Source organism: Phyllobates terribilis, unplaced genomic scaffold (assembly GCF_046119375.1).
Source record: "Phyllobates terribilis strain yellow unplaced genomic scaffold, ASM4611937v1 Scaffold_7__3_contigs__length_470593459, whole genome shotgun sequence".
NCBI lineage: Eukaryota > Metazoa > Chordata > Amphibia > Anura > Dendrobatidae > Phyllobates > Phyllobates terribilis.
Window position 1 is genome coordinate 424626849 of NW_027362767.1, and position 144179 is coordinate 424771027.

A 144179-nucleotide genomic window follows, 5' to 3' on the forward strand; every position below is an offset into this window, starting at 1 on the left:
CTGGAATGAGCGGAAGGGGGTACTTATTCTTCACCGTGATCAGGTTTAGGCCTCTATAGTCTATACAGGGACGGAGAGAGCCGTCCTTCTTTTTGACGAAAAAGAAGCCTGCTCCCGCCGGGGAGGTAGATTTCCGGATGAATCCTCTGGCCAGATTCTCCTCAATATATTCGGACATTGACCGGGTCTCAGCAGCGGATAAAGGATAGATACGCCCACGGGGAGGAGTAGTACCGGGTAGCAGATCGATGGGACAGTCGTATGGTCTATGTGGTGGTAATGTCTCTGCCTCCTTTTTATTAAAGACATCTGCATAAGACCAATAAGGAATCGGAAGTCCAGGTAGATTAGCTGGGGTAGGAGAGGGACGGACGGGATGGACGGGAACCAGGCAGGTTTTATGACAGTCTTGTCCCCAGCGAAGGACCTCTCCGGTTTGCCAGTCTAGCACGGGTGCATGTCTCTGGAGCCAGGGCAGACCTAGCAAGAGGGCGTGAGAGAGTCCAGGCAGAACATGAAAGGAGATACTTTCAGAATGCAGCATTCCCACCTGCAGGGTAATGGATTCGGTGATGAGTTGAATGGGGCGAGGTAAGAGGCCCCCATCCACGGCAGCGACAGACAAGGGTACAGCCAGAGGTTTGGTGGGGATGCGGTATTTCTCAACCAGGGACTGTGAAATAAGGTTCCCGGCTGCTCCAGAGTCAAGTTGGGCTAGTTCGAAATAACGGTTCTCCCCGTAGATGATCGAAACTGACAACAGCAGGGATGGAGAGGATTTATTCTTGTCTAGGTGGACCTCTCTGAGCGAACCTAGACACAGGCGTTTCCCGACCTCTCCGGGCAGGCACGGATCCGGTGCTCCTTACTGCCACAGTAGAAGCAGCTCCCCTCGGCACGGCGTGAGTCCTGACGGGTTTTGACCATCTTGGTCTGGTCGACCTGCATAGGCTCAGGAGAGTGTACCTGGGGAGAGATGGAGGGAATGACGGGTTTCTGGAAAGTAGGAGCTAAACGTGGAATCCTTCTCTCACGGGTGACCTCTTTGGCACGCTCCTGAAACCGTAGGTCAATTCGGGTGGCAAGAGTTATTAAGTCATCGAGAGTGGTAGGAATGTCCCGACCGGCAAGTTCATCTTTAATACGGCCGGACAGACCCTCCCAGAAGACGGAAACCAGAGCGTCGTTATCCCAGGCCAGCTCCGAGGCAAGGGTACGGAACCGTATGGCATATTGGCCCACGGTGAGACTCCCCTGACGGAGGCGTAGCAACGATGATGCAGATGAGGTCTTCCGTCCGGGTTCGTCGAAGACTTTCCGGAAAGCCGTGAGAAAAGCAGGCAAGTTGGACACCAGGGGGTCTCCTCTCTCCCATAGAGGATTCAGCCAGGCCAGGGCCTCCCCGGTGAGATGGGACATGATGAAGGCAATTTTGGCCCGGTCGGAGTTAAACTGGTAGGACAAAAGTTCAAAATGCAGGGTGCACTGATTCAAGAAGCCCCGAGCCTGGACGGGGTCGCCTCCGAAGCGAGGAGGTGCAGAAAGCCGGGGTCCGGGGTAGGATACCATAGTATTAGTGAGCAGCGGAGCCGCCGGATTGCAAGATATGGCACTGGCGGAGGTTGTTGGTGGATCAGACAGAGTGTTCAGGCGAGTATTAACATTCCGCAGGTGACCCAGGATGGCCTCCTGTTGGGACCTCTGACGGGACAGTTCAAGACCGAGGTCCGAGAGCGAGGGAGCTTGGGTGCCACCGGGTTCCATGGCCCGAGCAAACTGTAACGGGTCCGGGAGGCGGACTGTAACGGGTCCGGGAGGCGGAACCTCTGAGCTACTATACAAGGGGGCGGCCCTTGTAAGGGAGCGGGTGGCAGTCTCTGGGTGAACGGACAGGGAGTTACGGCAAGTGATCAGGGCAGTCTCTGGGTAAGGGGTAGGTACGACCTGTGATGGCAGAGCCTCCGGGTAGGCTCGCAGGCAGGTGGTAGATGTGTGCTCCCAGGTGAGCAAGCGAGAGTCTCTGGAATAGCAGGTGGTCACGGCACGTGACGGCGGAACCTCCGGGCTGGCAGGCAGGTAGGTAACGGAGAAGCGCTCCCAGGTGAGCAGGCAAGAGTCTCTGGAATAGCTGATGGTCACCGCACGTGACAACGGGACCTCCGGGCTGGCAAGCAGGCAGGTAACGGAGATGCGCTCCCAGGTGAGCGGGCAAGAGTCTGGAGTAGCTGGTGGTCACAGCACGTGACAACGGAGCCTCCGGGCTGGCAAGCAGGCAGATAACGGAGAAGCGCTCCCAGGTGAGCGGGCAAGCTGGTCCATAGACAGACTGACCGGAGTAGTAAGGCAGACCGTCGGACCTCAGGCAAGCAGGCAGGTAGCTGATATGCGCTCCCAGGTGAGCGGGCAGGCTGGTCCTTTAGACAGACTGACAGGAGTAGTAAGGCAGACCGTCGGACCTCAGACTGGCAGACAGGTAACAAGTATTCAGGCAGGAATCAGGCAGGTAACTGGCAGGTACTGGCAGGTAACTAGCAGGAAACTGGCAGGAAACTGGCAGGTAACTGGCAACGGGACCTGAGGGCTGAAGCACAGGTGAGACACAGGTGCAAACAACATTGCTCGGGCACCTCCATTTTGGAGGAGGTGCCTTATATATGATGAAGTCCTCCGGCCATTGGCCGGGGACTCTTTAGGGCGGCGCGCGCGGCCCCTTTAAGAGGAGGGGAGCGCGCGCGCGCGCGCCCTAAGCACAGGGGCCGGGAAGGAGCGCGCGCTGAGAGCAGAGCAGGAGGAGGACGCCGGGACGGAGCGCGCGCTGACAGCAGAGCGGGGGGAGGAAGCCGGGCACGGAGCAGAGCGGTGAGAGGAGCAGCGTCCCTGCCTAGCAGAGGGCAGGGACGCCGGCACTACAATATATATATATATATATATATATACCTGTGCTGCCATTCTCCTTCTCTCTCTGTATATATATATATACCTGTGCTGCCTTCCTCCTTCTCTCTCTGTATATATATATATATACCTGTGCTGCCGTTCTCCTTCTCTCTCTGTATATATATATATATATATATACCTATGTTGCCTTCCTCCTTCTCTCTCTGTATATATATATACCTGAGCTCCCGTTCTCCTTCTCTCTCCCTCTCTCTCTCTCTCTCTCTCTCTCTCTCTCTCTCTCTCTCTCTCTCTCTCTCTCTCTCTCTCTCTATATATACCTGTGCTGCCGTTCTCCTTCTCTCTCTGTATATATATATATATACCTGTGCTGCCGTTCTCCTTCTCTCTCTGTATATATATATATACCTGTGCTGCTTTCCTCCTTCTCTCTCTGTATATATATATATATATACCTGTGCTGCTTTCCTCCTTCTCTCTCTGTATATATATATATATATACCTGTGCTACCGTTCTCCTTCTCTCTCTGTATATATATATATATATATATATATATATACCTGTGCTGCTTTCCTCCTTCTCTCTCTGTATATATATATATACCTGTGCTGCTGTTCTCCTTCTCTCTCTGTATATATATATATATCTGTGCTGCCGTTCTCCTTCTCTCTCTGTATATATATATCTGTGCTGCCTTCCTCCTTCTCTCTCTCTGTATATATATATATATATATATATCTGTGCTGCCGTTCTCCTTCTCTCTCTGTATATATATATATATATATATATATATATATACCTGTGCTGCCGTTCTCCTTCTCTCTCTCTGTATATATATATATATATATACCTGTGCTGCCGTTCTCCTTCTCTCTCTGTATATATATATACACCTGTGCTGCCTTCCTCCTTCTCTCTCTGTATATATATATATACCTGTGCTGCCTCCCTCCTTCTCTCTCTGTATATATATATATATATATATATATATATATACCTGTGCTGCCTTCCTCCTTCTCTCTCTGTATATATATATATATATATATACCTTTGCTGCCTTCCTCCTTCTCTCTGTATATATATATACCTGTGCTGTCTTCCTCCTTCTCTCTGTATATATATATATATATATATATATATATATACCTGTGCTGCTGTTCTCCTTCTCTCTCTGTATATATATATATATACCTGTGCTGCCGTTCTCCTTCTCTCTCTGTATATATATATACCTGTGCTGCTGTTCTCCTTCTCTCTCTGTGTGTGTATATATATATATATATACCTGTGCTGCCTTCCTCCTTCTCTCTCTGTATATATATATATATACCTGTGCTGCTGTTCTCCTTCTCTCTCTGTATATATATATATACACCTGTGCTGCCTTCCTCCTTCTCTCTCTGTATATATATATATATATATATATATATATATATATATACCTGTGCTGCCGTTCTCCTTCTCTCTCTGTATATATATATATACCTGTGCTGCCTTCCTCCTTCTCTCTCTGTATCTATATATATATACCTGTGCTGCCGTTCTCCTTCTCTCTCTGTATATATATATATATATATATACCTGTGTTGCCTTCCTCCTTCTCTCTCTGTATATATATATACCTGAGCTCCCGTTCTCCTTCTCTCTCTCTCTCTCTCTCTCTCTCTCTCTCTCTCTCTCTCTCTCTCTCTCTATATATATACCTGTGCTGCCTTCCTCCTTCTCTCTCTGTATATATATATATATATATATATACCTGTGCTGCCGTTCTCCTTCTCTCTCTGTATATATATATATACCTGTGCTGCTTTCCTCCTTCTCTCTCTGTATATATATATATACCTGTGCTGCCGTTCTCCTTCTCTCTCTGTATATATATATATATACCTGTGCTGCCGTTCTCCTTCTCTCTCTGTATATATATATATATACCTGTGCTGCTTTTCTCCTTCTCTCTCTGTATATATATATATATATACCTGTGCTGCTTTCCTCCTTCTCTCTCTGTATATATATATATATATACCTGTGCTACCGTTCTCCTTCTCTCTCTGTATATATATATATATATATATACCTGTGCTGCTTTCCTCCTTCTCTCTCTGTATATATATATATACCTGTGCTGCTGTTCTCCTTCTCTCTCTGTATATATATATATCTGTGCTGCCGTTCTCCTTCTCTCTCTGTATATATATATCTGTGCTGCCTTCCTCCTTCTCTCTCTCTGTATATATATATATATATATATCTGTGCTGCCGTTCTCCTTCTCTCTCTCTGTATATATATATATATATATATATATATACCTGTGCTGCCGTTCTCCTTCTCTCTCTGTATATATATATACACCTGTGCTGCCTTCCTCCTTCTCTCTCTGTATATATATATATACCTGTGCTGCCTCCCTCCTTCTCTCTCTGTATATATATATATATATATATATATATATATATATATATACCTGTGCTGCCTTCCTCCTTCTCTCTCTGTATATATATATATATATATATACCTTTGCTGCCTTCCTCCTTCTCTCTGTATATATATATACCTGTGCTGTCTTCCTTCTTCTCTCTGTATATATATATACCTGTGCTGCTGTTCTCCTTCTCTCTCTGTATATATATATATATACCTGTGCTGCCGTTCTCCTTCTCTCTCTGTATATATATATACCTGTGCTGCTGTTCTCCTTCTCTCTCTGTGTGTGTATATATATATATATATACCTGTGCTGCCTTCCTCCTTCTCTCTCTGTATATATATATACCTGTGCTGCCGGGCTCTGGGCGTGGTCAGCAGCGGTGGTGGGCGGGGCGGAGCGTAGGTGTGAGCAGGGGGCGTTGCCAGGTGACCACACGGATTCAGGAAAGGGGACAACTGCAGAGCGGCGGAGAGCGGAGACCGCGGGGAACGGGGAAGATGGCGGAGGAGTACGGTAAGGGCAGAGAGCACACTGCCGGGGGCGCTGCTCTCACCTGTGTGACCTGCACTGACCGCCAGTCCTCCCCAATATGTGTATAATGTAACCTCCGTACGGCAACTGCGCGTACAGCGACACCTGCCGTAATGTGAACAGGACCGGACGGAGGAAAGCGCAGCTAGGAGACAGCACTGATATATAGGAGAGGAGAGGAGATAGCACTGATATATAGGAGGAGGAGAGGAGATGGCACTGATATATAGGAGGAGGAGGAGAGGAGATGGCACTGATATATAGGAGGAGAGGAGATGGCACTGATATATAGGAGAGGAGAGGAGATGGCACTGATATATAGGAGGAGGAGGAGAGGAGATGGCACTGATATATAGGAGGAGAGGAGATGGCACTGATATATAGGAGGAGAGGAGATGGCACTGATATATAGGAGGAGGAGAGGAGATGGCACTGATATATAGGAGGAGGAGGAGAGGAGATGGCACTGATATATAGGAGGAGGAGAGGAGATGGCACTGATATATAGGAAGAGGAGAAGAGATGGCACTGATATATAGGAGAGGAGATGGCACTGATATATAGGAGAGGAGATGGCACTGATATATAGGAGAGGAGATGGCACTGATATATAGGAGGAGGAGAGGAGATGGCACTGATATATAGGAGGAGGAGGAGATTGCACTGATGTATAGGAGGAGCGGAGATGGCACTGATATATAGGAGGAGAGGAGATGGCACTGATGTATAGGAGAGGAGATGGCACTGATATATAGGAAGAGGAGAAGAGATGGCACTGATATATAGGAGAGGAGATGGCACTGATATATAGGAGAGGAGATGGCACTGATATATAGGAGGAGGAGAGGAGATGGCACTGATATATAGGAGGAGGAGGAGATTGCACTGATGTATAGGAGGAGCGGAGATGGCACTGATATATAGGAGGAGAGGAGATGGCACTGATGTATAGGAGAGGAGATGGCACTGATGTATAGGAGAGGAGATGGCACTGATATATAGGAGGAGGAGGAGAGGAGATGGCACTGATATATAGGAGGAGGAGAGGAGGAGATGGCACTGATATATAGGAGGAGGAGAGGAGGAGATGGCACTGATATATAGGAGGAGGAGAGGAGATGGCACTGATATATAGGAGGAGGAGAGGAGATGGCACTGATATACAGTACAGACCAAAAGTTTGGACACACCTTCTCATTTAAAGATTTTTCTGTATTTTCATGACTTTGAAAATTGTACATTCACACTGAAGGCATCAAAACTATGAATTAACACATGTGGAATTATATACTTAACAAAAAAGTGTGAAACAACTGAAAAGATGTCTTATATTCTAGGTTCTTCAAAGTAGGCACCTTTTGCTTTGATGACTGCTTTGCACGCACTTGGCATTCTCTTGATGAGCTTCAAGAGGTAGTCACCGGAAATGGTTTTCACTTCACAGGTGTGCCCTGTCAGGTTTAATAAGAGGGATTTCTTGCCTTATAAATGGGGTTGGGACCATCAGTTGTGTTGTGCAGAAGTCTGGTGGATACACAGCTGATAGTCCTACTGAATAGACTGTTAGAATTTTTATTATGACAAGAAAAAAGCAGCTAAGTAAAGAAAAACGAGTGGCCATCATTACTTTAAGAAATGAAGGTCAGTCAGTCCGAAAAATTGGGCAAACTTTGAAAGTGTCCCCAAGTGCAGTTGCAAAAACCATCAATCGCTACAAAGAAACTGGATCACATGAGGACCGCCCCAGGAAAGGAAGACCAAGAGTCACCTCTGCTTCTGAGGATAAGTTTATCTGAGTCACCAGCCTCAGAAATCGCAGGTTAACAGCAGCTCAGATTAGAGACCAGGTCAATGCCACACAGAGTTCTAGCAGCAGACACATCTCTACAACAACTGTTAAGAGGAGACTTTGTGCAGCAGGCCTTCATGGTAAAATAGCTGCTAGGAAACCACTGCTAAGGACAGGCAACAAGCAGAAGAGACTTATTTGGATTGAAAAGAACACAAGGAATGGACATTAGACCAGTGGAAATCTGTGCTTTGGTCTGATGAGTCCAAATTTGAGATCTCTGGTTCTAACCACCGTGTCTTTGTGCGACGCAGAAAAGGTGAACGGATGGACTCTACATGCCTGGTTCCCACCGTGAAGCATGGAGGAGGAGGTGTGATGGTGTGGGGGTACTTTGCTGATGACACAGTTGGGGATTTATACAAAATTGAAGGCATACTGAACCAGCATGGCTACCACAGCATCTTGCAGCGGCATGCTATTCCATCCGGTTTGCGTTTAGTTCGACCATCATTTATTTTTCAACAGGACAATGACCCCAAACACACCTCCAGGCTGTGTAATGGCTATTTGACCAAGAAGGAGAGTGATGGGGTGCTACGCCAGATGATCTGGCCTCCACAGTCACCAGACCTGAACCCAATCGAGATGGTTTGGGGTGAGCTGGACCGCAGAGTGAAGGCAAAAGGGCCAACAAGTGCTAAGCATCTCTGGGAACTCCTTCAAGATTGTTGGAAGACCATTTCCGGTGACTACCTCTTGAAGCTCATCAAGAGAATGCCAAGAGTGTGCAAAGCAGTCATCAAAGCAAAAGGTGGCTACTTTGAAGAACCTAGAATATAAGACATATTTTCAGTTCGTTCACACTTTTTTGGTAAGTATATAATTCCACATGTGTTAATTCATAGTTTTGATGCCTTCAGTGTGAATGTACAATTTTCATAGTCATGAAAATCCGGAAAAATCTTTAAATGAGAAGGTGTGTCCAAACTTTTGGTCTGTACTGTATAGGAGGAGGAGAGGAGACGGCACTGATATATAGGAGGAGGAGGAGAGGAGACGGCACTGATGTATAGGAGGAGGAGGAGAGGAGATGGCACTGATGTATAGGAGGAGGAGGAGAGGAGATGGCACTGATGTATAGGAGGAGGAGGAGAGGAGATGGCACTGATGTATAGGAGGAGGAGGAGAGGAGATGGCACTGATGTATAGGAGGAAGAGGAGAGGATATGGCACTGATGTATAGGAGGAGGAGGAGAGGATATGGCACTGATGTATAGGAGGAGGAGGAGAGGAGATGGCACTGATGTATAGGAGAAGGAGGAGGAGAGGAGATGGCACTGATATATAGGAGGAGGAGAGGAGATGGCACTGATATATAGGAGGAGGAGAGGAGATGGCACTGATGTATAGGAGGAGGGAGAGGAGATGGCACTGATATATAGGAGGAGGAGAGGAGATGGCACTGATGTATAGGAGGAGGAGGGAAAGGAGATGGTACGGATATATAGGAGGAGGAGGGAGAGGAGATGGCACTGATATATAGGAGGAGGAGTGAGAGGAGATGGCACTGATATATAGGAGGAGGAGTGAGAGGAGATGGCACTGATATATAGGAGGAGGAGGGAGAGGAGATGGCACTGATATATAGGAGGAGGAGGGAGAGGAGATGGCACTGATATATAGGAGGAGGAGGTAAAGGAGATGGTACTGATATATAGGAGGAGGAGAGGAGATGGCACTCATGTATAGGAGGAGGAGGGAAAGGAGATGGTACGGATATATAGGAGGAGGAGGGAGAGGAGATGGCACTGATATATAGAAGGAGGAGGGAGAGGAGATGGCACTGATATATAGGAGAAGGAGGGAGAGGAGATGGTACTGATATATAGGAGGAGGAGAGAGAGGAGATGGTACTGATATATAGGAGGAGGAGAGAGAGGAGATGGTACTGATATATAGGAGGAGAGGAGATGGCCCTGATATATAGGAGGAGAGGAGATGGCACTGATATATAGGAGGAGGAGGAGAGGAGATGGCACTGATATATAGGAGGAGAGGAGATGGCACTGATATATAGGAGGAGGGAGAGGAGATGGCACTGAGATATAGGCGCAGGTATAATACTGTATACATCCCCTGCTCCCACGTACCAGCAATGGCTTCTTACCCTCTTGCTTGCTGTGATGCCATGTCCCGTGTTACCCGCCCTGTGCCAGGTACGATGCTGAAGTTGGTTTCTTATTTGTTCAGTCTCTTATTCAGCAGGTTCTTATTCTGCAATTTCTTTCTTTTTTTAACAGGTTTAACAGCAAAAATCTAAAATCACAAAAATAAGATACAATGCAGCGAGGTTCCGCATCAAATTCAGGTCACTGCAGCCTGGCCCAAACTGGTCAAAGGATGGAGTGACCTGAATTAGATGCGGGGCATCACTATCTGTGTATTGGTGATGGTAGTTCAGTGGCCCAAAGTAATTTAACCCCTTAAAAACACCAGTTACTTATTCAAATCTGTGAAAGTTGCCAATTTGCCACTTTGATGCCAGTTCTGATGCACAGAACCCACTTGGGCCAGGCTGGATTGACCTGAATTAGATGTGGGGCATCTCTATCTGTGTGTCTGCATTGTGAGATCAGTGGCCCAAAGTCATTTAACCCTTTCAATGACTCCCTTAGGTGCCAACTTTGATGCCCATTTTTGTGCCAGTTTTATAATTGTTGTAGCTTTGAAGTGTGTTCACATCAGGGCACCTCGCTACATTGTATCTTATTATTTGAAATTTCATAACACCGAACCTATGGGTGTATAAAGATATAAGGAGACTGTAATCTCTCAATAGGCAACTCCTAACTAGATAGATCCTACAACGATTTGGAGTATTAACCCCCAAAAGTCAAACAAAAAATGAGCACCGCCCATTGTGGAAATATAAATGTAAAAATATTCATTTTTACAACAAGTTCCAAACAAGATAAAAAATGCATATAACAATGAACAAACAATATCTACAAACGCACTGACCTCTGTATGTATGGATCTAGCCAGAGCTGCCCCCATACTTATATATATTATTGTCCTTGGTGATTTTTCCTGTATGTCCTCACCACAGTCCTCATTGGCTTCTCCTATAAGTGTATATATTATTCATCCATTGCTATAGGTATTTTTTATCTTGTTTGGAACAAACATGTAATATTTTTAGATTCCCACAATGGACGGTGCTCATTTTTTGTTTGCTTTCGGGGGTTAATACTCCATATCTTTGTAGGATCTATTGTATTCTATTATTGCGATTTCTGATTTTTGTTGTTAAACCTGTAAAAAAAAAAAAAAAAGTGGCCGAATAAGAATCCGACTTCCGCATCAGGTGGCCGGATTGTTCCGCTGCGCTATTGCCATCCGTGTGAACGTCTCTAGCTCAGTCGTCCATTTTCCCATGGTTGTGTTTGCAGATGGTGGTGCCGCTGTAATCTGATGATTGGCATTTGTGCCCTGGCATGTATATAGCGTATACCCGGTATACAAAGCCAGCTGCTCATGGGAAGAAATTATTTATTTTTTTACAGTTGTGACCAATTTGAATGGGAAAGTAAAACTCTCCTGTGATGTGGTAGTGACCTGAGAAGACGTCATCAGTGGGGTCTGGGAGCTCGGACCCCCTATATTTCTCTCATTGAATCATCATAGACCATTCATATCGAAGGGACTCGAGGGTCTGTGACCCCCAGCGATCTTCTGACATGATTTCCTCCTGGACACTTCAATGAATTTAATGGAGCTTCCTTTTTTTGTGGTTGCGGCATACAACTAATGCTCACCCAATTCTGGGACCGCCTGTCACTGTGTATGGGGGCACAATGTGGGTAGCACTATGTGGTACTGTTTTTCAGGATGGCATTGCGTGGATAGCATTGTATATGGGTGCACTCTGTGACCAGCAGTGTTTTAGGTGGCACCCTGTAGTTGGCACTCTGCGGCCAGAAGGGTACATGTTGGCACTCTGACTGGCACTGTTTATAGTGGTAATCTGTGGGTAACGAATATGGGGCTAGAAATGGCATTCTGTGGCATTCTGTGACTGGCACTGTTTATAAGTGGCATATTTTGGTTAGCACTGTGTATGTGGGCACCCGGTAGCAAACCCTGTATTGGTGGCGCTCAGTGACCAGCCCTGTTGTACTAGGGAAACCGGTGGCTAGTACAATTTATGGTGTTATTTTGTGGCTAATATATAATATATCGATAGATCGAGCACTGTGCAAAAGTTTTAGGCATAGTAAGGCTATGTTCCCTCAGCGCTTTAGCCTGTGGTCACTGGATTCATTGGGGCTTACGTCTGAAGCGTTGGAAAACTGGATTTGGACGTATGCGCTGACGAAGCCACTGACTGTAATGGTGCAGACGGAGTCACTGCCTGCAGGGTCAGATGTCATATTTGGCCATATACACCTATTTGAGATGAGCTCCATTAGGATCTTGGCACCTCATCACATGGATAGTGCTGTGTGTGAGGGTGCCGTGTGGTCAACGCTGTGTGTGAGGGTGCCGTGTGGTCAACGCTGTGTGTGAGGGCGCCGTGTGGTCAACGCTGTGTGTGAGGGCGTCGTGTGGTCAACGCTGTGTGTGAGGGCGCCGTGTGGTCAACGCTGTGTGTGAGGGCGCCGTGTGGTCAACGCTGTGTGTGAGGGCGCCGTGTGGTCAACGCTGTGTGTGAGGGCGCCGTGTGGTCAGCGCTGTGTGTGAGGGCGCCGTGTGGTCAGCGCTGTGTGTGAGGGCGCCGTGTGGTCAGCGCTGTGTGTGAGGGCGCCGTGTGGTCAGCGCTGTGTGTGAGGGCGCCGTGTGGTCAGCGCTGTGTGTGAGGGCGCCGTGTGGTCAGCGCTGTGTGTGAGGGCGCCGTGTGGTCAACGCTGTGTGTGAGGGCGCCGTGTGGTCAACGCTGTGTGTGAGGGCGCCGTGTGGTCAACGCTGTGTGTGAGGGCGCCGTGTGGTCAACGCTGTGTTTGAGGGCGCCGTGTGGTCAACGCTGAGTGTGAGGGAACATATAAACTCCTTGCAGATGTTGTCCTTGGTGGGATTTGAATCCAGGACCCCAGCGCTGCAAGGCTGCAGTGCTATCCACTGAGCCACCATGCAGTGCTAACCACTGAACCACCATGCTGATGTCATTCACCAAAATTTAAGCTACGCGGCCGACAGACACACCCCAGACGCTTTGTACCTACCGGGGAGGTGACGTCCCTGACCTTCAGATACGGGAGCACCCAGGATCTGGGCTGCACATTCATATATGGTCCCTTAAAGGTTGTGAGACCACAGGCGCTGAAGTGTCACCCAATACTGAAGGTATTTGGGTTGTTGGACCTGCATTATGGTGGTCTGCAACCTGTTGCAGAACTATCTCCTAGCATGCTAGATGTTGTAGTTCCGCAGTAGTTAGACGCGAGCTGCAGACCGCTGTGGTAACAGAAGTGTTGTACCAACAAGCTGATAAGTGTTTAACCAGCCATTGAGTAGGCAGTGCCGGGGTTAAATTCCTGTGAGCTGACCCCCTTCCTAACGTACATTTTTGCTGTGCTTTCTCTGCTTCTTCCTGGTACTGTGGGTATGGAAATCCAAGAAGCCTATTCAAATTTCATCCATAAAAGAAACAAATGCGACACGTTCACTCTTTCTCTGCCAGTAAGTTTTTGCTATCTGGTGCCATCTTTATGCTTCATCCCATCATTCAGTTTCACAGAGGTCGGGGTCTCATTGCAATTTTGGATCCTGGACCCACCACCCATCCATAGTGATTTTAGAAGGTCACGCAGCTGGGGTGGTCCACGTGTCACCTTTCTATTCCACGCAGATGGAGAGTCCCTTAGTCAGGGCACCAGTCAAACCAGAGGTCCGGCCCAATCTTCGACCTTCCAAGAATTGCACATATCCAATTTTTGGTGCTATTACTTAGTTTGGGTGTTTGCGGACCTCCTCTCACTGACCTCCCCCCTCCCCCACCTTAAATAGGGGCCCAAATTCTGAATTTAATCTATCTTATAGTTCAATCTTTACCCCCCCATAAGGAAGTCTTTTCTCTCTGTCAGCTCATGGTTAATGCATCAACCATTTTTACGAGGCCATTTTGCAGTAAAGTAACAGCTCTGGCTTAATATCTAACTCCGCAAAACACCCGTAATGACCCGATCCTCACATTTCCCGTCTCTGGATTTCCTTTAAGACCAGGCAGAAATTTCTATTCTTGTCAGGTGTCTACAGGCGACTGAAAAATGTTTAGAAAAACCTTGTTTTTACTGTTATAAATCTCCCTAAACCCATTAACAGTCTCACATAAAAACCTCTTAACTTGGACGAAAGAGCCAATGTTCTATCATTAATCAGGATGATGACTATGCGGCTCCCCGCATCTCAGGACTCAGTTGTACAGAGCAATGTGCAATAGTTTTTAGGATCATGAAACACCTATAAAATAAAGAGAATTTTGTCACTGTTTTTATGGGTTTTTTTGCAAACATTTTTGGTTTTTTAGCTTTTCATTGTTTTAGGGAACATTTATCCAAAATATTAATAACTATGTTCCAAAAGTTTACTGATGTTCATCTGACGCGCCCCCTGGGCCTGTGCTGTGCAGGGGATACCCGGAGCCGGATCGCTGGGGGTTGTAGTCTCCGTGGCGCTGACCCGGTCCGTGCCCAGGGTGGTCAATTCAGTGGCAGTCTAATGTTGTAACAAATGTCCGACTACGCCACCCGTGGATTGCGGTCAGTGGGGACCGTCGCTGCGCTGCAGACCGCTGAGGCTGATGTAGTTTGCGCAGCCGAGTATGGAATAACTCCCCACGGGAGAAGTATTGCCTCAGGGCAGCTAGAATAGATGATGGTAGTGATGGTGTGAACTTCCCAGTACTGATGGTGCTGGTGCGGCGATGAAACACAGAGACTTGTAATTGCAGTTTCCAATGCTTTACTCACAGTTGTTATTCTGGTCACTTGTGCACATGAGGGACCGCCTGAGCCGTGCTGCGTTCACAAGGCAAGAGACTCGACCAACTCCCAGGCAATTCCAGAGCGTGGCACAGGGCTCCCTTCCTTTCCTTTCTCTGGCCGTCCCCACCAGTGACCCACCTTTGTCCAGCTCCCTCGGGCCTTCTCTTGGCGGAACCTATCTCCGGTTTCCCTGACCCTATGTGGTATGCTTTCCTGGTGGATGTAGTGAGGGGTCGCACCAAGATGTGGTAACAACCTCCGGTCTTTGGCTGAGGAATCTGTTGCCTCCACCAATTTGGGTTCCGGTACCCTGTTCTGCCAACCCTTCACCCTGTATCTCCTGGGCATATGGGGTTCCTTCTTTACTCGCGTCTCTGGGCCTTTCTCTGTGTTCCTTGCTTCCTTTCTCCTCTGTTCCAGTTCCTTTCTTACTTTCCTTTCTGTTCTTTCTTCTCTCTCTCAGGCTCCAGCCTTCTGACAAGGCCTGCCTGCGGAGCAGAGCCCATGCAGAGGCTCTGCTTCCTGTCTTCTCCTCTCACTCTTAACTGGCTCAACTGACTGACTGTCCTAAGATGGTGCCCACCTTATATACCTCCCTCTAGCACCCGAGCCCAGGTGACTAGCAACCAATGGGCTCCTACCTATGCCCAGAAACCCACCCCTATCTGCTCCTACACCACTGGGTATTCCACCCCCCGCCCCACTCCAGCCAGGAACATGGTCTGTCGTGCCTGCATTACTGTATAAATGGGAGCACCGTTGACCTGTCCCTCGGAAATGGGGTGTGTGTGGTGCATGCAGCTAAACGAGTCCTGGTCCACACTCCATCCTTACCCGGGAGTGGAATATCACGCCTCTGGTTTGAGGTGCAATACCCCTGTAGCAGCCGAGCCCTCGGGGTGCTACACATCCATACATCCTTTACTGTCCTAGTAGACTTCTAAAGAATAGCATCCCCTTCTTACATTCTGCGTCCCATCCTTCAACACTTGGGGCTTCCTGTGTTATCCTGGAGACAGGAAGATAACGGGTGCCAAATTTTCAGCTGTAGCCATGACCACGCCCCCTTGGCTATTCTCCACCGTCGCACCAAACTTTCCAGAATCTCTGGATTCCTGATGGTTTGGAATGTTTTCAGTGAGGCACAAGATTTTCTGACTTTTTTGATGGCCCTCAAGGTGTCCCCATTTTCCGTGAAGTTCCTGGACATCCCGGGACAGTTGGCAATTATGAATCTATGTCACTTCAATAGTGACATTCCTGGGGCTCATCACGTCATTGCACTCACCAGCTCTCATTTCCTATCATTTCTCCATATACTTGATGACAATTAGCAACAAGTTTCTTATTAAAGGGGATGTCCTGCTAAATAAAATTGAAAAGGAAAGAGAGGGTGGGGGTCATGGGGGATACGGGGGAAATGTTAGCTACTCGCAATCCAAAGCTTCTCACTTATCTTCCTGTCCAATTTAGACAGACGTGTTTATTGCAGCCAATCACTGGCTGCAGTGGTGATGTGTTGGTCACCACTGTGCCCAGTGATTGGCTACAGTGGTCACATGTTCATTGGAAGCAGGAAATGACTCTGAACTTCCCGGTCAGTCTGCACAGACATGTGACCACTCTAGCCAATCACGGGCAGTAATAGTGATGTGTTGGACTCTGCTGAGGCCGGTGATTGGCTGCAGCTCTCTGATGTCCGTCCAGTCCAAGCTGGATGTAGAAGAGACGGGAAGGGGGCCTGGGAAGGGTCTGTGGCTGGAATTTACTAAAAATGCATCTGCTTACAAAGAATTTGGGGATTTTAGGAATGGCTTGTTCCTGTAGATAGAAGCAATTGTAGGAAAACTTGGAGCAAGAACCCGTCCTAATATCATGATGGTGGGGGTGCGATTTCTTTTTTATTCTTTTTTTTAGAAGATTTCTAGCATATTCTAAAAAGCGGCTTAGATGCATGAGATTTACAGATACAGCGCTCCCAGGAAATCAACATTAACCGATCTAAGGTATTAGACGCCAGGGAAAGTGGCGAACATACATGTTATGAGAATCATAGTATAGGGGGTCAGGCAGCTCATGAGGATAATGAGGTTTTGTTCCTTTGGCACCACATTAAAAAAAATGCCCCCCCCCAAGCAACAATGCATACTATTAGATATGTTCTTCTAGAAACAGCGCCCCAGTTGTTCATTGGTTTGTTCTGGTATTGCGGCTTTGCTTAGCAAGTTATTACCTATCCATATGATGGGTGATACTTTATTGTTTGTATGGGGTCGGACCAATGGCATCCCCACCGATCGCGAAGAAATGCCCCATTAGAATGGACTGGAGATCTCACACAATAATTGCTCATTTTTCCCTTGCGTTAGTTTTGCTAAATCTTCCCCATACTCCCTATTACACATTAAGTGTCGCCAGTTAAGCAGTTTTCTGGTATATACTGCATAGTACAAGAAGTTGATGGCCGTGGATTAATCACGACGCTGCAGGTCAAGTGGAAGGAAGGCAGACAAGAACCGTATTGTGCTCAGTCGTGGGAGATAATCTGTTTTGCAAATCAGGAGCCCGGCTACTCGTTTTGTGTTTTCTAGGAAAATCAGACAGTGACAGTCTCCCATATTAAAGTTGAATCGGACACCGACTCCATTGTGGTCACAAACCGGCTCCGCAGGAAGCTATCAACATTGTGTACAGAGAGGAGCAGATAGCAGAGCGCTGTCTACTGTGATCCGAGCCGCAGCCGTCACTCGCAGGCCATCACCGAGGCCCCAGGGAGCGGCATTGCCATGGTGCGGCTTGTTATTCTTAATTATTGGTTAGCTTCCAGGAATAATGATGATGCTGGTGGTGACATTGTCAATAGTTCCAGCTCTGAACTAATTACTGGGTCAGTGTGGTATACCCAGCGTACATTATCTTGTAATATCACAGCTTTTATTTAGAGGGATTTTCCAGTTTTGCAAAAAACTCCTCTGCCCCGACTGCAGCTTTAAAAAGAACAAACCTGAATCCAGACACAAAAAAGATGAGATTCCACAGTTTACGCGTTTCAGGCTCACTTATAGGGCCAAACGGGCCTGAAACGCGTAGACTTCATGGAATTTTGTCCTATTTTTTGTTTGTGTAATGGCTCGAGTTTTTTAAGTAGCTAAATAAAAGTATCAAGAATTATTATTCCCGGATGCCGGCTTTCTACAGGTCTTTGATCTATGCTGCAATCTGCCGTACAAATCCTCCATACGGGGTAAACCGACTTTTATCGCTCTTCTACGGATGTGCTTCTTTCACCCTTCCCATGTTTAGTGCTGAGTCTCTTCCGATGTCTGTCATTGTCTGCAGCGCTGATGTCATCAATAGCGCTGCAGTCAGTATGAGCTCAAGTTGACCACACAAACCGCTGAGCTCAATGATTGCCTGCAGCGCTGTCAATGTGACATGAGAGCTGCAGATGATAACAGACATTGGATGAAGCACTGAAGACTCGGCGCTGGATCAGAGGAGGGTCAGTAGAGAAAAACTTTTTTTTTTTTTTTTTTAAACAAACTGTAGTCGGGGAACAGTAGTTTTCCAAAGCCTAAAATCCCTTTTAAAAATGATCTGTCATTTGCCATAAATATGTATTTTTTACCTGGTGTAAATGCCGCTGTTCTCCTGAATCCGGGGATGTGTTTTTTTTATTCCTGCGCCTCTCCGTTCCTGAGATATAGCTGTTCCTTTCCTATAGCTAAATATAGTGTTGTTAGTGAAGACTTGAAGACCACACCCACTTGGATAACAAGCCCAGATTTACATAAAGAGAAGAGGGGGCCATATCTCAGGAACGGAGAAGAGCAGGATCAAAAGAAAAACATCGCCGGATTCAGGAGAACAGCGGCATTTACACATATTTATGGCAAGTGATAGGTCCACCTCTCCTCAAAACCTTAAATTTCAGATGTGACTACATTTAACCCCAATGTCAGTCATATTAGCTCAGGAAGCTGAGGTATGAGGAGCCCACCTGCCTCTCTTATACCCTCTGCCCAAAGCAAAAGCCATCAGTGCCCACAGCTCCTCCACCGCCTCCACCAAGGCCAATGTAAATGGCTACCTGAGAGTGGACCTTTCTACTGGGTACAGTCTGTGTTTTACCACATTCCCCTCCCTTTTGTCCTGGCACACAATGCCACCTACACACACGGACTCACTGGCACATTTGGTAAGTTCCATTTACTCCTTCCTGGACTTCTTGCCCCTTGAACAAATCTTTACCTGCCCCTGAGGAACCCCATTACACACCTTATGGTTACTTGTGGGAATCTCACTGAGTATGTTCTTCTCCATTTTTAGTGGTGAACACTGGGATTGTAGGGTTTTTCTTTAGGGTCCTATTACTTGCATGGAAGACCCTGCAGAAGATCTCTACATTTTACTCCATCATCTGTTTAAAGGGACACACGACCCGCTCCCAGTCATTTCCATAACCTGTACTAAGTCTACCATCACTTGTACCCCTGAATATCCACTGTGCCGCTAGGCTGAGACTCTCACTCGTAGACCGTCCTCCTACATTCATCATTGCTTACTGATAACTTGTATTACACTAATCCCCAAATTCCTTACACTATGAAGCCCTCTTCTATATTGAAAGGACGCCCCAAAAACAAACTAAGTCCAGCTGAGACCTCCAGTGATCTGCTGTATACAGTGGAGGAACCTAGTAGTAAGGGTTTAATTTCCCTACAGTGCCCCCGCAGGAGAAATGTAGTATTGCACGTTTTTCATTGAAATCAATAGGCTGTACATTGATTTTCTCACAGTGAGGTTATCTGTTATACCATCAGGTGTCGGTGTATTGTCTCATGGTCGATCTTGGGGCTTGAACTTCATTGATTGATTATGTCCAGTCAAACATTGTTATAAGGGAAACATTGTCTGATCCCGCGCAGGGATCATGCACCCCTCCAATACTGATAGAGCAATACTCTGCAGGCTATCTGCTGGAACTGCAGAGCCTTGTTCAGTTTACCCAGCCAACTCCAGTTATTCTGCAGAGTTTTACTAAATTACTCCTTAGGCCACGGCCCCACTATCAGTATTAGGTCACGGCCCCACTATCAGTATTAGGTCACGGCCCCACTATCAGTATTAGGTCACGGCCCCACTATCAGTATTAGGTCACGGTCCCACTATCAGTATTTGGTCAGTATTCGGTCAGTATTTTTTCTCAGGAGTGGGAGCCAAAACAGGTGAGGAACAATCAGAGAAAAGGTATAAGGGCTCATACTAATCTGTGAGAAAAACGGACAAGTGCAATCCGATAAAAGATCAGATTACACTCTGACCAATGTTATTCAATGGGTTACAGCTCATTTGCGATTTTTTTTATTTTTTTTTCTCAGCTGAAATAGGACTGAGAAAAAAATTGCAGCTCGCACGGCACTCAGACCATGCAAGTGCCGTCCAATTTTTAAGCACCCTTCTCCTTGAAAACCTGACAATTCATCAGCTGCGTACAGTACAATCACAGCGGGACCCAACATTATAGAATAGAGAGAATAGATATATACATAGAATAGATAGATGGAAAGATGTCAGTGACATATATAATTAGTGCAGTGACTGTGTGGTTTACTGTACATGTATTTTAGCATTAAATTAATACATTTAAATTTCTGAAAAAAATGGCATGGGATCCCCCGTAATTTTATTAACCAGCAGAGGGAAAGTGGACAGCTGGGATCAGATGTTTATAGCCTGGGAAGGGGGTAATACCTATGGAGCTTCCCAGGCTATTAAAATCAGCTCTCCGTTGTATACCTAGCCTTTACTGGCTATTAAAATGAGGCAACCCAAAAATTTTTTACATGGGGTCCCCCTATTTTAACAACCAGCAAACACTAGGCAGACAACTGGGGCTGATATTAATAGCCTAGGAAGGGGCCATGAATATTGGCCCCCTCCCAGACTACAAACATCAGCTCTCCATAAGATGCGCCAATTCTGGCGCTTAGCCTCCGCTCTTCCCACTTGCCCTGGTGCGGTGGCCAGTGGGATTATAGGGCTGGGGTTGATTTCAGCTTTGTATTGACAGCTGACTTCAAGCCCAGGGGTTAGTAATGGAGAGGTGTTTATAAGATGCCCCCATTACTAACCCCATAGTCAAATGGTGAAATAAAACACCAGCACGCAGAATAAAATAATTTATTTTGAATAAACACACAGACTTCTTTTAATAAATCTAAATTTAACCAAAAGCCTTATACTTACCATTACGCCTATTCCAGTGACGCTCATGTTACCTGCAATAAAAATAAAATAATAAAGCAATCCCATCCTCGCCTCTCTGACGTGAAGAAAATAATCCGTTTGTCCCCCGATGGGTCTAGCTCTGCTACATCTAGATGGCAGGCTGCATTGTTGCTTGATATGACTATACAGCCTGCCATCCAGCAGGGACACTGAGCTGCGCATGCTTGCGCTTTTAAGTGACTCGCAGTGATGTGATAAAGTTGAGCGGGGTTCATATCCAATGAACTCCGTTAACCTCACTGACGTCATCACGAGCGTGTGAAAGTTCTCACGCTCACGGTGCCGGTAGAAAGGTCATCTCAATGACAGCAGCGCATGCGCAGTGAGAACTTTCCTCTAACCCTGTTACCCCGCTTGCCACCGAACCAAGGCGAGTGGGAAGAGCAGAGGCTAAGCGCCAGAATTGGTACATCTTATTGATGCACCTTTTTCTGGGGGGGGGGGCTGAGAGCTGATGTTTGTAGTCTGGGAGGGACAGGCTATTAATATCAGCTCCCAGCTGTCTGCCTAGCCTTTGCTGGGTGTTAAAATAGAGGGACCCCACATCAATTTGTTTTTTTGGGGGGGTCCCCTATTTTAATAACCAGTAAATGCTAAATATACAGCCGAGAGCTGATATTAATAGCCTAGGAACCTCCGTGGGTATTACCCTGTTCCCAGGCTACAAACATCAGCCCACAGCTGTCTGCTTCCCCTCTGCTCGTTATTAAAATATAGGGGGCCCCACGCCATTTTTTTTTTCAAAAATTCTTTAACTTAATAATAAATGACATGTACAGTAAGCAACACAAGCAAATCACTGAATATATATCTCACTCACGCATTTATATCTATGCATAATATATTTCTGTATGTATGTATTTATGAACTTTTCTATCTTTTGCCACATTTCTGGCTTCAAACATAAAGATATAAAATTCTATTTTTTTGGGGAAGAATCAACAACAAGTGGGACACAATCGTGAAGTGGAACGAAATTTATTGGATATTTTAAACTTCTTTAAAAAATTAAAAACTGAAAAGTGGGGCGTGCAATATTATTCGGCCCCTTTACTTTCAGTGCAGAAGTTCAGTGCGGATCTCTGAATGATCCAATGTCGTCCTAAATGACTGGTAATGATAAATAGAATCCACCTGTGTGTAATCAGGTCTCCGTATAAATGCACCTGCTCTGTGATAGTCTCAGGGTTCTGTTTAAAGTGCAGAGAGCATCATGAAGACCAAGGAACACACCAGGCAGGTCCGAGATACTGTTGTGGCAAAGTTTAAAGCCGGATTTGGATACAAAAAGATTTCCCAAATTTTAAACATCTCAAGGAGCACTGGGCAAGCGATCATATTGAAATGGAAGGAGTATCAGACCACTGCAAATCTACCAAGACCCGGCCGTCCCTCTAAACTTTCATCTCGAACAAGGAGAAGACTGATCAGAGATGCAGCCAAAAGGTCCATGATCACTCTGGATGAACTGCAGAGATCTACAGCTGAGGCAGGAGAGTCAGTCCATAGGACAACAATCAGTCGTACACTGCACAAATCTGGCCTTTATGGAAGCGTGGCAAGAAGAAAGCCATTTCTCAAAGATATCCATAAAAAGTCTTGTTTGAAGTTTGCCACAAGTCACCTGGGAGACACACCAAACATGTGGAATAAGGTGCTCTGGTCAGATGAAACCAAAATCGAACTTTTTGTCCACAATGCAAAACGATATGTTTGGCGTAAAAGCAACACAGCTCATCACCCCCAAAACACCATCCCCACTGTCAAACATGGTGGTGGCAGCATCATGGTTTGGGCCTGTTTTTCTTCAGCAGGAGGAGGGAAGATGGTTAAAATTGATGGGAAGATGGACGAAGCCAAATACAGGACCATTCTGGAAGAAAACCTGTTGGAGTCTGCAAAAGACCTGAGACTGGGACAGAGATTTATCTTCCAACAAGACAATGATCCCAAACATAAAGCAAAATCTACAATGGAATGGTTTGAAAATAAACGTATCCCGGTGTTAGAATGGCCAAGTCAAAGTCCAGACCTGAATCCAATCGAGAATCTGTGGAAAGAGCTGAAAACTGCTGTTCACAAACGCCCTCCATCCAACCGCACTGAGCTCGAGCTGTTTTGCAAGGAAGATGGGCAAGAATTTCAGCCTCTCGATGTGCAAAACTGATAGAGACATACCCCAAGCCAGGGCCGGCGTCAGCACCTGGCGTACCCGGGCAAGTGCCGGGGCCCTGGAAAATCTGAGGGGCCCACCGCCCACTCACTGTCGGGGCCCTGGCCGCTTCCTCGGCACCTGTTCAGGGACACAGGCGCTGCTTGATTGCCGGCACTCCCCCCAGACACGGCCGCGAGCTGTCCGGCTGTGTCTGCTAGTAATGACGCGGCAGGGTCGACGGCACTGCACCTTTAATTGTGCTTGTGTGTCGCCCCTGCCGCGTCATTACTAGCAGACACAGCCGCATAGCGCGCGGCCATGTCTGGGGGGAGTGCCGGCAATCAAACACCGTCGGAGCGGAGATCCTGCACAGATGGGCAGGAGGGGCCCGGACCCGACCGTAAGTGGGCCCCTCTGATGGTCCAGGGCCATGATGTCTGTGACACGCCGGGGGCCCTGCACTGCCCCATACCTGAGGAGCTGCTGGACAGGACACTGGACCGGGGACAGGTGAGTGAGGCTCCCCCAATCCCCATATTAAAAATATTTGTAATGGGTCTGTGTGAGTGCATGTATGTGAATGTCAGTGTGTATGACTGTGTATATATATTTGTCTGTTTTATATATGTCTTTAAGAATTTGTGTAAAAATCTGTGTATGTCTGTATGTGTACATATCTGTGTACCGTGTGTGTGTGTGCGTGCGTGCATGTGTCTGTGTACCGTGTGTCCATATGTCTGCGTACCGTGTGTGCGTGCATATGTCTGCGTACCATGTGTGCGTGCATATGTCTGCATACCGTGTGTGCGTGCATATGTCTGCGTACCGTGTGTGCGTGCATATGTCTGCATACCGTGTGTGCGTGCATATGTCTGCGTACCGTGTGTGCGTGCATATGTCTGCGTACCGTGTACATATGTCTGCGTACCGTGTGTGCGCGTGTCTGCATATGTGAAAGATGAGGGGGCAGGCTGGGCCCTGTGTACTATATATATATATTTCTCTGCTGTATCTGTGCATCATGAATCGTGTATGTGTTAAAAGGGCCCACTGAGACTCTTTCGCCCGGGGCCCAGAAAAACCTGGAGCCGGCCCTGCCCCAAGTGACTTGTAGCTGTAATCGCAGCAAAAGGTGGCGCTACAAAGTATTAACTCAAGGGGGCCGAATAATATTGCACGCCCCACTTTTCAGTTTTTAATTTGTTAAAAAAGTTTAAAATATCCAATAAATTTCATTCCAGTTTAATATGTGTAAATTACATAGAGGAATTCTCTATGTAAAAGCCCATGTTAAAATCGGATCGCATACACATGACAGTCGGATGCTAGGTGTGAAAAATCGTATTTCTTCTTGCATGAGTCACATGACACTCGTCTGTTTTTTTTCAGCCCAGATATTAGAACGTTTTTTTTCCACACATATGGGTATGAGTCCTAATAGAAACAAGTCTCCAATTCTGCATTTATCACCCACTCCTGGTTTTGGCTCCCACTCCTGAGAAAAAATACTGACCAAATACTGATAGTGGGGCTGTGGCCTTAGAGCAATGCTCTGCCTGCTTATCAATCCAACCAGTACTGATAACACTGCAGAGCATTGATCCATTAAACCTGCAGAGCATTGCCCAATTAATCCTGCAGAGCATTGCTGCTGCAAACTCCTTGATAAGCATAACCCTAAACATGCCCCCAGGACCCAAGTCCTTTCATGTGTCTCAGCACGAGGCTGAAGACTTATGTCCTTGGGGTAAGAATAAAGACACAAAGAGTAAAGAAAGTTCAAGGTGAGAAAACGCCTGGGGCAGATGGGGGTAATAAAGGGGATGTCTATTTTTGCCACATTCACGACCTGTAATATTACTCCGTGCTTTTGTTCTTGATGACGGTAATGTCCCACACCCACATTATACACATTGTGCAAACACGGAAATGTAGAATTAGTCTTTATCTTGTTGACAAAGGCTGAAATCAAGAGTGGGGCCGGCGGGGCGGAGGCGAGGGCGGCGGAGAAAGAGAAAACTAAAATGGTGTAAACCTCACTATAATCAGAGTTAAAGAGAAAAAGTCTGAAAGTGAAAATTTCTGTATATTTCTGGTGGAATCTGAGAATTCTGAAACTGGACCCCCTCATGTTGGGTGTAACTTTTACACACACAAGTGCTTCTCACTAAATATCATCAAAAAGTTAATTTATTTCAGTTCTTCAATCCAAAAAGTGAAACTCGTATATTATATAGAGTCATTACACACAGAGGGATCTATTATATAGAGTCATTACACACAGAGGGATCTATTATATAGAGTCATTACACACAGAGGGATCTATTATATAGAGTCATTACACACAGAGGGATCTATTATATAGAGTCATTACACACAGAGGGATCTATTATATAGAGTCATTACACACAGAGGGATCTATTATATAGAGTCATTACACACAGAGGGATCTATTATATAGAGTCATTACACACAGAGGGATCTATTATATAGAGTCATTACACACAGAGGGATCTATTATATAGAGTCATTACACACAGAGGGATCTATTATATAGAGTCATTACACACAGAGGGATCTATTATATAGAGTCATTACACACAGAGGGATCTATTATATAGAGTCATTACACACAGAGGGATCTATTATATAGAGTCATTACACACAGGGATCTATTATATAGAGTCATTACACACAGGGATCTATTAAATAGAGTCATTACACACAGAGGGATCTATTATATAGAGTCATTACACACAGAGGGATCTATTATATAGAGCCATTACACACAGAGGGATCTATTATATAGAGCCATTACACACAGAGGGATCTATTATATAGAGCCATTACACACAGAGGGATCTATTATATAGAGTCATTACACACAGAGGGATCTATTATATAGAGCCATTACACACAGAGTGATCTATTATATAGAGCCATTACACACAGAGGGATCTATTATATAGAGCCATTACACACAGAGGGATCTATTATATAGAGCCATTACACACAGAGGGATCTATTATATAGAGCCATTACACACAGAGGGATCTATTATATAGAGCCATTACACACAGAGGGATCTATTATATAGAGCCATTACACACAGAGGGATCTATTATATAGAGTCATTACACGCAGAGCGATCTATTATATAGAGTCATTACACGCAGAGCGATCTATTATATAGAGTCATTACACGCAGAGCGATCTATTATATAGAGTCATTACACGCAGAGGGATCTATTATATAGAGTCATTACACGCAGAGGGATCTATTATATAGAGTCATTACACGCAGAGGGATCTATTATATAGAGTCATTACACGCAGAGGGATCTATTATATAGAGTCATTACACGCAGAGGGATCTATTATATAGAGTCATTACACGCAGAGGGATCTATTATATAGAGTCATTACACGCAGAGGGATCTATTATATAGAGTCATTACACACAGAGGGATCTATTATATAGAGTCATTACACATAGAGGGATCTATTATATAGAGTCATTACACACAGAGGGATCTATTATATAGAGTCATTACACACAGAGTGATCTATTTCAAGTGTTTATTTCTGTTAATGTTGATAATGATGGCTTACAGCCAATGAAAACACAAAGTCATTATCTCAGTAAATTAAAAAAAATGATAAAAAACACCTGCAAAGGCTTCCTAAGCGTTTAAAAAGGTCCCTTAGTCTGTTTCAGTAGCCTCCACAATCATAGGGAAGACTGCTGACTTGACAGATGTCCAGAAGGCAGTCATTGACACACTCCACAAGGAGGGTAAGCCACAAACGGTCATTGCTAAAGAAGCTGGCTGTTAACAGAGTGCTATATCCAAGCAGATTAATGGAAAGTTGAGAGGAAGGAAAAAGTGTGGTAGGAAGAGGTGCACAAGCAGCCGGGATAACCGCAGCCTTGAAAAGATTGTTAAGAAAAGGCCATTCAAAAATTTGGGGGAGATTCACAAGGAGTGGACTGCTGCTGGAGTCATTGCTTCAAGAGCCACCACACACAGACGTATCCAGGACATGGGCTACAAGTGTCACATTCCTTGTGTCGAGCCACTCATCACCAATAGACAACGCCAGAAGCGTTTTACCTGGGCCAAGGAGAAAAACACCTGGACTGTTGCTCAGTGGTCCAAGGTGTTGTTTTCCGATGAAAGTAAATTTTGCATTTAATTTGGAAATCAAGGTCCCTGAGTCTGGAGGAAGAGTGGAGAGGCCACAATCCAAGCTGCTTGAGGTCTCGTGTGAAGTTTCCACAATCAGTGATGGTTTGGGGAGCCATGTCATCTGCTGGTGGAGGTCCACTGTGTTTTATCAAGACCAAAGTCAGCGCACCCGTCTACCAGGACATTTTACAGCACTTCATGCTTCCCTCTGCCCACAAGCTTTTTGGAGATGGAAATGTCATTCTCCAGCAGGACTTGGCCCCTGTCCACACGGCCAAAAGTACCAATACCTGGTTTACACAACAGTATCACTGTGCTTGATTGGCAGCAAACTCACCTGACCTTAACCCCATAAAGAATCTATGGGGTATTGTCAAGAGAAAGATGAGAGACACCAGACCCAACAATGCAGACGAGCTGAAGGCGGCTATCAAAGCCACCTGGGCTTCCATAACACCTCAGCAGTGCCACAGGCTGATCCCTCCATGCCACATTGCCACATTGATGCAGTAATTGATGCAAAAGGAGCCCGACCAAGTATTGAGGGCATTTATTGAACATACATTTCAGTAGGACATTTCTGATTTTAAAAACATTTTTCAAGCTGTTGTTATAAAGTATTCTAATTTACTGAGATAATGACTTTTGTGTTTTCATTGGCTGTAAGCCATAATCATCAACATTAACAGAAATAAACACTTGAAATAGATCCCTCTGTGTGTAATGACTCTATATAATAGATCACTCTGTGTGTAATGACTCTATATAATAGATCCCTCTGCGTGTAATGACTCTATATAATATAGGAGTTTCACTTTTTTGTATTGAAGAACTGAAATAAATTAACTTTTTGATGATATTCTACTTTAGTGAGATGCACCTGTATATTCGATGTGACTATCCGTTATGTCAATCACGGAAAATCTGCATTGGTTGCCATTAGAGTTGGAGAGCGATTCATAGGGTGGTCACATCTGACTTTGGACGGTCCTGGAGTAGGAGTTAGGGTATTTTCACATGGACAACGAACGTACCCAACGCTCGCCTGTGTGCTAGTTCACAAGATCCATTCTTCACACAGAGCTCAGGTCCATGACTACGGACCTGGTCGATCATCCATGCCCGTAATCTGGGGCTGCTGAACAGAAGGCCGGAGAACTGCCTCCTACGTCACGTGATCTGCAGCTCCTCTTTTGATTAGCCAGTCTGGCGTGATGTCACCATTGCGGAGTGATGTACATGTGATGTCACACCAGGCTGGCTAATCAGAAGAAGAACTGTAGATGCCGTTAAGTAAAAGGCTGCCATCCAGCAGCCACATATTACTGACATGGCCAATGGGCCAGGTCCTGCCAATCGATTCGCCCCAGCTCTATTTACCGTGTCTCTTGATTTAAGGTGAACCTCTTGGTGAAGAATTAGCCGTCTGATCACTCAGGTGGCCGCCTCTTCCTTTAGTATACATCTTTGCCATAGTTTCAGGCTACGTTCATGCAGCCACCGAATTTACCGGATCCGTCACCTCTGCAAATTACAGAGCTTCCTTCTATTTCCGCACCCTGGTCTGGTCCATAAATCGGATCAAATTAGATGATGCAATCTTCTCATGTACCTGATCTCCGTTTGACGAGTGTCCCATGTGAACTAGCACAAGGCGAACGTTAGGTACGTTTGATATCCATTTTCGTGTGAAAATACCCGAACTCCTACCCCAGGACTGTCCAAAGTCAGATGTGACCATCCATTTTTCTGCAGAATTTACCTAATTCCCCCAAGGACATGGACAAATTTGTTGGGATTGTTACCAAAAATTTGAGACAATCCTGGCAAGTTTGGAGCTGTTGGCGACTATGAGTAGTGAAGTGAGCACTGAGGAGGAGTATGAGCCATGCCAGGGCCTAAAAGCATTGATCCTCTAAAATAAAAATTCAAAAACGGGCATAACATAGTCCCCATAGAGCCTCAGGACCACTGTGAGGCTGGTGGAGGCCCGTGGGTGTTTGTTCTTTTTGCCCGGCCTTTGACACAAGTCTGTTCCTCCTTCCATTTTCGAGCGGTTGTGTGTGTAAACAAGCCATGATGTTCAATACCCGAGGAAAGTACATGTCATAAACGCCCTGCCGGGGATGTGACAAATCATGGTCGTAAACAGGCATCAAGGTGAAGTGCACAATTTCCCCCGTAATTAGCTGATAAGAGCAGTAAATATGGCGCAATTAACACATTTCTCTGACGATAACGCTGCCCTGTGACAAAGAAGAGAGCGGAGGAAGCGCGCGGGGAGCGATCCCAGGGGGCAACGTCACACATTCCACAGTCAGCGGCGGGAATTCTCAATATCAGAAGTAAATCAATGTCCGACCTACAAAATGTTTAAAGTTTGGGGTACAAAACCTTATAGCAAGATGAGGACCTTAACATAAAGCAACAATGGAGCCCCAAGATCAGGACAGAAGGGTCCAATAGTTCTTCGGCCCACAACCTCTTGAGGCAAGTAGACCTCTAAATAGGACCAGACAAACGTTAGTGGAGGCCCTTTCAACAATCTGAATACAGATTTATGGTACATCGAGCCGGGTGGTCGAGGCCCCTTTATCCTCCCTATAATAAGTGGAAGGATCCAAAAGGAACGTCAACTACAGCAAATGCTTGGTGGCCATATTCATCTCCTACCAATATCCTCCGTCTCCAGCTACACATCTGCTAACCCCTCTGTTTTCTCCTCACAGGTGAACCAGAAAAATATGACCCGAAATTTAATGGACCTATCAAAAATCGGTGAGTGATCGGTCATTGCAGCCTCATGGCTGTTCACCCCAACAGTCAGTGACCCTGGTTCCTGGATTTATCATCTAGCAGGCACATCCAGGAGGCCACCAGTATGTGCATCGTCTTACTGACTGTCTCCATTCTTCACGCAGGGGCTGCACAGATATCATCTGCTGTGTCCTGTTCATGGTGTTCATTCTCGGATACATCGTGGTCGGAGTTCTGGGTAAGTGCGGAAATAAAAAATAATAATGTAGAAATGTCTAATAGGCTCACACTGAGTGGTGTTGTAATTGGAAGCTCCGGCTCTATTATACGGCACTGAAAACCTGGACATATCCACCACATGTGAACACGGCCGTAAGGTGGCCAACGTTACAGTGCTTCTTCAGGACTTCTATCTATAAAGTTTGATAAAAAAAAAGAGGCGACATACCGTGTATTACCCTCTATCTCGGGGCTCACCGCTACAGGCAGGACTATGTGTGTCTGATTACATGGAGACCATCCAGAGTCGCTGACCACACACATAGATGCCAATAACCCGGGCCCCTGAGGATTAGAGCCCAGGGACTTAATCCAGGCTTGTGGTAGATAACAAAGAACAGCGTCATGGTCAATGATCAGGAGCGTCGCAGGACGGGGCGTGGGGCGGAGGAGAATCAAATAAAATTCTCAGGAACTTTGCAGTTAACTTTTTTTTTTTTTTAAAGGTGCATACACTGAATCAAAAGATGTAAAAGGGATATTATGTCTTTAAAAAAACCATGCATGTACATATTGCCATAAAGGGATCAGTAGTGGCTTATTATCACCCCTGAGCCTTATCACCATTGCGATAATTTGCAGTGAAAATATGGAAACTACTGTGCGTCCGTGAAAAAAATGTCCGGCATAAGCCTGTTACAGTTATCAGAAAGAGATAAGTTTATCTGCGGGCGCTGAGTGATAACAGCCTCGCTCCTACCCCTACGTAGGGCGATTATTCGCACAGTACTCAGCGGGCACCTGTGTAAGGCGAGCGGAGGGGAGAATGTCACCTGGGCCATCAGGTCTGGCAAACCATACCAGAAACAAAAACCTCTCTGGTAATTCATTAAAAACTGATATGTAAAATAATGAAATCTGGTACTCTAGTGCCACCTATTGGGGGTAGATACCCTACAAGCCAATATTTGTCCCTTTAAAGAGGCCTTACAACATGGTGACCATACACACAAGATGGCGGTCGGACAAATACTCACACCCAACTCCTCCCTACACATAGAAGAGGGGAGAAAGGGCTGGTGGATTTCTCTGGCGATGATCGGGGTCTAAATTAAGTGTCCAATTGTTCCCTCTCCTGGCCTTATTTTTTGGTGACACCCATCAGGAAATCATCGTAAAATCAGCCTGTAAATCTGAGTATTAGTTAATGGTGGATAATAGGCCAAACCATTGTCTCCCCCAAAACAAAGGAGGAGAAGTAGCCCCCATTTGCCCACGTTTAATCTGGGGTCATTAGTGATGCACCTCATCGATTTTTATGGTATAAAAAATGGTTAGAAACAAGACGACCGACTCTTAAACATCGATCTTGGTGCCAAGTCGCACCGGGCTCCACTGCCCCAGGGAAAGAAGCATATCTGTGCTGGGTAAATATAACACCTCGCCTGTATGGTACCGATACGTCACAGCGGAGCAGCTCCATCCCTGATGCAGATAAAGTTCTGGGAAAAGTATATAGAGAAATACTTTATCAGGGCCTCATGCCAATAACTATCCTAGAAGGGTCTTATGGAGGACTACAAATCCCTGCCTCCTAAAGTATGCACTTCAAAGGATCCCTCCACGCAGGGCCGGGCATAAAGTCAGATGAGGGGCTCCCCGTGTGGGTCATAAAAGTGCAGATATGGGATATCTGTCACTCCATGTGACATTTCCCAACACGCCTTGTTTGCTTTTACATTTAAAGGGGATCTGTCTCTTGCCACAAATATGTAATATTTCCCCCTGGTGTAAATGCCGCCGTCCTCTTGAATCCGGCGATGTTTTTCATTTGTTTCTATGCCTCTCCGATCCTGAGATATGGCCTCCTCTTCCTTGTATGTAAATTAATTCTTGTTTTACAAGTGGGCGTTGACCTCACAGGTGTCTTTATGGGGACAACGCCCACTTGGTCAACAAGACTAGATTTACATACCGGGAAGATGAGGCCATAGCTCTGGAACAGAGAGGCGCAGGAGCACAAGAATAACAACGCCGGATTCATGAGAACAGCAGCATTTACACCAGGTAAAAAAAAGATACATATTTATTGCAAGTGATAGGTCTTTTTAAAATATTTTTGGTTATTATTGTGGCGTATTTGAATAAAAGAAATATAAAGATCTAAACCTAACAAGCCCTCTAGCTCGAGTAATCGACCTATCTGGGAGTGTTAAGGGGACACAAAACCCAGAAGTGTTCTCATGGGGACACAGGAGCAGAGTAAAAGCAAGAGTCACACCTGGCACTTCAAGCTCGGGTACCTCTATTACAGTTATATGAAAAAGTTTGGGCACCCCTATTAATCTTAAGCTTAATGTTTTCTTAAAATTGGTGTTTTTGCGACTGCTATTTCAGTTTGATATATGTAATAACTGTTGGACACAGTAATGTTTCTGCCTTGAAATGAGGTTTATTGTACTAACAGAAAATGTGCAATCTGCATTCAAACAAAATTTGACAGGTGCATAAGTATGGGCACCCTTATCATTTTCTTGTTTTAAATACTCCTACCTACTTTTTGCTGACTTACTAAAGCACTTTTTTTGGTTTTGTAAATTCATTGAGCTTTGAACTTCATAGCCAGGTGTATGCAATCATGAGAAAAGCTACTTAAAGTGGCCACTTGCAAGTTGTTCTCCTGTTTGAATCTCCTCTGAAGAGTGGCATCATGGGCTCCTCAAAACAACTGTCAAATGATCTGAAAACAAAGATTATTCAACATAGTTGTTCAGGGGAAGGATATAAAAAGCGTCTCAGAGATTTAAGCTGTCAGTTTCCACTGTGAGGAACATAGTAAGGAAATGGAAGAACACAGGGACAGTTCTTGTTAAGGCCAGAAGTGGCAGGCCAAGAAAAACATCAGGAAGGCAGAGAAGAAGAATGGTGAGATCAGTCAAGGACAATCCTCAGACCACCTCCAGAGAGCTGCAGCATCAACCTGCTGCAGATGGTGTCACTGTGCATCGGTCAACTATACAACACACTTTGCACAAGGAGAAGCTGTATGGGAGAGTGATGCGAAAGAAGCCGTTTCTGCAAGCACGCCACAAACAGAGTCGGCTGAGGTATGCAAAAGCACATTTGGAGAAGCCAATTTCCTTTTGGAAGAAGGTCCTGTGGACTGATGAAACCAAGATTGAGTTGTTTGGTCATACAAAAAGGCGTTATGCATGGCGGCAAAAAAACACAGCATTCCAAGAAAAACACATCATGCTTTGGGGCTGTGTGGCCAATGCCGGCACCGGGAATCTTGTTAAAGTTGAGGGACGCATGGATTCCACTCAGTATCAGCAGATTCTTGACAATAATGTTCAAGAATCAGTGACAAAGTTGAAGTTACGCAGGGGATGGATCTTTCGGCAAGACAATGATCCAAAACACCGCTCCAAATCTACTCAGGCATTCATGCAGAGGAACAATTACAATGTTCTGGAATGGCCATCCCAGTCCCCAGACCTGAATATCATTGAACATCTGTGAGATCATTTGAAGAGGGCTGTCCATGCTCGGCGACCATCAAACTTAACTGAACTTGAATTGTTTTGTAAAGAGGAATGGTCAAAAATACCTTCATCCAGGATCCAGGAAATCATTAAAAGCTACAGGAAGCGACTAGAGGCTGTTATTTTTGCAAAAGGAGGATCTACTAAATATTAATGTCACTTTTCTGGTGAGGTGCCCATACTTATGCACCTGTCAAATTTTGTTTGAATGCAGATTGCACATTTTCTGTTAGTACAATAAACCTCATTTCAAGGCAGAAACATTACTGTGTCCAACAGTTATAACATATATCAAACTGAAATAGCTGTTGCAAAAACACCAATTTTAAGAAAACATTAAGCTTAAGATTAATAGGGGTGCCCAAACTTTTTCATATAACTGTATGTATTAATTTTCTTCAGATCAGTTTATAGATGACTTCCTTAATAATGTGCATGAATTTACTGTGAAAGGAGATGTACATGTAGATTATATGTGATGCCATCCCCATGCGCTGTTTAGCCACACTTCCTTGTTTCTTATCAGAAATAGTATTGATACTTTCTCTGCCAGCCCTTACAATGCAAATGTCACCAATAGCCATTAACACCATTCTTTATAAACCACATTAAAGTTGTCCCATTTTAGGAGAGCAACTGAGGTGAAACGCTGTATGATGTGTAAGGAAGCAGCTTGCAAGGTCTTGGATGGGAGATATGTGTCACCCAGGTGGCTAGCCTGGAAAGAAGGCTCAAGCACTGATAAGTGCTGAGAGGGTTTCTTAATGGGTCTGGGTTTTAGGAACGAACAGAAGAGCTGGGCGGTCTGGTCGTTCTCCTTCCTCCAATCCAAGCTCTGCCGTTCATTTAAAAGGCAGCTGAACTGCCTCAGAAGTGTCTGTGGAGAGGTAGAAAGACCTGTATGTTCTGGTCAGTCGTGGTCAGACTCTAACAACCTCTGTGAAAATCTGTTCCTTTTTATCTGAACGGGTGAGCCCGTATTGCTTTGTGGACCATTTTGTTTATTTCCACCTTTGTGCCGGGGAAAGGCTGTTTGTTTTGTTATACATCGAAGGTTTATGAACTTAAATAAAACTTCCTGTTTTCACAAGAAACTTTGTGCCTGTGCGAACAATACAAGCTGCCAACGAGTGTGAACCACCACCGGTGTTATAACCTGCATGAACCTGGTGTTGCACCACGGACGGTCTTTTGAAGTGTACCATGGACTGTTGGTGCTGCAAAGTGCTCAGCCTCTGTGGTATATCATGGACAGTTTTGGATGTGTAAAACCTCCATACACTTTTCGATAGTGGTCTTTTGAACGATTGTTCGGCCAATCACTTGGCTGGGCACTTTCTCGTCCGACCCAACCTACACAGGAGCGCTCGCTCTGCCGAGCAGTCTCGATGTTGCCTTGTGGGATTCAGTTGCAATTATTCTACGTTTCTCCTGTAAGCACGAAGTCCCAAACTACAGCGCGAAACTGCAGCAAAACAGTATGATTTTATGACATGGATTTGACCACATGGCAAAAAAATAGTTGTTGTAATCCAATGTCTGTTTTTTGAGGAACTGTCCTGTTCGGTATTACACAGACAACCCATGTGATCTGCTTATTGTCAAGGAAAACTTCTTACAAGTAGTGATTAACCAAAGCTAAGAAACCCCATTGAGCAGAATGACAAATGTCCACCCCAAGGCCATGTCACAGGTGGATGGATCTGCCGCTTGTTGGCCATGTGTCATTGTAACATGGCAATGTACGGTCGGCTAGTCACTGTATGACGGCTCCTGGCACGTCACTCCATTGTGCACTGCAGGAGACTTTTTTCTGGAGTTTTGCCTTTGACCTTGTAACTATGTAGAAAGTATCTCCTTGGGGCAGCGATGACGACGTCGGAAGGGGCCGGTCACACAACTAGTGTGGAATGTGGCAACCAAAGACGCAAGACAGTGACAAAACCAGTTAAGACAAGATGGAGAAATTGTGACTGGATGGAAGTAAAAGTCCAAGAAATCCAGGAGTTGGTAACAAGTATTGAGACTGATTATTGTCCATTTGCTTTACGTGAAAATTTATGTTGTGTTTGGGGGAAAGAAGAAACATGAAGCTCCTGAGCCCAATGGAAAATCTACAATGCCCCATTCCTTGATCACATGCCTTCCAATATAGCAGAGGGACCTATGGATCCCATCAGGCACCAATACACCTTATGGCTGAACTTGCCAACCCCCTCGGAGCTCAAACCAGTAGTTGAATGGTATGAACATTTTTGGCCAATACCACTACCCTTTTGGGGTCACACATCTATACCCTGTCTCTATTTCTTCTCACCTCATTTCACAAATGAAACACCTGCCACTGGTTTCTCAGAGACTTTGGCAGTCTTCTTGGGACCTGGGAGATTTGTCAACACTCCAGGAGTCTAGGAGGTCTCTCCCAATCCTCGGAGCCTCCTGTACATCGGAACTGGCCCAGTTGCCTACAGCTGTGCTATGATTTGGATAGACGTTGCTGATCTGTGTAGAGGACGACACTCATTAAGGTAAATTGAGGGACCCAACAGTTTTTTTCAGCAGAGGCAAGAAGCCTCACATATGGCTTGGTGGTGGGCAAAGTGGTCAATGTGTCTTGCTTGGGTGCTTTGCTTGTTTTTTAGGTAGTTGTAGGGTTCCCCTTGGGCTTGCGTTCTTTACTTTTAGTATAACCAAGCTCAGTGGTTGCCACGAAGTCACCATTGCTCTACAACCTTAATTTCTTCTGTAAATCACCAGTAATAGTAGCATTTCTGCTTCCAGTTATTAATTAACTGTTTGTTGTGTCCTCTTATTCTCTAGCCTGGGTGTATGGAGATCCTCGCCAGGTCATCTATCCCCGAAATTCTACTGGAATGTACTGCGGGGTTGGGGAAAACCAGTGAGTAGTCTCTCTATTCAGGAAAAAACGTGTTCAAAAGCCTGGCTCAGACCTGATGACTGGCCAGGTAGGAGACAATGTACACAGTATGCATGTCCTAAATCGTGGTCTCATCTAACCAGCAACTCTGAATAGACCATGTCAGCAAACCCAATCTGCATGCCAAAAGCCATCACCTCCAATGACCTAGGCATCCAAAAGCATTTTTGTGACTGACGTAAACCGTACCAAAAAATTGTGTATCTGCTCTCCTAAATTTCCACAAAATAGAAGATATATCCCCTGCTGAGCAAGTAGATCTGCTGGAAAAGCTGTAGGCAGCTACCACTAGGGGGCGCAGGCTACTTGAATAATTTTTATTGCACTCATTGGCTTCACTGGAAGCTGTAGATATGTGTATGCAGTGAGCTCCCCCTAGTGGCTTTGGACGCATGGACCTTCCCCACCCCCAGTGGCTCTGGATGCAAGGAGCTCCCCCTAGTGGCTTTGGATGTAGGGACCTTCCCCACCCCCAGTGGCTGTGTATGCAAGGAGCCCCCTCTAGTGGTTCTGGATGCAGTGAGCCCCCCTAGTGGCTCTGGATGTGTGGCGCCCCTGTGGGTTCAGTCACCACAGAGGTACTGCATCTCACCCAGAGGTGTGGTATCTCACACTCAGGTAAGGATAGAGTGCTGCCCAGGACCCTAACACCTGCATCCAACACTACACTACTCCAGACCGGCAGGAGGGGCAAGATACGCTGCTCCTCTGCTGAGCCTTGTCCCTGGCTGGAGTGGGGGGAACCAAAGTAGGGGGAACCATGTAGTGGGTGTGGGTGGAGGAAGTAGTTCAAGGGAGCTCAGTAAGAAGCGATATAAAAGAGAGGGTGGAACATTCTAGAGTCGGAGTCTGAGGAGAGGGAGTCTGAGGAAGAGTTGGGAGCAGGAGCTCTACAGGAGCTCTGCTCAGGGAAGCGCGGGCCTAAGTGAGGATGCCCAGAAGAAGGAGAGGAGGAAGGAACGGGAGCAGAGAGGAGGCTTCAGGAGTGAAGAAAGGATCCCAGGGGTACGGGCAGTGCTGGAGGCCACCCGTACGCCCGAATCTACCAGGCGGTGGAGGGATCAGGTCACAGAGGGGACCGGCCCCTAACTAGTGAGAATTGCAACGATCAACTAGGTAACCGGAGGCTGCAGCATTTCAGGTGCTGCAACCAAACGCCACATCTATCTCACCGAAAATGTGGCCATAGAGGACCCAGGGCACAGAGAACACGTCGCCCGACAAGGTCACTGGATTGGGACACTGGGTGTGAGGTACAGGGAGATGGCCAGAAGGAACACACAGAAGTGGGTCCCGTTATGTACTCCGGAGGTACCTGAGGGTTTGCTGAAAACCTCCCTGAGTAAGCGCAGCACGACGAGAGAAGTTATGATCTGCAGTTGTAACCAGGAGCAAAGTGAGAACTGTGAGTAAATCCGGAAGACTGCACCCCACTGTCTCTGTGAATTATTACTGCTGCGCCATCACCCCCTGCACTACACTGCACCACGAGTGCTACCTCAATATCTACAACATCTACACTGCCCTGGAGCTAAGCTCTACCTGTGGAGAGCTAAACCAACTCTGCTGCATTTACACCCGCTCCAGAGGACCTGCTCCACAGCGGCGGCTCCCTTTAGCCGCATACCACAGGTGGCGTCACGAACTGTATATAAAAACTATAAATCCGCTGTAAATAACCCCTTTTATTGACTGCTCTGGGTCACGGACCGGGTCACCGCCACTGTGACATCTCCCCTAGCAACGACCGGCCTGGCACCGAGTACCCCACGGCCCAGGGGGCGCGTCAGATGCAGTGAGCCCCCCCTAGTGGCTCTGGATGCAGTGAGCCCCCCTAGTGGCTCTGGATGCAGTGAGCCCCCCTAGTGGCTCTGGATGCAGTGAGCCCCCCTCTAGTGGCTCTGGATGCAGGGAGCTCCCCCCTAGTGGCTGTGGATGCACTGAGCTCCCCCCTAGTGGCTGTGGATGCACTGAGCTCCCCCCTAGTGGCTGTGGATGCACTGAGCTCCCCCCTAGTGGCTCTGGATGCACTGAGCTCCCTCCTAGTGGCTCTGGATGCACTGAGCTCTCCCTAGTGGCTCTGGATGCACTGAGCTCTCCCTAGTGGCTGCGGATGCACTGAGCTCCCCCTAGTGGCTGCGGATGCACTGAGCTCCCCCTAGTGGCTGCGGATGCACTGAGCTCCCCCTAGTGGCTGCGGATGCACTGAGGTCCCCCTAGTGGCTGCGGATGCACTGAGGTCCCCCTAGTGGCTGCGGATGCACTGAGCTCCCCCTAGTGGCTGCGGATGCACTAAGCTCCCCCTAGTGGTTGCGGATGCAATAAGCTCCCCCTAGTGGCTGCGGATGCACTGAGCTCCCCCCTAGTGGCTGCGGATGCACTGAGCTCCCCCCTAGTGGCTGCGGATGCACTGAGCTCCCCCCTAGTGGCTGCGGATGCACTGAGCTCCCCCCTAGTGGCTGCGGATGCACTGAGCTCCCCCCTAGTGGCTGCGGATGCACTGAGCTCCCCCTAGTGGCTGCGAATGCACTGAGCTCCCCCTAGTGGCTGCGGATGCACTGAGCTCCCCCTAGTGGCTTTGGATGCAGGGAGCTCCCCCTAGTGTCTCTGGATGCAGTGAGCCCCCCTAGAGATGACGCACCCCCAGAGCCGTGGGGTACTCGGCAGCCGGGCCTATGGATGCTGGTGGGGGATATCACGGTGGCTGGCCCGGTCAACAAAAAGGGGAATTATTTATAGGGGATTTGTAAAGTTTGTGACACTACCTGTGGTATGCGGCTAGAGGGAGCCGCCGCTGCGGAGCAGTCCTCTGGAGCTGATGTTACTGCAGCAGGGATGGTGTGGCTCTCCACAGGAAGAGCTAGCTCCAGGGCAGTGTAGGGAAATGGATGGTGGTACAGGTGAGAGACGGCCAGGACGGTTCAGGGAGAAATGACAGACACTCACACAGGGGTTCGCTTCGGTACCTTTACTGGTGTTGTTGCAGGTATGGTCCAGGGTACTCGGTACGAAGGGTGCACTTCTGGACTCTTCCCAGTGAGCGGGTATAGGGCCTCCTGATCCGTTGCTTCCTCTTGCTAAGCTTCTGAACTGCCTGGAGCTGGGCCTAGCTTGGTTACTGTCTCTCTCTTGCACCTGCTGACCTGGTGGTAGGGCCTTCTCTTGGAGATCACTCTCCCTGGACGCTGGGGCCTCTGTGATTCCTAGCCCTGGTACGGTAGTCAGCGTTGGTCGACCTGGGACTTGTAGTCCTCCAGGTATCCAGTGGTCCCTATTGGGTATAAAGGCGTGGACCCGGGGTCCGGTGTATAGTTCGGGGTGAGCCTGGTACGCTCCTCTGCGCCCTTGTTACTTCTCCTCTCCTCTCACCTTCGGCCACACTCAGGGCCCTCACTAGGCTTCAACTCGTGCTGTAGGCCTTGGCTCGCCTAAGCACAGCAGCCAGCGTGCTGCCTCTTCACTGGTCTAAGTGCGAGCACACTCTCCCTCTGACTGAGAGACTGCCTATCTGCCTCGCTCTACCCTCCATATATATTTCCCTAATGGGCTCCCTCTGCTGGTATGAGGTGGTAGGGTTGAGGTGTTTGTATGTAATGAGGGCCTCTTGTGGAGAAGTCCATCCATGCACCCTTCTGGGTTCTGTGGCACCTGTGCGTAGCAGGGCGCCACAGTGGCTCTGGATGCAATGAGCCCCCCTTAGTGGCTCTGGATGCAGTGAGCTCCCCCCTTAGTGGCTCTGGATGCAGTGAGCTCCCCCCTAGTGGCTGCGGATGCACTGAGCTCCCGCTAGTGGCTGCGGATGCAGTGAGCTCCCCCTAGTGGCTGCGGATGCACTGAGCTCTCCCTGGTGGCTGCGGATGCACTGAGCTTCCCCTGGTGGCTGCGGATGCACTGAGCTTCCCCCTGTGGCTGCGGATGCACTGAGCTTCCCCCTGTGGCTGCGGATGCACTGAGCTTCCCCCTGTGGCTGCGGATGCACTGAGCTTCCCCCTGTGGCTGCGGATGCACTGAGCTTCCCCCTGTGGCTGCGGATGCACTGAGCTCCCCCCGGTGGCTGCGGATGCACTGAGCTCCCCCGGTGGCTGCGGATGCGCTGAGCTCCCCCCGGTGGCTGCGGATGCGCTGAGCTCCCCCCGGTGGCTGCGGATGCGCTGAGCTAGCCCCGGTGGCTGCGGATGCGCTGAGCTCCCCCCGGTGGCTGCGGATGCGCTGAGCTCCCCCCGGTGGCTGCGGATGCGCTGAGCTCCCCCCGGTGGCTGCGGATGCGCTGAGCTCCCCCCGGTGGCTGCGGATGCGCTGAGCTCCCCCCGGTGGCTGCGGATGCGCTGAGCTCCCCCCGGTGGCTGCGGATGCGCTGAGCTCCCCCCGGTGGCTGCGGATGCGCTGAGCTCCCCCCGGTGGCTGCGGATGCGCTGAGCTCCCCCCGGTGGCTGCGGATGCGCTGAGCTCCCCCCGGTGGCTGCGGATGCGCTGAGCTCCCCCCGGTGGCTGCGGATGCGCTGAGCTCCCCCCGGTGGCTGCGGATGCACTGAGCTCCCCCTGGTGGCTGCGGATGCACTGAGCTCCCCCTGGTGGCTGCGGATGCACTGAGCTCCCCCTGGTGGCTGCGGATGCACTGAGCTCCCCCTGGTGGCTGCGGATGCACTGAGCTCCCCCTGGTGGCTGCGGATGCAGTGTGCTCCCCCTGGTGGCTGCGGATGCAGTGTGCTCCCCCTGGTGGCTGCGGATGCAGTGTGGCTCCCCCTGGTGGCTGCGGATGCAGTGTGGCTCCCCCTGGTGGCTGCGGATGCAGTGTGGCTCCCCCTGGTGGCTGCGGATGCAGTGTGGCTCCCCCTGGTGGCTGCGGATGCAGTGTGCTCCCCCTAGTGGCTGCAGATGCAGTGTGCTCCCCCTAGTGGCTGCAGATGCAGTGTGCTCCCCCTAGTGGCTGTGGATGCAGTGAGCCCCCCCCCCCCCCTTAGTGGCTGTGGATGCACTGAGCTCCCCCTAGTGGCTTTGGATGCAGTGAGCTCCCCCCCTAGTGGCTTTGGATGCAGTGAGCTCCCCCCCAGTGGCTGTGGATGCAGTGTGCTCCCCCTAGTGGATGCGGATGCAGTGTGCTCCCCCTAGTGGATGCGGATGCAGTGTGCTCCCCCTAGTGGCTGCGGATGCAGTGTGCTCCCCCTAGTGGCTGTGGATGCAGTGTGCTCCCCCTAGTGGCTGTGGATACACTGTGCTCCCCCTAGTGGCTGTGGATACACTGAGCTCATCCTAGTGGCTGTGGATGCAGTGAGCTCCCCCCCCTAGTGGCTGTGGATGCAGTGAGCTCCCCCCCTTAGTGGCTGTGGATGCACTGAGCTCCCCCTAGTGGCTGTTGATGCAGTGTGCTCCCCCTAGTGGCTTTCGATGCAGTGAGCTCCCCTCCCAGTGGCGGCTGTGGATGCAGTGAGCTCCCCCCCCCTAGTGGCTGTGGATGCAGTGTGCTCCCCCTAGTGGCTGTGGATGCACTGTGCTCCCCCTAGTGGCTGTGGATGCACTGTGCTCCCCCTAGTGGCTGTGGATGCACTGTGCTCCCCCTAGTGGCTGTGGATGCAGTGAGCTCCCCCCCCTAGTGGCTGTGGATGCAGTGAGCTCCCCCCCCTAGTGGCTGTGGATGCAGTGTGGCTCCCCCTAGTGGCTGTGGATGCAGTGTGGCTCCCCCTAGTGGCTGTGGATGCAGTGTGGCTCCCCCTAGTGGCTGTGGATGCAATGTGGCTCCCCCTGGTGGCTGTGGATGCAGTGTGGCTCCCTCTGGTGGCTGTGGATGCAGTGTGGCTCCCCCTGGTGGCTGTAGATGCAGTGTGCTCCCCCTAGTGGCTGTGGATGCAGTGTGGCTCCCCCTAGTGGCTGTGGATGCAGTGTGGCTCCCCCTAGTGGCTGTGGATGCACTGTGCTCCCCCTAGTGTCTGTGGATGCAGTGTGCTCCCCCTAGTGGCTGTGGATGCAGTGTGCTCCCCCTAGTGGCTGTGGATGCACTGTGCTCCCCCTAGTGGCTGTGGATGCACTGTTCTCCCCCTAGTGGCTGTGGATGCACTGTGCTCCCCCTAGTGGCTGTGGATGCAGTGTGCTCCCCCTAGTGGCTGTGGATGCAGTGTGCTCCCCCTAGTGGCTGTGGATGCAGTGTGCTCCCCCTAGTGGCTGTGGATGCACTGTGCTCCCCCTAGTGGCTGTGGATGCACTGTGCTCCCCCTAGTGGCTGTGGATGCAGTGTGGCTCCCCCTAGTGGCTGTGGATGCAGTGTGGCTCCCCCTAGTGGCTGTGGATGCAGTGTGGCTCCCCCTGGTGGCTGTGGATGCAGTGTGCTCCCCCTGGTGGCTGTGGATGCAGCGTGCTCCTCCTAGTGGCTGTGGATGCAGTGTGGCTCCCCCTAGTGGCTGTGGATGCAGTGTGGCTCCCCCTAGTGGCTGTGGATGCAGGGAGCTCCCCCTAGTGGCTGTGGATGCACTGTGCTCCCCCTAGTGGCTGTGGATGCAGTGTGGCTCCCCCTAGTGGCTGTGGATGCAGTGTGGCTCCCCCTGGTGGCTGTGGATGCAGTGTGCTCCCCCTGGTGGCTGTGGATGCAGCGTGCTCCTCCTAGTGGCTGTGGATGCAGTGTGGCTCCCCCTAGTGGCTGTGGATGCAGTGTGGCTCCCCCTAGTGGCTGTGGATGCAGTGTGGCTCCCCCTAGTGGCTGTGGATGCAGGGAGCTCCCCCTAGTGGCTGTGGATGCACTGTGCTCCCCCTAGTGGCTGTGGATGCAGTGTGGCTCCCCCTAGTGGCTGTGGATGCTGTGTGGCTCCCCCTAGTGGCTGTAGATGCAGTGTGCTCCCCCTAGTGGCTGTGGATGCAGTGTGCTCCCCCTAGTGGCTGTGGATGCAGTGTGGCTCCCCCTAGTGGCTGTGGATGCAGTGTGGCTCCCCCTAGTGGCTGTGGATGCACTGTTCTCCCCCTAGTGGCTTTGGATGCACTGTGCTCCCCCTAGTGGCTTTGGATGCAGTGTGCTCCCCCTAGTGGCTGTGGATGCAGTGTGCTCCCCCTAGTGGCTGTGGATGCACTGTGCCCCCCCTAGTGGCTGTGGATGCACTGTGCCCCCCCTAGTGGCTGTGGATGCAGGGAGCTCCCCCTAGTGGCTGTGGATGCACTGTGCTCCCCCTAGTGGCTGTGGATGCAGGGAGCTCCCCCTAGTGGCTGTGGATGCACTGTGCTCCCCCTAGTGGCTGTGGATGCAGGGAGCTCCCCCTAGTGGCTGTGGATGCACTGTGCTCCCCCTAGTGGCTGTGGATGCAGGGAGCTCCCCCTAGTGGCTGTGGATGCACTGTGCTCCCCCTAGTGGCTGTGGATGCAGGGAGCTCCCCCTAGTGGCTGTGGATGCACTGTGCTCCCCCTAGTGGCTGTGGATGCAGGGAGCTCCCCCTAGTGGCTGTGGATGCACTGTGCTCCCCCTAGTGGCTGTGGATGCACTGTGCTCCCCCTAGTGGCTGTGGATGCGGCCTTTTACAGTCTGTGTTTTCCCTGCATTTGCCGGATTGTTTCTGAAAAGCAGGACAGTCCTGGTAAATGTAGGACTTTTGGCGACTATTGTGCACGGACAAAACTGTTTCTTTTACTCTTGCATGTTTCCATACTTTATACCTCTGCTTCTCTTTCCTGCTTGACCTGAAGACTTGTACCTCCCACTCTTCACCCTTGGAGGGTCTGGACCCTTCGCTCGGTCCGTTCTGCATGTCTCATGTATTTCTTTCGTGCAGGGACAAGCCCTATCTGCTGTACTACGACCTGCTGAAGTGCATCACGGGCACAAGCATCTTGGCGTCAGCCATGAATGGGTTACAGTGCCCCACCACCCAGGTAAGGGTCCACATTGGTGACCGTCCTCTGCAGCGCCCCCTACCCCTCATATCCTGCCATCTTCACTGCAGTTGCCTATTTAACCCTTCCTTGTCTGTTCCCTACATTTCAGGTCTGTGTGAAGCAGTGTCCGCAGGCTTTCAGAGCCACTTATTTCTGGGACACCCCTAAAAATGCCTTCATCCAGGAGTATTGTCAGCCCAGCATCAACCTGAACACCACGGAGCTGGTCAGTATGGGGGGGAGCAGCGTGCGCTGCTATCAATCACTGCAACGATTAACACAGGATCAGTAATGTATGTGCACAGTGAGTGCAGCTCTGGAGTATAATACAGGATGTAACTCAGGATCAGTAATGTAATGTACGTACACAGTGACTGCACCAGCAGAATAGTGAGTGCAGCTCTGGAGTATAATACAGGATGTAACTCAGGATCAGTACAGGAACAGTAATGTAATGTATGTACACAGTGACTGCACCAGCAGAATAGTGAGTGCAGCTCTGGAGTATAATACAGGATCAGTAATGTAATGTATGTACACAGTGACTTCACCAGCAGAATAGTGAGTGCAGCTCTGGAGTATAATACAGGATGTAGCTCAGGATCAGTAATGTAATGTACGTACACAGTGACTGCACCAGCAGAATAGTGAGTGCAGCTCTGGAGTATAATACATGATGTAACTCAGGATGAGTACAGGAACAGTAATGTAATGTATGTACACAGTGACTGCACCAGCAGAATAGTGAGTGCAGCTCTGGAGTATAATACAGGATCAGTAATGTAATGTATGTACACAGTGACTTCACCAGCAGAATAGTGAGTGCAGCTCTGGAGTATAATACAGGATGTAACTCAGGATCAGTACAGGATCAGTAATGTAATGTATGTACACAGTGACTGCACCAGCAGAATAGTGAGTGCAGCTCTGGAGTATAATACAGGATGTAACTCAGGATCAGTAATGTATGTACACAGTGACTCCACCAGCAGAATAGTGAGTGCAGCTCTGGAGTATAATACAGGATGTAACTCAGGATCAGTACAGGATCAGTAATGTAATGTATGTACTCAGTGACTGCACCAGCAGAATAGTGAGTGCAGCTCTGGAGTATAGTACAGGATGTAACTCAGGATCAGTAATGTATGTACAGTGACTGCAGCAGCAGAACAGTGAGTGCAGCTCTGGAGTATAATGCAGGATAGGTAATGTATGTACACAGTGATCTAGTATTGCATGTAATTACTTCTCTATTTTCCCTCAGACTGTGTATGATATCGTAGCCAAGGAGCTGTGTCCTGCGTTTCTGATTAAGAGCGATCCATGTGAGTAATGATAAACCTGCACTTTTTCCTTACCTAACAAAACTTGAAGAACCGTCCTCCTAGATAAGGGGCACTTACTCATTTATGTTTTGGGAGCATAAAGAGACTCTGTGGCTCCAGACTTCCGGGTGCTGCACTGCTTCAGAACGTTATTAACCTGCTGACTAATAGCCCTTTTTTTACATGACCAGCTCCCTTTTTTCCCATCAATGCATGATTTGCGGTAGATTGTAATGGTGCCATTTTGGGTACATTTGATATTTTGATAGTTTTTTTTAATTGTTTTTTTGCAGAGGAGCGATGACCAATTAATTGTAATTTTTGCCATTTTACTTTTTTTTTTCTTGCCCTACAACGTTCACCATACGGGTTAAACAATTTTATATTTTGATACATCAGCCCTTTATGGATGCGACAATACGGAATATGTTTGTTAGTTGTTTTTTTTTTTTTTTTTACATTTTTTTTATTGGAGAAAGAGGGTTGATTTACATTTTTATGTTTTTGAGTACCAACATGGTAGTGATGGGGGGCCTTCAACAGGCAATTACATTGTGGGGAGGGGAGGACTGCGATGGGCACGAACACCAGGCCAGGTTTGCACACCTTATAGGCTGTGACATTTTAGAGGTTAACGGCAATTATCAGAGCTAGCTTTGATCGCTGCTGTAAGACAGTTGCTGGCTGTGTATCACAGTCAGCACCGGCCTGGTGTGGAGGACACTTCACACACTCCCCCGATCCATTCTGATCTACCATCATTGAGTGTTTCTACTCCGGTGGTAGATGTGATTGTGAGCAGGTCTCTCTGTCTCAGTGTTTAACAGGTGTTTCCCCAGCACGAATTTCTCCTCCTCCATTCCTCCTGACTTCTCAATCATATATCAAGGAAAGAATTTGACTGGGAACGATTCCAGGGATTCTATACTCAATGCAACCAAGTAAGGTTTACCGCCCCTTTTTTTTTTTTACTTCTAGCTCCTTTATGACTTGCTGCAATCTTTAAAATCCTCCATCAGGTCCAAAACTCTGTATTTTATGTCTCTGCCGAATCCACTGTCGGGTAATCTGTAGTTACTACTTAGCCTCTTTCCTGATTTTTTCAGGTGACTCAGTTCTCCCACCTGTACGAAGGTTTCCTAACTCTTTTCTCTCCCCCTTTTATTTTTTTTAGCCAAATATTTGATTCATTCAACTTCCAGAACCTGGGAAAGAAAATATTTCAGGACTTTGCCAAGTCGTGGTCCTGGATCCTCATGTAAGTCATAAGGGAATGTTCCACACACCATATATCCTCTATCCATGCATGATCTATGGGGGTCCTTCTCCTGAGACCCACCAATCACAGGAGCACCCAAATTTCCATGAGTGAGAGAAGTGGTAGTGAGCGTGTGCGACCACCACTACTATACACAGTGGATGGAGGGGTAGTGAGCGTGTGCGACCACCACTACTATACACAGTGGATGGAGGGGTAGTGAGCGTGTGCGACCACCACTACTATACACAGTGGATGGAGGGGTAGTGAGCGTGTGCGACCACCACTACTATTCACAGTGGATGGAGCGGTAGTGAGTGTGTGCGACCACCACTACTATACACAGTGGATGGAGCGGTAGTGAGCGTGTGCGACCACCATTACTATACACAGTGGATGGAGCGGTAGTGAGCGTGTGTGACCACCACTACTATACACAGTGGATGGAGCGGTAGTGAGCGTGTGTGACCACTACTACTATACACAGTGGATGGAGGGGTAGTGAGCGTGTGTGACCACCACTACTATACACAGTGGATGGAGCGGTAGTGAGCGTGTGCGACCACCATTACTATACACAGTGGATGGAGCGGTAGTGAGCGTGTGTGACCACCACTACTATACACAGTGGATGGAGGGGTAGTGAGCGTGTGCGACCACCACTACTATACACAGTGGATGAAGCGGTAGTGAGCGTGTGTGACCACCACTACTATACACAGTGGATGGAGCGGTAGTGAGCGTGTGCGACCACCACTACTATACACAGTGGATGAAGCGGTAGTGAGCGTGTGTGACCACCACTACTATACACAGTGGATGGAGCGGTAGTGAGCGTGTGCGACCACCAGTACTATACACAGTGGATGGAGGGGTAGTGAGCGTGTGCGACCACCAGTACTATACACAGTGGATGGAGGGGTAGTGAGCGTGTGTGACCACCACTACTATACACAGTTGATGGAGCAGTAGTGAGCGTGTGCGACCACCACTACTATACACAGTGGATGAAGTGGTAGTGAGCGTGTGCGACCACCAGTACTATACACAGTGGATGAAGCGGTAGTGAGCGTGTGCGACCACCACTACTATACACAGTGGATGAAGCGGTAGTGAGCGTGTGTGACCACCACTACTATACACAGTGGATGGAGGGGTAGTGAGCGTGTGCGACCACCACTACTATACACAGTGGATGGAGCGGTAGTGAGCGTGTGCGACCACCACTACTATACACAGTGGATGAAGTGGTAGTGAGCGTGTGCGACCACCAGTACTATACACAGTGGATGAAGCGGTAGTGAGCGTGTGTGACCACCACTACTATACACAGTGGATGGAGGGGTAGTGAGCGTGTGCGACCACCACTACTATACACAGTGGATGGAGCGGTAGGGAGTGTGTGTGACCATCACCACTATACACAGTAGATGGAGCAGTAGTGAGCGTGTGCAACTACCACTACTATACACAGTGGATGAAGCGGTAGTGAGCGTGTGCGACCACCACCATTATACACAGTGGATGGAGCAGTAGTGAGTGTGTGCAACTACCACTACTATATACAGTGGATGGAGCGGTAGTGAGCGTGTGCGACCACCACTACTATACACAGTGGATGGAGGGGTAGTGAGCGTGTGCGACCACTACTATACACAGTGGATGAAGCGGTAGTGAGCGTGTGTGACCACCAGTACTATACACAGTGGATGGAGCGGTAGTGAGTGTGTGCGACCATCACTACTATACACAGTGAATGGAGCGGTAGTGAGCGTGTGCGACCACCATTCCTATACACAGTGGATGGAGCGGTAGTGAGCGTGTGTGACCACCAATACTATACACAATGGATGAAGCGGTAGTGATGGTGTGTGACCACCACTACTATACACAGTGGATGGAGTGGTAGTGAGCGTGTGTGACCACCACTACTATACACAGTGGATGAAGCAGTAGTGAGCGTGTGCGACCACCACTACTATACACAGTGGATGGAGCGGTAGTGAGCGTGTCTGACCACAACTACTATACACAGTGGATGGAGAGGCAGTGAGCGTGTGTGACCACCACTACTATACACAGTGGATGAAGCTGTAGTGAGCGTGTGCGACCACCACTATTATACTCAGTGGATGAAGCGGTAGTGAGCTTGTGTGACCACAACTACTATACACAGTGGATGAAGCGGTAGTGAGCGTGTGTGACCACCACTACTATACACAGTAGATGGAGCGGTAGTGAGGGGTGCGACCACTAATATAGACTGTGGATGGAGGGGTAGTGAGCGTGTGTGACCACCAGTACTATACACAGTGGATGGAGCGGTAGTGAGTGTGTGCGACCATCACTACTATACACAGTGGATGGAGCGGTAGTGAGCGTGTGCGACCACCATTCCTATACACAGTGGATGGAGCGGTACTGAGCGTGTGTGACCACCACTACTATACACAATGGATGAAGCGGTAGTGATGGTGTGTGACCACCACTACTATACACAGTGGATGGAGTGGTAGTGAGCATGTGTGACCACCACTACTATACACAGTGGATGAAGCAGTAGTGAGCGTGTGCGACCACCACTACTATACACAGTGGATGGAGCGGTAGTGAGCGTGTGTGACCACAACTACTATACACAGTGGATGGAGAGGCAGTGAGCGTGTGTGACCACCACTACTATACACAGTGGATGAAGCTGTAGTGAGCGTGTGCGACCACCACTATTATACTCAGTGGATGAAGCGGTAGTGAGCTTGTGTGACCACAACTACTATACACAGTGGATGAAGCGGTAGTGAGCGTGTGTGACCACCACTACTATACACAGTAGATGGAGCGGTAGTGAGCGTGTGCGACCACCATTACTATACACAGTGGATGGAGGGGTAGTGAGCGTGTGTGACCACCACTACTATACACAGTGGATGGAGCGGTAGTGAGCGTGTGCGACCACCACTACTATACACAGTGGATGAAGCGGTAGTGAGCGTGTGCGACCACCAGTACTATACACAGTGGATGGAGCGGTAGTGAGTGTGTGCGACCATCACTACTATACACAGTGAATGGAGCGGTAGTGAGCGTGTGCGACCACCATTCCTATACACAGTGGATGGAGCGGTAGTGAGCGTGTGTGACCACCACTACTATACACAATGGATGAAGCGGTAGTGATGGTGTGTGACCACCACTACTATACACAGTGGATGGAGTGGTAGTGAGCGTGTGTGACCACCACTACTATACACAGTGGATGAAGCAGTAGTGAGCGTGTGCGACCACCACTACTATACACAGTGGATGGAGCGGTAGTGAGCGTGTGTGACCACAACTACTATACACAGTGGATGGAGAGGCAGTGAGCGTGTGTGACCACCACTACTATACACAGTGGATGAAGCTGTAGTGAGCGTGTGCGACCACCACTATTATACTCAGTGGATGAAGCGGTAGTGAGCTTGTGTGACCACAACTACTATACACAGTGGATGAAGCGGTAGTGAGCATGTGTGACCACCACTACTATACACAGTAGATGGAGCGGTAGTGAGGGGTGCGACCACTAATATAGACTGTGGATGGAGGGGTAGTGAGCGTGTGTGACCACCAGTACTATACACAGTGGATGGAGCGGTAGTGAGTGTGTGCGACCATCACTACTATACACAGTGGATGGCGCTGTAGTGAGCGTGTGCGACCACCATTACTATACACAGTGGATGGAGCGGTAGTGAGCGTGTGTGACCACCATTACTATACACAGTGGATGGAGTGGTAGTGAGCGTGTGCGACCACCACTACTATACACAGTGGATGGAGTGGTAGTGAGCGTGTGTGACCACCATTACTATACACAGTGGATGGAGCGGTAGTGAGCGTGTGCGACCACCATTACTATACACAGTGGATGGAGGGGTAGTGAGCGTGTGTGACCACCACTACTATACACAGTGGATGGAGGGGTAGTGAGCGTGTGTGACCACCACTACTATACACAGTGGATGGAGTGGTAGTGAGCGTGTGTGACCACCACTACTATACACAGTGGATGGAGGGGTAGTGAGCGTTTGCGACCACCACTACTATACACAGTGGATGGAGCGGTAGTGAGCGTGTGTGGCCACCATCACTATACACAGTGGATGGAGCGGTAGTGAGCATGTGCGACCACCATTACTATACACAGTGGATGGAGCGGTAGTGACAGTGTGCGACCACCATTACTATACACAGTGGATGGAGCGGTAGTGAGCGTGTGTGACCACCATTACTATACACAGTGGATGGAGCGGTAGTGAGCGTGTGCGACCACCACTACTATACACAGTGGATGGAGCGGTAGTGACCGTGTGCGACCACCACTACTATACACAGTGGATGGAGCGGTAGTGAGCGTGTGCGACCACCATTACTATACACAGTGGATGGAGCGGTAGTGAGCGTGTGCGACCACCATTACTATACACAGTGGATGGAGCGGTAGTGAGCGTGTGCGACCACCATTACTATACACAGTGGATGGAGCGGTAGTGAGCGTGTGCGACCACCATTACTATACACAGTGGATGGAGCGGTAGTGAGCGTGTGTGACCACCATTACTATACACAGTGGATGGAGCGGTAGTGAGCGTGTGTGTCCACCATTACTATACACAGTGGATGGAGCGGTAGTGAGCGTGTGCGACCACCATAACTATGCACAGTGGATGGAGCGGTAGTGAGCGTGTGTGACCACCATTACTATACACAGTGGATGGAGCGGTAGTGAGCGTGTGCGACCACCATTACTATACACAGTGGATGGAGCGGTAGTGAGCGTGTGCGACCACCATTACTATACACAGTGGATGGAGCGGTAGTGAGCGTGTGCGACCACCACTACTATACACAGTGGATGGAGCGGTAGTGAGCGTGTGCGACCACCATTACTATACACAGTGGATGGAGCGGTAGTGAGCGTGTGTGACCACCACTACTATACACAGTGGATGGAGGGGTAGTGAGCGTGTGCGACCACCACTACTATACACAGTGGATGAAGCGGTAGTGAGCGTGTGTGACCACCACTACTATACACAGTGGATGGAGCGGTAGTGAGCGTGTGCGACCACCACTACTATACACAGTGGATGAAGCGGTAGTGAGCGTGTGTGACCACCACTACTATACACAGTGGATGGAGCGGTAGTGAGCGTGTGCGACCACCAGTACTATACACAGTGGATGGAGGGGTAGTGAGCGTGTGCGACCACCAGTACTATACACAGTGGATGGAGGGGTAGTGAGCGTGTGCGACCACCACTACTATACACAGTGGATGGAGCGGTAGTGAGCGTGTGTGACCACCACTACTATACACAGTGGATGGAGGGGTAGTGAGCGTGTGTGACCACCACTACTATACACAGTTGATGGAGCAGTAGTGAGCGTGTGCGACCACCACTACTATACTCAGTGGATGAAGTGGTAGTGAGCGTGTGCGACCACCAGTACTATACACAGTGGATGAAGCGGTAGTGAGCGTGTGCGACCACCACTACTATACACAGTGGATGAAGCGGTAGTGAGCGTGTGTGACCACCACTACTATACACAGTGGATGGAGGGGTAGTGAGCGTGTGCGACCACCACTACTATACACAGTGGATGGAGCGGTAGTGAGCGTGTGCGACCACCACTACTATACACAGTGGATGAAGTGGTAGTGAGCGTGTGCGACCACCAGTACTATACACAGTGGATGAAGCGGTAGTGAGCGTGTGTGACCACCACTACTATACACAGTGGATGGAGGGGTAGTGAGCGTGTGCGACCACCACTACTATACACAGTGGATGGAGCGGTAGGGAGTGTGTGTGACCATCACCACTATACACAGTAGATGGAGCAGTAGTGAGCGTGTGCAACTACCACTACTATACACAGTGGATGAAGCGGTAGTGAGCGTGTGCGACCACCACCATTATACACAGTGGATGGAGCAGTAGTGAGTGTGTGCAACTACCACTACTATATACAGTGGATGGAGCGGTAGTGAGCGTGTGCGACCACCACTACTATACACAGTGGATGGAGGGGTAGTGAGCGTGTGCGACCACTACTATACACAGTGGATGAAGCGGTAGTGAGCGTGTGTGACCACCAGTACTATACACAGTGGATGGAGCGGTAGTGAGTGTGTGCGACCATCACTACTATACACAGTGAATGGAGCGGTAGTGAGCGTGTGCGACCACCATTCCTATACACAGTGGATGGAGCGGTAGTGAGCGTGTGTGACCACCAATACTATACACAATGGATGAAGCGGTAGTGATGGTGTGTGACCACCACTACTATACACAGTGGATGGAGTGGTAGTGAGCGTGTGTGACCACCACTACTATACACAGTGGATGAAGCAGTAGTGAGCGTGTGCGACCACCACTACTATACACAGTGGATGGAGCGGTAGTGAGCGTGTCTGACCACAACTACTATACACAGTGGATGGAGAGGCAGTGAGCGTGTGTGACCACCACTACTATACACAGTGGATGAAGCTGTAGTGAGCATGTGCGACCACCACTATTATACTCAGTGGATGAAGCGGTAGTGAGCTTGTGTGACCACAACTACTATACACAGTGGATGAAGCGGTAGTGAGCGTGTGTGACCACCACTACTATACACAGTAGATGGAGCGGTAGTGAGGGGTGCGACCACTAATATAGACTGTGGATGGAGGGGTAGTGAGCGTGTGTGACCACCAGTACTATACACAGTGGATGGAGCGGTAGTGAGTGTGTGCGACCATCACTACTATACACAGTGGATGGAGCGGTAGTGAGCGTGTGCGACCACCATTCCTATACACAGTGGATGGAGCGGTACTGAGCGTGTGTGACCACCACTACTATACACAATGGATGAAGCGGTAGTGATGGTGTGTGACCACCACTACTATACACAGTGGATGGAGTGGTAGTGAGCGTGTGTGACCACCACTACTATACACAGTGGATGAAGCAGTAGTGAGCGTGTGCGACCACCACTACTATACACAGTGGATGGAGCGGTAGTGAGCGTGTGTGACCACAACTACTATACACAGTGGATGGAGAGGCAGTGAGCGTGTGTGACCACCACTACTATACACAGTGGATGAAGCTGTAGTGAGCGTGTGCGACCACCACTATTATACTCAGTGGATGAAGCGGTAGTGAGCTTGTGTGACCACAACTACTATACACAGTGGATGAAGCGGTAGTGAGCGTGTGTGACCACCACTACTATACACAGTAGATGGAGCGGTAGTGAGCGTGTGCGACCACCATTACTATACACAGTGGATGGAGGGGTAGTGAGCGTGTGTGACCACCACTACTATACACAGTGGATGGAGCGGTAGTGAGCGTGTGCGACCACCACTACTATACACAGTGGATGAAGCGGTAGTGAGCGTGTGCGACCACCAGTACTATACACAGTGGATGGAGCGGTAGTGAGTGTGTGCGACCATCACTACTATACACAGTGAATGGAGCGGTAGTGAGCGTGTGCGACCACCATTCCTATACACAGTGGATGGAGCGGTAGTGAGCGTGTGTGACCACCACTACTATACACAATGGATGAAGCGGTAGTGATGGTGTGTGACCACCACTACTATACACAGTGGATGGAGTGGTAGTGAGCGTGTGTGACCACCACTACTATACACAGTGGATGAAGCAGTAGTGAGCGTGTGCGACCACCACTACTATACACAGTGGATGGAGCGGTAGTGAGCGTGTGTGACCACAACTACTATACACAGTGGATGGAGAGGCAGTGAGCGTGTGTGACCACCACTACTATACACAGTGGATGAAGCTGTAGTGAGCGTGTGCGACCACCACTATTATACTCAGTGGATGAAGCGGTAGTGAGCTTGTGTGACCACAACTACTATACACAGTGGATGAAGCGGTAGTGAGCATGTGTGACCACCACTACTATACACAGTAGATGGAGCGGTAGTGAGGGGTGCGACCACTAATATAGACTGTGGATGGAGGGGTAGTGAGCGTGTGTGACCACCAGTACTATACACAGTGGATGGAGCGGTAGTGAGTGTGTGCGACCATCACTACTATACACAGTGGATGGAGCGGTAGTGAGCGTGTGCGACCACCATTACTATACACAGTGGATGGAGCGGTAGTGCGCGTGTGTGACCACCACTACTATACACAATGGATGAAGCGGTAGTGAGCATGTGCGACCACTACTATAGACAGCGGATGGAGGGGTAGTGAGCGTGTGTGACCACCAGTACTATCCACAGTGGATGGAGCGGTAGTGAGTGTGTGCGACCATCACTACTATACACAGTGGATGGCGCTGTAGTGAGCGTGTGCGACCACCATTACTATACACAGTGGATGGAGCGGTAGTGAGCGTGTGTGACCACCATTACTATACACAGTGGATGGAGTGGTAGTGAGCGTGTGCGACCACCACTACTATACACAGTGGATGGAGTGGTAGTGAGCGTGTGTGACCACCATTACTATACACAGTGGATGGAGCGGTAGTGAGCGTGTGCGACCACCATTACTATACACAGTGGATGGAGGGGTAGTGAGCGTGTGTGACCACCACTACTATACACAGTGGATGGAGGGGTAGTGAGCGTGTGTGACCACCACTACTATACACAGTGGATGGAGTGGTAGTGAGCGTGTGTGACCACCACTACTATACACAGTGGATGGAGGGGTAGTGAGCGTTTGCGACCACCACTACTATACACAGTGGATGGAGCGGTAGTGAGCGTGTGTGACCACCATCACTATACACAGTGGATGGAGCGGTAGTGAGCATGTGCGACCACCATTACTATACACAGTGGATGGAGCGGTAGTGACAGTGTGCGACCACCATTACTATACACAGTGGATGGAGCGGTAGTGAGCGTGTGTGACCACCATTACTATACACAGTGGATGGAGCGGTAGTGAGCGTGTGCGACCACCACTACTATACACAGTGGATGGAGCGGTAGTGACCGTGTGCGACCACCACTACTATACACAGTGGATGGAGCGGTAGTGAGCGTGTGCGACCACCATTACTATACACAGTGGATGGAGCGGTAGTGAGCGTGTGCGACCACCATTACTATACACAGTGGATGGAGCGGTAGTGAGCGTGTGCGACCACCATTACTATACACAGTGGATGGAGCGGTAGTGAGCGTGTGCGACCACCATTACTATACACAGTGGATGGAGCGGTAGTGAGCGTGTGTGACCACCATTACTATACACAGTGGATGGAGCGGTAGTGAGCGTGTGTGTCCACCATTACTATACACAGTGGATGGAGCGGTAGTGAGCGTGTGCGACCACCATAACTATGCACAGTGGATGGAGCGGTAGTGAGCGTGTGTGACCACCATTACTATACACAGTGGATGGAGCGGTAGTGAGCGTGTGCGACCACCATTACTATACACAGTGGATGGAGCGGTAGTGAGCGTGTGCGACCACCATTACTATACACAGTGGATGGAGCGGTAGTGAGCGTGTGCGACCACCACTACTATACACAGTGGATGGAGCGGTAGTGAGCGTGTGTGACCACCATTACTATACACAGTGGATGGAGCGGTAGTGAGCGTGTGTGACCACCACTACTATACACAGTGGATGGAGCGGTAGTGAGCGTGTGTGACCACCATTACTATACACAGTGGATGAAGCGGTAGTGAGCGTGTGTGACCACCACTACTATACACAGTGGATGGAGCGGTAGTGAGCGTGTGCGACCACCATTACTATACACAGTGGATGGAGCGGTAGTGAGCGTGTGCGACCACCATTACTATACACAGTGGATGGAGCGGTAGTGAGCGTGTGTGACCACCACTACTATACACAGTGGATGGAGCGGTAGTGAGCGTGTGTGACCACCACTACTATACACAGTGGATGAAGCGGTAGTGAGCGTGTGTGACCACCATTACTATACACAGTGGATGGAGCGGTAGTGAGCGTGTGCGACTGGTGGTGGCACCTGAAGGTGGAGGTATAAACCACACAGTGTGAACAGGGAGTGTGCGAGGTATTTGGTAGGTGACAGTTGTAAAAACTTTTATATATGGCACCATGGAAGATGTTGAGGTGATGGGGCAGCAGCTACAGGGATGTATTTAACAGTAATCTGGGTAGAAGAGCTGACACTCTATAATCTCCCATCTCCTTGTATTGTAGAGCTTTGGCTATAGCTATGGTGACGAGCTTCCTCTTCCTCATCTTACTGAGGTTCATTGCCGGCATCCTGGTGTGGCTGCTCATCATCGGTGTAATAGGGGTTATTGGTTATGGTAAGTCTAATGAGCACGAGGTGGTCCATCAGGATCTGTAATATATAGTAGTGTCTCCACCAGCAGAATAGTGAGTGCAGCTCTGGAGTATAATACTGGATGTAACACATGATCAGTAATGTAATGTATGTACACAGTGACTACACCAGCAGAATAGTGAGTGCAGCTCTGGGGTATAATACTGGATGTAACTCAGGATCAGTAATGGTAATGTATGTACACAGTGACTGCACCAGCAGAATAGTGAGTGCAGCTCTGGAGTATAATACTGGATGTAACACATGATCAGTAATGTAATGTATGTACACAGTGACTGCACCAGCAGAATAGTGAGCGCAGCTCTGGAGTATAATACTGGATGTAACTCAGGATCAGTAATGGTAATGTATGTACACAGTGACTGCACCAGCAGAATAGTGAGTGCAGCTCTGGAGTATAATACAGGATGTAACACATGATCAGTAATGTAATGTATGTACACAGTGACTGCACCAGCAGAATAGTGAGCGCAGCTCTGGAGTATAATACTGGATGTAACTCAGGATCAGTAATGGTAATGTATGTACACAGTGACTGCACCAGCAGAATAGTGAGTGCAGCTCTGGAGTATAATACTGGATGTAACTCAGGATCAGTAATGGTAATGTATGTACACAGTGACTGCACCAGCAGAATAGTGAGCGCAGCTCTGGGGTATAATACAGGATGTAACTCAGGATCAGTAATGGTAATGTATGTACACAGTGACTGCACCAGCAGAATAGTGAGTGCAGCTCTGGAGTATAATACTGGATGTAACTCAGGATCAGTAATGGTAATGTATGTACACAGTGACAACACCAGCAGAATAGTGAGTGCAGCTCTGGAGTATAATACAGGATGTAACTCAGGATCAGTACAGGATCAGTAATGTAATGTATGTACACAGTGACTGCACCAGCAGAACAGTGAGCGCAGCTCTGGGGTATAATACACGATGTAACTCCGGATCAGTAATGTATTGTATGTACACAGTGACTGCACCAGCAGAATAGTGAGTGCAGCTCTGGGGTATAATACAGGATGTAACTCAGGATCAGTACAGGATCAGTAATGTAATGTATGTACACAGTGACCGCACCAGCAGAATAGTGCGTGCAGCTCTGGGGTATAATACAGGATGTAACTCAGGATCAGTACAGGATCAGTAATGTAATGTGTGTACACAGTGACCGCACCAGCAGAATAGTGAGCGCAGCTCTGGGGTATAATACAGGATGTAACTCAGGATCAGTACAGGATCAGTAATGTAATGTATGTACACAGTGACTGTACCAGCAGAATAGTGAGTACAGCTCTGGAGTATAATACAGGATGTAACTCAGGATCAGTACAGGATCAGTAATGTAATGTATGTACACAGTGACCGCACCAGCAGAAAAGTGAGTGCAGCTCTGGAGTATAATACAGGATGTAACTCAGGATCAGTACAGGATCAGTGTTGTAATGTATGTATGCAGTGACTGCACCAGCAGAATAGTGAGTGCAGCTCTGGAGTATAATACAGGATGTAACTCAGGATCAGTACAGGATCAGTAATGTAATGTATGTACACAGTGACTGTACCAGCAGGATAATGAGTGCAGCTCTTGGGTATAATACAGGATGTAACTTAGGATCAGTAATGTAATGTATGTACACAGTGACTGCACCAACAGAAAAGTGAGTGCAGCTCTGGAGTATAATACAGGATGTAACTCAGGATCAGTATAGGATCAGTAATGTATGTACACAGTGACCGCACCAGCAGAATAGTGAGTGCAGCTCTGGAGTATAAAACAGGATGTAACTCAGGATCAGTACATGATCAGTATTGTAATGTATGTACACAGTGACTGCACCAGCAGAATAGTGAGTGCAGCTCTGGAGTATAATACAGGATGTAACTCAGGATCAGTACAGGATCAGTAATGTAATGTATGTACACAGTGACTGCACCAGCAGAAAAGTGAGTGCAGCTCTGGAGTATAATACAGGATGTAACTCAGGATCAGTATAGGATCAGTAATGTATGTACACAGTGACTGCACCAGCGAATAGTGAGTGCAGCTCTGTAGTATAATACAGGATGTAACTCAGGATCAGTAATGTAATGTATGTACGCAGTGACTGCACCAGCAGAATAGTGAGTGCAGCTCTGGAGTATAATACAGGATGTAACTCAGGATCAGTACAGGATCAGTAATGTAATGTATGTACACAGTGACTGCACCAGCAGAATAGTGAGCGCAGCTCTGGGGTATAATACACGATGTAACTCCGGATCAGTAATGTATTGTATGTACACAGTGACTGCACCAGCAGAATAGTGAGTGCAGCTCTGGAGTATAATACATGATGTAACTCATGATCAGTACAGGATCAGTAATATAATGTATGTACACAGTGACCGCACCAGCAGAATAGTGAGTGCAGCTCTGGGGTATAATACAGGATGTAACTCCGGATCAGTAATGTAATGTATGTACACAGTGACTGTACCAGCAGGATAATGAGTGCAGCTCTTGGGTATAATACAGGATGTAACTTAGGATCAGTAATGTAATGTATGTACACAGTGACTGCACCAACAGAAAAGCGAGTGCAGCTCTGGAGTATAATACAGGATGTAACTCAGGATCAGTATAGGATCAGTAATGTAATGTATGTACACAGTGACCGCACCAGCAGAATAGTGAGTGCAGCTCTGGAGTATAATACAGGATGTAACTCAGGATCAGTAATGTAATGTATGTACACAGTGACTGCACCAGCAGAATAGTGAGCGCAGCTGTGGAGTATAATACAGGATGTAACTCAGGATCAGTGATGTAATGTATGTACACAGTGACTGCACCAGCAGAATAGTGAGTGCAGCTCTGGAGTATAATACATGATGTAACTCAGGATCAATACAGGATCAGTGTTGTAATGTATGTACACAGTGACTCCACCAGCAGAATAGTGAGTGCAGCTCTGGAGTATAATACAGGATGTAACTCAGGATCAGTACAGGATCAGTAATGTAATGTATGTATACAGTGACTGTACCAGCAGGATAATGAGTGCAGCTCTTGGGTATAATACAGGATGTAACTCAGGATCAGTACAGGATCAGTAATGTAATGTATGTACACAGTGACCACACCAGCAGAATAGTGAGTGCAGCTGTGGAGTATAATACAGGATGTAACTCAGGATCAGTAATGTAATGTATGTACACAGTGACTGCACCAGCAGAATAGTGAGTGCAGCTCTGGAGTATAATACAGGATGTAACTCAGGATCAGTACAGGATCAGTAATGTAATGTATGTACACAGTGACTGCACCAGCAGAAAAGTGAGTGCAGCTCTGGAGTATAATACAGGATGTAACTCAGGATCAGTATAGGATCAGTAATGTATGTACTTAGTGACTGCACCAGCAGAAAAGGGAGTGCAGCTCTGGAGTATAATAAAGGATGTAACTCAGGATCAGTACATGATCAGTATTGTAATGTATGTACACAGTGACTGCACCAGCAGAATAGTGAGTGCAGCTCTGGAGTATAATACACAATGTAACTCAGGATCAGTACAGGATCAGTAATGTAATGTATATACACAGTGACTGCACCAGCAGAAAAGTGAGTGCAGCTCTGGAGTATATTACAGGATGTAACTCAGGATCAGTACAGGATCAGTAATGTAATGTATGTACACAGTGACTGCACCAGCAGAATAGTGAGCGCAGCTCTGGGGTATAATACACGATGTAACTCCGGATCAGTAATGTAATGTATGTACACAGTGACTGCACCAGCAGAATAGTGAGTGCAGCTGTGGAGTATAATACAGGCTGTAACTGATGATCAGTACAGGATCAGTAATGTAATGTAAGTACACAGTGACCGCACCAGCAGAATATTGAGTGCAGCTCTGGAGTATAATACATGATGTAACTCAGGATCAGTACAGGATCAGTAATGTAATGTATCTACACAGTGACTCCACCAGCAGATTAGTGAGTGCAGCTCTGGAGTATAATACAGGATGTAACTCAGGATCAGTACAGGATCAGTAATGTAATGTATGTACACAGTGACTGTACCAGCAGGATAATGAGTGCAGCTCTTGGGTATAATACAGGATGTAACTTAGGATCAGTAATGTAATGTATGTACACAGTGACTGCACCAACAGAAAAGTGAGTGCAGCTCTGGAGTATAATACAGGATGTAACTCAGGATCAGTATAGGATCAGTAATGTATGTACTCAGTGACCACACCAGCAGAATAGTGAGTGCAGCTCTGGAGTATAATACAGGATGTAACTCAGGATCAGTAATGTAATGTATGTACACAGTGACTGCACCAGCAGAATAGTGAGTGCAGCTCTGGAGTATAATACAGGATGTAACTCAGGATCAGTACAGGATCAGTAATGTAATGTATGTACACAGTGACTGCACCAGCAGAATAGTGAGTGCAGCTCTGGAGTATAATACAGGATGTAACTCAGGATCAGTACAGGATCAGTAATGTATGTACACAGTGACTGCACCAGCAGAAAAGTGAGTGCAGCTCTGGAGTATAATACAGGATGTAACTCAGGATCAGTATAGGATCAGTAATGTATGTACACAGTGACTGCACCAGCAGAATAGTGAGTGCAGCTCTGGAGTATAATACAGGATGTAACTCAGGATCAGTACAGGATCAGTAATGTAATGTATGTACACAGTGACTGCACCAGCAGAATAGTGAGTGCAGCTCTGGGGTATAATACAGGATGTAACTCAGGATCAGTACAGGATCAGTAATGTAATGTATGTACACAGTGACTGCATCAGCAGAATAGTGAGTGCAGCTCCGTAAGTGACACATCACTGGAATTAGGATCTCTGCAACTACATTATGCTTCTCTCAGATTAGGTGGCAAAAATCGGGTGACAGATTTCCTTTTAAATACTTTTTTTTCTTTGTTATACCTGATTTCCCCTGTAACTGGAGCTGGTGTATTAGACCTAGTTACAGGGGAAATTCTGCCTCCTGGATGTATAGCAGAGGTGACTGGTTCTCTTAGGACCCTGCAGCTCCTGCTCCCTCCCTAGACTCAGCGATCACCTAAAAGCAGAGACCATATTAAACCGCATGTGCCTTCTGTATGCGGAGTCTGGCCGTGTCTGACAGCCAGCTCCCTGCCCCCGCAGCTGCACAATCACACATGGCTGCTCTATCAGCTGCTCCACTATGTAGAGTAGAGCGCGGTCTGCCCAGATGATTGCTTATGGGCGATCAGGAAGTAGTTTAAAATCTTTTTGCCTTCTATAGCTTCTGTGTTGTACTTTTTAATGGTGGCTGCAGAATGAGTTAACTGAGAATCCATCAGTGAGCTCATTCTGACAAGAGAGCTTATAACTCTCTTTTTTTCTTCCTTCTTTTGAGCTCCTTTGAATTAATGTATGATCAGCTTGACTCTCATGTGGTCATAAATCAGCTGAGAGGAACTGAGAAGGAAGGAACAAGAAATAAACTCCCCACCTGAATGAGCTCACTGACAGGTTCTCAGTTCATTCATTCTACACCTATATGTTCTCTCATTTTCCTTCTTTTCTTTCCCAGGCATTTACCACTGTTATATGGAGTATGACACCTTCAAGAAGCAAGGGGCGACGATGAGCAATGTGGGCTTCACCACCAACCTGAGCGCCTATTTCAGTGTGCAGGAGACATGGCTGGCCATCTGTACGTCTCGCCCTGCGCTTCTCTACCCACTTATTGTAATCTATAGTGACCCACACATGTCCGTAAAAGCTTAGGAAGAATCATTTAAAGGGCCAGTACACCATTTTAAAAGCCTATGCGAGCAATTCGTTGGGGAAAGCCACAAACAGGCAGATATTGACCCTACAGGGCAATTATCACATGGCAGCCCTGATAAATGGCCATAGATAGATACAGATAGATGGAGCTTCAGCCGCATCCTATCGGCTGATAACAGGGAGTCCTAGAACTTTAGGCTTCGTGTTCCCTATAAGAATGTTTGTGTCAGCACCACCATCTAGTGGCCATACACGGTACTGCAGCAGTCGGGAAATGATATGTAACGGGAAAAATTGAATTTATTTGTGGTTTTTTTTCATTTACATAACGCCATTCAGATTACGGCACAGATCACTTATCTGATGACTTAGATCGTGTCCATCTAGATTTTCACCAGATTAGTAATGGCCGTACATATGAGATCTGTCAGACGAACGTTGGCGCACATCCACACCGGCTGCTAAACTGGAACAGTTGTTACATAGCGTAAATGAGAAAAATGCTCGCTGCTCAGTTTGAAATTATTTTTAAAATTGCTCAAAAATCTTGATTCTCGGCAGCACGTTGTCCCGTGTAAACAGGAGATGCGCTGCCGAGTCGTGGTCACAATCGTCCTGTGCGAACAGAAGCGCGCTGGACCTTTATTCCCCCTCTATTATACCGTCTTATCCCCCCAGTTATCATCCTGGTGGTGGTGGAAGTCATCCTGCTCTTACTCCTGCTCTTCCTGCGGAAGAGGATCCTCATCGCCATCGCGCTGATTAAAGAAGCCAGCAAGTGAGCGGGGGAGGGGAAACGACCCAGCGGCCCGGGTGTAAAGTGATTGAGTGACCGCTTCTCTTTGCCTCCACAGGGCGATCGCTCACATCATGTCCTCCCTGTTTTATCCCCTCGTCACCTTCGTTCTTCTGCTGGTGTGTGTGGCGTACTGGGGCATCACCGCTTTGTATCCTTCATCGGCATCCGCCATATACCTTCCTGATAGAAATTGAGCCCCTGGGATGACAGAAAGGGGTTAATAGTGTAACGTTCTCCCAAACAGCGCCACCTCTGAGCACAGGTTGTGGGTGGTATTGCAGCTCAGTCTTATACAAAGGAGCTGAGCTGCGTCATCACACACAACAGGTATAGAGGTGAGGCAGTGGTCTGGGAAGAAAGCAGCCATGTTTATCCACTGTAGGAAGAGTTGTAATTGTGGCCCCAAAAGTCCCTCAAAGCTCCTACGCTTCTTGTTTTGGGGAAGAGGCAAAACTTACAAAGTTCAGAAAGTCTAACTCCTCATCTGCTCCTGTCCTTCATACTGACCCTGATCACTACCTCTTTACCTACATAATAGAAGATCTTCTTAAAGGGGTTGTTTCACCAACAAGGTGTGCCTACAAGATGGCTGACAAACGTGATCATAAGGCCACAATGATTATAGAAATGGGGTTGTAAAGTCCCCTGTGTGTATAGAGCAGTAGAAATCATGTGTGACCACTGCTTCATGCACTAGTAGTGGTCGCACATGCTCAGTACTGCTCCATGCACTAGTGGTGGTCGCACATGCTCAGTACTGCTCCATGCACTAGTGGTGGTCGCACATGCTCAGTACTGCTCCATGCACTAGTGGTGGTCGCACATGCTCAGTACTGCTCCATGCACTAGTGGTGGTCGCACATGCTCAGTACTGCTCCATGCACTAGTGGTGGTCGCACATGCTCAGTACTGCTCCATGCACTAGTGGTGGTCGCACATGCTCAGTACTGCTCCATGCACTAGTGTTGGTCGCACATGCTCAGTACCGCTCAATGCACTAGTGGTGGTCGCACATGCTCAGTACTGTTCCATGCACTAGTGGTGGTCGCACATGCTCAGTACTGCTCCATGTAGTAGTGGTGGTCGCACATGCTCCATTCACAATCTACAGCAGTGGTGGTCGCACATGCTCAGTACCGCTCCATTCACAGTCTTCAGCAGTGGTGGTCGCACATGCTCAGTACTGCTCCATTCACAGTCTTCAGCAGTGGTGGTCGCACATGCTCAGTACCGCTCCATTCATAGTCTTCAGCAGTAGTGGTCACACATGCTCAGTACCGCTCCCTTCATAGTCTATAGCAGTAGTGGTCGCACATGCTCAGTACCGCTCCATTCATAGTCTATAGCAGTAGTGGTCGCACATGCTCAGTACCGCTCCCTTCATAGTCTATAGCAGTAGTGGTCGCACATGCTCAGTACCGCTCCCTTCATAGTCTATAGCAGTAGTGGTCGCACATGCTCAGTACCGCTCCATTCATAGTCTTCAGCAGTAGTGGTCGCACATGCTCAGTACCGCTCCATTCACAGTCTTCAGCAGTGGTGGTCGCACATGCTCAGTACCGCTCCATTCATAGTCTTCAGCAGTAGTGGTCACACATGCTCAGTACCGCTCCCTTCATAGTCTATAGCAGTAGTGGTCGCACATGCTCAGTACCGCTCCATTCATAGTCTACAGCAGTAGTGGTCGCACATGCTCAGTACCGCTCCATTCATAGTCTACAGCAGTAGTGGTCGCACATGCTCAGTACCACTCCATTCATAGTCTATAGCAGTAGTGGTCGCACATGCTCAGTACCGCTCCATTCGTAGTCTACAGCAGTAGTGGTCGCACATGCTCAGTACCGCTCCATTCATAGTCTACAGCAGTAGTGGTCGCACATGCTCAGTACCACTCCATTCATAGTCTACAGCAGTAGTGGTCGCACATGCTCAGTACCACTCCATTCATAGTCTACAGCAGTAGTGGTCGCACATGCTCAGTACCACTCCATTCATAGTCTACAGCAGTAGCGGTCGCACATGCTCAGTACCACTCCATTCATAGTCTACAGCAGTAGTGGTCGCACATGCTCAGTACCACTCCATTCATAGTCTACAGCAGTAGTGGTCGCACATGCTCAGTACCACTCCATTCATAGTCTACAGCAGTAGTGGTCGCACATGCTCAGTACCACTCCATTCATAGTCTACAGCAGTAGTGGTCGCACATGCTCAGTACCGCTCCATTCATAGTCTACAGCAGTAGTGGTCGCACATGCTCAGTACCGCTCCATTCATAGTCTATAGCAGTAGTGGTCGCACATGCTCAGTACCGCTCCATTCACACAGGGGCTTTTTTGTGATTGGTGGCACTCCACTGAGTGATTGGCAGCTGTGATCCTCCTGTTAGCAGGGACTCTCTGGGTCGGGAAGCCTCTTATGAGTGCAGCGCTCTTAATGGCAGTAGACATGGTGGCGGCGCAGCAATGCTTCGGTGGATCCTTAACTTCCCCCAGGTATCTGGCGACCTCGGGAACTCCATTATACGTCCTCTCCACCCCAAACAGCAGCATCGAGGGGTGCGGCAATATAACCGGGAACGTGAGCTGTGACCCAATGGTGAGTATGGAGCAGGTCTGTGCCAATGGCAATGTGAGGTGATCCCTGACCATAGGCCGCATACCCTGCCAGGAAAACCTGCCCTCCGCTGTAATCTGGGGGGGAATCTGACAGGAAGTATTCCGTTTCCCTGCAGCACCACCTCAGGAGAACTGAAGCATTGCACAGTTGCATTGGATTATGGTGGGTAATGCAGAGCAATGGCGGTGGCCTCCTGGTACAGCACCACGTACATGGCCACCACCCCGCTCATGTACTTCATGTATCGGTTCATTAGTTACATGCCATCCCGCTCACACAGCTGCACGGACTGTGCTGTTACACTGTAACGAGTCCTGCACCTGTGGCATTCTACCATGATCCAATCCAAGCAGAAACCTTAACAATGGGGAGGAATTATTAGCACAGCACATTATAAGGCTGCGGAGCGGTGGAGCGAGGGTCCGGCTGTGCCCTGTCCTATATCATGTCCTCTCTCCCGCAGACATTTAACTCCTCCAATACTAGCTGCCCCGTGGCGCGATGCATCTTCTATAAGTACAACACCGAGGGAATCTTCCAGCAAAACCTCTTCAACCTGCAGATCTACAATGTGATCGGCTTCCTCTGGTGCATTAACTTTGTCATCGCCCTGGGCCAGTGCGTCCTCGCCGGCACCTTCGCCTCCTATTATTGGGCTTTCCACAAACCGAAGGACATCCCCTACTTCCCCGTGTCTGCCGCCTTCATGAGAACACTGAGGTGAGAGACTATCCACACACATGCAAAGTCACAGCTCACCTCCTCCTCCTGTACAATGACTGATAACACCTCTATATACAGTAGATAACACAGGATCCACCATTCACAATAGATATCACAGCTCACCTCCTCCTGTACAATGACTGATAACACCTCTATATACAGTAGATAACACAGGATCCACCATTCACAATAGATGATGTCACAGCTCACCTCCTCCTCCCCCTGTACAATGACTGATAACACCTCTATATACAGTAGATAACACAGGATCCACCATTCACAATAGGTGATGTCACAGCTCACCTCCTCCTTCTCCTGTACAATGACTGATAACACCTCTATATACAGTAGATAACACAGGATCCACCATTCACAATAGGTGATGTCACAGCTCACCCCCTCCTCCCCCTGTACAATGACTGATAACACCTCTATATACAGTAGATAACACAGGATCCACCATTCACAATAGGTGATGTCACAGCTCACCTCCTCCTTCTCCTGTACAATGACTGATAACACCTCTATATACAGTAGATAACACAGGATCCACCATTCACAATAGGTGATGTCACAGCTCACCCCCTCCTCCTCCTGTACAATGACTGATAACACCTCTATATACAGTAGATAACACAGAATCCACCATTCACAGTCGGTGAAGCCATGAGTCTATTGCTGTTAGTTTCCACCTAAAGAACAGGCTGAGGCATCTACTATTAGGTCTTGTCTCGTTTTACCATGATGACACATTAGTCTGCATAGGAGCTGTATACGCAAAATGCTGGTTGATTTTTAATGAAGAGGGTTTTTTTTAGAAAGTTGCTTCAGTTTTAGATATGTTGGAACAATTTTGATGAAATGGTTGTGGATATGGTTTTTTAATATGACCATCTGCATTTATCTCTTCAAAAGTTTGTGACCCCTCTGACTGTCGCCTCCAGGTATCACACGGGGTCGCTGGCATTTGGGGCTCTCATTCTCACCATTATTCAGCTGATCAGAATCGTCCTGGAGTATCTGGACCACAGGCTGAAAGGTAAAGCGTTCAGGAGACGCCGCACCGTCCGGTATATGGCGCAGGGTGGCGCCCAGCTGATACGAGTATACACAGAGAGATCATGTCTCCAGCTCTGTGTAATGACCGCTCTCTCCACTAGGGTCACAGAACGCCTGCACGCGCTTCCTCCTCTGCTGTCTGAAGTGCTGCTTCTGGTGTCTTGAGAAGTTCATCAAGTTTTTGAACCGAAACGCGTATATCATGGTAACACCGGATCTGAGATCTCCCTAACCCTGCACATCGCCCCTGTTTTCTTGTTTTTACTTCTGCTCTCCCTTCATATCCAAAGCGGCTTTTGGAAACAGTCAGCAGTTTGGCTCCTCCCCATTCAGCCTTACTGATGGTTTCCTTCTGTCAAAGAGCAGAGAATTGTGGGAGCTTAGATGAGAATTACAATTCAGCTGCAGATGTGAATGGAGAGAAAAGAAGATTTTAACCAATAACAGTGAAGGGACATACAAACTTTCAGGGGTCTCCTGCCCGCCACCCCCCTGAATGCGGTCATTGTAACGCACCAACGTTTTGACCCGCTCTCCTCCTTCCTGTGCAGATTGCGATCTATGGAAAGAATTTCTGCGTTTCTGCCAAAAATGCCTTCAAGCTGCTGATGAGAAACATTGTGAGGTGACTGCACGCAGCCCCCCCGGCCCCCCATGTTATACATCTGTACATACATGTGTCTCCTGCTTATTACACAGGGTCCCGTCTCCTCGGATAAGTGTCTGTCACTAATATGGCTTGTGAGTAATGTGTGGTGAGCTGGTGGGAGGAGAGGACGGCATGTCGCGGGCAGTGTGTGGCACAATGACCTGGACTTGGTGGGGTTACGTGAGGTTGGCAGGTGCCTATGGCTAGATGCCCTGAACCGGACCTGGTGTGTAGAGCCGGACTAAGACTTTGCATGTACTGAGTAATGTCTGAACCGGACATGACACATTGAGCTGGACTTGTGCTTTACATCTGCTGAATAACGTGTGAGCTGGACAACTAAGCCTTTCTATATCTTAAGTAGTGTGGAGCCTAGCACTTTGAGCTGGTCATGGCACATTGAGCTAGACCTGGGCTTTGTGTATTCTGAGTAATGTGACTTGGTGCTTTGAGCTGGTCTTGGTGCTTTGAGCTAGACCTGGACTTTCCCTGTCCTGAGTGATTGAGCTCGACCTGGACTTTCCATGACCTGAATGATTGAGCTCGACCTGGACTTTCCCTGTCCTGAGTGATTGAGCTAGACCTGAACTTTTCCTGTCCTGAGTGATTGAGCTAGACCTGGACTTTCCATGACCTGAGTGATTGAGTTAGACCTGGACTTTCCATGTCCTGAGTGATTGAGTTAGACCTGGACTTTCCATGTCCTGAGTGATTGAGTTAGACCTGGACTTTCCATGTCCTGAGTGATTGAGTTAGACCTGGACTTTCCATGTCCTGAGTGATTGAGCTAGACCTGGACTTTCCATGACCTGAGTGATTGAGCTAGACCTGGACTTTCCCTGTCCTGAGTGATTGAGCTAGACCTGGACTTTCCCTGTCCTGAGTGATTGAGCTAGACCTGGACTTTCCCTGTCCTGAGTGATTGAGCTAGACCTGGACTTTCCATGACCTGAGTGATTGAGCTAGACCTGGACTTTCCCTGTCCTGAGTGATTGAGCTAGTCCTGGACTTTCCCTGTCCTGAGTGATTGAGCTAGACCTGGACTTTCCATGTCCTGAGTGATTGAGCTAGACCTGGACTTTCCATGTCCTGAGTGATTGAGCTAGTCCTGGACTTTCCATGTCCTGAGTGAGTGAGCTAGACCTGGACTTTCCATGTCCTGAGTGATTGAGCTAGACCTGGACTTTCCATGTCCTGAGTGAGTGAGCTCGACCTGGACTTTCCATGTCCTGAGTGAGTGAGCTAGACCTGGACTTTCCATGACCTGAATGATTGAGCTCGACCTGGACTTTCCATGTCCTGAGTGATTGAGTTAGACCTGGACTTTCCATGTCCTGAGTGATTGAGTTAGACCTGGACTTTCCATGTCCTGAGTGATTGAGTTAGACCTGGACTTTCCATGTCCTGAGTGATTGAGTTAGACCTGGACTTTCCATGTCCTGAGTGATTGAGTTAGACCTGGACTTTCCATGTCCTGAGTGATTGAGTTAGACCTGGACTTTCCATGTCCTGAGTGATTGAGCTAGACCTGGACTTTCCCTGTCCTGAGTGATTGAGCTAGACCTGGACTTTCCCTGTCCTGAGTGATTGAGCTAGACCTGGACTTTCCCTGTCCTGAGTGATTGAGCTAGACCTGGACTTTCCATGACCTGAGTGATTGAGCTAGACCTGGACTTTCCCTGTCCTGAGTGATTGAGCTAGACCTGGACTTTCCCTGTCCTGAGTGATTGAGCTAGTCCTGGACTTTCCCTGTCCTGAGTGATTGAGCTAGTCCTGGACTTTCCATGTCCTGAGTGATTGAGTTAGACCTGGACTTTCCATGTCCTGAGTGATTGAGCTAGACCTGGACTTTCCATGACCTGAATGATTGAGTTAGACCTGGACTTTCCATGTCCTGAGTGATTGAGTTAGACCTGGACTTTCCATGTCCTGAGTGATTGAGCTAGACCTGGACTTTCCATGTCCTGAGTGATTGAGCTAGACCTGGACTTTGCATGTTCTGTGTGAGCTGGTCCTGCCATACAGAGCTGGATTTGATGTGTTGGTTTTCAGTTGGCGAGTTTTAAGTGACTGAACATTGAGTTCGACTTGATTTATGATCTGGACTTGACAGGAGTAACGAACACTTTGGCTTGTTGAGTGTAATGGAGGACTTTGCATGTCCTCCTGGCCTATGCATGTTGTGGGTAACGTGTGCACCTTGGTGCTGACTTCCTGTGTGGTCTTGGAGTATTTGGCATGTCCTCCGTGTGTTCAGCCTCTGGTGTCCTGTCTGCTCTCCTTTCTGGGATGGAATATGTTGTCTGTTGCTTCTGACATCTGTGCTTCTCCGCAGGGTCGTTGTGCTGGATAAGGTCACAGATTTGCTGATCTTCTTCGGGAAACTGATTGTGGTCGGTGGAGTAGGTGAGGAAACCAAATGACCACAACCAAGAAATCCATGCTGGCTGCCAGCAATATTTTAACTTTCCTTCCTTGTTCTACCTGTGGCTCCAATACTGCTATCATTTGACCCTCTAGGGTCATCTTCTGCCACCACCACTCTCATCATGGTGCTACATGATGGTCTTTCTTCGTAATCATCCAAGGCCTCCGAATTCCATCACCTCTGTCGTGTAGATCTCACACTAATGTGCCGTGTCGTCTTCTTCTCAGGAGTCCTCGCGTTTTTCTTCTTCTCCGGCCGTCTACCGATTCCAAATGATGCCTTCAAGTCGCCGTCTCTGAATTACTACTGGATACCCATTCTGGTGAGAGGCTGGGGAAGGGGCACGCTACCGATATGGACACTGATGGGATAACCTGGTTATATCCATAGCTTTACAAATGGCGGTCCTGGAGTCCTTGAAGGGTTCTTCTCGGCGGTCGAGTTCTCACATTATATACTTTTTTTTTCTTACAGACTGTGGTGTTGGGATCGTACATGATCGCACAAGGCTTCTTCAGCGTGTACACTATGTGCGTGGACACTCTCTTCCTCTGCTTCTGTGAGTATACATTACCATCTACTAAGACTTGAGATGTTGACCCCCAGCTGTCTGACTTGACCCCGGTGGTCACCTTGGACCTCGTGTCAGGCAGCTGAACTATGGAAACCTTCCAAATTTCATGAGGTTGACTAGTCCAGGGTTCCCCAACTCCAGTCCTCAAGGCCCACCAACAGGTCATGTTTTCAGGATTTCCTTAGTATTACACAGGTGATAATTGCATCACCTGCACAGGCAATAATTCCATCACCTGTGCAATACGAAGGAAATCCTGAAAACATGACCTGTTGGTGGGCCTTGAGGACTGGAGTTGGGGAACCCTGGACTAGTCCATCAGGTCTCAACCTCGTAGACGCATGGACGTCTGTGACCGACGCTCAGGGGTTAAACCTTGTGACTAGGACGATCAGGGCAATCATCCTGATCAGCCCAACTATACAGTGGAATCACCGTCCACCCCGCTGACCTCTCCTCTCTTGTCTTTTCCAGTGGAAGACTTAGAAAGGCACGACGGTTCCCCCGAGAAGCCATATTACATGTCCAAGTCTCTGATGTCCATCCTAAACAAGAAGAACCGGCCTCATAAGGGCAGTGACAAAAAGAAGAAGAAATAATCACTTTTCCGTGGAGATTCGCGGCCGATTCTCTTATTGTTAATATTATTGTTTTAGTTTGGTGCCCTCCGCAGATTTCAGGGCGGCCATTTTGTTTACATTTTTGATCATCACCGCTCCCATGAAAGGTTTTATTGACTGCTGCACGGAACCAAAGAAAATGGCCGGATCTGTCTTCTGTTGCCGCCCATGAATGACCGGGTTCGGTAGAGAAGCGTCACATTGATGGTCACCAAAGTCCCCTCTACACCCTTCGGCAGCAATTATTCCAAGATTACAGGAGTGAGGAGAATCGGTCACAATGTCTGACTGTTCCTCCTGTGACCTCTTACCTGTGAATATGCCTTCTTGGAAGTGAAAAATTACTCTACAAACAAATGCTTAGAAGTTTCCAGGGGCTTGTTGAGTGGGACCAGCTGGTGGTTAGGATGTATTATGGTCCTTGCAACCCTAACTACTTTCCCAGTAGTCTTAAAGGGGCCCGTTGAGTTTTTTGATTCACAAGTCCCACTCGTAACATACAGTGTGCCTTATGAGGACATACTAATATTGGGGGTTTATGTAATTAATAGGGAAAGCTATAATAGACAACATGGTCTGCGATCATAGAGCCATTTTTAAAAATGTATTCGTATTCTGTTACCACATCCTCCACTAGGGGGAGCTCCCATTCAAATCAGTATACATGTATGAGCAGTGAGCTTCCCCTGGTGGCTGCATTATATATGGTTGATCTAAATCTGAGAGGTGAAACTTGCTCACACCACGTATAGATGAAAATAAAAACAGCAGATATAGATGGCCGTGTAATAAGTCCCTACTTTTCCGTCCGTTACTTGGTTCCTGTCTAGATCATCCCCATATTCCGTTTCCTAATCTATATTCAGTCTTGGTGACCTTAGAGAAGGAACTAGAGGGGTCTCCAGCAATGTCCTAAAAAATAGCCAAAGAGGAGGGGTTAGACTGAGCCACAGCTTCCACTAGAGTGCACTTTACAGTGTATATAATACTTTGATTACATCTTCTGCTTTTAGATCTTTATATATTTTATATCCTATGTACATAATCCTGTATATTGTGTTCATAGATTTCTAGAAAAAAAAGTTTTCATAAGAGTTTAATAAATTGAATAATTATATGAAATAATCTGATTTCTTCATGATGACGTCGTATGCGAAACTGCAAGTCCCATGATGCTCCCTGTTGTAAGAAAACGCCCAAGTCAACCCTATTAAAAAAAAAAAAATCTGCTTCTTTCTTCACTTATGAGCCACTTCTTTTCCCCTGCCTCCTGAACTCATCAGCCATTCTGAAGACACCTGCTAAAATCTGTCCTGCTGAAGATAAGACACTGCCAGGGCTCACTGAGGGAACAGATTACAGCTGTCTATTAAAGCCAATGTAGAGGGGTGAGTGAGGCAGACACACACAGAGATGGTGATTCTGCTTTCTAGTAAGTGTTTATTTCATTGTGGAGCTGGATTCACAGCTACACTGCTCAGTACTGCTGCATAATGTCATTCATGCTGCTGCTTCTGAACATGTGCCCTGTATGGGAGACATCACAGGAGCAGGTCTCCACCCAGCAGCTCAGAGACACCTGAAAATTAGAGATAAAGCCTGTAGCGGGCAAAAGTGCATCAAGTTAAGATTTTGTAAAGCTGTTATGATAGGCATCATCTCTTATCTAATTATTAGCAAACTTTTCCCACGCCCTATGTACTTCAGCAGTTAGGAGTCCAGACACAGGAAGAGTCATGACATGTAAATCTACATCCACCTGGTTGAACATTAAACCGTTCCTCTGCCTGTAGGATGCACTGAAATTGTGCACACTCAGGTGTGAACTAGGCCTACTGCGCATGATCATAAAAAAAATTATCAGCCTATATCTGCTCCAATTTTTATAGTTTTTGCGGCTTTCTAGTAAGTGTTTCTTTCACCCTGGAGCTGGATTCACAGCTACACTGCTCAATAATTCTGTATAGTATTCTCCATGCTGCTGCTTCTTCTGGACAGCTGTTGAAATAGGAGAGCAGAAATCCCTCATGTCTGTGTGTATTATTATTTTTTTTTTTATATACTTCTGAAAATTTGGAATATTTGATAATCCAGACCCTTCCCGATCCAGTGTAAATACATGCCAGGACATTACATGTGATTATTATAGACCTTTTATTAACAGAATCGTAACAAATTACATCCCCGGAACATAATAATTACAACCATTAAGAGCATTAGTTCAGTAGAGTTGAGCACCAGCATTATGGCAGTCAGGCCGGCAGCGCAGGGGACCGTCAGGCCGGCAGCGCAGGGGACCGTCAGGCCGGCAGCGCAGGGGACCGTCAGGCCGGCAGCGCAGGGCACCGTCAGGCCGGCAGCGCAGGGCACCGTCAGGCCGGCAGCGCAGGGGACCGTCAGGCCGGCAGCGCAGGGGACCGTCAGGCCGGCAGCGCAGGGGACCGTCGCAGTCAATCGCTGACAGGCCACCCAGCACATAAGATATGTCCTGAGCAGAGGACCCTGACTAATCTGAACCTATACAGAGTAAACTTCCCAGTGTCTGGTGGTGGTCTCTTTCTAGTTGTGTCACTGGAGACCTTTATAAAATGGCAAAAGGCGGCACAAATGTGATGTACCTAGAGAGACAACCAACACCAGGAGGACCAATAATATACATATATACCCGTCTCAAATCACATGGCAGTGGTGGGTCACTTAAAGCTCTCAGCGTATCAAGGGCAAGACCAAAAATGAACCCTTGATGTAACAAACGTTCTAATATGTCGATAAATATCAAAACGTCTAACATTGGTCACGATTTTGCAGGAGACCTTCAGCACCGCGCCTTTAACAAGGGGCCCAGTTTGTAGTTAGTAAGTAACCAAGAACAACCAACATCACTCAAGACCTGAAAACTTAGGCACAGCTAAACATTCTGCTCCTCCCAGGTCCAGGAAGCTGAGATCTGAGGGGCTATTTGCCATCTTGGATATGTACAGTGCTCCTCCGTATTGGTAAGACCAGACAAGCGTGGCAAGGGGAAAAAAGAAACATATATTCAAGTGTATTAGTTCCGCACACGATATGATCGATTGTAAGTGATCCCCTAGAGATCACTACATGATCCTTTCCTGGGAGCTGAGATCAGGACATTATGGTCTCTTACTTTCTATGGAGTGATCATCAGTAGGCCTGGCCTTGGAAGGCCTTACTGGACAACTGGGAACAATGGTGGATTATCGGTCCGGAAGTCGTCCACATGGTAGGGCAGCATGAGGAATCAATGTCGCCTCCAGCATATTCGGCCTCCACCGAGGAAAGATGAAAGCGGAGGATCACATCAGAGCAGAATGTGTTTCTTCAGCTTCCATAAAGTCATGGCCCTCAGATCAGGAGGCCTCCATAAAGTCATGGCCCTCAGATCAGGAGGCCTCCATAAAGTCATGGCCCTCAGATCAGGAGGCCTCCATAAAGTCATGGCCCTCAGATCTGCCCGCATTGATACTTTCGACCCTAAGACAACAGGACATACGAGGTCTTGGATCATTGCTCGTGTCTCATCAGTTCTCCATGGTCTTTCTGTAGAACATCACCGTACTAGATCCATCTGATCTGTCTGCATATACATATACATTGACCTGAAGTAGAAAAGTCTAGAATTCCAAATCTGACTCCTGTCTTCATTCCCACCTCGTTTTAGACATTTCCCACATCCCTTACGCTTTCCAACATCCCTGATCCTAACAGATACGTCACCTCCTGTTTCCTCCATAAATATATATCAAGCCTCCAGCCTTAAACCAATGATCCCAAGTTACAATAACCCTCCCCACCCGCCCCTATCCAAATCCGGTGAAAAAAGATTCCAGTTCTGAGTCTCCAGCTGGTAAACAATAAGTGTCATCCCATTAGTCCCATCAGAAAAGTAGCAAAGAAGAAGATCTGGAAGAGAAGACGGGGGCAGAAATTAAAGCAAACGTGATGGGGGACACTTAGTCGCATCTAAACATGTAATCACTGCAGTCCTGCAAGAGCTCAGACTAAAATCAGAGAAAAAGCATCCTGCAGAGGGCGCTGTCTGCACTTGGCTGTCTACAGCTCGCACTGAACTCATTGGTGACTGTGTGACTCTGTATGCGGGGAGCTCCCCCTAGTGGTGACTTCAGGTAACTAATATTTAATTTGATGCCCATGTGACGGAGGGAGCAGAAGGGGTTTAGCAATAGGTTCCTCTCGCCCCACAGCAGTTGTGTCATCTATAAGCTTTAAGAAGGGAGAGTACAAAAACGGGAATAAAAAGAAAAGGGCCGACTCATCAAAGCTTTTATATCAGTATTCTGGTTTAAGAAGCTTTGAAGAGTCCTATCATTTTGGCGCAACTCGAGGCTGCACTAAAACTTTGTGACTGAAGACGTTCTAGCACCATTTTTGCCCAGGTCCGACAAAGTAAGTGGGATGGGGGCATGGCGACCACCACTTGTGATATTCATGACCACAAGCCACAACTAATAACCTCCCTAGCCCAGCATCAGACCAAACCCACAAGCTGGCACCTGCCTCGGGACATGTCCACCAGGTAAAATCCTTACTCCACCCACACAATTCCTTTATGTCGCCATCCCATTGTAGCATTAAAACTGCACCAGGAACCGCAGCAGTGCCACCTGCCCATCACCCGCCCTGCCAGTGCCACGCCACATCACCAGGCGTCTGAGCACATAGGAACCCGCTCACCTCACAGCGTGCCCATCATCCCCCCTCCCAGGCTCAGTCTTTCTTGAAGCTTCTTTATGATCTGATCTCTATTCTCTGCATCTTGCAGCAGTTTCTAGAAGACAAGAAAATTAGAGTAAATTGTGAATGTGATCTGAGCTGCAGTACCTGAGAATAGCCACTACATGGAGGACGGCGCTGTGCTGTTCTATACACTGTTTACTTTTAGAGATCAGGGAAATCTGAAATAATGACTTATTCTAAGGATATTTGTATGTGGTGAGCTCCCCCTAGTGGTGGCTGTATAAATCTGTATGCAATGAGCTCACTCTACAGGTGGGTGTATAAATCTCTATGTAGTGAGCTCCCCCTAGTGGTGGCTGTATAAATCTGTATGTAGTGAGCTCCCACTAGTGGTGACAGTATAAATCTGTATGTAGTCACCTCCCCCTAGTGGTGGCTGTATAAATCTGTATGTAGTGAGCTCCCCCTAGTGGTGGCTGTATAAATCTGTATGTAGTGAGCTCCTCCTAGTGGTGGCTGTATAAATCTGGATGAAGCAAGCTCCCTCTAGTTGTGACAGTATAAATACACACGTGGTCAAAACTGTTGGTACCCCTCGTTTAATGAAAGAAAAACCCACAATGGTCACAGAAATAACTTGAATCTGACAAAAGTAATAATAAATTAAAAATCTATGAAAATGAACAAATGAAAGTCAATCATTGCTTTTCTGCTTCCACAGAATAAAAAAAAATAAATAAACTGATGAAACAGGCCTGGACAGAAATGATGGTTCTTCTTAACTTAATATTTTGCTGAACAACCTTTTGAGGCAATCACTGCAATCAAACGACTCCTGTAACTGTCAATGAGACTTCTGCACCTCTCCACAGGTATTTTGGCCACTCCTCATGAGCAAACTGCTCCAGTTGTCTCATGGTTGAAGGTTGCCTTTTCCAGACGTCATGTTTCAGCTCTTTCCAAAGATGCTCAATAGGATTTAGGTCAGGGCTCATAGAAGGTCACTTCAGAATAGTCCAATGTTTTCCTCTTAGCCATTGTTGGGTGTTTTTAGCTGTGTGTTTTGGGTCATAATACTGTTGCAAGACCCATGACCTGCGACTGAGACCACGCTTTCTGACACTGGGCAGCACATTTCTCTATAGAATCCCTTGATAGTCTTGAGATTTCATTGTACCCTGCACAGATTTAAGACACCCTGTGCCAGATACAGCAGACCAGCCCCAAAACATAAAAGAGACTCCTCCATGTTTCACAGTAGGGACAGTGTTCTTTTCTTGATATGCTTCATTTTTCCATCTGTGAACATAGATCTGATGTGCCTTGCCAAAAACTTCCATTTTTGTCTCATCTGTCCATAGGACATTCTCCCAGAAGCTTTGTGGCTTGTGAACATGTAGTTTGGCAAATTCCAGTCTGGCTTTTTTATGATTTTTTTTTCAACAATGGTGTTCTCCTTGGTCGTCTCCCATGAAGTCCACTTTAGATCAAACAACGACGGATGGTGCGATCTGACACTGATGTTCCTTGAGCTTGAAGTTCACCTTTAATCTCTTTAGAAGTTTTCCTGGGCTCTTTTGTTACCATTCATATTATCCGTCTCTTTGATTTGGTATCAATTTTCCTCCTGCGGCCACGTCCAGGGAGGTTGGCTACAGTCCCATGGATCTTAAATTTCTGAATAATATGTGCAGCTGTAGTCACAGGAACATCAAGCTGCTTGGAGATGGTCTTATAACCTTTACCTTTAACATGCTTGTCTATAAATTTCTTTCTAATCTCCTGAGACAACTCTTTCCTTTGCTTCCTCTGGTCCATGTTGAGTGTGGTACACACCATGTCACCAAACAGCACAGTGAGTATCTGTAGCCCTATATACAGGCCCACTGACTGATTACAAGATTGTAGACACCTGTGATGCTAATTAGTGGACACAACTTGATTTAACATGTCCCTTTTGTCACATTATTTTCAGGGGTACCATCATTTCTGACCAGGCCGATTTCATGAGTTTAATTTTTTTTTTATTCTGTGGAAGCAGAAAAGCAATGTCTGACTTTCATTTGTTCATTTTCATAGATTTTTAATTTATTATTACTTTTGTCAGATTCAAGTTATTTCTGTGACCATTGTGGGTTTTTCTTTCATTAAACGAGGGGTACGAACAATTTTGACCACGTGTGTATGTATGTAGTGAGCTCCCCCTAGTGGTGGTTGTATAAATCTGTATGCAGTGAGCTCCCTCTAGTGGTGACAGTATAAATATGTATGTAGTGAGGTCTCCCTTGCGGTGGCTGTATAAATCTGTATATAGTTAGCTCCCCCTAGTGGTGGATGTATAAATCTCCATGTAGTGAGCTCCCCCTAGTGGTGGAGATAAATACGGATTTATCGAAAATGGGAATGGGTGGGGACACAACAACCTGTAACACCATGGAGGAGGCCGTGGATGAGCTGTTATTTGCGGACATGCTCAGGATCTAGGGTGGTGGGGTCCTCACCTTAGTCGTCCGGTCCTTCTCCCTCCCTGAGTCTTGTAGTTGCAGCAGTTTGGCGTGGACTTGGTGGCGATCGGCATTATGCCTCCGTCTCTCCTCTTGCACCTCGCCCTCCTTCACCCTCAGCGCCCCTCGCAGCGTCTTCTGCTCCTGAGCCCCGTCCTGCAGGCGTTTCTTACAATGCCGCAGCTGTTCCTGAAGGTGAAGGACAATGTTATGGCGGATCTGTATATAGATCACATACAGGCACAACGTAAAGGAAGGAAACACCGCAAAGCCCCCTACAGTCTCCAACCTGAGACTCCTATGTTACCATCTACTGACTTCCTGCTCAGCTTTTACACAGCAGCCATCTAAACACGCAGACCTGCAGTGTAAAGCATGGTGGAGGCTGAAATAACATTGATTAGGCCTTCCACTTCTGCCACACTGCACATACTGAATAACTGGATCCTTCTAACCAAGCATTTACATGGGACTTCCAAAGAACGACCCACTGCATAAAACCAATCCGCAACTAAATCTCTCTCCTGTAGACGAGATGCCACATTGTATTCTGGACTCAGAGGAGACCGAGGCCTCCTCATTACTGACTCAGGGCCGAGTGTCAGAGTCCATAAAGCGGCCACCGGACCGGCACTAATGCTATTAGAAACCATTCACACATGAAACACGTTCACAGATTCCCAGCTGCACCGACACCGGGAGAGGAAAGTCCTGGGGAGCGGTACAGCGCAGAGCTCCTAATACTCTCCAGGGAGGGACCAGGACCCCACCCAAAATATATACAGAGGCCTCTCCTGCTGATAGCAAACCCTGTATATATCAGTTATATTCCTGTACATAGGAGGCAGTATTATAGTAGTTATATTCTTGTACATAGGGGCAGTATTATAGTAGTTATATTCTTTTACATATGGAGCAGTATTATAGTAGTTATATTCTTGTACATAGGAGCAGTATTATAGTAGTTATATTCTTGTACATAGGGGGCAGTATTATAGTAGTTATATTCTTGTACATAGGGGCAGTATTACAGTAGTTATATTCTTGTACATGGGGCAGTATTATAGTAGTTATATTCTTGTACATAGGGGGCAGTATTATAGTAGTTATATTCTTGTACATAGGAGGCAGTATTATAGTATTTATATTCTTGTACATGGCAGTATTATAGTAGTTATATTCTTGTACATAGGGGGCAGTATTATAGTAGTTATATTCTTGTACATAGGGGGCAGTATTATAGTAGTTATATTCTTGTACATGGCAGTATTATAGTAGTTATAATCTTGTACATAGGGGGCAGTATTATTGTAGTTATATTCTTGTACATAGAGGCAGTATTATAGTAGTTATATTCTTGTACATAGGGGGCAGTATTATAGTAGTTATATTCCTGTACATAGGAGGCAGTATTAAAGTATTTATATTCTTGTACATGGCAGTATTATAGTAGTTATATTCTTGTACATAGGGGGCAGTATTATAGTAGTTATATTCTTGTACATAGGGGGCAGTATTATAGTAGTTATATTCTTGTACATGGCAGTATTATAGTAGTTATAATCTTGTACATAGGGGGCAGTATTATTGTAGTTATATTCTTGTACATAGAGGCAGTATTATAGTAGTTATATTCTTGTACATAGGGGTAGTATTATAGTAGTTATATTCTTGTACATAGGGAGCAGTATTATAGTAGTTATATTCTTGTACATAGGGAGCAGTATTATAGTAGTTATATTCTTGTACATAGGGAGCAGTATTATAGTAGTTATATTCTTGTACACAGGGGCAGTATTATAGTAGTTATATTCTTGTACATAGGGGCAGTATTATAGTAGTTATATTCTTGTACACAGGAGCAGTATTATAGTAGTTATATTCTTGTACATAGGGGCAGTATTATAGTAGTTATATTCTTGTACATGGGAGCAGTATTATAGTAGTTATATTCTTGTACATAGGGGCAGTATTATAGTAGTTATATTCTTGTACACAGGAGCAGTATTATAGTAGTTATATTCTTGTACATAGGGGCAGTATTATAGTAGTTATATTCTTGTACATAGGGGGCAGTATTATAGTAGTTATATTCTTGTACACAGGAGCAGTATTATAGTAGTTATATTCTTGTACATAGGAGCAGTATTATTGTAGTTATATTCTTGTACATAGTGGGCAGTATTATAGTAGTTATATTCTTGTACATAGAGGCCAGTATTATAGTAGTTATATTCTTGTACATAGGAGCAGTATTATAGTAGTTATATTCTTGTACATAGGGGGCAGTATTATAGTAGTTATATTCTTGTACATAGGGGGCAGTATTATAGTAGTTATATTCTTGTACATAGGGGGCAGTATTATAGTAGTTATATTCTTGTACATAGGGGCAGTATTATAGTAGTTATATTCTTGTACATAGGGGGCAGTATTATAGTAGTTATATTCTTGTACATAGGGAGCAGTATTATAGTAGTTATATTCTTGTACATAGGGGGCAGTATTATAGTAGTTATATTCTTGTACATAGGGAGCAGTATTATAGTAGTTATATTCTTGTACATAGGGGCAGTATTATAGTAGTTATATTCTTGCACATAGAAGCAGTATTATAGCAGTTATATTCTTGTACATAGGGGGCAGTATTATAGTAGTTATATTCTTGTACATAGGGGCAGTATTATAGTAGTTATATTCTTGTACATAGGGGGCAGTATTATAGTAGTTATATTCTTGTACATAGGGAGCAGTATTATAGTAGTTATATTCTTGTACATAGGGGGCAGTATTATAGTAGTTATATTCTTGTACATAGGAGCAGTATTATAGTAGTTATATTCTTGTACATAGGGAGCAGTATTATAGTAGTTATATTCTTGTACATAGGGGGCAGTATTATAGTAGTTATATTCTTGTACATAGGGAGCAGTATTATAGTAGTTATATTCTTGTACATAGGGGCAGTATTATAGTAGTTATATTCTTGTACATAGGAGCAGTATTATAGCAGTTATATTCTTGTACATAGGGGGCAGTATTATAGTAGTTATATTCTTGTACATAGGGGCAGTATTATAGTAGTTATATTCTTGCACATAGAAGCAGTATTATAGCAGTTATATTCTTGTACATAGGGGGCAGTATTATAGTAGTTATATTCTTGTACATAGGGGCAGTATTATAGTAGTTATATTCTTGTACATAGGGGGCAGTATTATAGTAGTTATATTCTTGTACATAGGGGGCAGTATTATAGTAGTTATATTCTTGTACATAGGAGCAGTATTATAGTAGTTATATTCTTGTACATAGGGGGGCAGTATTATAGTAGTTCTATTACAGTCAGATCTTGTCTTTCACCTGCAGCAGTGTCTGACTCTCATTCAGAGCATTCAGTAGGTCCTGGATGTCTCGCTGGTGCTGAACACTCTGGCGCTGGTTTTCCGCGTGGGCCTGGGACAACAGACGACCTTTCTCCTGGATTTGGGATACTAGAGGATTAGCTGCAGACAGTCCAGGAATTGAGGTGGTAAAGTCATCAAGTCCCTGTGATAAGAGAGAGTCTGCGAGCACCTGAAACAAAAGATAAGAGACATCCATGAAGAGAAAGTCACATGATATTTTATGCAGAGGTTTGGGGTTCAGGACGCCCCTCAGACGCACCTCAACGTCTTGATTGCTGCTGCTCAGAGCTCCTTGTATGGCTGCGATCAGGGCATCTTTCTCCCGCAGAGCAGAGAGGCGCAGAGCGTCCTGAGAGGCTGCGGAGCGATTTGCAGAGTCCAGCGCCACCTCCAACCTCTGGATGGTGAAGTCCTTCTCTCCCAGGATGTCACGCAGGGCCTCCGGGATTAAATAGAAGAGAGCGTTAGGAAAGCTGGGAGACAGCCCCTGAGGGAACAGCAGCGGCGGCAGAGGACACATTGGTTGTCAGACTGTAAGTTTTTGGAGCAGAGGAGGAAACAAGAAGAATCCTAAGTGGGAACATAGAAACTCAATGCAACGATTGAGCGGCAGGATCCAGTGATAAAAGGCAATTCCAGAGTTCCAGCCCTGCCCCCGAGGAGCCACATGGTCATAGCCCTGCCCCCGGAGCCACATGGTTATAGCCCTGCCCACTAGGAGCCACATGTTCATAGCCCTGCCCCCCGAGGAGCCACATGGTTATAGCCCTGCCCCTGAGGAGCCACATGGTTATAGCCCCGCCCCTGAGGAGCCACATGGTTATAGCCCTGCCCCCAAGGAGCCACATGGTTATAGCCCTGCCCCCAAGGAGCCACATCTATAGAACCACCCCAGAGGAGCCACATTTATCGCCCACACGTTTGTAGCCCCACCCCCTAGGAGCCACTCACCGTTACAATGTCCTGATTGTCACGGAGAACCTTGGACAGATGAGCGATGTCCTCCTCTCTCGCTGTCAGTTCTTCCTGCAGACGTTTCAGTTCTGTTTCTCTTTGGCGTTTGAGTAAAGCCAACTCATCCCCTTCTCTCTGCTCAGACAGGTCAGAGCATCAGAACTGGAGACAGCGCCCCAAGAAATCCGATCTTATGGATCTATTCATCAGAACTAGAATCACCGGGACGGAATTTCCTCTATAGGACTGGACTGATCGTTCATTCAGTGGCCTTCTATCCTACCAACATATTTACCCTGCGGTAGGTGGTTTCATATGGCTGCACTATGTAATGTACGTACATAGTGACTACAGCAGCAGAATAGTGAGTACAGCTCTGGAGTATAATACAGGATGTAACTCAGGATCAGTACAGGATAAGTAATGTAATGTATGTACATAGTGACTACAGCAGCAGAATAGTGAGCGCAGCTCTGGAGTATAATACCGGAGGTAACTCAGGATCAGTACAGGATCAGTAATGTAATGTATGTACACAGTAACTGCACCAGCAGAATAGTGAGTGCAGCTCTGGGGTATAATACAGGATGTAACTCAGGATCAGTAATGTAATGTATGTACACAGTGCCCGCACCAGCAGAATAGTGAGTGCAGCTCTGGAGTATAATACAGGATGTAACTCAGGATCAGTAATGTAATGTATGTACACAGTGACTGCACCAGCAGAATAGTGAGTGCAGCTCTGGAGTATAATACAGGATGTAACTCAGGATCAGTAATGTAATGTATGTACATAGTGACCGCACCAGCAGAATAGTGAGTGCAGCTCTGGAGTATAATACAGGATGTAACTCAGGATCAGTAATGTAATGTATGTACCACAGTGACTGCACCAGCAGAATAGTGAGCGCCGCTCTGGAGTATAATACAGGATGTAACTCAGGATCAGTACAGGATCAGTAATGTAATGTATGTACACAGTGACTGCACCAGCAGAATAGTGAGTGCAGCTCTGGAGTATAATACAGGATCAGTGATATAATGCTAATCCTCCTCTATCATTTGCAGATTTATGTCACTCTTTAGCGTTATCCTAATTCTCCATTCAGGACGCAGCAGGATTTATCTGATAGTTTATTAGTGACATAAACAGACATCAAACCGAATAACAATTCCAGTAACACTATTCAGTCGGTGTCTGTGCTGTCTTCCTCCTCCTGCTGGTGGCGCTCATGTCCCCCTGTCGTCGTCTCTAATTTGTGGTCATTGTTAGTCACCTGTATCTGATCTTCTCGTGCTCTTAACTTCTCAACAAACTCTGTGATAAGTTCCCCCGATGGGTCACAGGCTACAGGGAGTGCCAGCAGCAAAGTCAGCGAGTCCTGAGGATTAGAGGATAAGCGTCAGTGAGCCAGAAGAGGATTCCATGCATCACCCTAAAGCAGGGGTCTCAAACTCGGCTGGGTATATGGGCCGCACATGGAAAAAATTTGAATTTGGGGGGCCGCATTCTTTGTTCAATGTGACATTTTTAGTGATACCATTTTTTTTGTATACACCTTTTGAACATTTTTGCCGTGTTTATTTTTTTATGGCTTGGGTCGTTATGGATGTCGCGATAATAAACGTGCACTTTTTTGTGTTTACTTTAGTTTACATATAAAACAGCATTTTTAGTGCCCAATATTTTTTCATGCTTTATTTTATTTTTTATTTTTTTTACAATTTTATTTCCCCCAATTGGCCACATACAGTAATATTGTCTTACAATTAGCATCATATAGTAATAATGGAAAACATCTTGTAGTAATGTTCCCCATCCAAGTCCCCATCTTGTACTAATGTGCCCCATCCAGGTCCCCATCCTGTGGCTATGTGCCCCATCCAGGTCCCCATCCTGTGGCAACGCTCCCCATCCTGGCGCCCATCTTGTACTAATGTGCCTCATCCAGGTCCCCATCTTGGGGCTCTGTGCCCCATCCAGGTCCCCATCCTGTGGCTCTGTGCCCCATCCAGGTCCCCATCTTGTGGCTCTGTGCCCCATCCAGGTCCCCATCCTGTGGCTATGTGCCCCATCCAGGTCCCCATCCTGTGGCAACGTTCCCCATCCTGGCGCCCATCTTGTACTAATGTGCCTCATCCAGGTCCCCATCTTGTGGCTATGTGCCCCATCCAGGTCCCCATCTTGTGGCTATGTGCCCCATCCAGGTCCCCATCTTGTGGCTATGTGCCCCATCCAGGTCCCCATCTTGTGGCTATGTGCCCCATCTTGTGGCTCTGTGCCCCATCCAGGTCCCCATCTTGTGGCTATGTGCCCCATCCAGGTGCACATCTTGTGGCTATGTGCCCCATCCAGGTCCCCATCTTGTGGCTATGTGCCCCATCTTGTGGCTCTGTGCCCCATCCAGGTCCACATCTTGAGGCTATGTGCCCCATCCAGGTCCCCATCTTGTGGCTATGTGCCCCATCTTGTGGCTCTGTGCCCCATCCAGGTCCACATCTTGTGGCTATGTGCCCCATCCAGGTCCCCTCTTGTGGCTATGTGCCCCATCCAGGTCCCCATCCTGTGGCTATGTGCCCCATCCAGGTCCCCTCTTGTGGCTCTGTGCCCCATCCAGGTCCCCTCTTGTGGCTCTGTGCCCCATCCAGGTCCCCTCTTGTGGCTCTGTGCCCCATCCAGGTCCCCTCTTGTGGCTCTGTGCCCCATCCAGGTCCCCATCTTGTGGCTCTGTGCCCCATCCAGGTCCCCTCTTGTGGCTCTGTGCCCCATCCAGGTCCCCATCTTGTGGCTATGTGCCCCATCCAGGTCTCCATCTTGTGGCTATGTGCCCCATCCAGGTCCCCTCTTGTGGCTCTGTGCCCCATCCAGGTCCCCATCTTGTGGCTATGTGCCCCATCCAGGTCCCCTCTTGTGGCTCTGTGCCCCATCCAGGTCCCCATCTTGTGGCTCTGTGCCCCATCCAGGTCCCCTCTTGTGGCTATGTGCCCCCTGTGCTGTTCTTCACACACATAAAATAGAAAAAAAAAAAGATGATTCTCACCTGTCCTCCGTTCCCTCGGCGGCCTTCCTGCAGATGTGGCCCGCAGGCACCACAGAGTCCGACCCCTTGACGATCCCGACCTGGTCCAGGAGGAGCCGCCGACAGCAGCGCTGCATTGCCGCACAGAGACTGTCTCCCAGCACTGCATTTTCAATGTCAGCCGCCGGCCAATCAGAGGCCAGCAGCTGACATCTGCATATGGCAATGACGTCATACTCGCTGCGCCGACACGCAGATATCAGCTGCTGGCCTCTGATTGGCCAGCGGCTGGCATTGGAAATGCAGTGCTGGGAAACAGTCTCTGTGCGGCAATTCAGCGCTGCTGTCGGCGGCTCCTCCTGGACCAGGTCGGGATCGTCAAGGGGTCTGTGCCTGCGGGCCGCATAAAGCAGCCTCAGGGGCCGCATGCGGCCCGCGGGCCGCGTGTTTGAGACCCCTGCCCTAAAGCAAACCTGCGGGGGGCGCCCACCTCCAAGAACTCCTCCTTCAGCTTCAGTCTCTTGATCAAATCTCGTATTAGTTCCTGCTGTTCCATCACTTGGTCCTGGAAGAGAAGGAGCAAAGAGAGTAACACCAAAGCTCCAACAAGAGCAGCGAGATGGAGCACTGCGGTCTTAAAGGGGCGGTCACATAAAGACAAGACTGTTATATACCCCACTAGATGGTGGCCCGATTCTAACGCATCAGGTATTCTAGAATATGTATGCGTCCGACCGGGCGCGACTAATAAGCGAAGCCGTGTTTAAATGGGTTGTGCACTATTTTAAATTAACCCCCCAATGTATCCCCCCGGGGCCCCTAATGAATTTTGGAGGACCAGGGAGCGAGGCCGCCGGTCGGGGTACTTCTGCTGCGAGCAGCCGGGAGATGACCGGCTAGCACAGGGTGAGCGTGGGAGGGTGAGCGTCCGAGGGTGAGCGTCACAGCGTGAGCGTCACAGCGTGAGAGCATGAGCGTGAGCATCTGAGCGTGAGCGTCAGACCGTGAGCGTCAGAGCTTGAGGGTGAGCGTGTGAGGGTGAGCGTCCGAGGGTGAGCGTCCGAGGGTGAGCGTCCGAGGGTGAGCGTCCGAGGGTGAGCGTCACAGCGTGAGAGCGTGAGCGTGTGAGCATCTGAGCGTGAGCGTCAGACCGTGAGCGTCAGAGCTAGAGGGTGAGCGTGTGAGGGTGAGCCGCTAACGCCCACCATCTTGTTCTGAAATCCCGCATCGCTGATTAGCCGCGGCCTGACCAATCAGCGACGTGGGATTTCCTGGACGGACGGACGGACGGGATAAGACAATTATATATACAGATTATGGACCTCAGTGAGTCAGAACGAAGAATCTGTATAATCAACCACATGCCGGGAATGGCTTCCCCTAGAAATATTAGGGACGCAGACAGGTTATCTGATGCGACCACCTCTTTAAGAAAAAAAAAATGTTTTTTCTAACTTCACTTTTTAGGTATTTATCTTGTAAATCACGTCATTTTTTTTTACGAAAAATTATTTTTGTAATTGGGTTTTCATGAAACGTTTTGCACAGTTTGCAATCTATAGCTTCTGTGTCATACAAGTCTATTGTCGGCTGCAGAATGAGTTAACTGAAAATCTATCATTGAGCTCATTCTTATGGGAGCGTTTATGGCTCTAATCTTCCATCTTCTGAGCTCCTATCAGGTAAATCGTGACCAAAACATGCAGCTCCTCTTTTTTTGTAGTCATAAATCAGCTGAGAGGAGATCAGAAGAAGGAAGATTAGAGGCATAAACTCTCCCATCAGAACGAACTCACTGACTGATTCTCAGGTAACTCATCCTGTCACTAGCAATAGACAGTGCTAAACAGAGGCTATAGAATTTTCCAAGCGACGATAATTATTAAAAAAAAAAATTTAAATGTTGCAGTTTTCGCTCGACACTTGTCAGTCATCTCATTATCATCAAAAGTGAGATTACAATGACTGATAACACCTCTATATACAGTAGATAACACAGGATCCACCATTCACAATAGCTGATGTTACATCTCACCTCCTCCTCCTCCTGTACAATGACTGATAACACCTCTATATACAGTAGATAACACAGGATCCACCATTCACAATAGCTGATGTCACAGCTCACCTCCTCCCCCTCCTGTATAATGACTGATAACACCTCTATATACAGTAGATAACACAGGATCCACCATTCACAATAGCTGATGTCACAGCTCACCTCCTCTTCCTCCTGTACAATGACTGATAACACATCTATATACAGTAGATAACACAGGATCCACCATTCACAATAGCTGATGTCACAGCTCACCTCCTCCTCCTCCTGTACAATGACTGATAACACCTCTATATACAGTAGATAACACAGGATCCACCATTCACAGTAGGTGATGTCACAGCTCACCTCCTCCTCCTCCTGTAAAATGACTGATACATTACAGGACAACATCACGTTCTGGATTTGGGATCATTATGACCGCTGACACATAACAGCACAGTGATGACAGCCGCCAACCACACACTGGTCTCTTACCTGCTGCCGTGGCTCGGTGCCACCGCTCTGCGCGGCCCTCAGCTGTGTCTGCAGCCAGGTTATGGTCTCCCGGATGTGGAGAGAACGAGACGTTTGAGTCTTGCAGACCTGGAATTCAGATGGGACAGGAATATGGAGATAATAAGTATAAAATGTAGTATAATTAATACCAGAGAAGAGGCCTAAAGGATAAGTGATAAATGTATGACCACCAAGTGGAGGGGCCAACTCCTGGGACCCCCAATTATTACAGGAACAGGGCTCCCAAAGACACCTGTACGAAAGGAACTTAGTGAGCATGTGCGACCACTGCCCATAGGAGTGGTGGTCTCACATACTCCTTACCACTCTATTCACACTGGCGACTTTGTGCCCCCATTCTCGGGATCAGTGGGGGTCTCAGTAGCTCACCCTCCAGCGATCATAAATCCTGAATACAAAGAATAAAATCCAACACTAGAAAAGTTAATTTAGTGACACTAAAACTACAGCGTGTGGGTGTTCCAGTCAGTAACTATAGGCTGACGCGTTTCAGGTGAGCACACTTGTCAAGGCTATCCCACGGATTGGTGACAAATGGTATTTATAGGACAACCCCTTTAAGATCATGCCTCCAATGCTTCATGACAAGAGCCTAAAAGCCCTTTTACACCAGCCAAACACCCGTTACAGATCATTGGCCCATTAAGCCATGGTAGAGATCAGCAGACACGTGAGCCAACGTTCATCGGCAGGTCGGATCTTCTGTGCCACCTAAAAGTCATGGTTGTTGGCAGCACATTTCCACTACGCAGGTGGAGTTCCTCATAGTCCTTCCGTCTCATAGTCCACCATTCCTCACCAGTAGCCACTGTGACTATATTAATGGCCAGATAATAAAACGTTCATTGCCATCGAGTGAGAACCACCCAAAAAAGACATCTAGGTCTACACAATTACTGGAATGACTCCGAATTACTAGGATGCCTCATTCCTCACCATATATATTATACAAGGGACATTCCTCTTGGATCAGGGTATATATAGATATACGATGCAGGTGGAGTCCCTCTTAAATGCCTCGCGCCTCAGTCACTGGCTCCGTAGTGTTGACCGTCACCGATATTGACTCATCTCCCAGACATGTCACCTTGATTTCTCAAAATGCCAATGGAGCAATTATAAAGAGGAACCATATGACGATCACACGTGTAGATTCCTCCCCTGTACTTCCACAGATTATATGGTGCCACACAGGGTGGAGTTAGACCTGCCATTGTTTAGATTATACCGGATGGGCAGGTTGTCTGGAATAATGTTTGTTTTTGACCGGGCACGCCCCAGACATCTGTACTTTGTTGTGAAGGGCAGCCATAGTTGGGCAGATAAAACATTGATGCCCACCCATGGACTGACTAGTCCAGCCAAGTCACCACCAGGCTTTTCTTCACCCAAGGCAAGAGTTCATTTCCATGCCCTCATGTCTTGGCTTGTTGGTGCTGTTCCTTGCTCCCAGAACATCAGGAACCAACATGATCTCCCTGGTGGCACCTGAAGGGCGAGCTCCATGCTCAACACTTCTAAAAGCACTGAATCCGCAAAAAATATGGTAGAAAAGTGATGGCATTTATCCAGAGAAGAGGAGGCAATCAAGATGCTTCCATTTTTATCGGTAGGTGCACGAAAACTTAATACTTTTCGGGACTAGCTTGGTCCTGAAACGCGTTGATTTTACTTGCACCCATGAGTAAAGATTGAAGCATATTCACATGGAATGATTTTGCTTCTCTAGATAACTGTAGTTACTCTTCTACCATTTTTTTTCCACTGATCATACCAAAGGTGGACCTTGTGAACAAAGTAGGACAGCAGTGTCCACATTTTTATGCCCCTTGGCCGGCGTAGTGAGTAAGCCTCACGTGACGTTACTGGATACCGGGTGGAGGATTGTTGGTGCAGAACTGAACACTGCCCTGGTCCGGCTGTCACGGAGGACCAAACTGGATGCCGGACCAGGGCAGTTCGAGTCTTGCTCATCTGCTCCTGGCCCATGAAACACTCGATCAACTCTTGATAAGGTCACAAAGATGTGCTCATACTGTAACATACCCATCTACTATGACATACCTCAGGTCCAATGCCCATGTACGCATCGAAGTCTTGCACCGGTTCTTCGACCCGCGGCCTCTCATAGCCATCCTCAATATGTATCTCCACGTTTCCCGCCGTCACTCTCTGTTGACTCCTGACGGGTATCTTGCTCTTTGTCGGTGTTTTAACGGGACTATACTTAATTTCCTTCAAGCTTTTCAACACTTCTCCCACCATCGGTTTGGGTAAAGAAAATGACGAAGGAGGAGACGAGGCTAAAGGAGACTTTGCTTCCCAAAACACTACTCCTTCTCCTTCTTCACCCGTGTAAGAAAGAGAATCCAAAGAAGAGGCAGATAAGGAGAGGAGGGAACCCTTACTGCTGATGCTGTCTCCACCAACACTTCCCAGAGACTTGCTCCTTAGAAGAACCGATCCGTCGTCTTCTCTTTGGCTGTGCTTCTTCCTCCGAGGGACGGCACACACAGACTCATAATTGGCATCGGAAACTCTCCACGAGGAACAAGAATGACACTTCTCGCCCCTGACGCAACGAGAGCAGCCTCTGTGATGGTCGTCCCACCAGCTCTCATGCTCCCACATTGAGCGGTCATGGTCCAGAAGATTTTGGTAAGATTTTGAAGGAGTTCCCGAAGACAAAGAACCCAAAGAGCCATGGAAGGACCCCGGGCGGTCAGTAAAAGGAGATGTTGGACAGGAATTTTGGTATCCAGGAGAAAGGGAATTATTCCGAGACTTAGCATAACCCGGAGACCTGAGATCATTATAAGAACCCCGATACCCATAGGTATTACGGTCTTGCTGATGCCCAAGGTACTCCGGTACTGGAAGTCCCCAGGCCCTGGCGTGAATAGTACGTAGGGTAAACGAAAGCTTCTCCTTCTCCTTCACCAGGCGGATAGACCTTTGCTCATACAGCTCCCGCATACGAGACAACACCTGGTCATAACGGTGGTAGACATTCAGTGAGTGGCAGCACTTTCCGCAGATGAACTCGGCATCTTCCGGCCTTCCTTTCCCTTTTCCCGGTTTGGAGGATGACCCAGGTGGATTGCGGAGAACTGGGGTTCCTACTACATGGGAAAATAAGGCCGGGAGAGATCCGGAGCCCCCGAAGAGCCACTTACGACGTGATCCACGAAGTTGTGAGGAACAGAGACGGCAAAGATCAGACATATCTAGAAGAGGAAACCAAGAAACAATACAAAGCGGTAAAAAAAAAAATTTTTGAAAAAAAATGACAATAAAAAAAAAATACTTTTTACACCGAGGGACCTGATGCACAGAGTTTTATATGTCACAGGCCCCTCGCACGGCTGAATGTTTTGCACACAACATACAAGGGGAGTGTGTCCACGTTTGCACGGCCCTGACTCATCTGTCACAACACCCTGCAGGAAGGGAAGGCCGGCGGCAGCCGCCAGGGATTACCGGCTTGTTCCACTGATACTTTCTCCTAAAACTTTTCCCCTGTTCCCGTGAGCCCAGATCCTCTAATACAGGACCCTCTGCTATTCCCCTACAGCTGCTCCAGCCTGTCCTCTGCCAACCAGTAAGTCTCCACCACCACCCCCAAGTCGTCACCACCCACCTGCACTGTCGCTGGCACTGACGGGCCCCTAGGTCTCCTTGCACATGCAGAACTAGTCACAGCTCCTTCCAAAACTCCTATGCCCACATGGCAGACTGGTATCCAGAAGTGAGTGCTCAGGAGCAGGACAGCACCCTCCCCTGCCAGCTCACCTCTCCTGCCAGGAAACTCCCAAGAGGGAGGAGTGGAGGTGTGCACCCAGGACACTACCTGACTTAACCCTTTCAAGGTAGAAACACCTGAAACAAAGGTGTTTTTTTTCTAGGTTTGCTACAATGTATCAACCCCCCCCCCCCCCAACACACACTAGCGAGACTCATAGTAACGAATGGAAAATATTTGCTATGTGAACTCACTGGCATTTAAAGGGTTAAAGGGCAGCTTTGCAAGATTATACTAGAAATAGCTCCTCTAATCTCCGGCAGAATCCCACCACCACCACCACTCCTACGGGAAAAGTAGCACACTACAAGTCCCAGCATGTCCTATTCAGGAGGAACTGGAGCACAGATAATATGTAGCTCGACCCCCTCATATCATGGGATAAAAACTTTTGCTCTGGAAGGGAAAGAGTTAAAAGGATTTTAAATGAGGATTTTTTTTTTCTGGACCTTTAACAGTGCACAGGTTGGGGGTGGGGGGATGGGTGGATATTAACACATTCAGTTCCAGAGGGTGTAGGAAGAGGCTGCAGAGGACTGTGTTTTGTAGATGGGTGTTTGGCAGGTCAGGGGTTAATGACAACTTTTCAGGCTGCAGTGAAGTTATTGAAACTTTAGTAGAGTCCAGACAACTTTTCCTCCACCCCCCTCCTGTGTGGCATGTTGGTTTGTTCTGTTTACACATATTTATCTTGGGTGGGTCTCACCTACTTCTACAGGTGAGAAGAGTCAGGCCACACCTACTTTTAAAAAGACAGTACATTAAAAAGAACTGGAGCCATTTTGCACTGATTTTTGCAACCTTATAAAAAAAATGTTTGTGTTTTTGGAGTTTTAATGCCCCTCATTATTTTAACTTTGCTCAAATATATGTGATGTTTTAATATTTTAATTTCACTTTTTTTTTTTAAATACTTTGTCTCCATTTCAACTTTTTTTTTTTTTTTCATATTTCCATTACGGCTGTAACTTTTTTTTTTTGGAGAGGAAAGAGTTAAAAGGACTTTGCTAATGATGCGGTTCAGAAAGTCTCTGCAGCATTTTTATTACTTTTTTTTCTTCACTAGAAAAACAGCGACATCATTTCCATTTATCTTCCTATTATTACATTTTTAACAGATCCATTGCAAACATTACATGGGAAACTGTAGCTGACATTTTATTATTTTTATATATTTTCTTTATAATGTTATAAAGAATATATATATTTTTATACATGTTTTATAATATATTTATATATATACACTTTTTATATATTTAATATTTGTATATATCTTATTTATATAACTTTATAATATATTTATATTTTTTTATAATTTATATATATTTTTATATATTATTTTTAATATTTTCTAGATACTTTTTTTTTTACAATATATTTTATTTGTATATCATTTTAGATATAACTTTATAATATATTTATATATTGTTTTTATATTTTATATACAATTTTGTAGATTTTTATATTTTTTTATATATAATGTTTAATATATTTTATAATATATTGTATATATTTATTTTTATTGTGGAAGTCACACTGATACTGATAAACGGGCCACGACATGGATGAAAAATGCACACTTTTTTCATATCCACGTGTGACCGATGCTAGGACGACGTCCCCACAATGAGTTTTTGGTGACTTTTGTACGTTTTGTATTTTTAAATGCAAGTAAAACCTATTTTACTTAAAAGAGCCGGCACCCGCTGTGTAATACGCCGGCCGGGCTGTGATGTACAGGTAAGTCGCACATCAGGAAGGGGTTAATAAAGTGCAGAGAAGAGATGGCACCGGCGGCGTGTAGGAAAGTGACTCTGCCCCCTCTGCGCTCTGACTCCTGTCCTGCGACTGATTCGTGACGCGGAGATCGACAGACCCCACTGTCTATAACGAGGAGATGCTGGAGGGTCTTGGGGCACATTGCAATAGCTTTCCTGGCAGTGGGGAGGGTGCAGGTAATTATTATAATATAGGCGCTTCCTTCTAGAAACAGCGCCACACATGTCTATTGGTTGTGTTTGGTACTGCAGCTCAAGCCCATTGACTTTAATAGACATGGGCTGCAATACCAGGTATGACCCCTAAACTGGTGGGGCGCTGTTCAGGAATAAAGCATTTTTTTTATATTTGTCCCCCAGGCACAGATCCACCATTTCCTTGCTGATGACGGATCTGTGATGACGGATCTGAGATGACGGATCTGTGATGACGGATCTGAGATGACGGATCTGTGATGACGGATCTGTGATGACGGATCTGTGATGACGGATCTGTGATGACGGATCTGTGATGACGGATCTGTGATGACGGATCTGTGATGACGGATCTGTGATGACGGATCTGAGATGACGGATCTGTGATGACGGATCTGTGATGACGGATCTGTGATGACGGATCTGTGATGACGGTTAGTCGCTGTGCGGTCAGACACGGTTTATATATAACAACTTCAAATGCAGAAATGTTTTATTGAACACAACAAACAGCAATAAAAATGAAAAAAAAGGCAGAAAAAAAACCACAATTACTGCTACAAGTCTAACGGGGCGGTAAACTTCCTGACGTAACCCCCTCGTGTCCAGGAGTGTCAGCTCTTGTGCCTTGGGGTTATAAATACATAAATAACCAACGTCCTGAGTGTCCCGAGTCCCGAACCCGACAATCTAAGAAAGGTAAAAAATAATAATATTTGCTGCCCCGATTTCCACGGACATTGCATTGATGACGGCTTTTATTTTTGCAGCAAACACAGGGATATTTCCGCTCCAGATCGGCCAGGTTTCCCCAAAAAACGAAAGCACCATCCCCTGCCGTTTTGTGTATACAGCTTCTATGCAGATTTGTGCGTTTCTACGGTTGCAGACTACAAACGTATGTGTCGTTTGATCCTGAAGTTATGCGTTGCTCCCTCTCCCCTGCATAGGTGCTGTGTACACAAAACGGCAACCTTCATTTTTAGATGCATTGGAGCGATACCAAGAAATTGGACAATCCGTACGTCCGATCGGTGGGAAAACGGCATGTAAGTGCCGACTATGGCGCAACCACGAACGTCGGCGCCCAAAAGTCCACGCACGGGGCAGGCAGGCGGACAGTTAGCAAAAATCTACGAGGTTCACCCCGTAAAGGTAAAAAGCACCCTGATAGCCCATAATGTGACAGCAGTGATCGGAGGAGCAGAGGTAGAGGATCCCACTTTGTACCATTCCCCCAAAAATTGTGCAAACGGTCTCCCAAAAATTAATTTTAGAAAAAGGGGTACGACCAGAAAACATTCTACCTTCCAAAAGAGTCAGGGGAGGGATATAAAAGTATCCTACGTTCCTTCCACAGTTACACAATGGAGACCGATGCCGGGAGGTAAAAATGGCAGGAGGCCTAAAGTTCATGGCAGTAGGCGGCCGAGGATGGGCTGGGAAGGGTCATGGATCCGGGTCCTAAAGAGGGAGAAGAAGGTTCTCATGGCGGAGCACACGGGGGGCGTGCGGAGCGGCGGCGTTAGGTCAGCCACTTCTCGATGCATTCCTTGTACACCGTCTCGTTGGAGTGCCACATTGTGTGAACCACGTTATCCACGGAGTACACCGTGACTGCTCCTCTCTTATCCAACGTGCGGAGGCCAAAGCTGTCGTCCTCGTAAACCTGAGGGCGACAAGAAGCAATAGGGAACGGTATATAAGAGAGGAGGTAAATGTGCCGCTCACACAGAGGCAGGGCTCGTTACAGTGTATTGGAGAGCTGGGTGTCCCTCGGCGTGGTGCACCAGACGTATCTGTACGGGAGCTTTCACATTGGGTGCAGGCACGCGTTCGGTGGCCCCGTTAGGGTTTATGTCCGGATCTCCCGCAAAACAGGATTTGGACGTATGCGAACGTGCGCTCTGCTGTCCATCATTTTCGAGCGTGTACGCCTACTACTCCCGAGAATGATGCACGGCAGAGGACATGTTCGCTCTGTCAGCACCATTATAGTCCATGGCTCCTTCGGTGCATACGCCTGAATCCTGTTTTGTGGGGCTTCAGATGTAAGCCCAACAGGACCCACAGTCGGGTGCCAGAACGCAATGTGAACACACCCAATGACTGGAGCCTTGTCTGTGACACTTGTAGTACTAAGCAGCCATCCCCCATGGATGATGGGAGTGTGAGTGCTCAGTATTTTGCACTTGTGCTACCTCCCTATTTATCTTGGGCTCCGCTGCATCCTGCAGTATATTGGTATGGTGACCAGGTATTATTAAGTATGGCACTTTTTTTTTCTTTTTTTTTTTTTTTAAAGTGGGAACAAACCCCCAAAAGAGATTTCCAGGAAGACCCCACCTTCTGCTGCCTCATCTCCTGCACCGTCTCATTCTCGTCGTAGAATCCAAAGTGGCTGAAAAGATAAAAAAATGTAACATGAGGCCGTGCGACGTGCGCGGGTACACGGACGCTGCGGACCACCGCCTCTGTACCTGGACTCCCAGGGGGTGATGACGCCATCGCTGGGACCGCCGATGAGGACTAACTTCCGAAGGCGCAGGAAGTTCTTCCTCCATTCTGAAAGTAAGAAAATTACTTCTTAGATAAAAAGACATGAAATTAAGGAAAGTAAAAATTGTTCTGATTGTAAATATTGGGGACCCCATGGACACTTATGTGGGTGCGGTGGGGGCATAGAGGCGGCCATTTCCGTCCCACATTACCTGTGGTGTTTGGCTCCGGCCGTTCAGAGTTTATAGGTGCCAGGAAGTTGCTGCTGTTGATGTACATGTCGTGGTGATGGGGATCTGAAAACAGAAAAAACGCCATCAGTAAAAAACACTCAATGACCACCACACTCAGCGCCACCTGGTGGACATCAGCAAGCGCTATCTGGGGGCGCCGGGAGGTGCGTCACGTCACCCCCGCCCCCTCACCCTCTGCCGTCACTTACCGTTCCAGAAATTGCAGATGGAGATGCTCTGCCCGAACTGCGTGTAGCAGAATCTGTACAGATTGGCCTTCACATAGGTGGGGAAGAGATAGCGCAGGTAATCCGTGTCTGCAACACAGGACGCCGCGGTGTTAAGTGTGCACAGGTACACCCCGAAGGAGCAGAACTGGACGCCAACATTATAAGGGGGAAATAACCCTAAAGTGACAGCTGTATGCATCATTTTCCTACATCCCCTTCCCTCTACCTTTATTTTTGGGGGGAGCCATCTTTTTTTTTTGCTTCCCCTTCTTCTAAGAGCAATAACTTTTCTTTTTTCTGAGTTATTTTTATGCAGGACGAGTTATAGTATGAAGGACACCAATGACTTTACCATATCATATAGTGAAAAAAAAACAGAAAATCAATTCCATCATTATATTTATGGTATTCGCTGTAGGATGCGATTCTCCAGGTCAGTGCGATTACGGGGATTCCAAAACATTTTCTGAGACCCGTCACTGAGTATATACAGTTGTGCTCAAAAGTTTATATCCCCCCGGCAGAATTTTTCCCTTCTTGGCCTTGTTTCAGAGAATACGAATGAAAACAAAAACCTTTTTCTCCACTCACGGTTATTGGTTGGGTGAATCCATTTATTGTCAAACTACTGTGTTTTCTCTTTTTAAATCTTAATAACAACCAAAAACATCCAAATGACCCTGATCAAAAGTTCACATACCCCAGTTCTTAATACCGTGTATTGCCCCCTCTAACATCAATGACAGCTAGAAGTCTTTTGTGGTAGTTGTGGATGAGGTTCTTTATTTTCTCAGATGGTAAAGCTGCCCATTCTTCTTGGCAAAAAGCCTCCAGTTCCTGTAAATTCCTGGTCTGTCCAGCATGAACTGCGCGCTTGAGATCTCCCCAGAGTGGCTCAATGATATTGAGGTCAGGAGACTGAGATGGCCACTCCAGAACCTTCACTTTGTTCTGCTGTAGTCAATGACAGGTCAACTTGGCCTTGTGTTTTGGATCGTTGTCATGTTGGAACGTCCAAGTACGTCTCATGCGCAGCTTCCGGGTTGATGAATGCAAATTTGCCTCCAGTATTTGCTGATAACGTGCTGCATTCATCTTTCCTTCAACTTTACCAAGTTTCCTGTGCCTTTGTAGCTCACACATCCCCCAAAACATCAGCCATCCACCTCCGTGTTTTACTGTAGGAATGGTGTTCCTTTCATCATAGGCCTTGTTGACCTCTCTCCAAATATAATGTTTATGGTTGTTTCCAAAAAGATCAATTTTGGTCTCATCACTCCAAAATTACCTTGTTCCAGAAGTTTTGAGGCTTGTCTCTGTGCTGTTTGGCATATTGTAGGCGAGATACTTTGTGGCATTTACGTAGTAATGGCTTTCTTCTGGCGACTCGACCATGTAGCCCATTTTTCTTCAAGTGCCTCCTTATTGTGCATCTTGAAACAGCCACACCGCTAGTTTTCAGAGAGTCCTGAATTTCAGCTGATGTTATTTGTGGGTTTTTCTTTCCATCCTGAACAATTTTCCTGGCAGTTGTGGCCGAAATTTTTGTTAGTCTACCTGACCGTGGTTTGGTTTTTACAGAGCCCCTGATTTTCCATTTGTTTATCACAGTTTGAACGCTGCTGACTGGCATTATCAATTCCTTGGATATCTTTTTGTATCCCTTTCCTGTGTTATACAGTTCAACTACCTTTTCCCGTAGATCCGTTGACAATTCTTTTGCTTTCTCCATGACTAACAATCCAGAAACGTCAGTGGCTGGATGAAAGATGCAAGAGTCTGTCTGGATCCCAGAAACTCACTCAGCTTTTATGCGCACACACTGATTACAAGCAAACAGGTCACAGGTGAGGATGTTACCTTTAGTAGCCATTCAAACCCATTTGTGTCAAATTCTGTGCATGTTATCAGGCCAAAATCACCAGGGTATGTGAACTTTTGATCAGGGTCATTAGGATGTTTTTGGTTGTCATTAAGATTTAAAAAGAGAAAACACAGTAGTTTGACAATAAATGGCTTCACCCAACCAATAACCATGAGTGGAGAAAAAGGTTTTTGTTATCATTCATATTCTCTGAAACAGGTTAAGAAAGGAAAAATTCTGCCGGGGTATGTAAACTTTTGAGCACAACTGTATAACTTTTTTGCATGGTGAGCTGATGTTTTTATTATTTTGGGGCACACAGCATTTTATTTTTGGTGGGGGTGGGGAGATTAGGTGTCTAGTTTACTGCAAACTGCAATTCTGAGGTCTTGATTTTTTTCTCCCCTCCTCTTTTGTGGGGTCACCCCATCTGCTAAATAATTTTATATTTTCACAGATCCGCCTTTTCCGGATGCGGGGACACTGAACGCTGTTGTCTCTGCTCTTTGTGGAGGTGCTGGCTGTATAACACAGCTGCCATGTACAGAGCCGCCTCAGCTCCTGTGCCAACTCCATACACCCCCCGTGTCTGCCCCATACACCCCCCGTGCCCGCTGCATACACCCCCTGTGTCATACATTTATGCAATAGGATACTGAAGAGGTTAACAGACGGTAATTGGAGCCCGGACGGTTATTATATATAGCATATTATATTAATAATGGATGTATTCTGCCATCACTTCTGGAGGAGCAGAACAATCAGACTCACATCTGGGAACACGCGGAGACTTTATTTCCCGACATGGTGCAACGGTCCTTTAGAGACGCATGGTAAAAATCTGCAGGACCGTCCTGCTTCACGCCAAAGCGTCAAAGCTCATCGTAAAGACTGACCTCGAGAATTCCTAATAAAACAGCGCCACCCTTGTGCATAGGCTGTATCTGGTATTACACCAAGTGCACACTACAGACACAGCCCACAGACCGGAGCGGCACCGTAGTGAGGCAGATCTCATACACCCTCTATAAGCCAATAACTGTCAGGACATCTCAGTGCCACGTGATCATACAGAGGAGAACATAATCGATATGGCCGAATCCTCACCTCCATACTGCCCCATCTGCGGAGAAGACAATGAGATGAACGTGTCCACATTGTGGTCCGGCATCGTCTCCAAGACCCCCCGACAGATCAGTCCACCTGCAGAAGGAAAGAGCGAGAATGTAGGAAGAAAATGCTACAGCCATTGGTAGAAGGGGGATCAGTGGCCGACCGTCTGTGCAAGGGATGGGCGACTGAGGGGGCAGGGAATCGGCGGCCGAGCGCCTAAAAGGGGGAAATCGGCGGCCGAGCGCCTAAAAGGGGGAAATCGGCGGCCGAGCGCCTAAAAGGGGGAAATCGGCGGCCGAGCGCCTAAAAGGGGGAAATCGGCGGCCGAGCGCCTAAAAGGGGGAAATCGGCGGCCGAGCGCCTAAAAGGGGGAAATCGGCGGCCGAGCGCCTAAAAGGGGGGAAATCGGCGGCCGAGCGCCTAAAAGGGGGAAATCGGCGGCCGAGCGTCTAAAGGGGGCGAGACGAGGGGTCACTGCACCCACTGTACAGAGCGCTGCTGCCTATTACACAGGAGGAAGCAGCTGTCGGGGCCCCTGGAGGTGACACCCACTTCCCTGCCCTAATATATGTATATCTGAGTGATTGTGTCGGGCGTCTCCGCTTGTTCTGTCAGATGACTGGGAACTCTGGAATGAAATTACCCTGCAGATCCGGCGTCTCTCAGCTGCACGTGATGTAAACAGAAGTCAAAAAAATAAAGTGCCCCCGAGTACGAGCCTCGGTCTGCGCTGCTTAATGCAAGCGGCTCTCAGCCGATCACTGGAGACATTGGTGACATTTGTCCTACAGCTAGTGAATAGTTGTATGAGCCGCTATCGCTGACACCCGGCGCTGCGGATGCTGGGTAGAGTAGTCCTCACCTTGTGAATAGCAGAGCAGGTGCACCCCTTCCTTTCCGGCATTCTGCATTATGGGGTAGATGGCTTCCCGGAATCCCAACACTTGTTTCCAGAGAGGCTGCAGACTCGCCCGGTGGTCAAACAAGTCCAGCACCGAGATATTGGTGCCCGGGTGAGACTGGCGGGAGAAAAGGGAAGTCAGCCTGGAAGATTCCCCCGATCGTCCCATCAGGCGATAATGTCACAGCAGGAGCGCAAGAAAGATGTATCCTGGTACTGGCCTCATCCACACACCAAAACACTCACCGGGGAGAGACGGCGCCTCCACGAACTACCAGAGGAGACGGCGCCCCAATATGCTTGCCGGGGAGAGACGGCGTCCCCACAAGCTACCAGAGGAGACGGCGCCCCAATAAGCTCGCCGGGGAGTGACGGCGCCCCCACACGCTAGCCGAGGAGACGGCGCCCCAATATGCTCTCCAGGGAGAGACGGCGCCTCCACACGCTAGCAGAGAAGACGGCGCCCCAATATGCTCGCCGGGGAGAGACGGCGTCCCCACACGCTACCAGAGGAGAAGGCGCCCCAATACGCTCGCCGGGCAGAGACAGCGCCCCAATACACTAGCAGAGGAGACGGCGCCCCCACATGCTCCTCATATGCACCCTGTCCACACACCAGCTGTCTCCTTTCTCCGTCTCCCTGCCCATCACAAGCCCCCGCAGTCTCTCGGCACTGCCCGTCCCTCTCACCTTGTTGATGTACTCCACCAGGTATTTGAAGTTGGCAGAACTGTCAAAAAGTCCGTGGACCAGGATAACCGGCTTGTATCCATGCGTGGGGCCCGATAACAACAGCAAGAGGGGCAAGAGGAAGAAGAGCGTCGGCACTGCCAGGCGGCACATCTCAGCCATGGTAAAAGTTACCTATAAACAATAGAGGACATGGTCCGATGAGCTGACGGAGGGACTGACCATGACCCGGCAGCGCTCATGTATATACGAGCTGGCGCCATTAGTCACTGGCACACGCTGCTTACGCTGGCCCCGAGGCATCTCACAGCGATGTGAGGAATGACTTCCCTGCACCCCCTGCCAGTCTCCCAGTAAGCGCAGCACCACATCCACACACAGGGGGGCGCTCTCACTGTGTTTTCCTGGCAGTCTCAGGCTACATCTAATTTTATCAGCTTGAAGTCAAGTGACCGCACGCCCTAAACATATTAACCCTTCATCAGCTGCAGACACAGCCGGTCCGCATCTACCAAACCCAAATGCTCCATTATTAACCCATTACTTGCCAACTAATAAACAGGCTGCGCTAATAGTTAACTCTTTACCTGCTTCCAAATGCTTCCGTATTAACCATGCATCTCTCTACTTTTTAATTCCACTGTATTAACCCATTAGGCGTCACTAGAGTGGTGGCGTAACTCACAGTGGGTCACTAACCTGTTAGGTGTAGTGCTGTGGAGCGACCACTGCCGTCAAGGTACCAAACAGAGCCCCCGAGGCTCCAGATCACACCACCACACAGATACAGCACCAGGCAGAGCCCCCGCGGCTCCGGATCACAACATCCCACAGATACAGCACCAGGCAGAGCCCCCGAGGCTCCAGATCACACCACCACACAGATAAAGCACCAGGCAGAGCCCCCGAGGCTCCAGATCACACCACCACACAGATACAGCACCAGGCAGAGCCCCCGAGGCTCCAGATCACACCACCACACAGATACAGCACCAGGCAGAGCCCCCGCGACTCCGGATCACACCACCACACAGATACAGCACCAGGCAGAGCCCCCACGACTCCGGATCACACCACCACACAGATACAGCACCAGGCAGAGCCCCCGAGGCTCCAGATCACACCACCACACAGATACAGCACCAGGCAGAGCCCCCGCGACTCCGGATCACAACACCCCACAGATACAGCACCAGGCAGAGCCCCCGAGGCTCCAGATCACAACACCCCACAGATACAGCACCAGGCAGAGCCCCCACGGCTCCGGATCACAACACCACACAGATACAGCACCAGGCAGAGCCCCCGCGACTCCGGATCACACCACCACACAGATACAGCACCAGGCAGAGCCCCCGAGGCTCCAGATCACACCACCACACAGATACAGCACCAGGCAGAGCCCCCGCGGCTCCGGATCACAACACCCTACAGATACAGCACCAGGCAGAGCCCCTGCGACTCCGGATCACAACACCCCACAGATACAGCACCAGGCAGAGCCCCCGAGGCTCCAGATCACAACACCCCACAGATACAGCACCGGGCAGAGCCCCCACGGCTCCGGATCACAACACCACACAGATACAGCACCAGGCAGAGCCCCCGCGACTCCGGATCACACCACCACACAGATACAGCACCAGGCAGAGCCCCCGAGGCTCCAGATCACACCACCACACAGATACAGCACCAGGCAGAGCCCCCGCGGCTCCGGATCACAACACCCTACAGATACAGCACCAGGCAGAGCCCCTGCGACTCCGGATCACAACACCCCACAGATACAGCACCAGGCAGAGCCCCCGAGGCTCCAGATCACAACACCACACAGATACAGCACCAGGCAGAGCCCCCACGACTCCGGATCACAACACCACACAGATACAGCACCAGGCAGAGCCCCCGCGGCTCCAGATCACACCACCACACAAATACAGCACCAGGCAGAGCCCCCGTGGCTCCGTGCCACACCAACCCCACAGATACAGCACCAGGCAGAGCCCCCGTGGCTCCGTGCCACACCAACCCCACAGATACAGCACTAGGCAGAGACCCCACGGCTCCGGATCACACCACCCCACAGATACAGCACCAGGCAGAGCCCCCGCGGCTCCGGATCACACCACCACACAGATACAGCACCAGGCAGAGCTCTCGGAGGCTCCAGATCACAACACCCCTCAGACACAGCATCAGGCAGAGCCCCCCAACCCCAGTATAGGTGGGCGCCAAACGTGGTGTACTGACTTCACATGCCCTATTAACCCACACTGCCCAGAAACGTACAGACTGATATATAATGTTAGAACTTTCGCATGTTACTGCATAAATTCTGGGAGTTATGGACAGGACCATAAGGAGTTAACCCCACGCTTTTTGCGCTCTACGTCCTTTCAGATATAAATCTAATCTCCCCATCGATCAGATCCTTCGCTACAGCGCGATCCCCCCAAACCATCAGAGGAAGAATAAATGGAAGTGATAGATGGACAGACAGGACGCGAGCGCTCTCATCTTACTCTGTGGCGTCTCATTCTCCTCCTGGGATGTGTGCGCTCTCTAGGCTCTAGTTTCTTCTCTCTGGATGTCTCATTGTGGTATCCAGACACCTGGCCGCTACATATGGGCTTCCCGCTTACCTGTCTCTGATCTGTCACCCTGGGGTCAAGTATGGAGGGTCTCTCTCGCTGACCAGTGTCCCTGTCTGCACAGATCTTGTGATCTCAGGTATAGGCGCACTCTCTTCATCCGTATATATCTGTATGGAAGTACTCGGGGCACTCACTTACACCCAGGGTCTGCTACCTCTCTCCCTGCAGTTTCGCACTGACAGTCTTGTGGCTGTCACCATGCAGTCCGTTATAGGATGTCTCTCTACAGCACAGCGCTCTCTTAGCTCCTTGTCCTATTCTCTCCCCATTGTATACATTCTCACCATGTGACAGTCTTTTATCTGTCCTATGGGGGAGGTCACCATATCGGATGGCGCTCTCCAGCAGTGCACTTAGAGCACTCTCTAAGCCCCTGCAGTCTCTCTAGTGCTGACTGTCCATCTTGTGCTCGCTCTCTGGCCAGTGTCTCCCCTGCCCTCTCTCTGCTGTCTGTCCCTCTGACTGTGCAGTCTCTCCCCTGCTCAGTGTCTGTCTCTCTCTGACAGTGCAGTCTCTCCCCTGCTCTCTCTCTCTGCTGTGTTTGTCTCTCTCTCACTGTGCAGTCTCTCCCCTGCTCTCTCTCTCCGACTGTGCAGTCTCTCCCCTGCTCTCTCTCTGCTCAGTTTCTGTCTCTCTCTGACTGCAGTCTCTCCCCTGCTCTCTCTCTGCTCAGTGTCTGTCTCTCTCTCACTGTGCAGTCTCTCCCCTGCTCTCTCTCTCTCTCTCTGCTCAGTGTCTGTCTCTCTCTGACTGTGCAGTCTCTCCCCTGCTCTCTCTCTCTGCTTTGTCTGTCTCTCTCTGACTGTGCAGTCTCTCCCCTGCTCTCTCTCTACTCAGTTTCTGTCTCTCTCTCTGACTGCAGTCTCTCCCCTGCTCTCTCTCTGCTCAGTGTCTGTCTCTCTCTGACTGCAGTCTCTCCCCTGCGCTCTCTCTGGTCAGTGTCTCTCTCCCTCCCTTGTTTACACTGACTGCAGTCAGCAGATGCTCCTAGTAGACCACGCCCCCCTGTACCGTTGCGTCACTTCCGGCTGACGCTGTCCATCAGCCAAGAGGGCTTCCTTAGTAACCAAGCCTTAGCAACCGGGTGGGATGCACTGATAGTAAACTGTGGGGTCCTATGTGCAGTGTGAAATGGTTATAAGAGCTGCACCCCATAACTGTGTGTATATATATCACCACAGCTCACAACTTGGAAAGTTAAGACAGTTGGTTCCCTAACCACTCTCAGTCCGTTATATGCTCCCACGCAAAAATAATCCACTAGTCATAGTGGACTCGTAGCCCATTAGAGTTCCCCCACAGTGTGACACCCCTTTCATGACCCCCACACTCCACCCACACAGTATAATGCCCTCACAGTCCCCCACACACAGTATTCCCCAAACTGCTCCCTATATACAGTATGATGCCCCCACAGTCCGCCACACACACTGCTCTTATATATAGTATGATGCCCCCACAGTCCGCCACACACACTGCTCTTATATATAGTATGATGCCCCCACAGTCCGCCACACACACTGCTCTTATATACAGTATGATCCCCCACAGTCCCCCACACACACTGCTCTTATATACAGTATGATACCCCACAGTTCCCCCATAAGCAGTATAATGTCTCCACATATCCCTATATACAGTATGATGCCCCCACACACAGTGTGATGTCTCTACATCCCCCTGTATACAGTATGATGCCCCCACACACAGTATGATGTCTACATCCCCCTATATACAGTATGATGCCCCCACACAGTGTGATGTCTCTACATCTCCCTATACAGTTATGCTCAAAAGTTTACATACCCCGGCCAAATTTTTGCTTTCTTGGAATTGTTTCAGAGAATATGAATGATAATAAAAAAAAACTTTTTCTACACTCATGGTTATTGGTTGGGCGAAGCAATTTATTGTCAAACTACTGTGTTTTCTCTTTTTAAATCTTAATAACAACCAAAAACATCCAAATGACCCTGATCAAAAGTTCACATACCCTGGTGACTTTGGCCTGATAACATGCACAGAATTTGACACAAATGGCTTTGAATGGCTACTAAAGGTAACATCCTCACCTGTGACCTGTTTGCTTGTAATCAGTGTGTGTGCATAAAAGCTGAGTGATTTTCTGGGATCCAGACAGACTCTTGCATCTTTCATCCAGCCACTGACGTTTCTGGTTTGTGAGTCATGTGGAAAGCAAAAGAATTGTCAACGGATCTACTGGAAAAGGTAGTTGAACTGTATAACGCAGGAAAGGGATACAAAAAAATATTCAAGGAATTGATAATGCCACTCAGCAGCGTTCAAACTGTGATTAACAAATGGAAAATCAGCGGCTCTGTAAAAACCAAACCACGGTCAGGTAGACCAACAAAAATTTCAGCCACAACTGCCAGGAAAATTGTTTGGGCTGCAAAAAAAACCCACAAACAACATCAGCTGAAATTCAGGACTCTCTGAAAACTATCGGTGTGGCTGTTTCAAGATGCACAATAAGGAGGCACCTGAAGAAAAATGGGCTGCATGGTCGAGTTGCCAGAAGAAAGGCATTACTGCGCAAATGCCACAAAGTATCTCACCTACAATACGCCAAACAGCACAGAGACAAGCCTCAAAACTTCTGGAACAAGATAATTTGGAGCGATGAGACCAAAATTTAGCTTTTTGGCCACAACCATAAAAGTTACATTTGAAGAGAGGTCAACAAGGCCTATGATTATTATTATTATTATTATTATTATTCATTTATATAGCGCCATTGATTCCATGGCGAGGTACATAAGGGGTTACATACAAAATAAGAATATCACTACAGTAAACAAACTAACAATGATAGACTGGTACAGGGGGAAGAGGACCCTGCCCTTGCGGGCTTACATTCTACGGGAATGGGGAGGAGACAGTAGGTTGGGGGGGTTGCAGTAGTAGTAGCTTCGGCGTTGTTGAGGAGGCAGTGTGGTCATGGCAGGCTGTAGGCTTTCTTGAAGAGATGGGTTTTCAGGTTCCGTCTGAAGGATCCAGGTGTGGCGGATAATCGGACGTGTTGAGGCACAGAATTCCAGAGGATGGGGGATATTCGGGAGAAATCTTGGAGGCGATTGCGTGAGGAACGGATAAGTATGGAGGAGAGAAGGAGGTCGTGGGAGGACTGGAGGTTACGTGAGGGAATATATCGGGAGATTAGTTCAGAGATATACGGAGGAGAGAGGTTATGGATGGCTTTGTAGGTCAGTGTTAGTAGTTTGAACTGGATGCGCTGGGCAATTGGGAGCCAGTGAAGCGATTTGCAAAGGGGCTTAGCAGAGGAGTAGTGAGGCGAGAGATGAACAAGTCGTGCAGCAGAGTTGAGGATGGACTGGAGGGGTGCGAGAGTGTTAGCAGGTAGGCCACAGAGGAGGATGTTGCAATAGTCGAGGCGGGAGATGATGAGGGCATACACAAGCAGTTTAGTAGAGTTAGGGTTGAGGAAAGGACGGATTCTGGAAATATTTTTGAGCTGGAGGCGACAGGAGGTGGCAAGAGCTTGGATGTGGGATTTGCAGGACAGGGCAGAGTCAAGGGTTACTCTAAGGCAGCGGATTGTTGGTACAGCGGAAAGTGTGATGTCATTTATTGTGATAGATAGATCAGGTGGGGAAGATATGCGAGATGGGGGAAAGATAATGAGTTCAGTTTTGTCCACATTGAGCTTGAGGTAGCAGGAGGAGAAGAAGGAGGATATGGCTGCTAGACATGCTAGGATTCTGGACAGCAGAGAGGTGATGTCTGGGCCAGAGAGGTAGATCTGGGTGTCATCAGCGTACAGATGGTACTTGAAGCCATAGGATTTTATGAGCTGTCCCAGGCCAAGGGCATAGATTGAGAAGAGTAGGGGTCCTAGGACAGAGCCTTGAAGGACTCCAACAGAGAGGGGGCAGGGTGAGGAGGTAGTGTGGGAGTGGGAGACGCTAAATGTGCGGTTACAAAGGTATGAGGAGATCCAGGATAGAGCAAGGTCTTTGACGCCAAAGGAAGAGAGGATCTGCAGTAGGAGGCAGTGGTCAACTGTATCGAAAGCAGAAGACAGGTCAAGTAGAAGGAGTACAGAGAATTGTCTGTTAGCTTTGGCTGTAAGTAGGTCATTGGTGATTTTGGTAAGGGCAGTTTCGGTGGAATGGTGGGGGCGGAAGCCGGATTGTCGGTTGTCGAAGAGAGAGTTAGATGAAAAGTGGGAGGAAAGTTCAGCACGAACATGTTGCTCAAGGAGTTTGGAGGCAAATGGGAGCAGCGATATGGGGCGATAGCTGGACAGGGCGGATGGGTCGAGGGATGGCTTTTTGAGGATGGGCGTGATTGTGGCATGTTTGAAGGCAGCAGGGAAAGTACCAGAGGATAGTGATAGGTTGAAGAGATGGGTTAGGGATGGGACGAGTGTGGGGGTGAGGTTGGGGAGGAGGTGGGATGGGATGGGGTCGAGTGCACATGTGGTGAGGTGTGATTTGGAGAGCAGATGATTAAGGTCTCTTTCCGTGATGTTGGGAAGGGAGATTATAGGAGTAGGGAAGTGCTGTGGAAAACAGAGGGGTTGTGGTGGTCGGACAGTAAAGACTTGCCGTGTTTGGTCAATCTTGTTTTTGAAGTGTGTGGCAAACTCCTCATCAGAGATGATGGAGGTCGGAGGGGGCAGTGGAGGGCGGAGGAGAGAGTTTAAAGTGTTGAATAGTTGTTTGGGGTTGTAGGATAGGGAGGATATGAGGGTTGTGAAGTAGGCCTGTATAGCAGAGGTGAGTGCTGATTTGAATGTGAGCGTTGCTTGTTTGAATGCGGTGAAGTCATCTTGAGTATGTGTTTTCTTCCAACGCCGCTCCACAACCCTGGACGCTTGTCGAAGCTGTTTAGTGAGGTTGTTGTGCCAGGGTTGCCTGTTGACTCGTCGCGCTCTGCCATGCATAAGAGGGGCGACCGAGTCAATAGCTGATGCGAGAGTGGCATTGTAGAAAGCAATGGCGCTGTCTGTGTCATGGAGTGAGGATATGGATGTCAGTGGTAGAACAGAGTCAGAGAGTGTGTGAGTGTCTAGATGTGCAAGGTTTCTGCAGGGGTGTGCTAGTTGCTGGACATGGGTGACAGGTGAGGAGGACAGGGATGAGAATGTGAGTAGGTGGTGGTCAGATAGGGGTAGGGGGGAGGTTGTGAGGTTAGATAGGGAGCAGAGTCGGGTGAAGATGAGGTCTAGTGTGTGTCCGTCTGTGTGGGTGGCTGAGGAGGACCACTGAGTAAGTCCAAAGGATGAAGTAAGCGACAAGAGTTTTGATGCTGCTGACTGGCAAGCGTCAGTGGGGATGTTGAAATCGCCCATGATGATTGTGGGAATGTCAGCCGAGAGAAAGTGAAGAAGCCAGGTGGAGAATTGGTCGGTGAAGGCAGTGATCGGGCCCGGGGGTCGGTATATGACAGCCACTTGGAGGTTGGAGGGAGAGTAAATGCGGACAGAGTGGACTTCAAAAGAAGGGAGAATAAGGGAGGTAAGAGGAGGAGGAGTAGGGCAAAAGATGCAGTTGTTAGAGAGGAGAAGACCCACTCCTCCACCATGTCTGTTTCCAGGGCGAGGAGTGAGGGTGAAGTGGAGGCCGCCGTGATATGATGAAAGGAACACCATTCCTACAGTAAAGCATGGAGGTGGATCGTTGATGTTTAGGGGGATGTGTGAGCTACAAAGGCACAGGAAACTTGGTAAAAGTTGAAGGAAAGATGAATGCAGCATGTTATCAGCAAATACTGGAGGCAAATTTGCACTCATCAGCCCGGAAGCTGCGCCTGGGACGTACTTGGACGTTCCAACATGACAATGATCCAAAACACAAGGCCAAGTCGACCTGTCATTGGCTACCGCAGAACAAAGTGAAGGTTCTGGAGTGGCCATCTCAGTCTCCTGACCTCAATATCATTGAGCCACTCTGGGGAGATCTCAAGCGCGCAGTTGATGCTAGACAGCCCAGGAATTTACAGGAACTGGAGGCTTTTTGCCAAGAAGAATGGGGAGCTTTACCATCTGAGAAAATAAAGAACCTCATCCACAACTACTGAAAAAAACTTCAAGCTGTCATTAATGTTAGAGGGAGCGATACACGGTATTAAGAACTGGGGTATGAGAACTTTTGATCAGGGTCATTTGGATGTTTTTGGTTGTCATTAAGATTTGAAAAGAGAAAACACAGTAGTTTGACAATATCATTATCATTCATATTCTCTGAAACAAGGCCAAGAAAGGAAAAATTCTGTTGGGGTATGTAAACTTTTGAGCACAACTGTATACAGTATGATGCCCCACACACAGTGTGATGTCTCTACATCTCCCTATATACAGTATGATGCCCCCACACAGTGTGATGCCTCTACATCTCCCTATATACAGTATGATGCCCCCACACAGTATGATGTCTCTACATCTCCCTATATACAGTATGATGCCCTCACAGTTCCCCCACACACAGTATTATATCTTCACTGTGCCCAGCACACATTATGATGCCCCCACATATTATGATGCTCTCACAACCCCGCCACACACATTATGAGGCTCGCTCAGTCCCACACAGTATGATGTCACCCACAAAATACAACGCCCCAGAGCCGCCCACATACAGAATATTATGCCCCATTTGCCTTTGTCCTTCTAGATCCCAGCTGTGACGCTAGTCACTACTCACGGACAAGCCATGATGCAGGGTAGTCAAACGTTCCGAGGTCAGATACCAAGAGAGCACATAGTAAACTAAAGGGGAAAGACAGAGGCGAAGTCAAGCAACGGTCCGAGATCAGAATACCAGGAAGATAGCGGATCAGAGCAAAGAGGCTAGGCAAATGGATGGTCAGAACAAGGTCAGGCAGCAATAGATCAATAAACGGATTGGACGACTGAGCTGTCAGTCACTGTGTCCAGGACACACTGAGCAGAGGAATGGTGACTCCTGTTACTCTGCAATTGGCCGTCTCTGCTGCCCCGTCACATGACTCGAGGTTCTTGCTAGTGACGGGCAGTCAGTCTGGCTCTATTTGGTGATGTTAGTCATTTGGCTCCACTCATCAAAAACAGACGGCTCTTCTGACTCCCAAACTGATCCCTATAAAATATTTACCCGCACATTTAAGATAAAGTCAACGCAATCAACCCCCCCCCAAAACCTGTAACCAACCAATGACAGAACATTTTTCAAGCGGGTTTCATCTGCCGACCACTATCATCGTCCACAGGTGGGACCCGGCTCTTTGTACCGGATCATTTGTAGAGACTGAAGGGTGGAGCAGGGATCTGACGTCTCCACCATTGTATTCAACTGTGTCATGAGGACACAGATAGAGTTGAATTCCGGACATACCCCGACCTCCCGAGGAGGCAGGACAGCTCCAAAAATCCAGGACTGTCCTGCAGAATCCAGGAAGGTTGGGAGGTATGATGCCTGCCATGTGTACATGTGACATATACTATATGAAAAAAAGTATGTGAACCTCCCACATTACATCCCATTCTAAATTCAAAGGCATCCTGTTATACACCAGGGGCGAGGGGCCCATGTTATGCACTGGGGGCGAGGGGCCGGATGTTATGCATCGGGGGTGAGGAGTCAGATATTATACACTGTGGGCGAGGGGCCGGATGTTATACACCGGGGGAGAGGGGCTGGATGTTATACACTGGGGACGAGGGGCTGGATGTTATACACTGGGGGCGGGGTGCCAGATGCTATATACCGGGGAGAGGGGCTGGATGTTGTACACTGTGGGCGAGGGGCCGGATGTTATACACCGGGGGAGAGGGGCTGGATGTTATACACTGGGGACGAGGGGCTGGATGTTATACACTGGGGGCGGGGTGCCAGATGCTATATACCGGGGAGAGGGGCTGGATGTTGTACACTGTGGGCGAGGGGCCGGATGTTATATGTGGCACCCCAGGGGTCTGGTTTCCACAGTAACAGCAATGTTATGTCTGAGAGCAGGTGGGAGGTCTCTTGGTCAGGAATCCTATGCATGCCACACCTCCTGCCCAGTCCTGGGAGGGGAAGAACTTCCCCTGTATAAACCTGGGGCTGAGGCAGGGTTAGAGAGTTCAGAGGGAGAGTTCAGCCAGGAGGGCTGACAGGGAGCTGTGGCTCCGGCTGGGCCCAGCTCCTGGGCCATGCCAGAAGTAGAGAAGAGAAGAGAAGCAGCTATGGGAAGAAACAACAGGAGCTCTGTGGGAGCAGTGTTACAAGGAGTCAGGGGCTGGCAGCTGCAGAGCTCGCCCTGACTGAGAAGATTTCTTACCGGACCCGGAGTCCGAGGCTGTGGGGACTAACTCCTACCCAGCAGCAGAATCCGTCAGGCAGGGGATTTCAGGTCCTCTGGCCAAGAAACCCGAAGGCACGGTCACACGCATGGGACCAGCACCGCTGTCGTGGAGCGGAAGCTACTAGAAGGCCCCGAGTCACCGGCCATACGGGTGAGCACCACACGGTACACTCAGGGACGTGGGCTACTTATACCCGCCTCTAGCAAGGTAGCCAGAAGAGTACGGTCAGTTTGGGAGGCCTACAACTCCGCCTGGCCAGGGGAGATCCCATCTGCTCAAGGACTGACCAGGCCCCGATCGCTAGCCAGTACTCCGGGAGGGTCTATCTTTGTCACCAGTAAAGACCCTGAACTACACCGTACGGTCTCTGAGTGGTTCCTGCTACCCCCATCATCCACGTCGGCTGCCCTGAGGCCATACCCCTCCCGTTGGGGGTTATACTATCACGCTGCACAATCCTACCACCGGCCTCAGCGGTCTGCCCTGCAGCAGCAGCTCCTTAGCTGTACTCAACGGGTGGCGTAGTCGTCCAACATCTACTGCTGATACATCGCCGCTCAGTTTGACTCCCTGGGCACGGACCGGGTCACCGCCACGAGACTACAACCCTCAACAGATCCGGCTCCGGGTAAGCTCCCGCGTGCGCAACGCAGCGCGACACAGGCCCAGGGGCGCATCATATACACCGGGGGAGAGGGGCTGGATGTTATACACTGGGGACGAGGGGCTGGATGTTATACACTGGGGGCGGGGTGCCAGATGCTATACACCGGGGAGAGGGGCTGGATGTTGTACACTGTGGGCGAGGGGCCGGATGTTATACAATGTGGGCGAGGGGCCGGATGTTATACACTGTGGGCGAGGGGCCGGATGTTATACAATGTGGGCGAGGGGCCGGATGTTATACACTGTGGGCGAGGGGCCGGATGTTATACACTGTGGGCGAGGGGCCGGATGTTATATGTGTCACCCTGGCCTGGATGCCACAAATATAATAAAGCTGTGTCTGAGAGCAAGGGGGAGGTTCTCTGGTCAGGGGAACATTAGCATGCAATACCTCCTGTCTCAGGCCAGTAGGGGGAGCAGGCTGCCCCTATAAAAGCTGGAACTGGGGGCAGGGTTAGGGAGAACTGGACGACCTGTCTCTGGATTGAGAGGTGTCCCAAAGCAGGGAGAGACAGTTGTATTGCACCCTAAGAGGACGTGTGGCGGTAGGAGAGTCACAAGCCAGGGACAAGAGGTGAAGTGCGCCTGGCAGACAAAGAACCAAATTTACCAGACTTTGGCGTCTGAGCTGTGAGGATTCCACGTCCTACAGCAGATAACCAGTCCGCAGGGGACTGTATGTTCCTTGGCCTAAGAAGCCCAGAGGTTCCGCCACACCAGAAGGGACCAGCAAAGCAGTACCAGGCCGGGAATAGAAAGGGACCCAAGTTGCAAGCCATACGGGCGAGAAGACACGGTGAGCTCGGGAATGTGGGTTGTTACCCTATAAGGAGGAAATAGCCAGAAGGAGCGCAGAAAGCACGGTAGGCCTACACCCTCACCCTGACCAGGGCCAATTTCCCGTTTGCTCTCAGACGTCCAGGCTCCCCCTCCTAGCCGGGCCTGTTTGTGGGTCAGTTCACCTGTTCTAGTAAAGACCCTGGACTGCAACCTGTTGTCTGTGTGCTCCTTGCTCCTCCAGCACTAACGGCGCTGGGACGCCCTACACCATCACCCCCATCTTCTACTATACTGCCCTGGGGCCGCACTCTTCCCGTGGGGAGTCACACTACCCAAGCTGCATACACCATCAGCCCCAGCGGTCTGCCTTGCAGCGGCGGTTCGCACTGACCGCAATCCACGGGTGGCGTAGTCGGACATTACCAACAGCGCATGGCAGACTACCAATGGTCTGACCACCCTGAGCCACGGAACTGGGTTGCCACTACTACCCGCATCGTTTCCCGATTGCCCGGCTCCGAGTGCCCCACGGCCCAGGGGGCGAGTCATATACACTGGGGGAGAGGGGCCGGATGTTATACACTGGGAGAAAAGGTCCGGTGGTTATGAACCAGAGTAAATGGGGCTGTATGGTATACACTGGGGACAATAGAGCCTGATTTTATATACCGGGGATGTGGGGGCGGATATTATATACTCTGGTCAATGGAACAGAATGTTATACACTGGGGTAATGGGCCCGGATATTATACACTGGGGTAATGAGGCCGGATATTATACACTGGGGTAATGAGGCCGGATATTATACACTGGGGAAATGGGGCCGGATATTATACACTGGGGTAATGGGGCCGGATATTATACACTGGGGAAATGGGGCCGGATATTATACACTGGGGCAATGGGGCCGGATATTATACACTGGGGCAATGGGGCCGGATATTATACACTGGGGTAATGGGGCCGGATATTATACACTGGGGTAATGGGGCCGGATATTATACACTGGGGTAATGGGGCCGGATATTATACACTTGGGCAATGGGGCCGCATATTATACACTGGGGCAATGGGGCCGGATATTATACACTGGGGCAATGGGGCCGGATATTATACACTGGGGCAATGGGACCGGATATTATACACTGGGGCAATGGGGCCGGATATTATACACTGGGGCAATGGGGCCGGATATTATACACTGGGGCAATGGGGCCGGATATTATACACTGGGGCAATGGGGCCGGATATTATACACTGGGGCAATGGGGCCGGATATTATACACTGGGGCAATGGAGCCGGATATTATACACTGGGGCAATGGGGCCGGATATTATACACTGGGGCAATGGGGCCGGATATTATACACTGGGGCAATGGGGCCGGATATTATACACTGGGGTAATGGGGCCGGATATTATACACTGGGGCAATGGGGCCGGATATTATACACTGGGGCAATGGGGCCGGATATTATACACTGGGGCAATGGGGCCAGATATTATACACTGGGGTAAAGGGGCCGGATATTATACACTGGGGCAATGGGGCCGGATATTATACACTGGAGTAATGGGGCCGGATATTATACACTGGGGTAATGGGGCCGGATATTATACACTGGGGTAATGGGGCCGGATATTATACACTGGGGCAATGGGGCCGGATATTATACACTGGGGCAATGGGGCCGGATATTATACACTGGGGCAATGGGGCCGGATATTATACACTGGGGTAATGGGGCCGGATATTATACACTGGGGTAATGGGGCCGGATATTATACACTGGGGTAATGGGGCCGGATATTATACACTGGGGTAATGGGGCCGGATATTATACACTGGGGCAATGGGGCCGGATATTATACACTGGGGCAATGGGGCCGGATATTATACACTGGGGCAATGGGGCCGGATATTATACACTGGGGCAATGGGGCCGGATATTATACACTGGGGCAATGGGGCCGGATATTATACACTGGGGCAATGGGGCCGGATATTATACACTGGGGCAATGGGGCCGGATATTATACACTGGGGTAATGGGGCCGGATATTATACACTGGGGCAATGGGGCCGGATATTATACACTGGGGTAATGGGGCCGGATATTATACACTGGGGCAATGGGGCCGGATATTATACACTGGGGCAATGGGGCCGGATATTATACACTGGGGCAATGGGGCCGGATATTATACACTGGGGCAATGGGGCCGGATATTATACACTGGGGCAATGGGGACGGATATTATACACTGGGGTAATGGGGACGGATATTATACACTGGGGTAATGGGGCCGGATATTATACACTGGGGTAATGGGGCCGGATATTATACACTGGGGTAATGGGGCCGGATATTATACACTGGGGCAATGGGGCCGGATATTATACACTTGGGTAATGGGGCCGGATATTATACACTGGGGCAATGGGGCCAGATATTATACACTGGGGTAATGGGGCCGGATATTATACTCTGGGGTAATGGGGCCAGATATTATACAATGGGGTAATGGGGCCGGATATTATACACTGGGGCAATGGGGCCAGATATTATACACTAGGGTAATGGGGCCGGATATTATACACTGGGGTAATGGGGCCGGATATTATACACTGGGGGCAACAGGACTGAAGGAGAAACCAGAACTCAGTAAGACGCAGGTTACGTTTGTCGGTAGTGGATATAATCAGCGATGAGTGTACATGTTGCTTATAATAGCTGCCATGTACATGTCCTACATGATCAGGGCTGTATGTATGAGGGTAATCAGCGCGGTGTCTATATCTGCTGTCCTGTATGACACATGGCTGCTGTGTCTTATCTGGGCCGTTCTACTTGACATCTTGGGTAAGGGCAGCAGGATATTGCAGATATGTTCGATGTTACATGCAGTCTGTAATCTGTCCGCTTCCTACAGTCTAAAGCTCCATTTACACCATTAAAGGGCTTCTCCACTACAACCTATGTATGACTGTACAGTGACAATAGGCTGATCACATGGTGTCTTGATGCAGAGATCCCATCATTTTTCTGCAGCGCCACCACAGGTGAAATTAATTATTGCACCCATCCTGCAGAAATCACTGTCTTAGTAGGACATACCTGTGCCGATCCTGCCATAACAACAAATGTTCATGGATGATAGATGAGGGTCTACAACAAGGGACCCCTGCCTCTTTTATCTTGCCTAAAAACAACCGCTAGAGATATATAATTTTCTTAAATATGTAATTTTTATTACCTGGTGTAAATGGCACTGTTCTCCTGAATCCGGCGATGTTTTTCTTTTCTTCCTGCGCCTCTTCATTCCTGAGACATGGCCTCTTCTTCCCTCCATATAAAGCTAACAAGTGGGTGTGGTCCTCATGAATATGACCACAGAGGGGCATTTTATGACCACACCCAGTTGGCTAACACGAACGGATATACATACAGGGAATAGGGGGCCATATCTCAGGAATAGAGGGGCGCAGGAGAAAAAGGAAAACATCGCCGGATTCAGGAGAACAGCGGCATTTAGATCGGTAACATTACATAGTATTACAGGCGACCGGTCCGTATAACAACCCGTCTATAGGAGGCTCGTGATCACAGATCTCCTACCATTACTGTATTTTACATCTTATTGTGATATCGTTAGAAATGTCGCTCAATGCCTCGTCCTCTCCCGATACTCGTAGGATCATGCTGGGATAAATATAAAATCTGCTCCTTTAAATTCTCATCATTAGGATGTGAGGACTGTGCAGGCCGATGTATAACACACCGGGGGAGAGCGCGCGGAGGAATTAAGAAATGTTACCATGGCGATCAGGCCGGATGAATGAAGGCTTAGATTTTTACGTGACTCCATGATGTGGGGAAGCGTCTGAGATTAAACACATTAAGGGAGGTATAAAGGTGTGTCTGTACGGTGCCTTATTACCAGTCCTCAGCGCACATTTAATCATGAAGCAGGGGGATCGGGCTGAGCGCTCCTATATGTGCTATCCGCTGTCTATCCCCTACCGATCTGATGTGCTGAGGTAGTCAGTGGCCGGTATACCTTATTAGAGCGCAATAATACCCCTTAGTATTATTCAGCTGCTTATGGTAGTTTTATTTGGGGACGTGAGTAATATGTGGTATCTATATGGCAGTATTATATAGGATCAGCATTATTTGGCGGCATTACTTGCACTGCATATGGCAGCCTGAATCCTAAAAGTGTGGCTATGGCGGCACAGCATCTTTATTGGACAGTGATAAGTTAGTACTATATGATGGTATTATACAAACTCTTTCGGGGAGTATTATTTTGGCACCATACGGCGGTATTACGTGGGCTAAATACTGACAAAATCAGTACATGAAAGCGTGGCCTCAAATCTCACAGGACGGGGACTCAGACCAGCGACCTCTTTATCTTATTTCCTCAAGGCCTTCCAAGATGGCGGCAGAACGAGGCTTTGGTTGGATGAGGTGCGGGCAGGTAATAAGTAACCCGTGTGACATACACAGTGTGAACAAGGCTGAGTGTGAGCGATAAGGGTGTGCAAACATATTCAAGGACTCTTACACCACGGCGCGGGCGCACAACACATCATTAACACACACTTCCCACCGACCTACAGCGGGTCAACAGCTGCGTACAGACAGACCCGTCAGATATAGATATGGCTTCATGCCAGCCATGTTTACAAGGAGATGGGTGCCGGATTATCAGAGATTATGGATTATTAGACGGTCATAGAAAAATAAGGATGTGTAGAGAAGTTATGTGTAAGTAAAAGTATGTAAAATAAGTACAGTGGGGAAAAGAAGTATTTAATACACTGCCGATTTTGCAAGTTTTCCCACCTACAATGAATGGAGAGATCTGTAATTTTTATCGTAGGTCACTTCACCTGTGAGAGACCGAGTTTAAAAATAAAATCCTGAAAAATCACATTGTATGATTTTTACATAATTAATTTGCATTTTATTACATGAAATAAGTATTTGATACAATAGAAAAATAGAACTTAATATTTGGTACAGAAACCTTTGTTTGCAATTACAGAGGTCAGATATTTCCTGTAGTTCTTGACCAAGTTTGCACACAATAAAGCAGGGATTTTGGCCCACTCCTCCATACGGATCTTCTCCAAATCTTTCAGGTTTCGGGGCTGTCGCTGGGCAATATTGAGTTTCAGCTCCCTCCAAAGATTTTCTATTGGTTTTAGGTCTGGAGACTGGCTAGACCACTCCAGGACCTCAAAATGCTTCTTACGGAGCCACTCCTTAGTTCCCCTGGCTCTGTGTTTCGGGTCATTGTCATGCTGGAAGACCCAACCACAACCCATCTTCAATGTTCTTACTGAGGGAAGGAGGTTGTTAGCCAAAATCTTGCGATACATGACCTCATCCATCCTCCCTTCAATACGGTGCAGTTGTCCTGTCCCCTTTGCAGAAAAGCACCCCCAAAGTATGATGTTTCCCCCACCATGCTTCACCTTCTCCCATGCCTCTTCTGGATCATCCAGATGGTCATTGGCGAACTTCATACGGGCCTGGACATGTGCTGCAGTGAGCAGGAGGACCTTGCATGCCCAGCAGGATTTTAACCCATGATGACGTAGTGTGTTACTAAAGGTAATGTTTGAGACTGTGGTGCCAGCTCTCTTCAGGTCATTGACCAGGTCCTCCCGTGTAGTTCTGGGCTGATTCCTGACCTTTCTCAGAATCATCCTTACCCCAAGAGGCGAGATCTTGCATGGAGCCCCAGACTGATGAAGATTGACAGTCCTCTTGTGTTTCTTCCATTTTCTAATAATTGTGCCTACAGTTGTCTTCTCATCTGGCTGCTTGCCTATTGTGCAGTAGCCCATCCCAGCCTTGTGCAGGTCTACAATTTTGTCCCTGGTGTCCTTAGGCACCTCTTGGTCTTGGCCATGGTGGAGAGGTTGGAGAGTGATTGAGTGTGTGGACAGGTAACAAGTTCAAACAGGTGCAATTAATACAGGTAATGAGTGCAGAGTAGGAAGGCTTCTTAAAGAAAAACTAACAGGCCAGAATTCGTGGTGGTTGGTAGGTGATCAAATACTTATTTCATGCAATAAAATGCAAATTAATTAACTATGTAAAAATCATACAATGTAATTTTCTGGATTTTATGTTTAGATTCTGTCTCTCACAGGTGAAGTGACCTACAATAAAAATTATAGACCTCTCCATTCTGTGTAGGTGGGAAAACTTGCAAAATCGGCAGCGTATCAAACGCTTATTTTCCCCACTGTTTGTATAGAGGAGGGCAGCAATCCTGCTAGAGAAGATGCTAGGTCAGATGTCCTTGGTTTGGGTACAGGTGGTCTGAATTTGGGTGTGGATTTGCCAGGACACAGAGACAACTGTTGGGTCGTCACTTCAGTTGTCCTTCAGAGGAACATGGCGTTACGTGGGGTTTTCAATAGAAAAAGAAGACGACAGTAAAGAAATAGAATTCATCCCAACTAATCACAACTGCAAACTCGCGGCACACAAAGCTTTTCCGTTTCAGACCACATTTTTCCTGGACTTAGCAGCCAAACCACAGCCAGGCCTGCCGGGTAACCAGGCCTAAATGCACAACTGCCCGAAGGGACCAGGATCCGTCTCAGCCCCGGCCCAATATCAGCCCCCCTAAATCTGAGCCACCACTGCTGGCCCGCTGCTTCAATTTCCACAGCTCAGCTCCAGAACCACTGCAGTGTGCCACCCTCCGAGAAGATGGCCAGGGATCCCCATACTGCTAGTCAAGGCCCAGTTAGCTCACCATTGGCTCCATGACAACCCCCACAGGCCAACTCAGTTACAGCAAGTGATCCTTCTTTCTTAAACCCATGTTACTTCCTCTAGCCTCCAGCCCCAGTGCCTCCAATCTCACTGCATCCACCCCCTGCCTCCAATCCCACTGAATCCGGTCCCCCTACCTCCAGTCCCACTGCATCCAATCCCCCTGGGTCCAATCTCCATTTCCAATCCCTCTGCCATTAGTCCCTCTGTCTCAAGCCCCATGCCTCTAGTTCCTCTGCCTCCAATCTCACTGTTTCCACTCCCCCTGCATCCAGTCCCCTTGCCTCCAGTCCCCCTGCCTCCAGTCCCCTTGCCTCCAGTCTCCCTGCCTCCAGTCCCCTTGCCTCCAGCCCCCTTGCCTCCAGCCCCCCTTGCCTCCAGTCCCCTTGCCTCCAGTCCCCTTGCCTCCAGTCCCCTTGCCTCCAGCCCCCTTGCCTCCAGTCCCCCTGCCTCCAGTCCCCTTGCCTCCAGTCCCCTTGCCTCCAGCACTCTTGCCTCCAGTCCCCTTGCCTCCAGTCCCCCTGCCACCAGTCCCCTTACCTCCAGCCCCCTTGCCTCCAGCCCCCTTACCTCCAGCACCCTTGCCTCCAGCCCCCTTGCCTCCAACCCCCCTGCCTCCAGTCCCCTTACCTCCAGCCCCCTTGCCTCCAGCCCCCCTGCCTCCAGTCCCCTTACCTCCAGTCCCCTTACCTCCAGCCCCTTTGCCTCCAGCACCCTTGCCTTCAGCCCCCTTGCCTCCAGTCCCCTTGCCTCCAGCCCCCTTGCCTCCAGTCCCCGTGCCTCCAGTCCTCCTGCCTCTCTAACACGTAGCTTCTTTGATGAATAGGCTCACTATACCTGTACAGGTTGGCTGTCATCTACTAACACCTATTAAAAACGGCCCGCAGCCTCCAAAGATTGTCCAGACCTCCTTTTATTTGCTGTCATCTGCCCCTCTCTACACTGTTGTGGTGGAAGGTAACGGTGGCACCATGGACATCACTTATGTATCTCTTCCAGGACCCAGAGATGAGCAATGCGATACGCGCTGCCCTGGTCCGGCGTCCACTCATGTCCTCACACGCCATCATGACGCGCATCGTGCCAAGACAACATGACGTCTCAGGGTCTGGTGAGCAAAAAAGGCGCCCAGAGATCACAGACCATCAGCAGCCACGGAGGACAGCGGATTTATCCACACAGTTTTCGTTATGTGGATTTTGGAGCAAATTCTGCTGCAAAATTCACATGAAAAAACACATTAAATACACTGTGAATAAGTTTAGTTTGCAATAATTTTCAATGGAAAAGCAAAAGTCAATTATTGAGGTATTTTGGTTTGGAATTTTTTTTTTAATTTGGCTTCCGAATTGATTAAATTAGAAAAAGCCCAATATGCAAAAACAAAAAAAAATGTGATAAAAAAAGTTTTCTTTTCTCTTTGAAACATGGGTGTATCTGCGCTGCTTTTTTCTGCTTCTATTAAATTAGTTGTCAAATTGGGAGCGTTTGTTTTAAGCAGAAATGCCTGAAGAATTAATATCTTGCTTCTTTTTCCGCTTTTTAAAAAAAAAAAAAAAAAAAACAACCCATTCCATTGCAACGAATGTGAAGCTTTTTTAAATAGTTTTTTTTTTTCATATGGATTTGGGGGCAGAATCCGTTTCATTATATAGACGTGATACACCGTTATTACAGCAATATGTGGATTTGGCTGCACTATTTCCACTTCTGGAGCTCCGCACCCCCAAGGGTGTATTCACGTGGAGTTTTTTCGAGTGGATTCTGTGTCAGTATACACAGAGGGAGCGGCACTGAACAAACAGGACAATGGGGAGGAATAAAAGTGAGTTTATATAAAAGTTTTTAAACCTTGCAAAAACTGTCCTTTTGGCAGGCAATACTGCAACATAGTAACACTTTATACTGCAGCGGAAACATCCACAAAGACACATATTATCTATATGGGCCACACATGGTGTGATCCTCAGCATCGTATGCAGAAATACTGCACAGTGCTGGCAATCAGGGCATGCTGGGAGTTGTAGTCACACAACAACTATATGGACACCGGTCTCCACCCTATATGCACGAACACATATCCACTCATGAATGCTCCACCCTGCAGGAAGTGTGCTAGTGTCCCTCCCCCCCATAGCACTTAGGCCTGGCCCTCTCCCCACTCCTCCAGCCGCAGATTACCCCTAAGGGGTAGATTTCACTTTGTCCACAAGGGGAGGGGGGCAGCTATCCTGCAGGATGATCCGAGCCCTGATACACTGCACAGCCCCTCTTAGGGCTACGGTGAGATCTCAGCACAGTTTAACCCATTTTTAATTTTTTTGCAGAACATTGCAAGTTCCTGAGTTTGGGGATCTGCAGAGCTTCGTTCACACTCTGCCCAACAGCAGCGCTTTACTTTGCACGACTTTGCCATCTGCTGCTGTTTTTATTTATTTTTTTGTTTTGCAGAGCATTGCGACTACTTCTGCAAAGTTCGTTCAGACTCGTGCGGCTTTGCAGAGCGCTTGATTATCACATGTGAGGTTGTCATTATCAGACATGTTCAGGTGGGACAAACCTAAGTCAGCAAAGGGTTAATAGATCCCAGACTATTGACGTGCAATTTGGATCTGTCCAACCAGAACGTTGAGCGGCCCACTATAAACATTAGGGTATGTTCACATGGGAGTTTTTTTGTCGTGCATGTGGCTGAAAAATCCAAACAAAAAGTCTTTTTTTTTTTTTTTTACTCTGTTTTTGTGGATTTTTTTTTTTATAGCAGAAACAATCCAAGTTCTTACATGTTGCTTCTTGTTTTCCCACGTGGCAAAAAACACAGCACCAAGTTCCCTAACTGCGTGCTTTCCCATTGAAATGATTCAGAACGGTTTATTCATAAAGTATTTTGAAGCAGTTTTCCATGTGAATTTTGGAGAAGAAAATACTCAAATCCATGTAAAAAAAAAAAAACAATAAAGCTACGCTCAGCATTTTTTATTTTTTTTTAAATGCAAATTTTCAGCTGCGTTTTACAGTACCAGCAAAGTCTGAGATTTCGGAAATCTCATGCACACTTTCTTTTTTTTTTTTCCTGACTGTTTTTTCAAAGAGCTGTGTTTTTTTTTTTTGTTTTTTTTTTTCAAAATGCAGCATGTCACTACTTTCAACGTTTTTCACCCATTATGGGTAGTTCAAAAAAAAAATGCAGGTATCAGGTTTTGCTTTTTTGGTGCCAAAAACTGAGGAAGTTGAATCAGGTGTTTTTTTTTTTTTTTTTTTTTTTTTACCCACTAAACTTTCATCAGCATGCACAAGAAACAAATGTACCCTGACACAACTGCAGCAAAAACCTTTTTTGAGGTTGGAGGTTGCTTTTTTACTGCCAAGAGAGCAGGTTTTGCCTGCAGGAAAAAAACAACAAAACGCTGCAAAAACGCAACGTGTGAACATATCCTAAGGCTATGTTCCCACAATGAGTTTTTGGTGAGTTTTTTCTTTTACGCTGCATATTTTTGGAAAATAATACAAGTAACCTTTTACTTAATGGGTGCAGAAAATCTGCAATATCAAAAACTAATTGTGGGAACGTAGCAGGGAATAAGCTTCCAAATCCATATAAAAAATTCCATGTTAACGTAGCGTTACCCTATGTTCAGGCAGAAGGTTGAAAATTTCAAACAGAAATACAGAAATCGCTTTAAGAAACTCTCCTTTCTCTTCCTGAAGCAGTTTTTAAACTAATATATATATATATATATATAATTTATAATATATTTTTTTTTTTTGCAGTCTTTTTATTGGACAGTAAAGTTTTCCCAGAGAATTCAATTTGTGTTTTTCAAAGCCTCTTTAGGAGAAAAAAAAGCTAGAAAATTCATATATTGTTTTGTTTTGTTTCAGGAGGTTTTTGGAGCAGAAACTTTTTTTAAAAAAACATGAGCTGCTCAAAGAACATGAGTTTTGATTGGAGAGCTGGGTTTGTGCATATAACGTCTTTTTCAGGTGGTTTCCGCTTGGGACTCGCCTGACAAAGCACCGTAAAAAATTAACATAATGCACAGTAATGTAAAAATGACCATTCCTGTGCACATGGACAGTCTTCTGGTACTTTTCACGGAGGTTTCGAAAACTAGGAAGCGATTAAAAGAAGTACTGTGTTCAGTCATTGGCGGCTTCTGGTTGGATGACGCTCGCTATTTATGGTTAAAACTACAACAGAAAAAAAAATGGCAACCAAGATGCTTCAGGGAAAAATACTGCTGGGGTTTTCCTGAAGCGTCTTCACCTTGGAAAATACGCCGGGTACGCTGGTGTCTAAAAGGTGCCGTGTGCACATACACTTGGAGAGTTTCTACTCCAAAAACTCCCACAGAAATGAATAACCAGAGATTTCCAAATGTTTTTAAGAGTGTGTGTGTGTGTGTTTTTTGTTTTGTTTTTTTTTAATAGGATTTTGGAGAAGCTCGCCCAAAAAAAAACAAAACCTCGTATGACTATAGCCTTGGGGTATGTTCACACAGTTTTCAGATTAATTTTGAAGTGGAATTTGAGGCAGATCTATTTTACAAGCCACAAAAAAACCTCTGTGTGAGCATACGCTTAGATCTGTGGAAGACTGAGTGATTCCCTTGTAGGAATGTAATGTGTACTATAGGGAAACTCCACTGAAAACTGTCATATATTGGTGACTCCTTCAGATTAGTCAGTTATAAGTGGTGATCTATAAATGTACTAAGGTCAGGCGGCCGGCTGGCTAGCGATTCACATATTGCCTAACCCCTCCGTTTTATTGTTGGAGATGGTCCCAATCCCAGCCCCCGTATCTACACCATTAGGAGACACAGAGCTGCAGCAGGGACAGTAGAGTGGATTTGGAAGGTGAGGAGTTGACCATGGCAACCAATCAGAATCCTACTTTAATTTTCAAAATGACTTCTGAAAAATGAGAGCTGGAATCTGACTGGTTGCTAAGGGCAACTACCTCAATGTTTCCTTGCCGTAGGTCTGTGATCTCGCTCGGTCATGAGCATGCCTCACGTACCTGTTCTCTTCGGCTTCTCTACTAATATTATTTCTGTTTTGGCCCTAAAGCAAACTGTTAGATACATCAAAAAATGGAACGGCCTAGCATTTTTAGGCCATATCTAATGGGGACCTAAGGTTCCAATATGGAAAAGCCTGCAGGCTTATGTGAGGGCTTTTTATAAAACTATGCATCGTATTTGTGACTGATCTTCTCTCTCTTCCCTTCCCTAGATCGCCCTCCATTCACTCCGTTGGGCCCATTCTGCCCCTCCGCTTCCCCGCCAGCCAGTACCCGATCTCCGGAAGACCCTCACGCGCTACCTGCGCTCTCTCCAGCCTCTCGTTGATGATGACGAGCTGGAGAGTACCCGGGAGTTGGTGGCGGAATTCCTCCGGCCCGGAGGACAAGGAGAAGAGCTGCAGAGACTACTACATAAGAGAGCAGAGCGCACCGATAACTGGGTGAGACCGCCGGAGCTGACAATCTACACTTGTAGGAGGCCAACATCAGACCTAAATAATGAAGAATCTAATATAACCTAATAATAAAAAAGTTGTAGACCTTAGATGAATTTTGGCCAATTTTCAGACGACAGATCGGGATCTTTTAGCCACTCGTCATCCCTGACTTGATGGTCGATCGCTATTGATCAGCATGGAAGAGAATGACTTCTCTGATGGGAATTGTAAAGTTTATCAGCCAATCGTGTTCTCGGGCTGCCACTTATAGTTTCATACATCAGACCTTCCTCTAATGGTCGACTTTACCCCAATCTCGCTCCACTTATCCATTTTTTTTCACCTTTCTCTGCCCTTTGTAGCTCACAGACTGGAGACAAGAGTGTATATACCTGGAGAATCACCTACCACTCCCCGTACACTCCAGCCCGGCCGTCATCCTCCCTCAGCAGGAATACAAGGACTGGAGGGGACAGCTGAGGTACCAGTTCTCCACTTTCGAAGGGTGGACCCCCCCAATGGGTGCATCATGTACTGTAGATTTCGGGTTGAGAAATCAGAATGTCACCTAATGACTTGAGTCTTGTCTAGGATCGCATGGTGACGGCAGTATATAGTCCTAGACAGCAAGACAAAGAGGTCCAAAAGTCAATAGAAGTGGAACCCTCTAGCCCACCAGGTCCAGTATAATACACCTAGTCCAGTTCTGCTGCTTAGCAATGGAACGATTTAAGAAAACACCTGACCAAAGTCATGAGAGTCCTTGAAAATCATCAGGTTGGCGCTCAGACAGCCCTGGGTGCATATTAGCCAATTGTGCCCCTCGTCTCCCCTCTTTAGAGTTGCTTGTAAAAATATTAATATAGATGATGATATGGAGACCATTAATGTTTCTACTGGTTTTCAGATTTGCATCCAAACTAATCTGTGGTGTCCTGGATTTTAAAGCCAAAATTGAAAGGTGAGCTTTATCTTCCCCTGTGCCGTACCGCCATCACGTGTATCCCCTGGATTGTGTAATCATGTGTCAGGACTCAGAGCCCGATCACTGCAGAAGACCTTGGGGTGTGTGCACACAGAGGGGTTTTGAGGAGTTTTTTGAAGTTGGTTTGTTGCAAAAAAAAAAAAAGCCTGAAAATTTGCTTAAAAAGCTCTAGGAAGATTCTTTCTGCTGCTCATATGTTCATTGTTTTTGAGCATTTTTTGATTTTTCTTCCTGTCCAAATTTTGAAAAAATGTCTGGTGAGAAAAAATAAAATGCCTGTTCGCTCTGAGAAGCGTCTCCTGATGGGAAACTAAAGTAATGGCTTCAGGGTTGAATCCAAAAACCAAATACTCCTCCAAAAACTCACTAATTGCTTGTTCACACACTGCGGATTTCTTTTACCACGCCTTTTAGCCGTTGAAATAAAACGCAGCGTTTTACAGTATTGGCAAAGAAAATGACATTTCTGAAGTCTCAGCACACACTGCTTATTTTTTTCTTGCAGATTTGATCCATTGAAGATAATTGTTTTTTTGTTTTTCCAAATCCGCAGCATTAATTCTTTCAGCGTTTTTCATCTATTCAAATGAACGGGGGAAAAAAAATGCATAAAGAAAGTGTTAAAAAAAATCTGCAAATATTCAATGTGTGCACACCCTGAAGAAGGAGCGTTTCCTGCAGTGGTTTCCACTTGGAAAAGTCATTTTTCACCTCCAAAACAAACCATGTGTGCACATAATCTATTATATTCTTGAAGTGCTACAAAAAAAAAACACAGTAGGAATATCATCAGATCAGTAAACATAGATTAATGCTCCATAGATTAATTTTTTTACAAAAAAAAAAAGGGCAAAAAAAAAATTAGGACCATGATTCTTTGCTCGATCTTGGACAAGCTAAGGTCTAACTCACAAGTCATGCATCCATTGGCATGGCCTAAATATGGCTGACTACGTTGTATTACTCCAGGATGGACGTCATTTCTCCTCTTGTTTTTCCCTACACAGCCCTGGTGGTCTGGAGGAGCTGTGGCGAGGTCAGAGGCTCTGCCCGGATCAGTATTACAAATTCTTTGGATCCTGCAGGGAGCCTGGAACCAAGAGAGATCGAGTCCTTCTCCATCCTCGTAGCAAGTCTCACCATGTCACCGTCTGCAAGAACTACCAGGTGACCCCCTAGGATGACCTACCTAGGGAACGGTGGCCATCTTGATATATACAGTGGTGGCCTAAAGTATTGGCACCCCTTCAATTCTGTTAGATAATACTCAATTTCTTCCTGAAAATGATTTCAATCACAAATTCTTTGTTATCTTTATTTAATTTGTCTTCAATTAAAAAACACAAAAAGAATTGTCCTAAAGCCAAATTGGATATAATTCCACATCAAACCTAAAAAAGGGGGTGGACAAAAGTATTGGCACTGTTTGAAAAATCATGTGATGCTTCTCTAATTCGTGTAATTAACAGCACCTGTAACTTACCTGTGGCACCTAACAGGTGTTGGCAATAAATAGATCACACTTGCAGCCAGTTAACATGGATTAAAGTTGACTCAACCTCTGTCCTGTGTCCTTGTGTGTACCACATTGAGCATGGAGAAAAGAAAGAAGACCAAAGAACTGTCTGAGGACTTGAGAAACCAAATTGTGAGGAAGCATGAGCAATCTCAAGGCTACAAGTCCATCTCCAAAGACCTGAATGTTCCTGTGTCTTCCGTGCGCAGTGTCATCAAGAAGTTTAAAGCCCATGGCACTGTGGCTAACCTCCCTAGATGTGGACGGAAAAGAAAAATTGACGAGAGATTTCAACGCAAGATTGTGCGGATGGTGGATAAAGAGCCTCGACTAACATCCAAACAAGTTCAAGCTGCCCTGCAGTCTGAGGGTACAACAGTGTCAACCCGTACTATCCGTCGGTGTCTGAATGAAAAGGGACTGTATGGTAGGATACCCAGGAAGACCCCACTTCTTACCCCGAGACATAAAAAAGCCAGGCTGGAGTTTGCCAAAACTTACCTGATAAAGCCTAAAACGTTTTGGAAGAATGTTCTCTGGTCAGATGAGACAAAAGTAGAGTTTTTTGGGAAAACCATCAACATAGAGTGTACAGGGAAAAAAAAGAGGCATTCAAAGAAAAGAACACGGTCCCTACAGTCAAACATGGCGGAGGTTCCCTGATGTTTTGGGGTTGCTTTGCTGCCTCTAGCACTGGACTGCTTGACCGTGTGCATGGCATTATAAAGTCTGAAGACTACCAACAAATTTTGCAGCATAATGTAGGGCCCAGTGTGAGAAAGCTGGGTCTCCCTCAGAGGTCATGGGTCTTCCAGCAGGACAATGACCCAAAACACACTTCCAAAAGCACTATAAAATGGTTTGAGAGAAAGCACTGGAGACTTGTAAGGTGGCCAGCAATGAGTCCAGACCTGAATCCCATAGAACACCTGTGGAGAGATCTCAAAATGGCAGTTTGGAGAAGGCACCCTTCAAATATCAGGGACCTGGAGCAGTTTGCCAAAGAAGAATGGTCTACAATTCCAGCAGAGCATTGTAAGAAACTCATTGATGGTTACCGGAAGCGGTTGTTCGCAGTTATTTTGGCTAAAGGTTGTGCAACCAAGTATGAGGCTGAGGGTGCCAATACTTTTGTCCGGCCCATTTTTGGAGTTTTGTGTGAAATGATCAATGATTTGATTTTTGCTTCATTCTCTTTTGTGTTTTTTCCTTGCAAGCAAATTAAATGAAGATAATAATACCAAAGAATTTGTGATTGCAATCATTTTCAGGAAGAAACTGAGTATTATCTGACAGAATTGCAGGGGTGCCAATACTTTTGGCCACCACTGTATCTATATCTAGCCACCGTTCCCCATTTTTCCATTAATTTGCACATATTTCCTCTCTATGGGACCGATCCTCCCCTGTGGGCGCACAGCAGTTCCTTCTTTAGGTGTCCATTATGTACAGCTTTTTTTTTTTTTGTAGGTTCTCATTTTTCCATTTTCAGTTCTCTTATCTTTTTCCAAATTTACAAGCCGACCACAGCTTGAAACATGATATTTTGCAACTCTTAGTTGTTGTTTTTTGGACACGGAGGAACATGAGCGTCTTCGGCTTATGACCATCAATCATACTGACGGTTTTCTGTGACGATTCGCTTTATTGGTGTTTTGCCTTCGAGTAAATTTTTTCTAAAATAAATCCATAAATTTCATGTATATGTGGATTCAGGTTTCATCATTTCAGCCCCAGATATGGGGGAACTCCTACTCCTTATACGCCCATAGGTAGCATGATGTCTGTGACATGACGCTCATCTCTCCGTGTCTTAGTTTTTTGAGTTGGACGTGTACAACAGTGACGGCTCGCCCCTGACGGAAGATCAGATTCACCAGCAGATGCTTTTCGTACGAGCGCACTCTAAAAAGACAGACAAGGAGCCGGTTGGGGTGCTCACCACCGACCATAGGAACAGCTGGGGGCGCGCGTACGGCACCCTCATCCGAGGTGAGTTCACCAGAACCACTCTCTAGCCAATGTCTGTAGAGAAGGGGAAACCATGACGGAGCTATGTCTGTCCTGACCCCCCCCCCCAGACCGGCTGAACCGGGAGTCTGTTCGCAGTATCCAGCGCAGTCTCTTTACCGTGTGTCTGGATGCTACAGTGCTGAAGTACTCGGAGGACCTATATAGCAGTCGCACCGCTGCCCAGATGCTGCACGGAGGGGGGAGCCACGCCAACAGTGGAAATCGCTGGTTTGACAAGACCTTGCAGGTATATTCTCTACTGCACACTTTTCGTAAAGGAACACTCCAAAAGAAAACCAAACACATTCCCTTATAGTAGGTTTTGGGTCTTTTCTACTGGTTCCTGTAAATGGACCTCCTCGTTCCATGCCTGCTGAGCGGGGGCGGTCCTGCTAGGTATGATGTCAGAACTGTGCTGAGCCAATCAGATGTCTTCTCTGCTGCTCCTCCTCCCCTAGCTCACCATGCTGTGCTGAGCCAATCGGATGTCTTCTCTGCTGCTCCTCCTCCCCTAGCTCACGGTGCAGTCTCTCATTCTGCATCTCCATCTCCCTCCTCCCCATCTTCTACTTACTGTTGTACACTAGATGGATTTTTTTTTTTTTTTTGGAGTCTGAGGAGGTTTGTGAACATTTACAGAGATCCCGCAAGTTAGGGAAGGAGAAGGATCCATTCAGGACTCGAGAAATTAGGTTATACCTCCCATGGATGTGGCCATGGCTGCCATATTTTCCAGAACAGTAGTCACTGCTCATTTCTAATATTACACAACATGGCCCCAGTAATTAACACCTGGCATACTAAGTAACACCGAATCTTACCCCTGCAGTTTGTGGTGGGAGAAGACGGGACCTGCGGACTCATATATGATCAAGCGACTGCCGATGCCTCGGCGGTGCTGACCATGCTGCACAATGTGTTTGACTACTGGTAAGTGACAGGCGCGTTGTCGGTGCGGTGCTGTTTTCCTATAGGAGGTACAGTTATGCCTCCAAAAAAAAAAAAATCCTGTATTGATCCTCTGTGCAGTAAAAAGTGTATTTTATGCTATAAAGACTTTTTCCCCAAGATGTGATCGCTGTGGGTCCGACCGTGCGGACCCCCACTAATGAGGAAAATAGAGTGGAGGCGGAGTATGGGCACCGCTGCTCCGTTCAAGTCTATGGACCTGCCGGTAAAAGCTGAGCGCCTTACTTGGACAGTGAATGGAGTGAACAAGCTGGACCTCTGCTCCATTCAGACGGGGCTCTGCAGGGTTTAAATCCGTGATGTCCCACTGCATAATTACATTATAAATTGCTCTATAGTACAGTGTTATGATATCCTAGTCTCGCCCACTAATCACCCTTCCTCCCAGCTCCGAGGGTCCCGGACTGCTGCCGCCCCGCACTCCTCTCACCCGGGTTCCTTCGCCAAGAAAGCTGTACTTCAACTTCCCCCCGGAGATCAAGCAGCACGTAGAGCAAGCCAAGCAGAACCTGGACATGTGAGTCTGGGGGGCTCCATGGCTCACACATTGGGGTGCAGTCTCGTAATTAGGTGGTGTGGGGTCCTGGGTGATGCTCATGTGCGTCAGTGGGGCCTGTTGATGGGATTTTTGTACCTTTTTTAACTAAAGATAAGCAAATTGATTCTCAGAACCCTGGTGCAGCGGCCATATCAGTAGTCCGTGGCCACCAGATGGGAGCCCGGTGAGTCGCCATTTACCTGCCGGCATCCCCGTCGCCTCTTCTGACTAGTAGACCTGGTGCGACGTCATGGTTCATCACTCTACAGCAATGAAGTCACTACAGGGGCTACAAGCAGAAGAGGCGCCGGATTTCATCGGGTAGGAGGCAACTCTTAGGGCTTCCAAGACTACGATCCTACATAATCATTCCTCATGAGCTGTCGCTTCCTCACCTTTCTCAGGTTGGTTAATGATCTGGACATCTGCTGTTTCTCCTTCTCTGACTTTGGAAAGAAGTTTCCGCAGCGGTACAACATGAGCCCGGGCACGTTCCTCCAGATCTGCCTGCAGCTGGCATATTACAGGTACGGCAGGCTCGGGGATCGGAGAATCCGTCTCGTGTCCTTCACCTTCTTGCTGACATTTTTGCTTTTTTTTTTTTTTTTTTTTTTACACAGGTTACATGGCTCACTGTGCACGACAACAGAGGCGGTCTCGCTCCGCGCGTTTCATCGGGGGCGGTCGGATGTCGTGCGCTGCTCCTCCCCTGAGGTGCTGGAGTTTGTTCAAGCTGCGGATGACCCCCAAAAACAGGTATGTGATACAACCGCTGGCCCATATGGACCGGACTAGATGGCAAAAGGATCTCGAGTTGAGCAAAATATTTGCAGGACACGTTGGTAGTCGGTGGCCTCCAGTCCAGAGCCCCGCCGGCATCTCTGGCACATGATGTGATTATGTCCAGCACAACGTCATCATTGTGACGTGACTATGTAGAAGAGGTGCTGGGATGGCAGCAGGCGGGAGGAGGTCCACAACGGCGCTGGACGAGGGTCCTGCAAATCTTTTCCTCTACTTTTACACCGACCCATTGTGTAACAACGAGTTTGAGAATCAGTTCATTCATCGACAGCGAGCGCAGGTCTACATCACTCCATCTGCATTATTATTTCTTTGCACAGGCGGAAGAGAAATGTTCCCTCTTAGTAAAAGCAGTAGAAAGTCAGCAAGAGGCCACCGAGCAGGTGAGACTTCCCGGCATGGCTGCTTCCCTTGGATCACTGATGGTGTCACCGCCTCCTGTTCTCTAATTTCTCTCTGTTTCATGAAACGCATCGGACACAGCTGTGAAAAATCGCAAAGTTCACATTGTCGTGTTATACCAGTGACTACCAGTAGGTGGAGCCAGTCTGTTTTGGTTTCTTGTTTCAGCATGGCCTGTTCTTAGTGATTACGAGTGCGGCTGACGGGCTGCATGGCGGATGAGGAAATCGCTTACATAGCTGTTCCCGAATGCTCATCACCAATGTGAGAGTGATCGGGGCACTGTTATGGGGAAATCCAGACAAAGTGATCTCCTGGTGTCACACCGGTTTATTGTCGGGTCCCTTTTTAGCAATGAACATCACAATATATGAAACTACTTGTAGCATCTAGTACCATAGATTACACCAGTCGCTCTGTCGGGTATGGGAGTATGGTGCGGGCTCAAGAGCTGAGCCTGCATCATACAGGTGCTGGCAGTATTATACAGCCGGCACCCGCCTCTAACAGCAGGCCTCCATAACGAGCTTCAATCTCTGCTGATTAACCACTTAAATGCCGCTTTTAATCTCTGATCCCAAACTTCACAGCTCGTCATCTGTTTTACATTCTGCAATACTAAGGTATGGCGGTATATAGAGCAAATGATCAAAGTGTCGCACAACTGGCCAAAAAAAATAATGGAAAGGTTTGACTCGCTCCCTTTTCTCAGTTCAAAAATAGACCTATTTGGGATCGTCGTGTCCATTAAAATCCAATCTATGAAAATCATGAAACTTCACCCCGTATCCGGTAAGGGAGAAAACAAAAATTGAAATTTTAACATCCGCTCGGTGCACAAAAAATAAAGTCCTTGCACAGCGGTATCTGTGGAAAAAAATATATATTTACTTTTTTTGTTAATTTATATATATTTTTTTTTATTACATTAAAAGGTTCCGGGGATCAGAAAATGAAAAAAATAATGTATGTGCTGTATATCATTTTCTGATATATAATAATATTATATTAAAAATCAGAATGTTCTGGCTTTTGCAAGGCGAGAATGAATCAACGAAAGAGAAAAAATAAGCATAAGTAAGCTTAAAAAATACATTTTAATTAAATTAAAAAAAAAAATAAAAAAAAAGCAAAATACTACATCTCCGAGGGGTTAAGGTCTCAGATCTCTTCCGACTCCTCCTATTAATACGAAAATGATGTGACTGTGTGCCGGATTTTATGCGCCTCTTTGCCACCAGAACGCCATCGTTTAGCAGGAGTTCACATACTTCTCATATTTCCGTAAGAGGACTCACTTTGGATGGAGTTCCCCTTTAGGTAAAGTCTTTTCTTCTTGTGCATGGAGGTGAGCGGTGACCTTTCCTGCTCAGTGATGGTGGCATGATTTGTGAACCGTGGGATTTGCTTGGAGTTTTCGTCTTGTGCCCCCTAGTGGCGGCATGCGTTGATCATGTGCATGATATACATATATACAGTGCTACAGCTGCTAATACACCGTACACGTATCTGTACATCTCATGTGACACCTGCTCCGGACGGAAGGCCTTATTGTTGTGTTTACTTCTGCTTTGTTACCGGTAGGACACAGTTTGCAGATTGAGGAACTGAAGATTTCTATATTGAGAAAATAATTCTTTGGCTATAAAGTACAATGTGGTGTTTTTTAGTTTTTGTTTTTTCTCTTGCAAGCAGCTTTGCAAATAACTTTTCATTAAAAATCACCTACTGTTTTGCGACTACAGCTCCTACGCAAACCCAGGCGTCTCCATAGTAACAGGCTACGTGGTCATGTTGCAAAGGGGACCTGCTGGGTGGAGTGTGGTGCCCCTAGTGTACACTCTGCCCATCAGTTTTAGTACCTTAATTGGGTTTCCCTTCTCTGGGCTGCACCGAAAAACCAATGCAACATAGTTCTTACCTATGAGGCGAGGTCACTTAGTCATGGCCGAATGTGTTAGCAGCCTTGAAATTGTTCCAGAAAATGAAATATTTCTCCCAGAAAATTATTGCAATCATACACGTTTTGTTATACACGTGTGTATTTTCAACAAGGAAAAAAAACTGAGAAAAAAAATACAAATTGGACATAATTTCACACACAGCCCCAAAAATGTGACAAAAACTTTTTCAAGCATGTGATGCTCCTTCAAACTCTCCTCTGGCAAGTAACAGGTGTGGGCAATATGAAAATCACATCTGAAACCAGATATAAAGGAGAGAAGTTGACTCGATTGTTGAATTGTGCGTCTGTGTGTGTGCCACACTAAGCATGGAGGACAGAAAGAGGAGAAGAGAACTGTCTGAGGACTTGAGAACCAAAATTGTCGACAACAATCTCAAGATTACAAGTCCATCTCCAGAGATCTGTATGTTCCTTTGTCCACGGTGCACAACATAATCAAGAAGTTTACAACCCATGGCACTGTAGTTAATCTCCCTGGATGGCAGAGAAAAATTGATGTAAGGTTGCAACGCATGATTGTCCGGATGGAGCCCCAATCAAGTTCCAAAGAAACTCAAGCTGTCCTGCAGGCTCAGGGTGCATCAGTGTCAGCGCGAACTATCCGTCCACATGTGAATGAAATGAAACACTATAGCAGGAGGCCCCCACTGCTGACAGAGACATCAAAAAAGCTAGATTGCAGTTTGCCAAAATGTACGTGAGTAACCAAAATCCTTCTGGGAAAGTGTCTTGTGGACAGATGAGACCAAGAGTGCTTTTTGGTAAAGCACATCATTCTACTGTTTACTGAAAACGGAATGAGGCCTAAAAGAGAAGAACACAGTACCTACAGTCAAATATGGTGGAGGTTCAAAGATGTTTTGCTCCCTCTGGCACTGGGTACCTTGACTGTGTGCAAGGCATCATGAAATCACCTGAAATTGTCAACGGATTTTGGGTCGCAGTGTAGTGCCCAGTGTCGGAAAGCTTGGTTTGAGTCCTAGGTCATGTGTCTTCCAGCAGGACAATGACCCCAAACATACTTCAAGAAGCCCCCCAGAAATGGATGGAAACAAAACAATGGAGAGTTCTGAAGTGGCAGCAATGAGTCCGGATCTAAATCCCATTGATCACCTGTGGAGAGATCTTACAATTGCTGTTGGGAAAAGACGTCTTCACATATGAGAGACCTGGAGACGATTACAAAAGAAGAGTCCAAGATTCCAGGAGAGAGATGTAAGAAGCTGATGGTTATAGGAAGCGACTGATTGCAGTTATTTATTCTAAAGGGCGCGCAACCAAATATTATGTTGAGGGGGGACAACAATTTTGTCCTGCGCACTTTTGGGGTTTTGTGGGAAATTTATGTCCAATTTCCCTTTTTTTTTTTTTTTTGTTCCAATACACGCACAGGAACTAAACATGTAATTGTGATTAATTTCCTGGGAGAAATACTTCATTCTCTAGAGTCTAGAACAATTTCAAGGGTGCCAGCACTTTCGGCCATGACTGTACATGTGGTATGTTATGGCCATGTTCCCACTATGGTTTTTTGATGATGCAGATTTTCCGTTTGCTTGTTTCTTTTGTGCTTAATTCTTTCTGATACTTTAGTTGTGTGGATTACTTTAGTGTTTGTAATGCTTACTTTATCTTTCTGGTCCCCTATAGGGACCTTGCACCTGTTTGATTGCTTGTTCTATATACTGCCATATCACAATATTGCATTATATAGTGAAAAACATGTTTTTGTTTTTTTTCTTCGCCCTGCCTTCACCAAAGTTCCAAAATTATGGCAACGGGATCCTCTAATAGGCCCCCGGCTGCAATAGCGACCCATCCACACCCCATGATTACAACTCAAAGGGACTGGTGGGCGCCAAGACGCCATCACTTTACTTTCTCACCATATCGATAGAGGAGACAAGGTGACCATAGAAATCAATGACTTCTCGTTTACCGCACACCTTATTGGAGGAAGAGCTGAGGACTCCGTGTCCTGGCCGCCCACTATTACTGACATGGACCCCATTGTGAGATGTTAGGACAGAGGCTGAGCTTGCAGTACCAGCCACAGCCCTGAGCAAGAGTGGCGCTGTTTCTTTCCACTTCCGTACCACCCCTTTAATTCTGCTGATATTCTGCTTCCTCAGGTGTTGCAGGGCCAGTCTGTAGATGGCGCTATCCTGGCACTGAAGATGCTGTGTCTTTCCTCTGGGATGGCGCTCCCGACTCTCTTCATGGATACATCATATGCGGTGTCTTCCCACTGGAAACTCTTCACCGGACAGGTCTGTAAATGGAGACCCCCCCCAAAAGAGAAAAATGCCCCCAATAAATAAAAATAGACCATGAGCGATATTACAAATGGTGGGAAAGTAAGCCAAGTATAACACGTTGTTCCTCTGCGTCCTGACTCTTGCAGGTGTCGTCGCCCTTGGACTGTGTGATGTGTTACGGGCCCCTGGTTCCTGACGGGTACAGCGTCTGCTTTGCGCCCACCCAGGACAGCGTCACCGTGTGTGTGTCTGCATTCGATTGCTGTCAGGAGACTGATGCTGAGCGGCTGTCGGACAGCCTGCAGGGGGCGCTCAGAGACGTGCACGCCCTCATCCTGAATGCTCCATCGCAGGGGGAGGCGCAGTCGCCGTCTCCACTTTAAGTACAACATGAGCCTCAACGAACTGCTGCATATTTATTACGAGCGTGGAGGAATCCTGACATCGCAGTACACCAGGGGGCGCTGCGTGCTGGGGGACACGCACAATAAACCATGAAGTGGAGGCAGAGTCCCCCCGGGTGTATACGAGTCCTGACAGCCCCCTGTATTCAGCTGGTTATTATAGAGCGACATCGGTATAACCGGGAGATCAGTCCTCCAACCCGGGGTAACTGCTGCCAGCAGTAACGCCGGTTACATCCCCATACAGGAGGTGGCCATTACTGCGTTTATCTACCCCCGCTATAGCTGTTACATCCCCCGTTGTAGCTGTTACATCCATGTACCCCGCTATAGCTGTTACATCCCCCGTTGTAGCTGTTACATCCATGTACCCCGCTATAGCTGTTATATCCCCTTGTTGTAGCGGTCACATCCATGTACCCCGCTATAGCTGTTATATCCCCTTGTTGTAGCGGTCACATCCATGTACCCCGTTATAGCTGATACATCCCTCGTTGTAGCGGTCACATCCATGTACCCCATTAATTACACAAAGCTTCCACGTTCCGGACCGGATCTGTATATACGGACGTTACTTCCGGTCGCTCTCGATGGCGGTGATCTCGGCTTCCTGACTTTCTCATCGGTCTGTACCATGAGACTCTATGGTGGTCGGACTTGTGCCTCCCTAATAAACCTCACTGATTGTTACTGAATATATTTTTGTGGGGTCTCCTTCTCTAGATCTAAATTATAAAAGACAGTAAAAATTCTCAGTTTTGTGCTGAAAGGTGTAAAGAATCAATGGCCGTAGGGACCCTCAGACTGGGCTGTGGGGCAGTTGCCATCTTTGTGTTGTGTATAAAAGCGATAAGCATTTATGCAAACATCATACTCTAGATTATTATTCACCAATCTGTATATATTGTAAACTAGTAGTCAGAAACATCTGCTGTGTACTAGTAGTTAGAAACCTAAGATGATGTTAATCTGACCGAAATTCGACAAAAAGGAGCAGTTACAATCATAGGCTGCAGAATAATGAATCGTTATATGGGGAAATTTTGGGACTGCCCTATATAAATGAAATCCATTAAGGGATAAAGTTTTAGACACTTCTTTAGATGAAAGAGAGAAGGTCATCCTCCCAATTGAGACCCCTCGGGCTAAGTGATTGCAATTCGTGTATCCAGTAGGCCTCACGATACTTGAGCATGCGGATACGGTTCCCTCCTCGTCGCGGGGGAGGGACATGCTCGATCACCTGGAATTTTAGTTGAGATATAGAATGACTGGTCGATATGAAGTGATATGGTAATGGTAGTAATAAGTTTTTGCAGTGTATGGTAGACTTATGTTTAGAAATGCGATCTTTGATGGGTTGGGTAGTTTCTCCAACATAGATGAGGCCACAAGGGCACTTTATGAGATATATCTGTCACGCCAGGTGTGAATGCAATACAGGGGGGGAAGGTAAAGGGAGCCCAAACACTAGGGAAAGGGGAAGTGGTGACCTCCTAAACTGGAATAGCATCACCCTGTCTTCCCCTACCATCCTTATACAGCCTCCGCAGCTGTCGCCGATCACGTGCCTCGCCCTACTATCCCTGGCGTAAGGCTACAACTGGGGGTGGAAGGAGATGAGCATTAGTCAACCTCCGCTAGCACTCTAAAGACAAAAGGTGAAGACAACACAGGGGAATTACAACTTGGCTTTAGAAGAAACTCCAACAGGGCACATGGCCTCAAGACTCCAAAGAGGACGTGATGCTACTTCAGCCAAGCTCCAAGAAGGAATGAGTATAACCAGCGACACTCACCTAGAGAGCCAAGGTATATATACACCCAGGCCAGAGGGAGGTAGTCACTGGGTCCTAAAGACAACCTCCTATCTAGGAAGCTGTCTGCAATGCCAAACGTGGAGATCTCCTATAGGCCACTGTAGGGCGACTGTCTGTCACCTCCGACACACCCGTGACAATATCACAAACGAAGAATTAAAAGTGTAGTAATCCTTGATGTGATATTGTTTACCTGAGTGTGGATGGTATATGGTACTACCCCGATTAATGTTGTTGCACTGGTAGCATTGAAGACAGGGGAATGTACCAGTCTTTGGTGTGGTGAGAAATCTTTGGCGAGCACTTTTTGCTGTGCCGAAGACAGCATGGATGAGGCTTTCTCTAATGTTTGAGGCTCTTTTAAAACATGGAAGAAAAGGATCGTTGAACTCGGGTATGGAAGGATAAGCTGTTTGGAGTATGTTCCAATGTTGTCTGATTTTTTTTTTTTTTTGTGGAGTATAAACACTGCCGGATGATATGTATGTACAAATGGAATACAATTAGGAGTTGTTGACCGTATACGGGTAGGCAGTTGCATGGATTGTTGTAGCAGATCAGGGTGGTAACCCCTTTCCTTGAACTTTTTTTTGCATCTCCTTGAGTCTGAGGTCACAGGTAACTGGATTACTGACAATACGTTTGACTCTGTGAAATTTGGATTTGGGAACTGATGTGATAGTAGATTTAGGATATAGACTATTGAAGTGTAATAGTTTGTTCCGGTCAGTAGGTTTAATGTAGAGATCAGATGAGAGTAGGCCATCTTTATTTTTAAGAATCACGTTGTCAAGAAAATGTATTGAATCTGTTGAAGGAAATGGTAAATCTAAACCCTTTCCAAGCTGAGTTAACAGTATTAAAGAATTCATTAAGGGTCTCTGGCGTGCCCCTCCCCCCCCCCTATTCAAAATGTCATCTATATATTGTTTACACAAGATGGCATGTGTTTTTAAATAAAGAATTGGGGGGCAAATTAACTCTATCCTCAAATGTGGCCATGTAGCAATTGGCATATGGGGGGGGGGGGGCAACATTGAAGCCCATAGCGGTCCCCTGTTTTTGGAGAAAGTTGGGAGTCCTCAAAAAGAAAAAAATTCTTGGTGAGTACCAAGGTGAGAAGATCTATGCAAAGGTCTCGTATCTCTAAAGGTATGTTTGACTTTTCAAGTAAACTTTGTGCATACTGAATTCGTGCGGAATGGCGGTGTAGAGATTGTTCACATCCAGCGTCACCAGCAGGGCATCTGGATGCACCTGTTTTATTTGGCGAATCATGGCAAGGAAGGCTCCAGTATCGAGGATAAATGATGTACTCTCTCTGAGTGGAGTGAGAACTTTTTCCAGGAAGATAGATAATGGGGCCAACATGGAATCAGAAGATGCCACAATTGGACGTCCTGGTGGGTTGTTGAGCCATTTATGGATTTTAGGGAGCGTATAAAACACAGGAGTTATGGGAAATTTTTTTGATAAGATATTCCCGGGTTTTGGAGTCAATTGTACCTTTTCTTAAGATGACAATCCTCGGTCTCTGTGATTAAGACACTGATATTGTGTGTGGGATCGTGAGGTAATTTGAAATAGACTGTGGTATCACTGAGTTGTCCCTGGATCTCTTCTAAACAGGTGGTTTTATCCATCGGATGAAGTCCATGTTGCCTCTTGTGGGTCCCTCCTCTCCTGGTCCTCTTCGTCTGAAGTTCCTCTTGCGGTCTGTCCAGTCTGTCTGCCTCCGACCCCGAAGCAGATTGGTCACTCCTCTACCGACCATAGAGTGCATAGTTTCGTCTTGGAGCAAAATTGTCTCGCCATCTGTATACATGGTTCTGTTGATAGTCCTCTGTGTCTCTGGCGAATTTGATGCGTTTTCTGCTTTCGGTATCACGTCTATGCTGTTCAATGGAGTGGTTGATTTTTGTTCTTTAGAGTTTCAAATTCATCTGCAGGAACCGACGTTGATAGCTGGGTCTCAATATTAGTAATCTGTTCTTTAGAGGAAGAAATGGCTTTCTGTAGGGATTCAATGGTAAGAGTCATTGAATCGAAAGAGCATTTGTTGATAAGTTCAAACTTTGCACAATATTCCCCTTGGTCACTAAACATTGTAGGGCGAAGAGGTACCCTCAAAGCTCGTGGGATGCGTTGAACGTGTACATATTCGGTCAGGGTGCCACCCTGCTTCGGGTGTATGTCAGTGGGGTTCACTCAGTGGGTGCCCACCACTAATTGTTCTTGTGATTGGAGTACCTACGATGTTTGCGCCAGTCAGAACATCACAACTTGCTGCACCGTTTTATCCAGAAACATGATGGACACCGTGGTGGAAACCCCATAGACCCTAGTGTAGTCATTGGGGTCAGTTGGGGGCTGCCACTTTCCATCACAAGGTGGCTCCTCCGCAGCCATTAATTTTGTAATAAACTCAGAGGTGACCCCATTCTAAAAGGGGGCGGTCGTCCACCCACAGAGACGAAGGGAAATTGGCCCAAAAGGTAGCAGAAGCAGCGAACACCTTCAAGG

The 144179-nt window shown here is 47.5% G+C and overlaps 4 protein-coding genes across 7 annotated transcripts; 2 read left to right on the plus strand and 2 right to left on the minus strand.

The window, feature by feature from the left end:
* The first annotated feature begins 5719 nt into the window (after nucleotides 1-5719).
* SLC44A4 (solute carrier family 44 member 4) lies at nucleotides 5720-73933 on the plus strand. The gene is made up of 22 exons (XM_073641846.1): nucleotides 5720-5841; nucleotides 30000-30048; nucleotides 30192-30265; nucleotides 36612-36690; nucleotides 44475-44574; nucleotides 44687-44803; nucleotides 45842-45902; nucleotides 46720-46843; nucleotides 47077-47160; nucleotides 57402-57514; nucleotides 63138-63260; nucleotides 64016-64115; nucleotides 64192-64284; nucleotides 66632-66734; nucleotides 67219-67475; nucleotides 68423-68517; nucleotides 68639-68742; nucleotides 69089-69162; nucleotides 71522-71592; nucleotides 71842-71936; nucleotides 72089-72173; nucleotides 72663-73933. The coding sequence occupies exons 1-22, from the start codon at nucleotides 5826-5828 to the stop codon at nucleotides 72785-72787; spliced, it is 2142 nt and encodes a 713-aa protein (XP_073497947.1). The 5' UTR covers nucleotides 5720-5825; the 3' UTR covers nucleotides 72788-73933.
* A 1012-nt stretch (nucleotides 73934-74945) lies between these two features.
* On the minus strand, nucleotides 74946-93796 carry LOC141155159 (uncharacterized). 2 transcript variants are annotated; one of them, XM_073641848.1, is made up of 11 exons: nucleotides 93631-93792; nucleotides 92055-93217; nucleotides 89949-90056; nucleotides 87903-87977; nucleotides 85670-85774; nucleotides 84390-84527; nucleotides 83698-83877; nucleotides 83395-83607; nucleotides 80029-80220; nucleotides 77525-77618; nucleotides 74946-76732 (listed from the first exon to the last, which is right to left on the minus strand). In XM_073641848.1, the coding sequence occupies exons 2-10, from the start codon at nucleotides 93213-93215 to the stop codon at nucleotides 77526-77528; spliced, it is 2265 nt and encodes a 754-aa protein (XP_073497949.1). In that variant the 5' UTR covers nucleotides 93216-93217; nucleotides 93631-93792; the 3' UTR covers nucleotides 74946-76732; nucleotide 77525. The 2 variants fall into 2 exon arrangements, with proteins under 2 accessions (XP_073497949.1, XP_073497950.1); XM_073641849.1 differs by lacking the exon at nucleotides 87903-87977 and having other exon boundaries at nucleotides 93631-93796.
* A 2444-nt stretch (nucleotides 93797-96240) lies between these two features.
* On the minus strand, nucleotides 96241-106980 carry PPT2 (palmitoyl-protein thioesterase 2). 3 transcript variants are annotated; one of them, XM_073641852.1, is made up of 9 exons: nucleotides 105938-106980; nucleotides 103296-103469; nucleotides 102567-102723; nucleotides 101699-101794; nucleotides 98707-98814; nucleotides 98477-98560; nucleotides 98246-98330; nucleotides 98112-98166; nucleotides 96241-97434 (listed from the first exon to the last, which is right to left on the minus strand). In XM_073641852.1, exons 2-9 carry the CDS (start codon nucleotides 103455-103457, stop codon nucleotides 97291-97293), a joined length of 891 nt encoding a protein of 296 aa, XP_073497953.1. In that variant the 5' UTR covers nucleotides 103458-103469; nucleotides 105938-106980; the 3' UTR covers nucleotides 96241-97290. The 3 variants fall into 3 exon arrangements, with proteins under 3 accessions (XP_073497953.1, XP_073497952.1, XP_073497951.1); XM_073641851.1 differs by having other exon boundaries at nucleotides 105818-106980; XM_073641850.1 differs by lacking the exon at nucleotides 105938-106980 and adding an exon at nucleotides 103583-103705.
* Nucleotides 106981-124598: 17618 nt separating this feature from the next.
* On the plus strand, nucleotides 124599-140531 carry LOC141155161 (carnitine O-acetyltransferase-like). The gene is made up of 14 exons (XM_073641853.1): nucleotides 124599-124798; nucleotides 127754-127984; nucleotides 128344-128462; nucleotides 128889-128942; nucleotides 129974-130133; nucleotides 132300-132474; nucleotides 132564-132742; nucleotides 133325-133425; nucleotides 133853-133981; nucleotides 134407-134529; nucleotides 134623-134758; nucleotides 135127-135189; nucleotides 139307-139444; nucleotides 139579-140531. Exons 1-14 carry the CDS (start codon nucleotides 124754-124756, stop codon nucleotides 139813-139815), a joined length of 1890 nt encoding a protein of 629 aa, XP_073497954.1. The 5' UTR covers nucleotides 124599-124753; the 3' UTR covers nucleotides 139816-140531.
* The last annotated feature ends 3648 nt before the right edge of the window (nucleotides 140532-144179 follow it).

Bases quoted from the DNA above. Each gene is read 5' to 3' on its own strand.
- SLC44A4 (XM_073641846.1), top strand. The intron at 68,518-68,638 runs GTAAAGCGTTCA...TCTCTCCACTAG, and splicing joins TCTGGACCACAGGCTGAAAG to GGTCACAGAACGCCTGCACG. The intron at 71,593-71,841 runs GTGAGGAAACCA...TCTTCTTCTCAG, and splicing joins GATTGTGGTCGGTGGAGTAG to GAGTCCTCGCGTTTTTCTTC.
- LOC141155159 (XM_073641848.1), bottom strand. From the start codon at position 93,215: ATGTCTGATCTTTGCCGTCTCTGTTCCTCACAACTTCGTGGATCACGT. The intron at 85,775-87,902 runs GTGGGCGCCCCC...TCTAATCCTCAG, and splicing joins TGAAGGAGGAGTTCTTGGAG to GACTCGCTGACTTTGCTGCT. The intron at 77,619-80,028 runs GTGAGGACCCCA...CTTGTCTTCTAG, and splicing joins AGAAGGACCGGACGACTAAG to AAACTGCTGCAAGATGCAGA.
- PPT2 (XM_073641850.1), bottom strand. From the start codon at position 103,666: ATGTGGTGCTGCGCTTACTGGGAGACTGGCAGGGGGTGCAGGGAAGTC. The intron at 98,815-101,698 runs GTGAGGATTCGG...CCTGTGTTGCAG, and splicing joins GCAGATGGGGCAGTATGGAG to ACACGGATTACCTGCGCTAT. The intron at 98,167-98,245 runs GTACAGAGGCGG...TTATCTTTTCAG, and splicing joins ATCACCCCCTGGGAGTCCAG to CCACTTTGGATTCTACGACG.
- LOC141155161 (XM_073641853.1), top strand. From the start codon at position 124,754: ATGATCCGAGCCCTGATACACTGCACAGCCCCTCTTAGGGCTACG. The intron at 133,426-133,852 runs GTAAGTGACAGG...CCTTCCTCCCAG, and splicing joins CACAATGTGTTTGACTACTG to CTCCGAGGGTCCCGGACTGC. The intron at 133,982-134,406 runs GTGAGTCTGGGG...CACCTTTCTCAG, and splicing joins GCCAAGCAGAACCTGGACAT to GTTGGTTAATGATCTGGACA.